The 141,296-nt window shown below is 43.8% G+C and overlaps 5 protein-coding genes and 2 long non-coding RNA genes across 11 annotated transcripts; 3 read left to right on the top strand and 4 right to left on the bottom strand.

The window, feature by feature from the left end:
• Nucleotides 1-14,471: 14,471 nt before the first annotated feature.
• Nucleotides 14,472-16,194, bottom strand: LOC131499200 (sterile alpha motif domain-containing protein 1-like). The gene is made up of 4 exons (XM_058707038.1): nt 15,703-16,194; nt 15,403-15,468; nt 15,120-15,184; nt 14,472-14,585 (listed from the first exon to the last, which is right to left on the bottom strand). Exons 1-4 carry the CDS (start codon nt 16,192-16,194, stop codon nt 14,555-14,557), a joined length of 654 nt encoding a protein of 217 aa, XP_058563021.1. The 3' UTR covers nt 14,472-14,554.
• A 13,253-nt stretch (nt 16,195-29,447) lies between these two features.
• Nucleotides 29,448-31,856, bottom strand: LOC131500350 (metallothionein-4). The gene is made up of 3 exons (XM_058709491.1): nt 31,733-31,856; nt 30,264-30,329; nt 29,448-29,709 (listed from the first exon to the last, which is right to left on the bottom strand). Exons 1-3 carry the CDS (start codon nt 31,761-31,763, stop codon nt 29,618-29,620), a joined length of 189 nt encoding a protein of 62 aa, XP_058565474.1. The 5' UTR covers nt 31,764-31,856; the 3' UTR covers nt 29,448-29,617.
• Nucleotides 31,857-38,709: 6,853 nt separating this feature from the next.
• LOC131500351 (uncharacterized) lies at nt 38,710-63,973 on the bottom strand. 2 transcript variants are annotated; one of them, XR_009256254.1, is made up of 4 exons: nt 63,863-63,973; nt 58,573-58,696; nt 39,757-39,878; nt 38,710-38,931 (listed from the first exon to the last, which is right to left on the bottom strand). It is a non-coding gene; the product is annotated as an uncharacterized LOC131500351 (long non-coding RNA). The 2 variants fall into 2 exon arrangements; XR_009256255.1 differs by lacking the exons at nt 38,710-38,931; nt 39,757-39,878 and adding an exon at nt 54,939-55,586.
• On the top strand, nt 62,419-97,485 carry BBS2 (Bardet-Biedl syndrome 2). 3 transcript variants are annotated; one of them, XM_058709489.1, is made up of 18 exons: nt 63,954-64,236; nt 68,979-69,206; nt 73,691-73,816; nt 74,081-74,143; nt 74,939-75,016; nt 78,374-78,478; nt 78,563-78,649; nt 81,645-81,780; nt 82,025-82,164; nt 83,289-83,430; nt 83,518-83,689; nt 84,326-84,455; nt 86,052-86,183; nt 86,669-86,806; nt 87,702-87,814; nt 94,825-94,973; nt 95,679-95,800; nt 96,405-97,485. In XM_058709489.1, the coding sequence occupies exons 1-17, from the start codon at nt 64,120-64,122 to the stop codon at nt 95,783-95,785; spliced, it is 2,163 nt and encodes a 720-aa protein (XP_058565472.1). In that variant the 5' UTR covers nt 63,954-64,119; the 3' UTR covers nt 95,786-95,800; nt 96,405-97,485. The 3 variants fall into 3 exon arrangements, with proteins under 3 accessions (XP_058565473.1, XP_058565472.1, XP_058565471.1); XM_058709490.1 differs by lacking the exons at nt 63,954-64,236; nt 96,405-97,485 and adding an exon at nt 62,419-62,501 and having other exon boundaries at nt 95,679-96,160; XM_058709488.1 differs by lacking the exon at nt 96,405-97,485 and having other exon boundaries at nt 95,679-96,160.
• A 1,184-nt stretch (nt 97,486-98,669) lies between these two features.
• Nucleotides 98,670-101,439, top strand: LOC131500352 (uncharacterized). Its single transcript, XR_009256256.1, has 2 exons — nt 98,670-100,091; nt 100,341-101,439. It is a non-coding gene; the product is annotated as an uncharacterized LOC131500352 (long non-coding RNA).
• A 2,390-nt stretch (nt 101,440-103,829) lies between these two features.
• Nucleotides 103,830-125,690, bottom strand: OGFOD1 (2-oxoglutarate and iron dependent oxygenase domain containing 1). Of its 2 annotated transcripts, none has more exons than XM_058709632.1 (13): nt 125,462-125,690; nt 123,685-123,830; nt 119,820-119,866; nt 116,832-116,932; nt 113,222-113,338; nt 112,552-112,643; nt 112,215-112,343; nt 111,821-111,934; nt 110,313-110,392; nt 109,732-110,045; nt 105,275-105,397; nt 104,718-104,776; nt 103,830-104,212 (listed from the first exon to the last, which is right to left on the bottom strand). In XM_058709632.1, the coding sequence occupies exons 1-13, from the start codon at nt 125,613-125,615 to the stop codon at nt 104,051-104,053; spliced, it is 1,638 nt and encodes a 545-aa protein (XP_058565615.1). In that variant the 5' UTR covers nt 125,616-125,690; the 3' UTR covers nt 103,830-104,050. The 2 variants fall into 2 exon arrangements, with proteins under 2 accessions (XP_058565615.1, XP_058565616.1); XM_058709633.1 differs by lacking the exon at nt 125,462-125,690 and adding an exon at nt 124,923-125,411.
• A 189-nt stretch (nt 125,691-125,879) lies between these two features.
• NUDT21 (nudix hydrolase 21) lies at nt 125,880-140,899 on the top strand. The gene is made up of 7 exons (XM_058709634.1): nt 125,880-126,143; nt 128,602-128,802; nt 129,706-129,769; nt 134,332-134,421; nt 138,464-138,539; nt 139,165-139,279; nt 140,562-140,899. The coding sequence occupies exons 1-7, from the start codon at nt 126,028-126,030 to the stop codon at nt 140,581-140,583; spliced, it is 684 nt and encodes a 227-aa protein (XP_058565617.1). The 5' UTR covers nt 125,880-126,027; the 3' UTR covers nt 140,584-140,899.
• Nucleotides 140,900-141,296: the final 397 nt, after the last annotated feature.

The raw sequence follows: 141,296 nt of genomic DNA, 5'->3' as shown, positions 1-141,296 counted from the left end.
TTTTATTTTTTAATGTTTATTTTTGAGAGACAGAGAGAGAGAGCAAGCAGGAGAGGGATTGGGGTGCGGGGGTGGGGAACAAAATCCAAAGCAGGCTCTGCGCTGACAGCAGCAAGCCTGACGTGGGGCTCGAACTCACGAACTGCGAGATCACGACCTGAGCAAAGTTGACCACTCGGCTGACTGAGCCACCCAGGCGCCCCAACCCCCTTAGTCTTATGTTAAAGAGGAGGAAATGGTGGCCCAGAGAGGTTAAGTAACTTGCCCAATGTCACAGAGCTAGTGCATAGCACAGCCTAGTGATTCAAATCAAAACATCCAGCAGCTGCTAAGGGTAGATCATTGAAAGGTAGACATCAACAAGGGAAAGTAAGGATCAAGAAACTACAAGCCTGGTGCTCAGGAAACTCATAGTCATGGGAGCGGCCCCGTGAGTGCATAGGGAAAAGTGACACCAGGGTCATGGCTAGGATGGAGGTTCATTCAGGGCCAGGGGGAACAGAGAAGAAGAAAGTCAGTCCAGTCTGGGAGGAGGTAGGTAAGGAAGGCCAGAAGGTCTTTGCCAGGCAGGGGAGGGGAAGGAGTTGTACTCCAGCCTGCAGAAGAAGCAGCCAGTTGGAAAGTTAGCATTGCCCTGGAGCATTTGGAAGGGAAAACCCCACAAGAAATTTCTTACCCAGTGTGCTTTGAGGAGAAGAATGGAGGTAGCGGCCAAATTCCTCTCTGAGGAGGCACACCCAGCTCCCTTGCTCAAGTGTGTCTGGCTTCTGGGTAACGGACCTTAGATCATCATCCTGGGAATGCCCAGAGTGTGTCATCAGAGGAGTCAGCAACCTCTGGTCGCTGGAAGGTTCCCGGCAACTTAGGGTATGCTGGTTGCTGCAGCCGGGAGTTCAGTGAGGAGGCGGGCAAGGACAGGCTGTTCTCATAGCATTTACTCTAAGGTCCTGTGGAAACATCACTTCCTCTGGGGAACCCGTCCTGAACCCCATGCTCAGTCAGGATGCCTGTGGAACGTACTGGTAAACATCCTGTCCTCTTCCTTCCTGGCACTCTCCATGTCTGTAATATGCAGGACCTTGTGTGACTGTTGGATTGATATCTGTGTCCCACCCCATTCCAGCCCGCCACTGAAAACAAGAACGGTCATTGCTCCCCAAAATGTGGCTCTGGCCCCAGGCACAGGGCCAAGTTTGCAGTAGGTGCTTAATCAATATTTGTCAGATGAATTAAAGGCGGTAATCCCTTGAATGTCCCCTCCCTCCCCAGCCCCCACCTTGCATTAGGACCGATTACAAAATGAAAGTAAAAAAACTTTTCCACCGCCCTGGGACCTGTGTGCTCACTCAGATGAAAACACCAAACAGGGCAGGAGAGTTTAGCCATCAGAGGGACTAAATTCTAACAGTCATTCCACTCACTTGCTGATTGACCTTCAGGCAGTTATGTGCCAGGGCCCCTCCGAGCCTCAGTTTACTCATCCTGTCAAATGATCCAATTGTGCTAGAATTTGAAGGGCACATGCAAACTTTCTCTGATTTCAGAGCCAAGGTCTCAGAAATCTGTGTCCGACAGCCCTGTGGACTAGAGCATTGAAGGCCTGCTCTTGGAGCAGTGGACAGACTTTGTTGTTGTCATTTACATATACATGCACATTATATGCAAAATTCCTGGTTTCTAATCAGGTGGTCACTGGCCCACTCAGGGGAAACAATCCAACACTATGAAGAGACAATAGGGCTTGTTTTTGCCCCCAGGGTCTTGAATCTAGCCTTGGGTCTGAGCCATCCCTTTTGGCAGTAAAATTTGCCTCCAGGCCTTAGCTGTCTGCCCTGAATCATTCTGATTCTGTGAGGGGAGGGATGACCAATCAGCAAAGGTGAGGGGGGCCTGGCCCTAGTCTTGCTCAGCGACATGCCCCGGGAAAGCCTCACTGTGCTTGGGACACACTAGAGAGGGAAGACCTTGCATTGTCTGCAGCCCTGGCATGCAGGGCTGAGGGAGGGAGATGAAGGGACAGGAAGCCAAGAAGCATTAGATGAGGAAAAATACCCCCCTACACACACCAGCTACTCTGATTTAGTCATCAGTGTGAGCCAGTGATGTGGCCCTGGCCTGCATTAATAGAAGTATGCCATCTAGAATGAACGAGGTGAATTTTTACTCTCCTAACTGCAGAGGGGGATGTTTATGGTTCTGCTGCACAGCCATCCATTCATCCTTCCCTTGTGGAGGTACTTTTAGTATTCCTTTGTAGAATCTCCCCTCTCTCCTTTTAGTCCCTATGATTTGGATGGTGTAGACTCCATCTCTGGGATCCCAAGCCATTCCACCTCCCTGGCCACAGTGATTGGCTTTGGATCACCCAGCCATGAACCAAAAAGAATCACCAAAACTTTTGCTGGGGAAATGCTGGGGAAATGGAAGTCACTCTTTCTGTCTACACTTGAACCTGAGAGGATGTGAAGCTGAATTTCTAAAGCTTTTTGTCTCCATGAGAAGGGCCTGAAAATAAAATCATGACAAAGGAAATGGAGACTGGAACATCACTGGAACACCTGAATCCAGCCATTCCTGAAGCCATTGTGAGTCAATCATTTCCTTTTTAGTTAAATCATTCTGGATAGAGTCCTGATTGGCACCGTTGGTCAGACCACCCTGTGAGTCGTGTTATTGTTGGGCTTCCACTGTCCAGAAGACAGTTGATCACAATGGTCCTAAGACTTCAAACCCTGTCATGTGAACAACAATTGAGAGGCGTGGACAGGTTCATTCTGGAAGAAAAGCATTACCTTCAAATATTTGGACAGTGGTTGCTCTGATCATCTATAGCTATGCCACAAATGGCCCCAAACTTAGCAGCTTAAACAACCACCATTTTATTGTCTCTCTTGGTTTTATGGGTCAGGAATTCCAACAGCGTTCGTTTGGGTGATTCTGTTCTTTCGTGTATTACTGACTGAGGTCACTTGGTGGCATTCAGTTGGTGAATGGGCTGGTCTGGAAGGCCTAAGACAGCTTCACTCACATAATCTGGCACCCTGGAACTATTGACCAGAGCTCCCACAGGTGGCCTCTTCAGCATGGCAGCCTCAGGGCAATTAGGCTCCTTCCGTTCAGTTCAGGGCTCCAAAGGTGCAAGGACCGAGGACCGAGACACAGTACAGGAGCTGTGAGTCTCTTAAACCCTGGGCCCTGAAACTAGCACAGATCGGTTTCGCCCCATTCTGTTGGTCAGGCAGTCATAGGTCCAGATTCACGGGCAAAGGAGGAAGGCCCCATGTCTTGATGGGAGGAGTCAGTGATTCACGGGCATCTCTAATCTGCTGAAGTCGTTGTGGGGGAAAATATGAAGCACATGCAGTGTGCCCCAGGCCAGGTGTTAAAGACATCCTGAGTTTATTTCATTTAGACCTCAGCGTAGCTCAACAAGGCAGATGCTGTTATTGTCTCAGATGAGGCCCTGGAGTTACACGGCCTGTTCAGGATCACACAGCTGTAAACAGCAGCACTGGGATTTGAACCTAGACTTTCTGACTCCACCCCCACGTGTTTATGCCACGCTGAAAAGAAGACATTAGACTTGTACTCTGTGGTCCTGAGGGCAGAACCTGGCCAAGGGTGGGGCTGCAGGGATAAAGGTTCTGCTCTAGATGGCAAAGACCTTCCTTGCAATGAGAGCTGACCATGACCAAAAGGGACCAACTTGGAAGATAGTTTCCTGTCACCACAGCAATAGAAATAGAGGCTGGTGGTTCCAGCGTTAGATAGGGGGATAGAAAGAGGTTAGGGCCCTTCCTCCCAGGAGATCCTGTAATTCCATGGTGCCTGTCCCAGGTGCCATCTCTGCGATCTTAGCTCTTCCTTCTCTTTCCACTGACCCTGCCTTCCTTTTGGCGGTGTATTAGTTTTCTATTACTGCATAACAAACTCAGCAGCTAAGACAACACATGTGTCACCTCGTAGTTTCTGTGGGTCAGGAATGCAGGCAAGGCTTAGCTAGGCCCTCAGGCTCAGGGTCTCTCACGGACAGCAAGCAGGGTGTCAGCCTGGGCCACAGTCATCTCAAGAGTAAACTGGGACAGGATCCGCTTCCAAGCTCCCTCATGGGGTTGTTGGCAGGATTTGGGCCCTTGGGGGCTATTGTGCCAAGGCCTTGATTCCTTACTGTTGGCCTTTCCTGGGTCCTGGCCATGTGGGCTTCTCCATAGAGCAACTCACAACAGGACAGTGAGCAAAGCAAAAGGGCAAGAGAGAGTGCCAACAGCAAAGTGTGATCAGACGGAAGTCACAGCCACTTTTACACCGAGTGGCATCCCATCGCTTTTGCAACGTTGTATTTGTGAGAAGTCACTAGGTCCAGGCCACACTCAAGGGGAGGGGTCATTATTACAATGACAGATACTTGTGATAAAGCAGCTAATACTTCCACGCTCTAGATCCTGTGCCTGGTGCTCGGTGCTTTACATGTGCGAACTCACTTGATTCTTCTGACAGCCCCAGAAGACAGGGACTGTTACCACCCACAGTTTCCAGAGGGAGAAACAGGCTCAGAGAGGTTAAGTAACATTGCTGAGAGCCAGTGGCTAGGAAAGGGCCGAACCAGGCCGTCTATCTCCAGAGCCTGTGCACTTAGGCCCCTCTACACACAGCCTCTCCCAGCAGCTAGTGCTGTGTGTGGTTTTTTTGTTTAATCTTTGATTCCCCACTAGGCTGTGGGCTGTCTGCTGTGCCCACTGTCCTAGCTCTGGCACTTGGCGCGGTGCCCAGCTCATGGTGGGTGCTTAATAATGCAAAGGAATGGGGAAAATTGAGTCCTGCCAGCAGCCAGGAAGGAGGCTCCTTTCAGGGTGAGGCCTGCCTTGAGGAGAGGCAGCTTTGAAAGCCTGCATTCAGGGAGGTGCTAAACACCTTCTGGTACCACTCCCTTCTGGCTAATCTGGCCTCAACTTCCCTTTTCTGTCCCCAAAGCACTTCTGCCCTAGGATCAGGGCATCCCACACCCTTCTCCAAACATACATGACACTCCACGCTCCAGGTTTTTGCTCCCTCTTACTGTCCCCAAAAGCCCATTTTTTAAAAATGTTTATTTATTTATTTTGAGAAAGAGAGAGAGAGAGCACAGAAGGGGAGGGGCAGAAAAAGAGAGAGAGAAAGAGAGAGAATATCAAGCAGGCTCTGTGCTGTCAGCACAGAGCCCAACATGGGGTTTGATTCTGCAGACTGTGAGATCATGACCTGAGTCAAAATCAAGAGTAACTAACTGAGCCACCCAGGCGCCTCCAGGCGCCCTCCAACTCGACGAGCCCATTTCAAATGCCTCCTCCTCTAAGGAGTGTTTCCCTGATCTGCAACCTAGTGGAGTCACTCCCTTCTTAAACCCACCAGAGCTTTTGTTCGTATCTCCTCACCCTCCCTGGGCTTCACCCTCCCAAACTCTAAAATGAGGAGAACCCGGGTGCCACAGTCTGTAAGTTTCTTCCAGCTCTAGAGCATTCAGGATTCTACTCCAGAGTCTTGCGATGGCTTTACCCTCCTGAGTTCTTGAAGGGCTGAGACCATTCCTTTTCATCCATCCTCGGTGTCCACCACAGAGCATGGTGATTTTCAGGCATTCATAGATATTTTTGTGATGAAATGGTTTGGGGGGCTGAGTTGAGATGGCAGCTCAGGGGAGATGTATATCTCCTACGTTGGCTCAAAATTCCATGGAAAGATGGAAAAGATCATTCATTAAAAGCTGAATGATGGAAAACTGTAAAGAATACCACCAGACGGTAGCATACTCCCTGATTTGTTTTTTAATGTTTATTTATTTATTTATTTATTTACTTATTTAGAGAAAACAAGTGGGGGAGGGGCAGAGAGAGAGAGAGTCCGAAGTACGTTCCACCCTCATCATGGAGCCCAGTGTGGGGCTCGATTTCACAACCGTGAGATCGTAACCGGAGCCAAAATCAAGAGTTGGATGCTTAACTGACCGAGCCCCCCAGGTGCCCCTCCCTGATTTCAAACTGTATTACAAAGCTATAGTAATCACAATAGTATGGTATTGGCAAAGAAACAGTCGTATGGATGAAGGGAACAAGATAGAAAGCCCAGAAATAAACTCACACATGTATGGCCAATTAATTTACAGCAAAGGAGCCAAGCAATGGGGAAAGGACAGTCTCTTCAATAAATGATGTTGGGAAAACTGGACAGCCACATGCAAAAGAATGAAACCAGACTGCTACCTTATACCATACACAAAAAATAACTTCAAATACATTAAAGATTTGAATGTAACAGCTTAAGCCATAAGACTCCTAGAAGAAAACATGAACGGAAAGCTCCTTGATGTCAGTCTTGGTGATGACTGTTTTTTTTGGATTTGACACCGAAAGCAAAAGCAACAAAAGCAAAAGTAAACAAATGGGATCCATTAAACTAAAAAGCTTTTGGACAGCAAAGGAAACCATCAACAAAATGGAAAGGCAACCTACTAAATAGGAAAAAATGTCTGCAAATCATATATCTGATAAGGAGTTAATATTCAAAATATGTAAAGAACTCATATAACCCAATAGCCAAGAACCAAACAGTCTGATTAAAAAATGGCTAGGGGATCTGAATAGATATTTTTTCAGAGAGGACATACCAGTACATGAAAAAATGCTCAACCTCCCTAATCATCAAGGAAAATGCACATCAAAACTGCAATGAAACATCACCTGACACCTGTCAGAATGGCTATTAACTAAAAGAAAAGAAATAGCGAGAGTTGGTAAGGATGTAAATTGGTACAGCTACAATGGAAAGCAGTATGGAGTTTCCTCAAAAAAAAAATTAAAAATAAAACTACCATGGGGTGCCGAGGTGGCTCAGTCGGTTAAGCGTTTGACTCTTGGTATCGGCTCAGGTCATGATCTCACACTTCATGGGTTTCAGCCCCGAGTTGGGCTCTGCACTGACAGCACAGAGCCTACCTGGGATTCTCTCTCATCCTCTCTCTCTGTCTCTCAAAATAAATACACTTAAAAACCTAATAAAAAAAATAAAACTACCATATAATCTAGTAATTCCGCTTCCGGGTTTTTATCAGAAGAAAATGAAAACACTAACTCGAAAAGATCTATACACCCCCATGTTCATTGCATTGTTTATAAGAGCCAAAAAGTGGAAACAACCCAAATGTCTGCTAATAGACTGAATGGATAAACAAAGTGTGGTATGTACATACAACAGAAAATTTATTCGGCCTTAACAAGGAGTGAAATTCTGACAAATCTTACAACGTGGATGGGCTTTCAAGGTATTATGCTAGATGAAATAAGTCACGAAAGGACAAATAAATACTGTTTGAATCCACTTATATGAGACACCTAGAGTGGTCAAATTCATAGAGAAAGTAGAATGGCAATTTCCAGGAGCTGGAAAGAGGGAAGAATGGAGAGTTATTGTTTAATGGGGACAGAATTTAGTTTGGGAAGGATGGAAAAGCTCTGGAGGTGGATGGTGGTGATAGAGGCACAACCATGTGAATAGATCTAATACCAGTAAGCTATACACTTAAAAATTGTTAAAATGTTCCGCTGTTAAAATGGTAGGTTTTACCACAATAAAACACCTTAAGATGGACAAAATATTTGAGTAGACATGTCAGCAAAGGAGATATACGAATGGCTTTTAGGCACATGAAAAGATGCTCAGCATCATTAGTATTTGGGAAATGCAAATTGAAACCACAATAAGGTACCATTTTACACTCACCAGAATGGCTCTATTAAAAAATACAGACATTTGGGGCACCTGGGTGGCTTAGTCGGTTGAGTGTCCCACTCTTGATTTCAGCTTAGGTCATGATCTCAAGGTTATTAGATAAAGTCCCCGTCAGGCTCTACACTGGACGTGGAGCCTACTTAAAATTCTGTCTCCCTCTCTCTCTCTCTGCCCCTCCCCAGCTTGCTCGCTCTCTCTCTCTCTCTCTCTCTCTCAAAAAAAAAAAAAAATACAGGCATTTAAGAGTGCTGGTGGAGATGTGGAAAATGTGCTACTCCCACACATTGCCAGTGGAAATGTAAAATGTAGCCACTTTGGAAAGCAATTTGGCAATTTCCTCAAAAAGTAAACACAGAGTTCCCATAAGACCCAGCAATTCCACTCCCAAATATCTAACCAAGAGAAATAAAAATGTATGTTCACACAGAGACTCGTGCACAAATGTTCACAGCTGTTTATGAACACAGCTATTATTTGAAATAGCCAAAAAGTGGAAACAACTCAAACATCCATCAACTGGTGAATGGATAAATACAATGGGGTAAATCCATACAATGAAACACCATTCAGGAGTGCCTGGGTAGCTCAGTCAGTTAAGTGTGACCTGACTTTGGCTCAGGTCATGATCTCACCATTTCATGAGTTCGAGCGCCACATCGTGCTCTGCACTGACAGTGCAGAGCCTGCTTCGGATCCTCTGTCTCCCTCTCTGTCCCTCTCCTACTCTCTCTCTCTCTCTCTCTCTCACTCTCTCTCAAAAATAAATAAATAAACTTTTTTTTTTTTAATAAAAGGAACACTATTCAGCAATAAAACAATAAATTACTAAGACATGCAACTACATGGAATGACTCCCAAAGACATTGTGCTATTCCATTTGTATGAAATGTCTGGAAAGGCAAACTCATACAGAGAGAAAGCAGGTTATTGGTTGCCTAGGGTTGGTGGTGGGAGCAGGGATTAACTGCAAATGGGCACGGTAGAACTTCTGGATGATTAAAATATTTTGAAACTATACTGTGATTGTGGCACAACTCTAAAAACTTGCTAATATAATTGAATTGTACACTTACAATGAGTGAATTTTACAGCATGTAAACTATATCTCGAAAAGTGGGTTAAAAAAAACAAGAGAAAAGAATTTTACCAGAAGGCCAAAAACTTTGAGAACTTTCAGAAAAATAAAAAAGCAGATCGAAAACAAAGGATTAGTGGCCAAAATATATAAAGAGCTTCTACAAATCAACAAGAACACTACAAGCAAATGAATAGACAAATGGACAAAGGACATGAATCAGTAGTTCATAGAAAATGACAACCACTGGCCAATAAAGCATTGGAAAGGTGCTCAACCTTACTTAGATTTAAAATCTAAGATGTCATTTTTCACCCGTCAAGTTGACAAAAAAAATTCAAGGTTAATACTCAGGGTTGATGAGGGAATGGGGCATTGAAAACTCTCAGACACTGTTGGTGGAGTGCAAATAGGAACAATCCCAGCAAGAACTTTTGACAAGATCTATTAAAAGGGCTCTTTCTTGTGCTCCAGCAATTTGACACATCAGCTTACAGCTCAGAGAAACTCACTGACACATATACAAGAAGGAGCCATGCTCTGCTTATTGGAAAAAGCCACCTAAATATCCATCCATTAGTCCATTAAGAAAATTTAAAAATAAACTATGATACAATCATATCCACGGTATACTCTATAGTAGTTATTAGCTGTCTATGTCTTAACGTGGATATATCTCCAAGGCAAAGTGTTGAGTTAAAAAAAAAAACCAAACTTGTGGTATTCACTAGCACACCTAAAAATTAGCCAAACAGAAGTGAATGCAGTCTCTTTGGAAAAGGTTAATATGAATAAAGCTAAATATTCCCTTGATTGGGAAAATCCCATGCTCCACAGAATATATACAGAATATATACAGAATATATATATATATATATATATATACACACACACACACACACACACACACATATATAGTGCTTATATATATATATATATAGTGCTTATATATATAATGCTTTATATATATATAGTACTATATATATTTAATTGTATAGATATTTTATATATATATATATATATATATATATATATATATATATAGTTTTTTACTTAATCATAAGTTGTGGTGGTTTTTCCAGAGCCTTCCAGAGCCTTAACATAATTCTTTTTTTTATGTTTATTTATTTATTTGAGACACAGAAAGAAAAAGAAAGCAGGGGGAGTGGCAGAGAGAGAGGAGACAGAGAATCCCAGCAGGCTTCATGCTGTCAGTGCAGAACCTGACATGGAACTTGATCTCATGAACTGAGTGAGCATGACCTGAACCGAAATCAAAAGTTTGACGCCCAACTGACTGAGTCAGCCAGGGGCCCCTTACATGATTCTTTTTATTAGGCGGTCATTATGACCATTTTTATGCTTCCCTACTAAAGGGTATTTAACTCGTTTTGAGGCTTCTGCTAATACAATGATGGTATGGTGAACGTCCTGGGTTGAAGATATACACATTTTATGTTTGAGTAGCTACTGTTAAAATGCCATCCAAAGTGGCTGTACCAATTTACATTCCCTCCAGCAGGGGATGGGGGTTCATAACCATTCCCCTACCCCCTCACTCTTAATACAAAATAGCAGTCTTTTACCCTTTTGCCAAACCGGTGGGCAAAATGTTACTTTATTTTTTTTTTTATTTTTTTATTTTTAAAAAATTTTTTTTTTCAACGTTTTTTATTTATTTTTGGGACAGAGAGAGACAGAGCATGAACGGGGGAGGGGCAGAGAGAGAGGGAGACACAGAATCGGAAACAGGCTCCAGGCTCCGAGCCTCAGCCCAGAGCCTGACGCGGGGCTCGAACTCACGGACCGCGAGATCGGGACCTGGCTGAAGTCGGACGCTTAACCGACTGCGCCACCCAGGCGCCCCCAAAATGTTACTTTAATTTGCATTTCCTTGATAGATATAAGATATAATATTATTTCATTTGTTCTTTGGCCTTTCAAGTTTATTTTCCTAAGAATTGCTAATTTATATCCTTGGAAATTTTAAAATCATGTTTCCATTTCTTATTGATTTGCATTAACTCTTTATATATTATAGATACTGGTCTCCTCCCCTCCCCATCACACACACACACACACACACACACACACACACACACTGTATTTGTCAGCTCAGAATGCCATGACAAAATAGACTGGGTGGATTTAACAACAGAAATTTATTGTCTTGCAGTTTTGGAGGCTGGAAGTCCCAGATCAGGATGCAGCTAGGGTTCATTTCCCATGAGAGCTCTCTCCCTGGTTTGTAGGCAGACACCATCTTGCAAGAGAGCTCTCTAGTGTCTCATCTGGGGACACTAATCCTAATCCCATCATATCAAGGCCCCGCGCTCTTGTGATCTCATTCGACCTTAATTACCTCCTCACAGGCCCTGTCCCCAAACAATCATATCAGGGATTCAGACTTCAGTGTATGAATTTGAACGGATACAATATAGTCTATAGCACACATATATAGCAACTACTTTCTATTGCCGTGTAGCTTTGGTTATTTTATTTTTAGTTGTGGTAAAAGGCACAGAACATAAAATTTACCATCTTAACCACTTTTATTTTATTTTTTAAAGTTTGCTTGTTTGTTTATTTTTAGTAACCTCTACACCTAACATGGGGCTTCAATTCATGAACCTGAGACCAAGAGTCACATGCTCTTCCAACTGAGCCAGCCAGGCACCCCTGTTAACCAGTTTTAAATGTACAGTTCAGTAACGTTAAGTACATTTAGATCATCGTGCAACCAATCTCCAGAACTCTTTTCATCTTGCAATACTGGAATCCGTACCCTCTAAACAACTTCCCATCCTCTTCTCCTCACCCCCTGGTAAACACCATTCTACTTTCTATCTCAATGAATTTGACAACTCTAGGTACCTCATATAACTGGAATCATACGGTTTTTTTTTTGTGTGTGTGACTGGCCTACGACTCCACGTTGTAGCATAAATCAGAATTTCTTTCCTTTTAATGGTTGAATAATATCCCACCGTAAGTAAACACTATGTTTTGTTTACCCATTCATCTGGCAGTGGATACCTACCTTGCTTTTACCTTTTGGCTATTGTGAATAATGCTGCTACGAACACGGGTCTACAAATATCTCTTTGAGGGCCTGTTTTTAATTCTTTTGGGTATATCCCCAAAGGTGGAATTGCTGGGTTATATGGTAATTCCATTTTTAATTTTTGGAAGAGCGGCAGTACTGTTTCCACAGTGGCTGCACCATTTTACATTTCTGCCTGTAGCATACAAGGTTCCAGTTTCTCCACACCCTTGCCAACACTTATTTCGGTTTTGTAGTCATCTGCTATGGTCTGAATGTTTGTGTTTCTTGGGGTCTTTGGGAGGTGATTAATGGAGCTCTCACGAATGGGACTAGTGCCCTTATAAAAGAGACCCCACAGAGCTCCCTAGTCCCTTCTGCCATGTGAGGATACAATGAGAAGTCTTTGACCCAGAAGAGGGCCTTCATTGGACCATGCTGGCACTCTGATCTCAGACTTCTAGGCTCCAGAACTGTGAGAAACAAATTTCGGTTGTTAATTGCTACTCAGTAATATTTTGTTCTAGTAGCTTCAACAGACAAAAACATCATCCTGAGTATGAGGTGATTCAGATTTGTTTTGATGCTTTTTGTAACACAAGGCAAGCCAGAAGCAAGAAAACAAGCATGGTTAGTTGCAAGGGACTGATTTTAGTCAGTCAGCCTGGGTTCAAATCCTGACTCTACCACCTTCTAGCTATGTGATCTGTTAAAAACAAGACAACAGGTCCAAAATGGGGTCACTTGTGCTAAACCCCATGTCACCAAACAGAGACTCAATTATAGTTTTGGTTCTCCTAGAAATGGCATCTTAAACCAGTTAATCAGGAACTGCCTGATCAGCACTAGTCAGGTAATATGCCTGATAGACTCCTCCCATCTCCTAAAGGAAAGTAACTTTGCAATAATCAACCTGGGTTTATTTTCTTCCTTTTTTCTCTCCTTTCTCTTCCTTCCTTCCTTCCTTCCTTCCTTCCTTCCTTCCTTCCTTCCTTCCTTCCTTCCTTCCTTCCTTTTCCGATTATAACTTCATTGTTCCTGCTCCCTTCTGCCTATAAAAGTCTTTCAATTTTGTGCAGCGCCTTGGAGTTCCTTTCTATCTGCCAGATTTGTATCAAATTTTTGCTTAAATAAACACATACACCTCAGTTAATTTTTTAACCGACCTCATGCGAATTACTCGCAGCCCTATTGCCTCCTCAGGAAAATGGGTATAATAATCACACCATTCTTCTAGAGTTTAAGGATCAAGTAAGATCATGTACTTAAAAGGGCTTAGCACAAGGTAATCTCAAATGTTCGATCTTTTAGGTCTTATTTAAAAGAATCATCTCTACCCCAGAGGAATAAACACTGTCCTATTTTCCCCTTCTAATTCTTTTATAGCTTTGTTTTTGCACTTAGGTATTTAAGTCAATTGAAAAAATTTTTTTCACATGATATGCAAAAGGGTAGCCAATTGTTCACTGACTAGTGTTGCCTTTGGCCACTGACCCATCATCTCTTACTCGAAGCTACACGGGGCCCGTTTTTGGACTCTCCTCTCTGTCCAACGGATCTATTCCTGAGCTGACACCACTTCCTAGACCTTTAGAACAAGTAATGCTAGCGGGTGAGGGCAAACCCTGTCCGTTGTTCCTTTTCAAAACTGGCTTTTCTTGCACACTGTATTTCTAAACTCAGCCTATTAGATCTTAAAAATAAATCCTGGTGGGCTTTTGAATGAACTATCCTGAAAAACTAACTTGGAGGAAAACTGATGTGTTTACCGGATTGTGTCCTCTCACTGGGAAACTTTTGTCTCCCAGAATTCTGTTTCTCCCTTCTTAGCCAACCCAGGTAAATCTGAGTGTTCTCTTTCACCAAGGACTGGATCATAACCACAATGGATAAAAGCTCTTATTACCCTACTTGCCTTTGGAGAAAAAAGGGGCTGGAGACAAATGGCCAGATGAAGTGATTTGAAAGGAGCTGAACAATCTGTTTTGGGGAGACAGGCTATTCAGGGTGGTGACCTTGGAAACGCAGCTGACGGTTTGCCAAGACAGGCCCCTGGGCCTCCTGGACTCTCTCCTCTGATGGCTCCGACAATGGGCAGCTTTGCAGGAGCAACTAGAAAATTCCAGAAATCACAGGGCTTTGGGACTGGGGCCTGGTTTTAACTATCTCCCCCACCAACCCCATTATACAGATGAACAAAGGGAGGTTGAGAGGGGGAAGTAAGAGACAAACATATGGGTCTAGTCTCCCCTCCGTCCCCAGAACTGAGCTTGACTTAGCAGGAGGCTTGAGTGCCACCTGAAGGTGGGGGAGAACGTATTCTGCCCCCAGAGCTCCATCCCAGCCCCAAGAGAACAGTGTCCATGTCTCAGGATTTCAATTTTCAATCGGGCAGTTCCCTCCCATTAGGCTCCCCCTTCCCCACACCTCCTTCCCCTTTAAGAAGAGACCAGTCCTTGGCTTATGCCATTCATAGGGTTTATTGTCACTTGCCAGCAGCTGGCAGAGGAAAGGGACACACAGCCAAGCCTCACCACAGAAGAGGTGGCCCTGGACCACCCAGCTCTCCCACTTGGTTCACACGGGGTGCGGGTCCTCACTGGCAGCAGCTACACTTCTCGGCCTCAGCCTCGGTGCCCTCTTCACCTTTGCACACACAGTCCTTGGTGCATTTCTCACACTCCGCCGGGCAGCAGGAGCAGCAGCCTGCAGATCAAATGGGGAATGCCCAGTGTGATGGCCTCTCCCTGCATCTGTCTCCACCAAAAGGGAAAGGGGAAGGGAGGGGTGCTAGGGGCCTAGGCGCTGCCCCCTTCCTAGTCTCACACTGCAGTTTGACTCAGCACCTATGGCATGTCAGTTGCATGCTGGGCTACCACTGGGGAGGAGTACCCAGTAGATAGCCCACAGCCCCTTGTGTGGGTGCAGGGGAGTCCCACGGATGGGGTGGGGGTTAGTGCTGGACCTTTAGGGGAAAACATCACAGGGTAAACAATGGCCTTGAAAAGGGACTTGAAGGATGAACTTGGAGGAACAGAGATGGTAGGGGCTCCAGGAGACGGTGGAAGGTTCTATGGCTAGTCTTACACACTCCCACCTCCTCCTCCCCAAGCATATTACACTGCTTCCAGGGAGACTTGGGGGAGGTCAAACTGAGGAGATCCTCAAAGGCCTGAGAGGGGCCAAGGGACCCAAACTCCAGAGCTAGCCCCCAGCTTCACCACTCCCTTCTCCAGGTACTTGAGGTTTTGAGGTGAGGGTTTGGACCAGGGTAGAAGGTCTCCATCATAGCTGTCCATCAGAATCTGGGAATATAGAAAAACATCTTGCCACAGGCATGCTGAAGCAGTCACTGGGGGCAGGGCCCGAGCAACCGTATGTTAAGGCCTCCCCAGGTGGTTCTGTCCCAGTAAGAGTCAAAAGCAATGTCACAGGGGATCTAGGGGTCTCTCCATCTTGCCTAGGGAGATGCTGACTTCAGGGAGCAGGGGGCAGGGGCGGGGGGAGGGGTCCCCATACTCACTCTTCTTGCAGGAGGTGCATTTGCATCCCTCACACTTGCAGGAGCCGTTGCAGGTACAGGAACCACCTAGAAGGGCGGACGCCGCAGGAAGGGTTAAGGTGCTAAAAGTGGGGTGCGGCCAGGCATAAAGGAGGAGGTGGGGTGCCAAATCTCAGTGCCCTGTGGGATATAGCCATGTCTACTCTTCAACGACGTTAAAAATGGCAAACATGGAGGGTCCCGTCCTTGAGCCCAGGCGTCGGGCATCCGTTTCCTTGCAAGTCAGGGGCGCGCTGAGCGAGGATGGGGGCGGGGGCTCACCAGTAGGGCAAGGGCAGGTCTCGGGGTCCATGTCCAGAGGAGCTGCCGCTGGAGGAGGTGAACTGGCTTCTCCCGGCAACTGGACGCACTAGTGGCAGCAGGTGGCGAGGCTTTTATAGCCCCAGGCGGGGGCGCGCATGCACAGCCGGCTCGCACACGGCGCCCCCTCTCTCCATCTGGGCACACAGGCTTAGGCGGAGGCGCGCATTGCGGCAGCCGTCCCCCCTCCCCCGCCCTGTGCCCGGCCGGGCGCTCCCCCCACCCCACCGCACCCAGCAACCGCGTGCGTGCACTACCGGGTGCGCGCGGCGCTCCTGAACTCCCGGCCGGGGCCGCTTCCCGCCGCGTGCACGGAGGGGCGGGGGGGGGGGGGGGAACACTTCCCGTTCGTCCGTGTGCGTGCCGCCGTGTGCACCGCTGGGGACGGGTCCGCCGCTGCAGCCGGCCAGGACAGAGAGTGCGCACTTCTCTCCTCAAACGGCGGCATGGCATGTTTCCCGCATGTTTCCCGGCCCTTCCCTGCCTCTCTTCTTATTCTAGGATTCTGGGGCGCCAGGTTAGTCAAAATGGGGTGCTGAGCACCCTGCTGCGCTGGGACCCCATTCCCTCATCTCTTATCAAATAGGAAAATAATCCTAACACCAGTGGAAGGGCCTTGCAAATTGGTTTTGGGAGGGGCTGGCTCTGGGAAGCCTAAAGGACAGCGCTGGGGTGACTGATGGGAGGGGTGGGGGGAAGTGGGGGTGGCACTAGGTGGCTGCATCCCAGCTTCACAGGGAAGCAGCTTTCCTTTTATCTCTTCCTTCTGTGGAGTCCCTTGTGCCGGTGGCAGGCTGAAAAAGTGGTCCCCAAAAGATATCCATGTCAAATCCCAGAACCTGTGACTGTTACCTTATTTGGAAAAAGGGTCTCTGTAGATGTCATTGAATTAAGGATCTTGAGATGTGATCATCCTGGATTGGGCCCTAAATCCAATGACAAGTGTTCTTATAAGACACACGGAGAATAGACAGATGAGGAGACAGTGTGACCAACCACAGGAGACAGAGATTGTAGTGATGTGGCCCGCAGCCACCACAAGCCAGACCCAGAACAGTTCACATCCTTCCTGTGAGCCGCACCGTCCTTGCTCAGCAAATGAAGACACTCAATCCCCAGGACACAGAGGAGCAAAGGAAAGCACTAGACAACTGGTCAAAGGCTATAGAAGGAGAAGAAACGATGCTCATGGTGGCATTTCAGACAGTCAGTCACATGGTGACCCCCATGGAGAGGCCTCACTCTACCTGCTTGTGGTGCAAACACCTTTCGCAAAGTTGCATCAGGTTTCATAGGGACAAGGCTTATCTAGAGACAGAGTTTAAAAAAGAGAGAATAATAGAAAGGAAGGAAGGAAAGAAAGAAAAAAAAGAAAAGAGAAGAAGGAAGGAAGGAGGAAGGAACAAAAGTTATCTCAGGATCACTGCAGTTAAGTGTTTGAAAGGTGGAGGCTGGAGGGGAGCACCTGTGGCCTGCGCAAGAGTGGAGGTTCCTCTGTAAGCCCTCCAAAGAGCTCTTATCACTTCTCCCACCCTAGCTTCCACTTCTTTAAAAAAACATTTTTTTTAATGTTTATTTATTTTTGAAAGACAGAGCATGAATGGGGGAGGAGCAGAAAGAGAGAGAGAGAGAGAGAGAGAGAGAGAATCCAAAGCAGACTCCAGGCTCCGAGCTGTCAGCACAGAGCCCAACGTGGGGCTCGAACCCACGAACCTTGAGATCATGACCTGAGCCGAAGCTGGATGCCCAACCTACTGAGCCCCTCTACTTCTTTTAAGGAGACACCCCCTTAGCACCTGCATCCCTCCCCCTTTAGAGGTGATCCCTTGGCTGCCCCCCAAGGAAGGCAAGTCTGGTGAGCCTTCAGACTGGTTTTGCTGAGTGGGGGAGACTGAGACTCAGAGACTGAGCACTGCTCCAAATGTCGCCCCGAGCAGAGTGAGCCTCTGTTCTAAATCAGAGCTGGACAAGCATTTTCAAATGTCGGTTGGAAACCCACACCCCTCCAAGATATGAGCTGCCCCAGAGGCCTCCACATGGCCTCATCTGAGGAGTTGAGCTAGCTGGTTTCCCTGGCTTTGCAGGTCTCGCATGTGTTGGTCTGTGAGTGGAAGCTTCAGTAATGGTGGAACAGGAGAAAACCAGAAGAGGAGAACCAAGAGTCCCAGGAGACGCTATCATGTGAAACCTCAAGGTATTATGTGAAGTCCAGGTTGGTTCTCAACATGGGCTTCATGCAATTTCAGGTCACTGAGCCTCACCAACCCTAGCATTACGGTTTATTTCCTGCTTGTTTGTTTTCATGTTGCCTAAGGGTACTCTGGCCCCTGCGGCTGGAATTGCCTATAGTCCTCAAGGCTTCAATATCTAGGACTTTCAGTGCAAGCGAATTATCCATGCCAACACATTCAGCCAGAGCTGCCCCCGCCCTTTCCCCTCAGGCCTCTCAGACTTCCTTGGGATTGAGGTTTCAGATGTGGGAGAGCAGTCTACCCCCCCCCCCCCACCTCCCTGGGATGGTGATTTTGTGTGTGAACTCAGCCGGGCTAAGGGATGCCCAGAGAGCTGTAAAACATTATTTCTGAGTGTGTCTGTGAGAATGTTTCCAGAAGAGATTAGCATTTGAATTGGTAGACTGAATAAAGAAGATCACCCTCACCAGAGTGGGTGGGCATCATTGGATCTGTTCCGGGCACCAATAGGACGAGAGGGCAAATTTGCTCTTTGCCTGAGCGGAGACATCCATCTTCTCCCGCCCTCAGACATTGGTGTTCCTGGGTCTCAGGCTTCCAGACTGAGGCCGAATTATACCACAACTTTCTTGGTTTTCCAGTTTTCAGAGGACAGATTGTTGGACTTCTCAGCTTCCATAATTGTGTGAGCCAATTCTTATAATAAATATGTGAACATAAGTGCTTATTATATACATAATATATATATCATATCAAGATCCACCAGGCGCCTGGGTGGCTCAGTTGGTTAAGCCTCTGACTCTTGGTTTCGGCTCAGGTCATGATCTCATGGCGGGCTCCACACTGTCATCTTGGGATTCTCTCTCTCCCTCTCTCTGTGGCCCTCCCCTGCTTGCCCGCTCTCTCAAAATAGACCAACTTAAAAAGATTTTTAAAAAAAGGCAGATCCATGTATATGTGGTTGTGTTCTGTATCTATACACGTGTATGTGTATATGCACGTATGTACTGACTCGTGTACCCAGCACATCCAAGGGTTGCCAGGATATGGAAGGGTCTGAAAACCACAACATCCTTCTGAAACACATTACCTAGCCCTGATTCTTCACATGGCTGGCCCTCATCCCTCAGTTCTCAGCTTCTCTGAGCTCCAAAGAACATTTTGGATACGTGTGTCCCTCCAGCGAGTCCCCCTCATGCCCACCTTTATTCCCCTCTGTCCTCTCATTAATTCTCATAGCCTAAAATGATTTGTCTGTGCTCCTTCCCGTGCTGCGCCTCCCCCCGGGGTATCCACAGGGCTCCCTCTTTTCTTTCTTTGCTTCTAAGTCTTTGCTCAAATCTTACTGTCTCCAGGAAGCCCACCGTGATCACCCTACTTAAAATTGCAACACATACCCCAAACCGCCAGGACTCCTGATCCCCCATACCTTGCTCTATCTTTTCTTTTTTCACAGCATTTCACACCGTCTGACAAAAATAATTGACTTGCTTGTGAAGTTTATGCACAGCCGACTGTGCATAAACCTCTACCTCTGCTAGAATGTACCATCTACCTCTGCTAGAATGTAAGCAACACAAGCCTATAAGGGATCATTGCTTTTGTTCACTGACAGGTCCGAAGTGCCTAGAACAGTGTCCTGTATATGGGAGACATTCAAGACACATTTACTGAATGAATAAATGAATGAATGGCTCTCAAGTCAAGCTGGCTGGGTTCACAGTCTGCCCCTGCCATCTACTAGCAATGTGGTAAGTTATTAACATGTTACTTAATATTTCTGTGCCTTGGGTTGCTCAAGGGGTCCCCATTTATGATTCCTAAATGGGGATAATAGTAATTCCTACCTCATAGGTTTGTCTGAGGCTTAAATTGGATGACACTTGGAAAACTTTCTGGGCAGGGCCCTAACCTTGCTGGCTCTTCCCATTTAAGAGTGAGTGTGAGCCTGGGGAGGTCGGGTGAGGATGCTGTAGGGAGCCTGGGATCCCTATGTCTCCTTCAGGACACCCAGCTCCATTGTCCGCCTCAGCTCTGTGCTCCCTGAGTTGCTGCTGCCTCCATCAGACACAGGATTCCAGGTGTCAGCCAGAACCAGCTAAATCCCAGCCATTCGTCCTGTTGGGCCCCCACACCCAACCCCAGGGCTTCCTGGGAGAAGGGAGTGCACGAAGACGGTTTTCTTTCCAATTAGATTGGGGCCAGGAGGCGAGAACAGGTAGGCTGAGGGGTGGAGATCAGGCAGGGTGATCCACTAATGGGCAGAAAATCCCCATTTGATCTCAGAAAAAGGCGAGGAGTCCAGCAATTCCCACCCCTGGCTGAAATGGATCCTGGCAAGCATTAGACTCTTGCATTGCCCTCAAAGGGTCTCCTAATTGACTATCCTGGGACTGAACAATTGACCAGGAGTTCGGGAGCCTGGGGAGACGGTGGTATACCGAGAGAGTTTGCAAATACGCTAATCTGCAAATAAAGTCGTTTCTTGGGGAGATCTGGCTTTATTAGTAGAAGGAATGTTAAGCGAGCAGTTTTATCCACAGGGGCAGCTGAAACAGAAGGGCCCCTGGTCACAGAGAGGGTAAGGAGTCAGGGGAGGGGTGGGGGAAGGAGCCTCAGCAGGCCATAGAACAACTTACCTAGAAATGTAATAACCCTCTGTCTCCATGGTTACCTTCTGTTTATGGCAAGTGATTCAGTCTCTCCTCCTTAGTAGTGACACAAGATGTCCTTTTAACATAAATTTAAGTGTAATAATAGACCCGGTGATAGGTGGTTATGCCCAAAATCGTCTAGGTGGCTCTCGAAGGACAGAAGTCAGGGAAATGTTGCCCTATACCAGGCTGGTCCCCTGAGTGCTCACGTCCAACTTGGCTGCTGGTTCTGTCTCCCCTGCCCTCCTGCGCCCTTCCTAGCCAGGCATTGGCTGCTTTTGTGTGGGTTCTAAAGGCCACGAGGAGATTCTGTTCTCTCTGATCACACGGGTGGGATGGGAAGTGTTGGGAGGCAGAGGCAGGGAAAGGCAGCCTCCAAGCTTCCAGGTTTCAGAAGGTGGCCAGGTTGACCCCAGCAACTGTGCCAATACCCTGATTCCTGGGGTTTACTCCTACCTCTAAGAGTTTTCCCCAAGGGGCTCCTCAGTAGAATAGGAACAGAGGTGGTCTGCCGTCCCCTCTCAGTGAGGGCCCTAGGGAAGGAGGCATTAAACCCTAAGGGAGTCGGGGCTCAAGCTGAGCTGAGCTGGGCATTGGTGGGTTGGAGTTCAAGGGCCACCGATTGTGGAAGTTCTTGTGCGTGTTGGGGGCAGAAGCTCTGTGGCTCGGAGCGGAAGATGGGTTATGACGAGGGAAGGGTCCGTTATAGCTGGGGCAGGAGAAAGCCCTCCCAAACTGCAGGAGACACTCTGGGGGTCTGCTGGGCAACCACAGCAGGGCGACAGGGGTCCTGCACTGCTCACAAAACCCACACCACCCTGACATTACTGCCAGAATCTTCTTCCTACATGCAGTGAGTGAAGACTGAAGTCCTCACTCTGAAGTCCAGAGTGACTGGCTTTGGTGTCAGACAGACCTGATTCTGAATCTCCTGTTTCCCTCAGCGATTCATTGGGGTTAATCATGCTCCTTACCGCTTGGGTTATAGTGAACATTCAGTGAGATTCTTCATGCAGATTGCTTAACATGTCATAGGTGCTCAACAAACAGTGCTCAATGAACACTTCTGTGTTCAGCAATCTTCTGGGAGCTGGGACTAGTAAATGATGGACTCCAGTTCCCCTTGGCCTACTTTTCCATGCAGAGTCTGGCCCTCACCTACACTGGCAACTAAATGTAATCCACGCTATTCCCAAAATATCCCCCTAAGCTTTCCTGCTTTCATGCTTCTGTGCATACTGTTACCCCTTCTTGAAATGTCCTGCCCACAATTTTTTCCTGCTTAAAATCCTACATATCCTTCGAGGCCCTGCTTTAATGCTGCCTCCTTCGGGAAGTCTTCAGTCCTGCCTGCAGCCAGACATAACCACCCTTCTTGGAACTTCTATGGGGTTTTGCCTAGATATTTTCTCCCCTGTAGGAGAGGAGAGTGGGTAGTCCTACAGTCTCCCTGACACTCTCAGAGGTCCCTAAAGGCAGAGGCTGACAGAGGAGTTTCATTCCTCTCCTCCCTTCTGTGCTTAGCAAGCTCCCTGCACACCTGAAATGTCTTTGAAGGCTGAGTGAATGAATCAGCGTGAGAACTGACCTTGGGGTCACCCCTTTTTATGAGACCCCTTGAAGGCCAGGTCATGAAGAGTCAGGTTAAATTCTATATGTACTAATGAAGTTGCCCTGTGGCCCCCACCATCCTGCTTTGCGAAATGAGTGTTGCGATGGTGAATTCTCTCCTTCCATGTCACAAACATTTATTGAGCACTGCCTTAATCCAGACATTGTGCTAGGAATGGCAGGTACAAAGGAGAGCAGGACAATGACAACACCCGTCTTTTCTGAGAACCCACTGTCTGGGGAAGGAAGCATTTAATAAGAAATTTACACTTAGTAAGCTAAGTGCTGTCAGGAGAGAGCATAGCAAGTTGGGGCCCCTGCCTTTCTGCATAAACCAATCTCCCCTCCTCTCTCTCTCCCTTCCTTATTAGACCCCCTCCACCACCACCTGCTGCCACGTCTGGGGACAGGCAGCATCGCCTTTTTCCAGAAACAGCCCCAGAGCAGCTTGATCCAGCGTTCAAGTTCTGTGCCACATCTCACCTTCCTTCAGTATTTCTCTCCTGTTGGGCAGTTTTGCCCCCAGGAGACATTTGGCAATGTCTGAAAACATTTTAGTTGTCACAACGTGTCGGTGGTGGTGGCGGTGGGGTGGGTTGTGATGCTACTGGGGTCTAATGGGGTAGAGGCCAGGGATGCTCCTAAGCCTCCTGCAACGCACGGACAGGCTCCCCAAACAATCTCACATGTCGCTAGTGCTGAGGTGGAGACACCCTGCTGTTTATCCTATAACAACTCCAGGGTGATTTGTAGGAACTCAGACATATAGGGAAGGGAGCCAGGGGAATCAGAACACCCGCTTTCCAACCCCGGCCTCATCACCAGCTGGCGTCTTTGGACCTCTGATTCGTCCTCTGTCAAATGTGGAGAGCCATGCCTAGCCCTGCCTCCTTGACTAATGTATCTGGGGACTGAAATACGAGAAAGTAAGTGAGAGCACTTGCCACGGGGAGGCTGAGGGTGAGGCTGGACGTGGAGAGGGAGGGAAGCCTCCATTTAGTGAATGCATATTGAACTGGAGTCACATGGCCCAAATTTTCCACCACTGTTTCAAGTACTCTGCCTTTTCCTTGCTTCTAAAAATAAATCGTACAATTCAGGCCATCTGTACCTCAGATTAAAAAAACATCTGGGTCTGGCTCCCCCCTCCCGCTTCTTCCTTCTTTGTTTAGTGTAGATATTTTGAAAAAATAAAAAAAAAATACATATACAGTCCTTTCAAATATAAAAATAGAAGCCTGCAATATACACTGATTTATAAATTACTTTTTTTCCTTGCTTCTCGGTAGATTACGAACATCTGTCCATGAAATTAGTTTCATTTCTACCATTTTATTTTAGTAGGTTTATTCCACAATTTCCTTAAGCGGTCCCCTCCTTTGACACACTTTTCTCATTTCCAGATCCTCACTATCATAACCCGTGATGTGATAAACATCTTGGTAGCTTTTGTGTGTGTAGATTCATGACTTTTTTCCTGAGTATACAACATTCCTTAAACTAGAATTGCTGGCTCAAAGGATACATTTTTCCCCCCTTTCAAACAGTATTTGTTTATTTAAAAAAAAATGCTACTTCAGTAAATTTAGAAAAATTCAGAGAAATAGAAAGAAGGAAAAGGAAAAATTATCTTTTATCTGTATTTGAACACAACCACTGCTAACATTGTAGCATATTTCATTTCCATATTTTGTATATTGTGTGGCTTCTTTTTTATTTTATTTATTTATTATTTATTTATTTTTTTTAATGTTGATTTATTTAGAGAGAGAGAGAGCACGAGCCAGTGAGGGGGTGGGGGAGTGGTGCAAAGAAAAAGGGAGGCAGAGAGAGAATCCCAAGCAGCCTCCATGCTGCCAGCCCAGAGTCGGATGTGGGGCTGGATTCCACCAACTGTGAGATCATGACCTAAGCCAAAATCAAGAATCGAATGCCTTGGGGCGCCTGGGTGGCTCAGTCGGTTGAGCATCCGACTTCGGCTCAGGTCATGATCTCATGGTTCGTGAGTTCAAGCCCCACGTTGGGCTGTGTGCTGACAGCTCAGAGCCTGGAGCCTGCTTCCAATTCTGTGGCCCCCTTTCTCTCTGCCCCACCCCTGCTTGTGCTCTGTCTCTGTCTGTCAAAAATGAATAAACATAAAAAAAAATTTAAAAAAAGAGAATTGAATGCCTAAACTGACTTAGCCACCCAGAAGCCCCTGTGTGGCTTCTTTTTAAAAGAAAAAAAATTACTGTGTAACTCATTTGGAGCCTAATATTTACTTAAGATTTTACCATAATTATTTCCTGTGTTTTTGCACTTTTATTGGCTGTATCATATCCTGTTGTTATGTGTGAGGGCCATTGCTTACTTGAATGATTTCGTAGACTTGAGGCCATTTCCAGTTTTTCACAATTGTGGATAGTACTACAATGAACCTTCTTGTGTGAGTGATGCTTTTTTATTTAAAAAAAAAATTTTTTTTTAACGTTTTTATTTATTTTTGAGACAGAGAGAGGCAGAGCATGAACAGGGAGGGGCAGAGAGAGGGGGAGACACAGAACCGGAAGCAGGCTCCAGGCTCTGAGCCATCAGCCCAGAGCCCGATGCGGGGCTCAAACTCGCAGACCGCAAGATCGTGACCTGAGCTGAAGTCGGCGCTTAACCGACTGAGCCACCCAGGGGCCCCGAGTGATGCTTTCTAAAAAAATTTTTATTTATTTTTGAGAGAGAGAAAGAGAGAGAGAGAGAGAGAGAGAGAGAGAGAGAGAGAGACCCTGTGCTCACAGCAGCAAGCCTGATCTAGGGCTCAAACTCTTGAACTGTGAGATCATGACCTGAATTGAAATTGGAGGCTTAACCAACTAAGCCACCCAGGCGCCCCTGAATGATGCTTTTTTATTTTCTCTTGAATTTGTGGCAAATTCTTTAGACAGTTAGACAGGTTTCCAGAAATGAAGTTACTGGGACAAATGAGGATTTCATGGTTCTTAGACGTACATTGTCCTGGGAATCTGGGTGGCTTACACATTGCCTTTTAATGGGCCCTTGGAAAGTTTTGCCTCATTTATCCTCTTTGCAGCCGTGTCTAGGGTTCTAAGCCCTTTCTGGGATCTCTTGGGCCTCAAACCCAGCCAGACTGAGGCGGGAATTAGGACTTTAACTCTTGCACAGTGCCCAGGGCTCAGGGCGCACTCCTCCGCACCTGCCTCTGGACCTCGAGCGCCCCCTGCAGTCCACGGGAGGAACTTCCTTCCCCATCCTGTGACCTGCATTTCATTGCTTCCCCACCAAGACTTCCTCTGGTTTCCATCGAAGTTGGAGAATGTCCTGAGCAGGTGCAGACTCTGTCACAGTCTCTCAGGGGTCTCCGTTGTCCCTTCGGTAGTACAAGCACACAATGTGTAATGTGCCAGTCTCCTGACACAGTACCTTCCTGCTCTCAGCAGCTCTTCCTTGACAAAACTCTTCTTTATCTTGATGTAAAATCTGTTCCCTTGGTGTTTCCTCACGTTGCTCAAGTTTTACTGCTCATGGCCACCTGTAACTAGTCTGCTCACTTTTCCCTTCAGCATATCTTCCCCCCCCCCCCCCCCTTATCTTACTCTGTGGTCTTCAAGCGTCTCTCTCAACTAGTCCTGGCTGAGTTTGGGAAGAGATCCTTAACTTCTTTGAGTCTCAGTTTTCTCACCTGTATAATGGAGATAAGAATCCCTATCCTGCAGGGTTGTTGTAAAGATAAAAAATTAATACCACTAAAAAGCCTAGCCTGGAATTTTGGCTCAAGATGGTAGACGGAGCACATGCATTTACCTGTCCTTCCTCCTGAGAATCTACTGAAAGAAACTCAAGAAAGACAAAGGAGGAAAAACTTAATAAAAGAAGTGAGAATTGGTGTGGGGGAGGATGGCTTGGACAGCACTTCAATGGATGAGAGGTTACAACATTTTTCTGGAATACTGGAATGGGTCGAATCACACTGATGGGTAAATGGGAAGAGAAGAAGCCACAGCTCAGATCAAAAAAGTAGAGACTTTGGGGGTTCTTATTTTGTTTTGGTTTGGTTGGGGGAGTCAGGATGAGAGAACAGAAGAGGAAGTGGTCACAGAAACCAGGATGGGGAGTGATAGAAGACGGAACTGTAGAAGAGCCTCGTGATTGTCATATTGGCCTCCTTCACAACATTGCCAGTTCCCCCCAGGCTGAGGCTCCGAGATGTCTCAGAAGAAATGGAGTAACCAGTCTTGGAGGGGCCAGGGCTCGCAGAAAAGGGTCAGAGGAGGGCCCTTTTGGTTTTGACACTGAGGGGTGGGCCACACCTGCCTACTAGGTCCCCACCTGGGCATGCTAAAACCAAGCCTGCCAGTCAGCAAGCCTCACTGACACCCGCAGAGCCTGCTTGTAGCTCAAAGAAGCAGAAATAGTTCCAGAAAGAGGAGACTTGATGACAAAAATTAAAAAAGCATTTAGTGCATCAGAGAGATTCAGGAAATGACTTCATTTGAACAAACAAACAAGATATTGTGATAAGTGTTCAGAGAAGAAGTTCTTATATATTAAAATGTGATTGACCAAATTCTCAAAAGATTAATAAAAGGATTGCAAACAGGCTGAGAAATTTCTCAAAAGCTTCCGATGAAAAATAAAGGGTAGGCCATGTTAGTTTTCATAGCAGCAACACCAAATGTGAGAAGACAGTGGAACAATGCTTTCTAAAGTGCTAAAAAAAAAATGATATCGAACTTCAGATTGGATATCCAGCCAGACTACCAGTCAGGCATGAGAGAAAAATAAAGGTGTTTCCTGACGTTTAGGGAGGAAACACCTCTTCTTAATTCATCCTTTTGGTAAAAAATTGCTTGAGGATATACTCCAGCAAAATAGAAAGGAGCCCAAGAGGATGATGGGGGATCCAAGAAACAATAGATCTAACCTAGGAGAACAATGAAAAGACATCCCAGAATGATAGTACTGCAGAATATCAGGAAAGAAGGCAATGTATATTAGATTGGTCAATGAATAGCAAGAGGGAAAAGGCAATTAGAAATGCAAGAAAAAACCCCCAAAAGCCTGATGGTCTCTGATGACCACCGTGACATAGGCTGGTGGAGTTGACGGCTGCTTCAAGCCTGTAATGGGCCCTGGTTTCGGGCCCTTGGCGGCATGAATGAACACCCCCCTCAGGGCTTGAGTCCCCCCACACCCCGCCCCACTCTGCTGAGGGTGCTGGTGTGGATGAGAGTGGACTGAGCCTCCCCTTCCCCGGTGCCAGCCTCCAGTGACTTCAGCCTTCAACACTGTCCATCTACAAAGTTGTTTGTCTACCTCCACTTGCTGTCAGTTGCCTGGCTTTGGAGTCTGTATATCTGGATTCAAATCTCCATTCTATAAACTAGTTGTATAGCCTTGGGCAAGTCACTTAACCTCGTGAGCCTGGTTTCTTCATCTGGGGAAAATGGAGTTGATAACGGTATTGACCTCACGAGGTCATGTTGTGACAATTAAATGGAAACAATGCAGGGGAGAGGTTGGGCCCAGTGCCCGGCAAGAAGTAAGTGCTCAGTATTTTAATCTGTTATTAGACCACTTTATTCTTTTAAGTAATAGATACCATGCACGTGCCTTGGATTCTTAACCAAGATCTCCTCAGGGATCCAGAGATGACTCAGGGGGCCTGTGAATTCTCTAAGCTCATATGTAAAATTGAGTGAGGGTTTTAGTGTGTGCATTTTTAGGGAGAGGGAGGCTCATTGTTACCAGTGTTTCCTATAGCTGTTTATGGCCCCTGCTCTGCACGGTCTCTGGCAGGTGCTAGGCTCAGGGACAGCTCTGCCATGAAAGAGACATATGTGGAGTTCCCTCTTTGTCTCCCATTGCGCTTCAGCCATTGATTCTTGTTTTGTCACAATGTTTTTTTTGTGGTTTAATCTTATTTTTCCTTCTACTTACTGTTCTCTCTTAAGTGGAAAAAAGGACTTGGCAGAGAATTTACTATATAAGGGGAAACACCATGTTTCCCCAGCTATGTAGTACACTGCCGTGTGTGTGTGTGTGTGTGTGTGTGTGTGTGTGTGTGATGCAGTGTGTCACATGTGCTTGTACAGGCAGGGAATATCCCTGGAATACAAGTAAGTGGTTACAGTCACTGTCTTGAGGAGGAGGGACTGGGAGGCAAAGGTGGAAGGAGACTTATACCCTTTGTATCTTTTGTATTTTGTACCTTGTGTATGTAGATTTATTTAAAAATAAGTAATTTTTTTTTTAAATCCAGGATTCCTCCATACAACTCACCCTCTTGCAGGGCTATTGAAGGGATTAAATGAGAATGTGTGTGTAAAATGCTCAGCACGGTGGCCGATGCATTGTAAGTGCTGCATAATGACATAATGGCAGCACTTAGAATCATTAAGCTTAGTTGGACTTGGGCCAGGGCAGCGAAAGCTCTGATGTCTGTGTCAGCAATCTGGGGGGGAATAGCAAAGACCTCAGATTCTCTTCACATTGACTTCCGTGAAATACAAGAACTTCAGGGAACAGCATCAGTTTCTCCTGGCCTATGTCTACCCTGTCACCCACTCCCAAAGTGAGCCCAAATAACCAAACCAGGGAGCTAACTCCCTCGGTACCTTGGCCTTGGGGGTTTTCTTTAGATCTGCACAGACATCCTACCCTAGGAGTTCATGGACGATTCAGTGCTAAAGTTCCTTAAATATCACTATTCACACAGTGAGGCATTCCGGGCCAATATTGTGCCGGAGAGCCTGCCTAAGATTGAGTTAGTTCCAAAGCGGAAGTTTTGTCGCACAAGTTTTGTTGGGTGGGGGATCCCAGGAAGCACTGGTAGGAAAATGGAGAAGTGAGGCGGGGAAGGAAGGAAGGCAATATGGCGTATGTTAAGGAGCAGGTCACCACCGTGGGCTACTGGAGCGCTCTGCTGCTGGGGACTTCTGGAGCATGGTCTAGAACCTGTCACAGATTTGTCCCACTGGAAGGATAAAGGTGCTGTGGGTATTCGTCCACCAACTCCTCTTTGTCATGAGCTAAGGGCTGTCCCCAGGGGCGATGATTTCCCAGTACTCCTGGCCTGCTCTGTGCAGGCATCTTGCAAGCTCGTGCAGCAGGAGAGAGCCCCCTGAGGCAGAGTTGCAGGTTTGGGTAATTAGCTGCCATCTGCAGAAGGGATGCGGGCCGGCGCCTACCATGTCTGCAACAGAGTCAGTCCTTCTCCGTCCTGCTGGGTTAGGGTAAAACAGTGCTCTGAGCCATCAGACAACCATGAGCGGAAACTTTATTGCTGCAAGCACTTTACATGAATGTCACCAACACCACATCTGAGCAAATATATAAAAAGCATAACCTATGGTACAAGAATTCTAACTTCTCGACTAATGCTCTGTACAGATGCTTCCCAGGCCTTGCCTCCAGCACAACGGATGCATTTCAGGGGCAGCAGCTGCACTTGTCTGAGCCCCCTTTGCAGATGCAGCCCCGGGCACACTTGGCACAGCCCGGGGGGCAGCAAGGACAGCAGCCTGAAAAGGTCACAGGACAGACAGGTGAGTTTGGGGGCCACGCCCCCGTCTTCCCACTTCCTCTCCCACCACTTAGAGAAAGCAGAGCATGCCACAGGCTTCTATCCACATTAGCAGAAGACCTTCCTACCTGGGGCAGGAAGCTGTGGGATGTTAGAGCCAGAGGGGTCCTCAGGAGTCATCAAGAATATGCCACATGCCCAGAGAGGGGAAGGGGTTTGCTCAAGGTCATTGGTCAGTGGCAGATCAAGTCTAAAACTCAGAGCTCATGACTCCAGGCCAGTGCTCCACCCTGTTCACCACTGGCCACAACAGGACCTCCCCGCAGCCCTCTTCCTACGCAACCCCATGGAGGCCCCCATCCCCAGGTGGGCTGCAAGCTTTAGGAGCTTTGCCCCAGGTCTCTGCTCAGCTTTCATTTCAGATCACTCCCGCATGGGTCAAAGGCCTCCAGAACCTGCTTAATACCACCATGGCTGGCTGGAGGGTTGAGAAAGGAGGGAACAGACTTTCCTAGATTCTGGCCAGCGGTGCCCCCGGTCAGCATAACTCACTTTTTCGACACGTTTTACAGTTGCAAGTTGTGCATTTGCAATTGTCTCCACAGATGCAAATTCCTCCTAGAAGAGAAGACAGAGCCACAAGCGTAAGGACTGAGATCGAACAAGGACACAAGGTGTGCTGCAGATCGTCCCGGTGGCGAGGTTAGTGGTCTGTCCTTGGGGAGGGGCTGGGCAAGAGGATAGAAGATGCTGTTGAGCATCACACAAGTGGCCAGGGCCCCTTAGTGGTTCCCAGTCACAGACCATGGATGGAAACTGGGGTGGCTGTGTCCAGCCCTTCAGCCGGGGCACTTGCTAAATTGCAGATTCATGGGTCCGACCCTTGAGATATTCTGATTCGTGAGTCTGGGTGGAGAAAAGGGAATCGTATTTTTTTTAATGTTTATTTAGTTTTGAGAGGGGGAGGGGCAGAGAGAGAGGGGGACAGAGGATCCGAGGTGGGCCCTGGGCTGTCAGCAGAGAACCTGGATGCGGGGCTTGAACTCACGAACCGTGAGATCGTGACCTGACCCAAAGTTGGGCACTTAGCTGATTGAGCCACACAGGGGCCCCGGGAATCATATTTTAAAAAGCAACCCAGTCTGATGTACAGTCAGGGTTGAGAACCACTAGACTAGGCCAAGTCCACCAAGCCCCAGGTCCCCCAGGGGCTGTCGGAGCCTTGTATACCCTCCTCACCTTTGCAAGGCATCAGGCAAGATGGCAACCCTGAATGGCCAGGAGAAAGAACCAGGGACATAAATAACCTCAAAAGAGAGCTGCAGCCATAGCTTGTTTTCATACAAAAACCATTTACACTTAAAAAAGAAATCATCCCCCCTATCATTTGAGTGTCAAAGTGCTGGAAGCTTCTGTCTCTTTGGCAAGTTTTGGGTATAGACATAGTCCTGTATAGGACCAGAGAGGCTTGTGACGATTCTTGGTAAAAGACCAGGATGTCTCCAAACTCTGACCTCTCTCCTCCTGTGCTACGTGCTTACGTGAAATTAAGGAGTTTCAGAGACTCGGGAGCCCACGTATGCTTCTAATAACTCCCCTGACGTCTGCAAATGCCTTATGATTTTAACACTTTCATCGCAACAGTGGGAGGTGGGCAGCTGGGGATGAGTGACCCTGGTTTTTGGATGAGGAAACTGAGTGTTGGAAATACTAAGTGTCAGGAGTGAATGGCAGCAGTGGACCAAAACCAGATTGCCGGATTCTGAGCCACAGCACTTCCTCAACTCTGGTGGCTGCCCCTGGGGGCCTGACACTAAGTGCCCCCTGATCCAGGGTCTCAATTCTAGCAAATCAGACTGGTAGGCCACAGAGTGGGAGCCGTCCCAGAGGTCGCCAGTCCGAGACAAACCCCACTGGCGGCTCCTAATTGGAGGGAGAGAAATATTCATCAGAGCCCTGTGGGTGCCCTGTCGGAAGCTGGTGCAAGGTCCCAGGACCCCAGAGTGGGCATGCTTACTCACCTGACATGCAGGTGCATTCGCCGGGGTCCATGGTCCAGGTGTTCCAGAAGCTCCAGTGCTATCACAGCTGGGGAAGAGAAGCTGAGCCAGCAGCCGCTGGAGGCTCCCTATTTATAGCTGTGTAGGTGTGCACTTGGGCGCACCCCACCTGTCCCTGGGGCCAGACGCCCTGCACACGGCCCGGCCAGACGCTGTGGGCTGGGGGTTGGAGGGAGCGGGCAGAAGGAGGGCAGAGGAGAGGGAGGGCAGTACAGTCACACAGGTGGCTTCTCAGAAGGGATGCAGGTGGCTCATCCACCCATCTGCGCATGTGCCAAGGTGTCAAGGAGCCGGGCGTACTTGTAGTGCTCAGATTGGCAGCTGTACCCATCTGCTCTCCAAGCCCTATGCAGCCTGCCATTTCTGCTCCCTTCTTCACAGGGCCTGGCTCGGGGCCTCATTCCGTCTCCCTTGGTCCTAAAAGCCCTTACCATGGGCAGAAGGGGGCTTCTAGCCAGGGCCTTGGGCTTTAGAAAGTCCCACTGGGGCCTTTTTTGGCATATCCTCCAGACTCCCTGGGTGAGAAGGCCAAAGGTCAGGGGCACGTGCCCAACCGAAGTACGCAACCTCTTCTAGACCATACACATAACACTCTGGATTCTGGAATCTTGTCTCATCCCAAGCCGGCTTGCTTCCGAGGGTTTGCTCAGACCTCTGCCCCAGGCTCCCAAGGGCAGCTGGGCAGCTGGTGTGTGTCACTCTAGGCCTGAAGGGTGGCTGGAGGTAGCTGTTTGCTGGGGGTGCAAACAGAGTTTGGATGTGTGGGCTGGGAGCCCACTGGTGGGCGTGAGGCCTCTCGGAGTGAGGGAAGAGGCTAGGGATGGGAAAAGAAGGGAGGTGGGCCTTGGGGCCATGGGCAGCTCTCTAGGTGCCTTCCAGTGCGAGGATTTGAGAATTAAACATTTGAAGCTGGTCCTTCAGGTGGCTATGAAGCTCTCTGTAAGGTAGGGGGATGGAATGTATTTTATTTGTCAATTTGATTTATAACTTTTAGATATTTTAGCCAGTGGTATGTGAACCTCCATTTGTGCTCTTGCTCTGCCCCCCTAAACATTAGGAAGGGCCTGGAACCAGCCTCCTGTGGGCTTGCTTGCTTCTCTTCATTCTCCACACTGCTTCGGAGATAGAACCCCCAAAATAGCACTGGCCCTGTTATTCTCTTGCTATTCTCTTGTTATTCTCAAAACCTTCAGCGGTTCCCACCATCTGCTGAAGGAAACCCGAACATCTTAGTCTTGCATTCCAAGGTCAACTTACCTTTCTCAGGTCATTGCCCACTCCTCCCTTCTACCTGCCTCACCAAAACCTAAGGACTCCAGGCTCCCCATACTTGTCCCGAACTTTTCCACATCCGGCCTTTGCTCCTGTCAGGTGTTCATCTCTCCCTGCTGCCTCGAGTCCAAATAAATCCTCCTCATTTACCGAAGCATGAGCTCAAACGCCATTTCTTGAGTAGTAGAAGCAAGGGGGGCTCTGTGGGAGAACGAGCCCCCCATCTTCACCATAACCGCATTCTCTGATATAGGCAGCAGATTGCTCTTCAGTCTTGTGTAAAGTGCTCCCTGATGATGCAGCTTCAGGCTGCCCCCCAAAAGCTGCCACCTTCACCCCCTCTCCACGTAGAAATTCTGGAGCTGCCACTGATGACACACGCTCCAGGAAGCTGCTTCTGATCTCCCCCTTTCTCAACTGGAAGAAGTCTTTACTTCTGTGACCCCTCAGTGATGCGTTTGTATGTTTCTCATGACGTTTACTACTTTGTACTCTGCTGTGTGAGCATGTCCATGGCTCTTGTGCCCCGTGCCCCAATCTCAGGGCTCTCAAAGGCAAGATTTGTGTCTGATGCCTCTCTCTTCCTCAGTGTTCTGCACAATGTTTAGGAGATGAATGAATACAGGAAGGAGATGAATGGTCAGAGGACTGAAGACATGAATGAGAGAGTGAGTGGACACATAAGTGGACAAATGAACCAGTGAGTGAATGACAAGTAGACGTATAAATGCATGAGGATCCTGCCTGTGGGTACTGAGGACCTCTGCTGAAAAATACGGTTACCAGTCAGAAAGGCAAAAAAAGATGGGACCTGGCCATAACCAGTGGAGGCAGATCCTCCTTTTTGTAAGTTGCCGGGGTCTCCGTTACTTATCCATAAGGACCAGCGAGGCCTCAGTCTGACCCGTGGAACCATGGGTTTGAGCTGAGAAGTTCTAGTGAGGAGAAAGGGATTCAGCCCCGTGGTCATCAGCAGGACACGGGGAGGGTAGGCAGGGGTGATATTGTAGTGATCCAGAAATGGCCTCTGCCTGGAAGGAGTTCACAGCCTTCTAGGGGATCCAGGCATGTTCATCCATTCACCTCCTTCTAAAGGCTGGCATTGTGCGGGGCACTGGGGAGCCAAGGGTGAGTAAAACCAGAGCTTACAGTTGTGAAGGTCAGGAGGACATCTCAGCCCGGGAAACCCCTGACTGGGCAGGGCTGCTGTCAGAGTTTGGAGGCTGGCTTCATCTTCCTTCCAAGTCCATCTCTTGGCAGGGTCAGCTCCCCCGCTTCACCTCTTATGTGTGTGCCCTGTAGCAGATACTAACGCCTTAGAAGGTCTAGCCCAACCCGTGAGGCCAGAGCGAGGAAGGGATTGTCCTTTACCCTCATCTAAGCCATCTCTCCTCCCTCTTTCCTGTCTGAGCCAGGAATGGCTTCTTCCTCGGATGATTGACACTGTGATTTGCTGAAGGCCCCGTCTGAATGATAATCTCAAAATTCTATCCCATAGCATGAAGATATTTCCCGGGTGCTGGGCTGTGCAGATTGAAACAACATGTGTGGCATGGGGCAGTCGAGTCCATGCTGAGCTGTGCCCCAGGCTGTCCCATTCCTGTTCCGCCGTCCTTCTTCCAAGTGCCTGGAGAAGCACATCCACAGGCCCCTTTTGCCCTTTTGCCTGTCTTCTGGGTCTCAGCTCCAGACCTTTGCATGGAGCACGAAGACAAGAATACACACACCACCCCCAAGAACATGCAATGGCTCTAGGCACAGCTTAAATCCACCCTTAGAAAATTAATATTTCAAAAATGTGTTAATTCATCTTCAAAGAAGTGATCCTTAGCTTTCCGGCGGGATTCAAGGAGCCCTGTGAAAATCTGATGAAAGTTCTGGATCCTCTACCCAGGAAAAAAAATGCACAAAACACATTTCCCTCCCACAAGTTCAGAGGTTTTGTGGGGCTCTTAAATCCCATTGGTTAATGAACTCCCCTACCCCACCCCCACTGCCCCCTCAAACGAGGGGTCTTGATGTAAGAACTTCTCTGCAGAAAAGCAGTCCTGACGATGGCAGCTCTTCTCTCGTCACATAGCAGTTGTAGGTCCTTCGAGCCTGAGTCCTAAATATCTCCCTCTCCAGCTATGGCCTCTCCTCCGTGCTTATGTCCAGTGGCTTTCTCAAAACAATGAAACAGGTTGTTCCAAAGGAGCAGCCAATACCCCTCTCTTACAAAATGACAGGGTTCTCTATCTTCTCCCTTCTCATGAAGGAAAAAGCTAAACACATGTTCCTGAGCCCAGTGTTTTTTGCCAGAAATAAGTTTCTGGGACTCATGGTTTAGGAATGGAGGTTCAGCCATTTGATGATGTCAGAGAAGAGTCCTGCGCCATGACTCCACACCCTGGCCCGTGTTTTGCTTTTGGGAATCACCATCCTTTCTCCTACAGGGACCCTCTAGACGTATGAGCCCCACCCCCTGGAGCAGCCTGGAGCCATCGGTTCTATTATGCTGGTTTATATACTGACCTCTCTCTCTAGACTGCATGCTTCTCAAAAATGAAGTCAGTCCATATTAATCTCAGCATCCCCGTGGCCAGGCACACTGAGCGCTGGCACACAGTGAGTACTCAATAAATATTTATGGGCTGACGATGAGTAAATGGCTCAATTAACAGAGTTACACTGAGGCTGTCTTCTCCGGCTCTTGTTGAGATTGAGAGGAACGAGTTGCTCACCAAGAGCAGTCAACAGCTTGAGATCTGGGGTCATGCTGCTTTGCTCCTAATCCAGGTTCTGCCCCTTCTTTGCTGCATGATGTGGGGCAAGTTGCTTGACTGCTCTGAGCCTCAATATTCTCATTAGCAAAGCCTGGCTAATGAAAATGATAACCCTACGGCACTGTCCTCATGATCGTTAAGTGAGAGAATGCATTTTAAACACTTATTATTGTAGTAGTGTCATTACCATTACCTGGGCCTATTACAACTTGGCAGATTGGTTTAGCCACCCACCTATTTGTATGTTTGAGGATCATAGACTATTTTTTTTTTTTTAATAGACTTCAGCCTGTCTTGGGGTCCTGAACTGGATGCATTCAAACTTCTCAAATACTGTGGCTAAAAGTCTCTGGGTTTTAGTTCCTTGCTTACAAAACTTTTTTTTTTTTTTAACCTCTATTTATTTTTGAGAGACAGAGAGAGACAGAGTAGGAGTGGAGGAGGGGCAGAGAGAGAGAGGGAGACACAGAATCCGAAGCAGGCTCCAGGCTCCAGGCTCCGAGCTGGAGCACAGAGCCCATCATGGGGCTCGAACTCACAGACTGCAAGATCATGACCTGAACCAAAGTCGGCCGCTTAACTGACTGAGCCACCCAGGTGCCCTTTTAGTTCCCTGCTTTTAAACTCAGCCTAATTCCTTTTGGGTCCCAGGGCCTGGGGACGGTGGAGCCCTTTCTTTCTGACTCCCCTCGATGTAGTTCTCATCTGTTTGGAGGCAGAGCTGAACTTCCATCTACAGAGCCCTCTTATGGAGTATTTCTGGCCTTATCTGGAAGACTAGGCATGAGAGGTTGGTGGATACCATCTGGGCTGGCAGGGACCCTATGAGGCACCAGCTTGAATCCTGGATGGCCAGCCCTGCAAGAACCCTCAGAAATTGTGGGTCAGCTTCTCGTTGTTTGGATGGGGAAACAGGGTCAACCCCCAGTCACTGAACTTAGGTTGATGGCAGGGGAGGACTTGAACTTGACTCCTCACTTAGTTACCAGTACCTGTGTTTTAGGTTTGAGGCATTCCTGACTGAACTCGTCAGCAGTTTGGAGCCTTGTCACCTTATAAACTATTTACTAATTAACTTTATTATTAAAAAGTTCAAACCTACTAAAAAGTACAAAGAAGAGTATTACAACCACCATCGTATCGACCACCCAGAATTAACAGATGTCAACACGATCATATTTGCTTCAGCTCTTTTATTTATAAGAAATAAAAAAGTTAACAGGCTTATGGCTTTAAACACCATCTATGTGCTTATGACTCCCAGTTTACATCTCCAGCCCCGGCCTCTCTTTTGAACTTCAGCCCCATATTTCCGGCTGCTACTCAGCATCTCCATATGGATGTCAAACAGCATCTCAGACTCCATCCCCAACCGCCTCTCCCCACCTCACCTCCAACCAGATTCCCCCATGGTCTCGGTCTCAGTCTCGCCTGCCTTGACCGCCACCGCCGGGTTTGGGCTACCATCACCTCCCGGGAAGATTCGGCTCCTTTCCTAACTGGGCCCCCTTGCACCTGCTCTTGCCCTAGACCCTTATACTATGTTTTCTTTATTACAAAAATCCTGCAAGGAACATCCCCCTTCATGTCATGTACATAAATATACAAAACTCACTCATCCCTAGAAGGAGGGTAGCTAGGTGGTAGGGGGGACAATCGCTCTCCCAAGATCTTCTACTAATCTGCACTCCCTTGAGCAATTTCTGAGAGTTCTTATTTCCCCACTTCCTCCTCCAATACTTCTTCTATTCAGACTTTGAAATGTTTGCCCTTCTGATAAGTGTGAAGAAGTGTAATGGTACCTCATTGAGGTATAATTTGCATGCCCCTGCCTCCCAGTGTCACTGTCCATTCACAACCACAGCCTAGTTGTCCTCGCACCAGTTGTGGGTTTCTTGATAGCCTTTCACACTCTAGCAAGAGAGAGCATAATGAATATTATGGGCAGCAGTCCTTCACACATGTTTCCCATTCTGACTCTTCCATCCGCTTTCTATGGAAGCTCCCTTATCTCTGTGAACCTCAACTATAAAATGGGGGTCCCTGGGTCTACTCATAGAGTTATGGTGAGGATTAAGAGAAAATGAAGAAGATCAAGCATTTAACATGCAAGTGCTCGAGCAATGGTAGATATTATTAAGATTTTATGTTTGTGGTGGCGTGCTATGTTTATAGACGGCTTGATGCGGAGTCAGATATACCTGGAGTTTGGCCTCGATGCTTTAGCAAGGCATGTCACCTCTCCGAACATCAGCTTGTCATTTTTAGAAGGGAGATGATAAGTGGAAGGAGCAGGACAGGAGATGCTAGGATAGAAAGCTCGCGGGAGCAGTAGGAAGCCATGAAGAACACGAAGGGTGAACATCATTGTTACAAATCTGTCCACAGCCCGGCCTGGAAAAGCATGGTGCAGAGGGGTGACAGAGCCCCAAACCCTGGCGAGTTGGGCTTTGGAGTGGGAGGCTGGTTGAGAGGAGCAGGGCCAGCACCCCCTTCCTCATGCACTATGACTCCTCCCCTGCTGGGCTAACGAGATGCTTCCCTCTCTGTGATCCGAGTTCTGAAGATCTTATCATCAGGAAGAGCTTCTGTAGATTTTAATAAAGTGTAAGGTTCTTCACGTTTCCTTTAAATATATGTCTCTAGACATTTGTTCCACCAGCTAAGCTAAGGTAACAATGCATATGTGTGTGTGTGTGTGTGTGTGAGAGAGAGAGAGAGAGAGAGAGAGAGAGAGACACTGAGAAAGCTATACATGCCAAGGAGTCTGGGGCTGTTCTGTCTCAGGATAGCTCCAAGAAAGCCTCTTCACTCCAACCAAAATGTATACACACAGAATTTTGTTTTCCAGGCCCCCCCTTCCATTCACGGAGCCCAGGTAAAGAACCCACAACCGGTGCGTAACCAGCCTCCCAGGAGGTGGGTCTCAGCTCTGTGGATTGTAAAAATCAGGCCAAGGCTAATTAGGAGCCATCTTGCTCGATGCCCAATCATCTGTGTGCTCGGCAGACTTCACAGACTCTCCAGGGCTTGTGGCTGCTAGTTAATTACACAGGACTCCAGCTCCAGGGCTGTAATTCAGTACCCACTGGGCAAGTGAAACCCTCCGCTTTGCACACGGCCCTAGAGGAAGGATGAGTAAGGTCAAAGCCAACAATTACCCACACTCATTGCCCCCAGGAGCAAAGTGGCTGGCCCAGGTTGGCTGGCAGCCCAGATTAGGGCTTTGGGGATGGGACGAGAGGCTCACATCTGTCCATTTGTCCTTCCTAAGTCCTTTTTCTTCCTACTTTCCTTTCCTTCCTTTCTCCCCCCTTCCCTCCTTCCCTCCTTCCCTCCTCCCTCCCTCCGTCTCTCCCTTCCTCCCTTTCTTCCTCCCACCCTCCCTTCCTCCCTTCCCTCCTCCCTTCCTTCCATCAATCCTTCAGCAAACATTCAGGCCCTGCTGTGTACTAGGCTTCAGGTTAACACTCTGGATGAGGTAAGTGAGCCAGACACACGGACTGGTCATCAGGAGCTTGCTTTCCAGCACGGGCAATACATATTTCAATAGCCGTCAGAAAAAGGGAAAGGCACGCAAGTGCAGGGTGGTGCTTGAATGACCCCGAGAGTGAGTAGCTCCTTAAATTTTGTGCCCTAGCTGCCTGGTCTTGGCCCTTCATTTCTCCCAGTCTAGGTAGACTCTGGGTTCCTCACGGAGTGTTGGGGTTTTCACGCCGCTCAGGCTCACACCCCCGGGGATTCAGGGAGGTGTATTGCAGGGGCTGCTGCAGAGGGGATGTCAGGCCTCACCCCTCCTCTCTTCTATTTAAATGGGGCAGCCACTCTTTTTAAAATCTGTTTTGTCTTGTGCATCCCACCCACCTCCTCTCACGTAATGATTTTATCTGGGGTGGGGGTGGTATGGCAGCTAGAACCCATAGGAAAACCATTGAACACCAGCTTCACCTTCAAGGTTAGTGGACTTGCCCAAGGGAACAGCGGCACTTGGAGATTTCTCAGTTGGATCTCTGGGCCAATGCTCTTCCTTGTTTTTTGCTCTCTCTCTTTTTTGAGTTATTATTTTTATTCTGAACGATCTCAAAAACAGAGAATAGAAAATTAAATGTAGAAACTTCCAGCATGACCAAATATTAACATTAAGTCCTATTATTCATTTCAATGACCTAAAGGAGCAAAGCAGAGTGGAAACCCTTCATGTAAACGTCCCTTATCTCCTGCCTACCCCACCACCAAACCCAGGAACTGATTTCTCAAAGTGTCGACCATGCCCACGCATGTTTTTCTACTTTTACTACATATATATGTATCTATAAAAAATTATATGGTCTTGTTTTACAAGTTTGTAAACCTCATATAAAATGGCATCATTCTCCATGTAGCCTTTTACAACTTTTTTTTTTTTTTGCTTTTTTGGCTTAGCATTTTGAAATTTATGATTTTAACTGCCATATAGCATTCTATTTATTATAAGACGATCTCACAGTTCTATCCTTTTTCTTATTGGCGAGCATTTAGATGTTTCCCCTTTATCGTTATTGCGAACGCTGCTGTAATGGATTGCCACATATACATGGTTCCTTGTGTGACATGTCCCAGAGTTTCTCTGGGAACAGACTTGCTGAGCGGAAGGTCACAGGCTGACTCTACTTTACTAGATAGTCCCACATTGCTTACCAAAAGTTCATACTCCCGTGTGATCAGTGTCCTCAAGGGACCATTTGCCCACGTCCTTGTTAACACTTGATATTGTCAGACTTAAGTTTCATCAGTCTGGCAGATACAAAATGGCATTTTCTTGGTTACTGGTTTACATTCCCCTCATTAGTACTGAGGCTGAGTGTACCATTGTTAAGATTTTTGGCTGCTAAATTATGGAAAGAGCCTAAATGTCCATCAACTGATGAGTGGATAAAGAAATTGTGGTTTATATACACAATGGAATACTACGTGGCAATGAGAAAAAATGAAATATGGCCTTTTGTAGCAACGTGGATGGAACTGGAGAGTGTGATGCTAAGTGAAATAAGCCATACAGAGAAAGACAGATACCATATGATTTCACTCTTATGTGGATCCTGAGAAACGTAACAGAAACCCATGGGGGAGGGGAAGGGAAAAAAAAAAAAAAAAAAGAGGTTAGAGTGGGAGAGAGCCAAAGCATAAGAGACTGTTAAAAACTGAGAACAAACTGAGGGTTGATGGGGGGTGGGAGGGAGGGCAGGGTGGGTGATGGGTATTGAGGAGGGCACCTTTTGGGATGAGCACTGGGTGTTGTATGGAAACCAATTTGACAGTAAATTTCATATATTAAAAAATAAAAAATAAAAAAATAAAAAAAAAAATAAAAAAAAAAAAAAGATTTTTGGCTGCTTGGGTCTACTCTGTGGTCCAGTGTTCTTGCTAACGCGCTGCGTTCTACGATTGCTCAGTGGGCATCGCACTAACCAATCCAACTTTGGGACCAGTTTGTATCACTTTCATAGTCACACGGCCTGTCTCTGTCTTTCCACATTACTGATTTAAAAAAAAAATTTTTTTTTTACATTTATTTATTTTTGAGAGACAGAGCAACAGAGCACAAGTGGGGAGGGGCAGAGAGAGAGGGAGATGCAGAATCCGAAGCAGGCTCCAGGCTCTGAGCTGTCAGCACAGAGCCCGACACGGGGCTCAAACTCACGGACTGTGAGATCATGACCTGAGCCGAAGTTGGACGCTCAACCAACTAAGCCACCCAGGCGCCCCGCACCTTACTGGTTTTTAATAATTTCCCTGTTCAGAGGACTCAAAGTGATCTTGGGGGATGAGGAAGATGAACACCCTGGTACGTCCCCAGGAAGGCCACTCAGGGTCAGTGGGGAGTGGAGGGACAGCCTGGAGCTGTGTCCGAAGTCTTCATGTTCTCTGCCAGCAGTTGCTCAGGCCACGGGGGATTGGTCAAGTTGGCAAAACTCATCCTAGGCTTCTGTGCTTTATACCCTTTGTTGAAAAACTCTTCCTTCCAGTTGAAATTTATTTATAGTAAGGAGTTCTGGATTTGCCCTCTAACACCTCTCAGGAATACCTGAAGAAGGACAGAAGCAGAACTCCTGGAATGAATGTAATTCTAGAATGCCAGGGCTATAAGGGCAATAATGTGGTCTAAACCCTCTCTCAATCCCAAACCCATTTACAGATAGGGAGCCTGAGGCTCCGAGAGGGGAAGGGCCTTGCCTATCATCCCACCCATGGTGCGGATCAGCTGGGTGAGGTGATGCATCGAGGAATAAAACCTCCTGGCCTTTGTAACTCCCATGTGACTATCAAGTGTGGCCATTCGCAGAACCACACGCTCAGATGAAGCAACTGCTTAGGGCCCCACACGGTGCCACATGCCTCACTTAGGGGTACAAAGAAGGTTTTATGGTGTAATTGGGGAGCTGAGATTCCCAGAGAGATCATTGGCGGGCATCACAGAACCATGTGCTTGGTCACAAGCACCCTTGAAATAAACAAGGGTGTCTGTCCCCCCCTCCCTCTCTTCTCTTGCTCTCCATTCCTTCCCTTTTGTGTCCTTCCTCCTCCACCTCTTCCTCTTCCTCCTCCTTCTCCTCCTCCTCCTCCTCCTCCTCCTCCTCTCTCCTCCTCTTGTCTCATTCCCCTCTGTGCACACATCTTACTTTTTCTCTCGTATCTTCTCTCTCCAGGGCAACCAAGTCTTCTTAATTCACTCACTGGTGTCACTCACTCACTAATTCACTTCTCTGCCAGGGCCTCAGTTCCCCCCGAAACACTGAGGAGGTGTCCATAGCTAGATAACTGCTCAGGCCCCTCCCAGTTCTGTTCTGGGTGCTGGTAAAGAGAGAGCTGTTGGGAAGGTGCTTGACTCTATGATTTCTAGAGGGGCAGTCCCCTCAGCTGAAGTCCCAGAAAGGCAGTTTGTATTTAAAAGCTTTGGGATTAGGACGCCTGAGTGGCCCAGTCAGTAAAGCATCCGACTTCGGCCCAGGTCATGATCTCATGGTTTGTGGGTTCGAGTCCTGCGTTGGGCTCTGTGCTGACAGCTCAGAGCCTGGAGCCTGCTTCAGTTTCTGTGTCTTCCTCTCTCTCTGCTCCTCCCCTGGTCACACTCTGTCTCTCAAAAATAAATAAATGTTAAAAGTTTTTAAAAAATAAAAGCGTTGGGATCAAAGTCACTTTTTTGAGAAAATTGTTCATTGTCTGCAGGCACTTTTTGGCCAGGCTTTTCCTCCAAAGATGTGGGAGGGAATATAGCAGCTCAGGACCTGTAGCCCCTGCGACGAGCTCTGCCAACAGTGGGCTTGCCAGACCTCCAACGCCAAAATCTCAGCGGGGGTGGTGTCCGTGGACTTCTGTTTGAACAGGTCCCTCAGCTAGATGGACCAATCCTCTGACCCTACAGCCCCTTCCCACCTGCCAGGGTTCCACTAATAACTTGGAACTATGGTGCCCTAGTTATTTAACTTGTGGATTACTTCAGGATAAATGCATGGTCCTCCGAAAATAATCAGATCATCCCCAATTAATGTTACAGAGAAAAAAAACAAAGACAAGAGTTGAAGGGTTGTATGGAAGGAGGATCATTAGTCTCCACAGTCATTTCCTGCGTGGTAGAGGGCTGATGACAGAACTTGTTACCCCCTCAGTCAGTGCCTGTGGGGTTACTGACCTACTGTCTTCACACAGCTCAGGTCTGGGAAGCCGAGCATGAGAACCAGGAGGGGTGGTCACGACAACTCAGCCGGGTATGAAAGCCTGGGTGTGCTAGAATTCCTGGACCAGACACAGGTCTGTGTGAGTCTCAGATGAACATTGATTTATGCTTTGATTCCATCCATCTCACTCTCTCTTTCTCTCTGGCTGGGGCAGGCCATTTGACCTCTGTTTCCCTGCCAGTAAAATGGGGATAATAACATACCCTTCTAAGGCTGCCTCTTACAAATAATTGCCCAGTTTTTGCAGGGCACTTTGAAGAAAATTGCTGTGAAGATGTTCTGCTGGCCTTGGAATTTTCCTTGGTGCAAATAGCAAACAGACAAGGATGGCCAATGTTCTGATTCTGGCACTCTCAGCCGAACCATTTTCCCCAATTCAGTTGGGAAGAGAAGAAGATGGGGGGAGGGGCTGTGATCACAGCCTGGGCCTGCCTGGAATATTAAAGACACAACCCTGCCTTTGATGCTTGCCTGCAACGCTTGTTAATTTTAAAAGGAAGCGAGCAGAGGCGGGAAGTTTCTGCCTGGCAGAAGAAAACAGGCCGAGGCCAAAGAGGATTAGTGTCAACTCAATTTGGATCTAGTGTGGCTTTGAAGTCCTTGGCCTGGTGCTGGACAGAGTTGAAGGACAACTCCTAGATGTCAGCTGGGTGGGAGGCAGAGGGCTGGGGAAAGTGGAGACCTGTGGCCCCTCAGTTCCCAGCTCAGCCAGGAGCAGACAGCCTTCTTCTCAATTTGGGAAATACGTTGGAGTCAACAATCTCTTAGGCTGGTGAATTTTTGGGGAAGCTCCAAATAGGGGTCTCAAACTTAAGTGCCTGCAGGGGCTAGGCAGTTAACTCCTAAGAGCAAAGTAAGCTGATTGTATGCCATAGGGAGTGGTGGGGACTGTGGCAAACACAATAAGTTTCAGTCAAATATTGGGATTTGCAAATTAGGGTCAAATTTTGTTAGCTCTCTTATAGGAGATTTTATAGGAGAAATTTATTGCATTTTATAGAAGTTGAAAATTTGAATTGTGTGTGAACTATTCCAATTTTTTTATTTTTGTAAATATTTATTTTGAGAGAGAGAGGGAGCGAGTGAGAGGTGGGGGAGGGGCCGAGAGAGAGGGAGACAGAGAATCCCAAGCAAAGTCTGTACAATTAGTGCAGAGCCCGACTTGGGGCTCGAACTCACAAGCTGTGAGATCATGACCTGAGTCGAAATCAAGAGTTGTGCAGTTAACTGACTGAGCCATCCACGCACCCAGAACTATTCCAATTTTTAAACATTGGCCAAAGTTGTTTATTATTTTAAAACACCCCCATAGGCCAGAGAAGCCCACGGGGCCCTGTTTTGTGACCTCTGTCTTGGAATTCTAAAACTTTCGGGGTGAAAAATCACTTAAAATTCACGGAGGCCTTCGGTTACTATTTTTTAGAGACTTCAGACCAGTCCTTGGTTGAGGGCATCAGAATCATCCAGTAAGAGCTCTTCAAAAACACAAATTTTGGGGGATTCTGGTTCCGTAAGCTCGGAGTGGGAGCTGGGGAGGGTCTCATATTTTTTGTAAAATTTTTTTAATGTTTATTTAATTTTGAGAGAGAAAGAGAGTGAGTGGGAGCGGGGCAGAGAGAGAGGGAGACACAGAATCCAAATCAGCTCCAAGCTCTGCACCGTCAGCACAGACCCCAACGTGGGGCTCAAACGCACACACCGTGAGATCATGACCTGAGCCGAAGTCGGACGCTTAACCGACTGAGCCACCCAGGCACCCCATATTTTTTTTAACTCCTCAGATGATTCTGATGTGCAGAATCAGAAATGGCTGGGGCAATGGTGACCTCATCAGTTCCTCTGAATAATTTTTAATCTTTTTTGAGTCATAAACCCTTTTGAGAAACTAAAGAAACTTATCAACACTTTCCATAAGAAAAACAAAAGATACAGAAAACATGTTGCCTACAATATCAGGGGGTCTGAGAACTCTCCCACCCACAGCCACCAAGGTAAGAACATTAGCAGTACTTGATGCTGGCTGGAATCCCATCTACAAGAGTCATGAAAATGGCTTCCAGGGTCTCACCTGTACTCTTCCAGTGACAGGAAGCTCATTACCTTAGGCAGTAGTCTATTCCCTTTTGGGGAGCATTGTTAGTAAAGTTTTATGGGTTTTTTTTTCTTTAGGGTTTTTTTGTTTGTTTGTTTTTGTGATGAGCAAAAATCTCCTGCCTTTTTCCGCTTCTCCAGCCCCCAGCCACCCTCAAGTGCCACGTTTGTCCTCTGGCCAATCTCTCTTGTTTTCCTGGGATATGGAGGGGAGAGATGCTGCAGGAGGCCGGGAGAAGCTGGGGGATGGCCAACGATGAGGAGCTGTTCCCTCTTGGGATCTGAGATGCTGGGAACGGATTCTTGACCAGAAGCTGGTGATACCTGCTCACGCCACCTCATCCCTTTACCCCCCCACCTCTGGAGAACCCCTCCATTCATCCGATGTGAGATGCCAAACCTATTCAGCCTCACCATTCTCACCCTGTAAATTTCCCTGTGGCTGACCCCCTTTCAGTGGCTGACTCCCAGCCTGGAAGGTTAACCTTTTTAACACGAGTTAGGTACACCTTGGAGATACCAGATACACCAAATGAATGACCGTTTGAATCTGTTTTGCCCAGCACTCTTGCTCTGGCCAGGATCTGCTGGGCACCTGGGGGAGAGGCATGCAATATGGCATCTTATAATATTGGATATCTGCAAAATTCGTGCTGTCATTTATTCATTCGACATCACCAAACACTGACCACATGGTTGTAAATGGGCCTCCAACCCAGCCTCTGACCTGTCCCCTAGCAATCGGATGCTTCCTTAAACCTGTTTTTATTCTTGACTCATCCTGTGTCTTGGGTAGAAGACATCATAAGGTCCTTTGCATAAAGTAGGATGAGGGAGGTGGCTTGTCTTTGCCTTAAACTCTTGAACTTCAAGGGAGGCTCTCCTTTTCGTGATTGTTGAGATTGGTGTCCATCATCCCCCCTCTCTGCATCCACTTTGGGACTTGCTGATTTAATTGAAGCCAAGCCTCCTTTTCTGCATCTGGAAGAAGCCTCACTTTGTACTGTCATTTTGGCGTCTTCTTTGGTTGCTTTAGTCATCCGTCCTTGCCTGACACATGTATCCAGGTATAAATACTTTTAAAACCCCCCTGAAGTGTTCTCGCTCACTTTTTATCCCAGGGCTTCTGGAAAAGGGAGCACATGTGCCTGCCCCTGGCAGGATGACTGGCTACTTATCATTGGATGGACATCCACTGGGCCTGCCAGGGTCCCATTCATGCATTCATTCACACGTTCGCGCCGGAAACATTTACCAAGTTCCCAAGGTTTGTCTGGCTCTGGGCTGCATGCTGCAGAGGCAGCAGTCAATAACACTGAGTTTTTGTTGCCCTCCAGGAGTTTGTATTTTAATAGGGGAGACAGAAGACAAGCAAGTAAGCACACTCATGAATAAATACAAGTTGTGATGCGGCCTGGGAGATAGCTATAGATACATTAAGGGGAACCCAATTCAGATAGAGGAAGCCACCCTTCAACTGAGAGTTGTGGGGGAAGAGTGTTCCAGGCAGACAGAACAGCATATGTAAGGGTCCTGTGGCTGGAAAGAGTTTGGCTTTTACAAGAAACCCAGAGAAGGCCAGTGCAGCCAGAGGTAGTAACTAAGGTGGAAGAGGCAGTACAAGAGCTTTGATTCAATTGCCAAGAGGGCTCGGCGGGTTTCATGAATGAGTGAAGGAAGCCAGGTCGGAGACAAGAGGGGGCACTGGGGTCTGTGGCAAATTGGCGAACATGTGCCCTGTGCAAAGGAGGTAGCTGCTGCCCAGCTCCAGCTAGCCTTAGACCTAGTGGAGATGGAATCTGTGGGTCCAGCGTTTCCAGACCTTTTGATGTTTCAAGAGAATCCTCAAATTTCAATTTTGCTATAAAAATCTTCTGTTAAAAAAAAACAAAACCCTAAGACAATCACAACACATGTTTGAGGGCCGCATGTGGCCTGCCTGGGCTGCCTCATTATAACTCCTGAGCTGGGTAAATGCACAGTAGAGAATTAAAGAATTGTAGAGCAGTGAGGGTCCCCTCACCCATATAGGTAAACTGAGGCCCAAAGTACCCTCAGCTTCCAGCTCTTCCTCTATTGGGTAGTTTCCTGAGAACGGGAACAACCTTTCAGGCTGATTTCCTCTTGGGGCCCCGGGCAAGGACTTAACTTTGGGGCTCAGTTTCCTAACTTGCAAACAGGAACATCGAGGCCCAGTGTGGCGGCTGCCTGGGGCCATAGTGTGTGGGGTAATTAGGGTTTGAAAACCACTTTGAAGCTTCTAAGAGGAAGTACCCAGCAAAGTTCAGAAGGGGATTTCAAAGGGCTTGTTCCTTCAAGTGCCATAGACGTGTGTGTCCCAACCTCTCCTCATCTCCAGGGGGCTTTACCCAGGCGGGAAGCGAGTAGGTGGCTGCCCTTTGCTGTGGGACTCCAGAAAGCCCGTCGGTACATCCACGTCTCCCTTCCAACCTATCTTTTCCTTCCCCAATATGTTCCCCTCTTCTTCCTTGCCAAAATATTCCACAAGCCCCTTCCAGGTGCCAGTCACAGTGAGTCACAGTGCCAGCTCTAGGAATGCATCCTGGTGGCTCTAGCAGCCAGCAAGGAAAACGGGTGTCCGAAACTACAGACAGAACCTGCAGAGAGAGGGTCGTAGGAGCAAATAACCCATTCAGGGGTTCGGGCCCCTGCACATCCTAAATAAGTGAATGTTTCAGCTGAAACCTGAATGTTGAGCAGGAGTCAGCCAGAGTGGAGAGGAGAGGGTGGGAGAAAGTCTAGGTCGAAAGGGCTTCCACCATCAGGGGCTGGGGGAGGGATAAGGGAACCCTGAGCATTCACACACTGAGAGATGCTCACTGGCACGGTCTTGGAGCTGTCGGGGAGCAAGAACTCCTGTCCCCTCAAGAGTCCTTGTAGCTGGACTAAGAATCAAATCGACTTGGGACAGATGAATAGGAGGAAATTAAATTTAATGACGTACAGATGGGGAATCCATACACACATGGGAATTCCCAAAACGGTCAGGCAAAATGAGGTACGTTTGTCATCCTGAACTGAAGAGATGTGGGTAGGGGCCTGGGACTTCAGGGCAAAGGAGTGCGCTTCAAAGGGCGATAAGAAGAAAAGCAGATGTTCAGTAATTAGATGTTGCCCCTGCCATACAGATAGGTGGCTCAGATAAAATTTATCTCTGGTAGTAACCCTTGTTCTGGAAAACACCCCCAGTTTAGATTTTTCTGGGTAGTTGAAGGAGGGGCAAAAGTTTCTGTTGAGCCCATAGGGTCTTGATTGCCTTCAGCTCGAAATAATCTTCATGCCAACGTGGCCCATCTCGGGATGGCCTGCCCTCGTGCCCCTGCCCCCGCCGACACCCCACAGTCCAAGGTTGAGTGGTAGATTGGAGACAAGGAGGTGGACAGAGGCCTGCTCACATGGGGCCTTAGCAGCGAGGGCGAGGATTTACTTTTTTATTTCTTTTACTTTTTAATTGTTTACCTTGAAGGTAATAGCATAATAAGAAGTTTCTGAATTTCAACTCAAGAGGAAGTATTAGGATTTTTTTTTTTTTTTTTTTTTAGAACTCAGTGGTTATTTCCTTGGGTTGATCTCCTCTAAGAAAAAGCCTGGCAAACGAATCCCTTCTCATTGTTCTTCTGTGATCTCCAAATCCCCTTTCTGCACATTTTTTGTGTCCCAAGACACCAGCACCTTCCTTGAACAATAGGTACTATTGTAAATCCATAATTGTAGGGAGAACACTAGCCCCGAGAGGTCATCTGCTAAGGTCATCCAGCCAGAAAGGGGTAGAGTGGGTAATCTGAACATCAGTCCATTTGCTTCCAAAGCTGGGGCTCTGTCTACAAGAAGGGCGTGATCAAGATAATGACTGACAACCTGGCCATGTTCCCCCTCAGCCAGGTCCTGAGGTAGAAAAAGCCCCTATCTGTGGATATCTTGCAAGTGATGGAGGGAAAAAAAAAAAAAATCCCACCTCTAACATCAATCTCTGCATGGAGGAGGTTCAAGGGAAAGCTTAGAGGGGCAGAAGCTGTGTTCTGCCTGTGTTTGAATACTAATGAGGCAGGGACGCCAGTGGCTAATTAACGAGGGCCTGACCTCCAGGGTTCCTAGGATGCCAGCTTTTGTTCAAGTCTTTTTTCCTTCAGAGAACACTGAGCTGGTTCCTGGACCGGATGCACCACAAAAGAGCCTTTCAGGACTTCCTTTGAATGAAGTGTTCTGTTCCCACCACAGCTTTTCAAAGACTGGGGGAGAAAACAGAAACTCAGAGGGACTAAGAAGTTCTGTTCTTTGAGGATGGGCAGGGGGCACGCTGCAAACTCTGAGATCAGGCCTTCATGGGCCAGGCACCAGGGGCTGGCTGGTCAGAGAGCCCGGGGCTGCCCAACCCTGAGCTGAGTCACGTTCCCAGCTCCCATGGTAAATTATCGCCCTTGGTTTACAGCTAGTAAACACAAAAGGAGACTGGAGTCCCTGGGATGGCTGTGGTCTAGATGCACCAGGAGATACAGATCCTCTTCTTTTCAGTCCCCAGAGGGGTCCAAAGAGGGCTCAGCCTGGGATTAATGCCATGGGTATCTCTGTGGGAGGGTTAGGTCTGTGGTAGAAAATTTAAATCATTCATATACTTGCAGGGAGGGATGACAGAATAATACAAATGGCATTTAGAGAAAATGATAAGATACCATCTATGCTTGTTATAATAGAAATGCAAATTGGAACTACAACCAGATATCATTTAAAAAAAAAAATCTATCTGATTGGCAGAGATCCAAAAATGTGAAGCGTGCGGTGTGCGGAGGCAGTGGAGAACCAGATGTGCGCATCCTGCGGGCCAACCACGACAGCATCCAAAATGCAGGGACGCCTGGGTGGCTCAGTCGGTTGGGCGGCCGACTTCGGCTCAGGTCATGATCTCGCAGTCTGTAAGTTCGAGCCCCGCATCAGGCTCTGTGCTGACAGCTCGGAGCCCCGAGCCTGTTTCAGATTCTGTGTCTCCCTCTCTCTCTGCCCCTCACCCATTCATGCTCTGTTTCTCTCTGTCTCAAACATAAATAAAAACGTTAAAAAAAAAAATTTCAAAATGTGAAAGCATATGTGCTTCCAGGAAGCACCTCCACTTGTAGGAGATTATCCTCTCTATGTATTTATTTACACATTGTGCACAAAGAAGTGGGTGCAATTCATTGTAATTTTGCTTATAAAAGATTGGAAAAGGACTAAACTGTCCATGACAATGGGGATTGGTTCAAAGAATCATGACACAGCAGTGCAATGAAATTCTAGGCAGCCCTTAAAAATATGTCTTCATATAGAGGGATCATGAAGATACATAGTGTTATCTGAGGAAAGGCAAGGTACAGAATGGTGTGCACATCAAGACACGAGATGCCACCATTTGTGGGGAGAAAGCAAGGAGAGGCTACCTAGACAGTCCACGTTCGCGTACGGACAGAATACAGCTGCAAGGAGACGCAAGAAACATGTAATGGTGGTGGTTACCTCTGCGAGGGGTGCTGGGGAGCTGAGGAGGCAGACTTATGCTGGAATAAGCATTTATAGCATTTGAATTGCTTTTACCAAAGGGGAGTCTGGCTGGCTCTGTTGGTAGAACATACATGGCCTCTTGATCCCAGGGTTGTAAGTTTGAGCCCCACGTTAGGTGTAGAGATTACTTAAACAACAACAACGAAAAGAACTAGGCTGAATTACTTTTACCATATCACTTTTTCAAAAGGAAAGGAAGGAAGGAGGGAAGGAGGGAAGGAGGGAGGGAGGGACGGAAGGAAGGAAGAAAGGGAGCAGGGGGACAGAGGGAAGGGCAGAGGGACGGAGGGAGAGAAGAGGGAGAGGGAGGGAGGAAGGAAAGAAGAAAACGAGGGAAGTATAGATGGGCAAAAAGAAACAATACTCAATGGCAATCCCGCCACACTAATAAGCACTGATAAGATTTCGGCTTATATCTTTCTATTGTTTTTGAATTAATTTCACAGTTAAGGAAAACTTACAAGATTAGTATAAAGAACTCTCATATATCTTTTACCCAGATGTGCATTTTGCCACATTTATCATTCTCTCTCTTTCTATGTACATATATATATATATATACATATTAATGTATATACATATATATACATGTTAATGTATATGTATATATAATACATATATACGTATTAATATATATGTGTATTAACCATTTGAGAGTAAGTTGAGCCTTTACTGCTAAATATTTCATTATGTATTTCTGGAAAACAAAGATATTAATTTATACAGCCATATTATAATCAACAAAATCTGGAAATTTAATGTTGACACAGTACCATTATCTAGTCTGCACATCTTAACTTAAATTTTGCCAATTGTCTCACCAACATCGTTGACTGCAATTTTTTCTTCTGCTCCAGGATCCGATCCAGGACCACACAGTTACATTTAGTCGCCATGGGTTTCTATTCTCCTTCCGTCTAAAATAGGTCCTCTGCCTCTTTTTCTTTCATGACCTTAACATTTTGGAGGGGTACAGGCCGGGCCACTCAAGGTTTGCCTGACACGTCCTTAGGAGTAGATTCAGGTTTGGCAGTTTGGGCAGCAACACCACGGAAGTGATCCCAGGTCCTCAGTGCATCCCGTTAGGAGGTCTGTGATGTCAGTGTGTTCCCTTATTGGTGTCACATGTAGGGTTTTAGAACATAGAAATTAAATTACATCCAACAAGCTACTCTGTAACCTTTCTCCTTCCCCAGCGATATGCTCTGATCATCTTTATTTAAAAATTTCAGCTTTATTTCTTTTTGAAGAGATAATACAGTTGGATGGTTCAAAATTCAAAGGAAGCACAAGGGTGTGCGGTGAAAAGTCTGTCTCCCTCCCCTGAGCCAGCCCTGCAGTTCTCTCTGAGGCAACAACTGTTCCCTGGTTTTTGTGTCTCCTTCTGCTGATACTTTATATAAGCATCTGGCGAGAGAGGCCAGTGTGTGGTGACCATCGATTGAGCAGCATGCGGGATGCCCCCATTCACATCATTGTTTTAGGAGGGTGGCCAGAGGCCTGCAGCTTCCCAGGACCTCTTAAGAGACTCCTTTTGATCCTTCTAGAAACAGTGAGGTTTCTCCTGGAGCCCAGCCTGGCTGATGAGTTCAACCTCCTCCCTCTTGGCTCCTCTGCCCCAGGAATTTCTGCCTTGCTGAGACATTGTCCCCCCATAATCCTCACCCCAAACCGCCCTGTCCTGCCTCACTGACTGCCATCTGTGGGAACGGGCCCTTTACATGCACTGTGTCATCTTCAAAGTGCTTTTGGCTTGTTAATTGGCCACAATTCACATTAGGCTGACTAAAGATCCCACACGTTCCCAACACAGGAGGGCTGATGTCACCGGCCTTGGGAACACCTTGTTGGCACCTCACCGCAGAGAGGCTGCTGGCTCTGAGTTATAGCTGATCCTGGGAGAGGATTCCTGGCTTCACCACTTTAATGCATCTCTGGGACCCTCAGTTTTTTGGGTCTGTGAAATGGGGTCGGTGATAGGGTCATCAGGAGGACTCAACATAGGAAGTGGACTGTGTGGGATGGCTGGTCCATTACTGTTGGTTCTCTTTACTCTCAGATGTCCCGTCCTCTACAAGATATTTCTCGTCATCTTTCCTCCACCATCCAGAGCATTCGATTTGTTCCTCTTTTAACACTGATCAGTTCTTGGCCTTGTATTAGGGTAATTCTGCCCCTGCTGCAGCCGTGAACTCATTGAGCATGGGGCTTATGTCTAAGGCATCATTATACCTCTCTCAGTAGGAAGCCCGGGGCTGGCATGAAATTCTGTAAATGTTTGCATGCCCGAGAGGCAGCATCAGGACTGTACAAGAGCAAGGGCCCTAGAGCCCCACTCTGGGTGCAGCCCCAGTTCCATCACTAATTAGCTATGGGATCTTAGGCGAGTTACTTACCTCTTCATGCCCGGCAGTACTGACCTGTAAAACGGGACTAATTAATAATAGCACCTACATCATAAGGTTGTTCTGAGGATTAAGTAAGTTAATGTGCAAAGAACAGTAGCCGCCACATGGTAAGAGCTTTATAGCTGTCGGCTATTATTATACCAGCATCTAGCAAGGGACCTTTCTCCTGGTGTGGCCTCCATAAACGTTTGTGAAGCCAAACTGACGAGATCGTATCCCCACCCTGTCCTCACGAATACACACACTTGGCGGGTTTCTGAAATTCTACCATTCTTTTTAATTTTTTAAATGTTTATTTATTTTTGAGAGACAGAGAGACAGAGCATGGGCGGGGGAGGGGCAGAGAGAGAGGGAGACACCAAATCCGAAGCAGGCTCCAGGCTCTGAGCTGTCAGCACAGAGCCTGACGCGGGGCTCGAACTCACAGACCGTGAGATCACGACCTGAGCCGAAGCTGGATGCTTAACCGACTGAGCCATCCAGGCGCCCCTTATGTTTTAATTTTTAAAAAATTTAAAAAATATTTATTTTTGAGAGAGAGGGCGAGACGGCGTGGGGGGGGGAGGGGCAGAGAGAGAGGGAGACACAGAAGAACAAGGATGTTCCCCAAAGCATATTGTTAAGTGCAAAAAGCAAAATATAAAGCCATGTGTCTAGTATGCCACCCTTTATGGAGTGAACAGAAGCTAGGGAGAAGGGTTCAGGAGGAGAGCACCTACCTGTGTAACTCCAGTCTTCAGAAGGAGAGTCAGAAACTGGTCTTAGGAGGGTCTCCAAGGAGGGGGTTGCATGGCAAGGACTGGGGCGGGAGGGGGACTTCCTTTTCGTTGCGTCCTCTTTAAAAATACACTCTTTTGTACTGTGACAAAATACACATAACTTAAATGTTACCTTTTTAACCATTTTAAAATATCCAATTCGGTGGCATTAGGCACATTCACGGGGTCAACTGTCACCACCATCTGTGTCCAGGACTTTTTCCTCATCCTGTTAAACAATAAGTCCCCACTCCGCCTCCTCCGCCCCCTCCCCCTGGAACCTCTGTCTCGATATATTTGCCTATTCGTGTATCCCATGTGAATGGAATCATACAATAGTTGTCCTTTTGTGTCTGCCTCATTTCACTTGGCTTAATACCTTCGAGTCTCCTCCATGTGGAAGCATGGATGCGGTACTTTTTATGGCTGAATACTATTCCACGATAGGAATTTTGCCGATTTATCCATTCGTCTACTGGTAGCTACTGGGACTGTTTGGCTGTTGTGAATAATGCTGTCTGAACACTGGCGTACAGGTAGCTGTTTGAGTGCCTGTTTTCAGCTCCTTTGGGTATAATCCCCAGAAGTGGAATTTCTGGAGCATATTGTGGTTCTCCTTTTAATTTTTTGAGGAATCATCATACGGCTTTCCACAGCGGCTGCACCCCGTTTTGCAGTCCCACCGACAGCGCACGAAGGTTCCGATTTCTCCACATCCTCGTGTTTGTGCTTTTGTATCTTTTAATTGGATACGATATCAAAGTATTACCTATTCAATAACAAAATCTTTCAAGAAGCCATTGTTCTAAAGAGGTTGGGGTGCACGAGTGGAAGCACAAGACAGCAATGATGTCACAGGCAGCAGCCTTGTATTCAGCAGGCACGTGCGCACTGAGAATCCACATCATCCAATTGGACTGTCGATTCTGCATTATAATGGCTGCATTGTCACACTCCCTCCTGGGGAAGGAGGAGGTCAGATGAAAGTGTTGGATCAGGCTCTCCTGACTTCCCTTCCTGCTGTATCTGCAGAGGGGATACCCAGATAGGTGTAAGAGGTGTGGACAGTGAGCCCCTCCAGGCACTTTCTCCCACCTCCCTTGCCTGTGGGCTTCCACTGGCTTAGGCCACGCAGGGGGCTGGAGGGTAGGAGGAGAGAGTGGTGAGGCTCTTCATTGCTCAGCTTCCTCCTGGCTCTGCCACCTCTGTGAATGCAGCTCCAGCCAGGTGCTCCTGGGACACAGCTCTCTTCTCTGGGGAAGGTTAGGGGTGGTGTGTTAGTTTCCCAGCGTTGCCATAGCAATGCACCATAGACTGGTGGCTTAAATAGCAGATTTATTCTCTTACAGTTCTGGAGGCTAGAAGTCTGACACCAAGGTCTCTCTCTGTAGGACTGGTTCCTTCTGAGGGCCATGAGAGGGGTTCCCCTGGCTTCTGGGAGTGTGCTGGCCATCTTCGGTACTCCTTGGCTTATAGAAGCATCACCCTGATCTCTGCCTTCATCTCTTTACATGGCTTTCTCTGTGTGTGTGTGTCTGTATCCAAATTTCCCCCTTTTATAAGGACACCAGTCATACGGATTATGATACTATAACCACCTCTTTTAACTTGATTATCTCTGCAAAGACCCTCTCCAAATAAGGTCACATTATGAGGTCCTGAGGGTTAGGTCTCCAACATACCTTTTTTTTTTTTTTTTTTTTTTTTGGTGGTGGTCAGGGGACACAATTCAGCCCATGACAGGTAGTCGTGGCTGCCTCCTTATCCCGTGTTGGTTTCCTAAGTCCTGCCCACACCTCTATTAATAGTCTCTTGGTTAAGTTTCTCACAGTCCTGGCTGAGCATGACTCTGTGTCCCGTCAAGGCTTTGTACCTTGGCCAGTTTGCTTTTGTCTATTTTTCAAGACAATAGCCCTGATCTTTGTTTCCTGGTGTCCCTGCTGGACAATTCCACAAGTGAGGGAAAGGACTTCTGTGTGTGTGTGTGGTGGGGGGGTGGGGAGCGGGTAGGGCTCAAAATATATTATGTCTGCAGTCTCCTCAAGCAAGGAGTCATGGTAAAGTGTGCCCTGGTGGGTATGGGAACTAGGAATTCCATGCCCATCCCCAACACACACACCCCAAGGAACCCTTGAAGGGTCCACCTGGGAGTGTTTGACATAAAGAAGCCACGGAAGGAAGATGATACATCTTCAAATACCCCCAAGGTCATGTAGTCAATCTGTCTGTTTCTACAGAGAGACTGATACGTAGGTCGGTCTAATATAATGAGTAAGAGACTATTTATGTAAGTTTATATAAAAGATATATATGTATAACATATAAAAATATTTATGCACATAATGTCAGTGAGAGATTTCTGAGAATCGTGTTTAAAAGTAATGGCCTCCATGTGAGCTGTGAGCATCTCAGTCATGGGAAGTATTCAAATAGGGGCTGGATGGTCAGAAGCTGGGGCTGGTGATCTCTCTGCCCTTTCCGACTGGGAAATGCCATGACTGTAGAATTGGGACTTGGAATTTCTTTAGCCGGCTCTGGCACCTGAAGATAAGGTGCTCAGATTTGCAAGGCTACACTGTGCTGTCAGCTCTAGGGATTCGTACCAACATAGAAAAACTCCAGCTTCTAGAGCAGGTGCCCCAGCCGTTGGCTTCCCACCAAAATAGGTAATTACAGAAGCTGAGTCAAGCTTCAGCCAGCGTCTGATGCTGCCCACACCCAGGTATGGCTCCAGGGGGCTATAAAGAGCACACTCCTTGGAAACTGGAACAGACTCCAGCTATCAGCTTTGATCTGTGCCCAGGCGGGGTGGGCTGGGCCAGGAGCTGTTCCTCTGCTCCTTGGGTGCTGGGCTTACCGACTGCATTTGAATCCTGCTAGACCAAATCTCTTCTTTATTTCCCTAAAGAGTCTCTAAATGCAACTTATTGAATCGGTCTTTAGATAACTAAGGATGTGAGGCAGAGCATTGCTTTATTGTGTTATGAAGTCCTCATATGTCCTGGTCCTCATGTGTGGAAATGGGAATCATTTCCTCATGGCTTCCCTTCTCTTCGAGAGTCTCAGGCCCACCCAGAATCGTATTCAGAATCATGCATGCCCAACATCTCAGTCATGGTCTTTGTGAGTGTCATGGTGTAAAAACGAGAAAAAGAAGGAGGCACCGCTTCTCAGTGCTTCTTGGTGCAAAACCAAACAATCTATTTTGAATTTTTTCAGTGGGAAGAAGTTATGTAGGCCAATGCTATAGGGATGGGGATGACAAAGCAGGGTAATGAGAGAGAGAGAGAGAGAGAGAGAGAGAGCGCCCCAGGAGCTCCGGGTAGGCCTCTCTGAGGAGGGGTCCATTGAGCTGAGATTTTATTGACACCTGGGAGCCAGGCTTGACAAGATCTGGGGGCAGAGCACTCCAGGTGGAGGGGGCTGTAAGTGCAAATGTCCTGAGGTGAGGCCACACTTGGTGTGGTGGGGTGGTTCACAGACACCAGAGCTCTGTAGGCCAAGTTAGGATTTGGGGTTTTATGTGTCATGGGAAGCCATCGAAGGCTTTAATGTATGGCAGTGACTTAAAAATGGATTTGATTTTTTTTAAATTTAAAATTAAAGTTTAGATTTTAAAAATTAAAAAAACCCTACTTCCTCGAGGTATAATTTACATGCAATAAAATTATTTTAAATGTACAGTTTGATGAGTTTTGACAGATGTGTATGTCTATGTAACCACCACCACAATCAAAATATATAACATTCCTATCACTCTAAAAAATTCCCTTGTGCCCTTTAGAGTCAATCCTCCTTTCCAGGACCATCCCAATCTCCAGCACTATGCCAGACTTCCTGCAGACTCTTCATCCAGTCTCCCTAATGTTACCATCTTATATAACCACGGTACAACTGTCAAAAACACAAAATTAACATGGGTACAATGTTACTAACCAAACTATAAATTCTAGTCAGACTTCTCCAGTTTTCTCACTAACGTCCTTTTTCTCCTCCAAGATCCAAGCCAGGATTGCATTTCCTAACCGTGTGCCCTGAACCTGGTCCACTCTGTGACAGTTTCTTAGTTTGTCCTTGCTTTTCACAATCTTGGCAGTTTTGAGGAGTACTGGTCAGGTATTTTGTAGACTGTCTCTCATTTTGGGCTTATCTGTTGTTTTCTCCTGATTAGACAGGGCTTACGGGTTTGAGGGGAAAATACCACAGAGGTGAAGCCCCGTGCAGGATAACGTGACTTACCATATTACTCATCGTGGTCATTCAGTTGAGATGGCATCTGCCGGGTTTTCTACCAGTTCGATGACATGCATGGGCGGTGGGGGGCGGGGTAGAAGCAAACTGGAGTTGAAATTAGTTTCTGCATCTGAAAAATGGGGATAATATTACCTATCTCACAGCACTGCTGGAGGATTAAGTGAGATCGTAATATGAGTGAGTAATTTAGCAGTCTGCTACGTAGTGAGTGCTCAACAGATGTTAGCTTCTATCATTAGTAGTAGTGATGGTACCTTTTCTCCTGTCTACTGACCAGAAGGAGCAATTTCTGTTGTTGTTTTTTTTTTTTTTTTTTTTTTTTGGGACAGAGACAGGGGGGCAGAGAGAGAGGGAGACACAGAATCGGAAACAGGCTCCAGGCTCCGAGCCATCAGCCCAGAGCCTGACGCAGGGCTCGAACTCACGGACCGCGAGATCGTGACCTGGCTGAAGTCGGACGCTTAACCGACTGCGCCACCCAGGCGCCCCTGTTGTTGTTGTTTTTAATATGTGACATGCTGCTAAGTAAATGGCTTGCAATCTGATTCTTCATTTCCTCACTTCTCACATGTGTGACATGGGCTAACCGGAGACCCAGATGGACAGCCTCACCCCCATGGCCCGCAGCAGACCCACTGCAGTCAGGTGATGGGAGTCAGGTGATGAAGGGTTGAAGGAGGGGACATCTGGGAGGGCTGCTCGTAAAGCGTTCTCACAGAGCCTGGCCCTGTGCTGCCCTGCTCTCCTCCTGCCCCTCTGTGCTCTGAGAAGAGATCCTAACGGCCACTGCCCTTAAGTTTAGGGAAATTTCAGACTGGGGTCCTTTATAGGCGGGTTCTGGGGCAGTAAGGGTGGGGAGGGGCTGTGGATCTGGATCTCTGAAATTCACAGACATCCTCCACTCGCACACTATATTATCCTTTTTTTTTTTTTTTTTTAAGAGAGAGAGAGAGAGAGAGTGAGCAGGGAAGGTAAAGAGAGAGAGAGAGAGGGAGACACAGAATCTGAAGCAGGCCCAGGCTCTGAGCTGTCAGCACAGAGCCCGACGCGGGGCTCGAACTCATGAACTGCTAAGATCATGACTGGAGCTGAAGTCGGATGCTTAACCGACTGAGCCACCCAGGCGCCCCTAGCACACTATTTTAAACTGTGTGTGTTTATTACAAAAGTACAAACTTGCTGTGAAAACAGCAGACATCACAGTGCACAAAAGAAAAGTCCAAAGTCCTCCTCCAGGGGTGCCTGGGTGGCTCAGCTGGTTAAGTGTCTGGCTCTTGATTTCCACTCAGGTCATGATCTCACAGTAGTGAGATCGAGTCCCGAGTCGGGGTTTGTGCTGGGCATGGAGCCTGCTTAAGATTCTCTCTCTCTCTCTCTCTCTCTCTCTCTCTCTCTCTCTGCAAACCCCTCTCAAAAAAAAAAAAAAAAAAAGTCCACCTCCAGCTGGCCCCCTGCCCCAGTCCACTGTCCAGAAGTCAATCCTGTGACTGACAATGGGAGGCCTTCTGTCCCAAGGGTCCCTCTCAGCTGGCCTCTCTCCAGGCCTGTAATCCAGAGTCCTAAGGCTCACAAACCTCTGTTCTTTACACCTGCACACCCTCTAGTGGGAATGCTTCACATAGTGAGGTGAGGACGTGGGTGGGGGGCAGGCAGGTGGCAGGTGTGGCCCAAGGCCCCTGGGAAGTGGGCATCCCAAGATGGATCTCACCTAGTTTCCACCATACCCTTCTGTCTAGCTAGGTGGGTTTTTCCCACCCCAGGGATAAGAAGGAACCAGGAACAATGCTACTTGCTAAAAAAAAAAGAAAGAAAGAAAGAAAAAAAAGACACCAAATTTATTACAGTAGCGATCCTAACAAGCCAAAGGCAGCTTTCCCACCGAGAGGTAATAAGCCCGTAATGCGATAAGAACCATTTATGGGAGCCTTTATTAAGTGCCAGTCATTGTTTTACTTCTATTAATTTGTATAATTATCACAACACTCCCCAGAAGTAGGACTATGGATATTTCTCTTTTCTAGAAGAGGATGCTGGAGTTCAGGGAGTTCACTGCGGGAACAGTACGTGCAGTGGTTAGTAGTTCAAGCCCTGGAGCCAGACCACCTGCATTTGCTATCCTTGTTCTGCCACTTACCAGCTGTGTGACCTTGGGCTTGGGTTATTAACCCCCTGTGACTCAGTTTCCATTCTTATAAAATGGGGATGACGACAGAATCTGCCTCCGAAGCTGGCTGTGGGCATTAAGCGAATAAGTGTGTGTGTCAAATGCTTGGCACAGAGAAGGCACTCAATAAGTGTGTACGTTAGGATTCATTGATGGACCCGAGTCTCAGTGCGTGACTGGTGGAGGAGGAATTTGAACCCAGTTCTTCATACTTTGAGACTTGTGGGCTCATGCACTATGTAGGGCTGCCAACCTAGAGCCCACCAGCAGAGCCCCAGGTCTCACTGATGTGAAGATAACAGGAGTCTTCCCTGAAAAGCCAGTGATTCCTGGGGTGGGGAATCATTGGAGGTAGGGAACACTCTGGGACTGCTGGTAGGGGGAGAGGCCTCTCTGGGCCAGCCTCTCCTAGCTGTTGTTCCTTCCTCCTTGGAAAAGAGCCTCCAAGTCCTCTGCTCTGTCCAGTGGCAAAGAAGCAAAAAGGATGGGGATTATCTACCCTTCTGGGGATCCTTGCTGAGTCTAGTTAGGATTGTGATCCAAAGACTCAAATATTCCCAATATGGCAAATACTCCCAATAAATACTCCCTAATTAGGATTGTGATCCAAAGACTCAAATGCTCCCAGATACTCCCCATATGGCAAATGATGTGATTTCCCAGGCCCCTCCTAAATGTGGTAGCAGATATGACTGTCTGGAGTTGTGATGTCCAGCCTGTCCCCAAAGATGGGAGGGAGTTATGAAACGAGGGAAAGGACAGCCCAGGCAGAGGGTAAATGCGAGAAAAGGTAGGGAAGCTAGAGACAGCAGCAGAGACGGGATCGAGTTCGAGGCAAGAGGTGGCAAAAGAGGAGGCTTGCAGAGGCCAAAGGTGGTCAGAATTTGATTTCCATAAGCTGTCAAAGAGCTTGAGCTCTCTTTGGTAGAAAATGGGGAGCCACTGAAGAGTCATGAAGGGAGGAGGAGACAAAGGAAAAGTTTTGTCATCTGTAAAATAGGGTAAAATAGTACCTGCCTCTTAAGGTTATTATAGGATTGAGTGGGATGATCCACATGAAGTCTTAGAAATGATGGCATGTAGAAGATGCTCAATAAATGTCAGTGATGCTGCTGCTGCTGCTGATTGCAACGTCCTGTTAGGAAGAGAAACCATAAAGGTCCAGGCCACCAAGGCAGTACGTAAAGTGAGTGAGGCTTCGCTGGGTAGGTGGAGACCAAGGCCAGCCTCACAGGGCAATCCAGTTAGACATGGACTTGTCCACCTGCTAAGCTCCTCGGTATGGCTCACAGCCCTAGGTGATGTGACCTCTTTCTCACTCACTAGGTTCCAGCCACGTTGTCTTCTTCCTGATCTTCGAACATGCCCAACCTGGGCCTTTCCCCCTATTGTTGCCTCTGTGTGGGAAGCCCTTCCCCCACACTTTCTAATGGCTGCTGCTTTCTTGTCATAAAGATCCTAGTTCAGGTTTCTCCTGAGAGGCTTTCCCTGAGGCCTATCCAGCACCTCAGCCTTATGACCAGACAAAATGATCTTACTTGCTCTCATGGGTAATGTTTGTTGCTCCCTACGTCCTCTAGGTTGTAAACTCCACAGGGGCACAATTACATCTTTCTTGTTCACTGCTGTTTTCATAGGTCCTCCGACACTGCCGGGCATATGGAGACCCTCGATAAATGTCTGTCTGAAACCGATGGCCTGAAGTGATCTCTAGTAGAGATTCATGCCTTTCAAGCTGTTTGTGGGAAAGGTGGCCTATCAAGATGAGATCAGCTATTAGCAGAGTGGAGTGGATTCAGTCTGATGACAACTTCATGGAAGTAGGGTCTGGGGGTGGAGGGGAAGGATACTTCACAAAACAAAGTAAATTCTGATGGATGAGGGCAGGGGGACAAGCCCAGGGCAATTCCCACTACGGGGAACTCCTAGGAACTGTGATGTTTCCCTAAGTGACAGGGGAAGTGGTAGGGCAGAAAGGGGCTGGGAGAACTCAGAGGCAAGGCCTATCAGAGGAGGTGCAGAGGTCCATTGTCTGAGGTCTGACATTCCATCAAGGATCTCAAATTTAGTCCTTTGACATGATCTCCAAAAGAGGTTGTACCTAGTCACAGACACACCGGTAGGCTTTAAGAAAGATGTTCATTTGTACAGCTGTAATTACAAAACCCAAGTAACAAGAACATTTTAGAACTCATCTTTTAAGACCTACTTACAGCATCTGACACTGTTATTTTCCTTCTCCCTCTCTTCACTTGGCTTACGGAACACTATACTCCTGGTCCTCCTTCCTCAATGGCTGCTCCTTCTCAGTCTCCTCCTTTGGTTTTTATTAATCTCATCTCTCACTTTTAAATGTCTATCTCCAGAAGGCAGCCAGAGGGAGCTCTCAGGGCCTTTGTACCTGCTGAAACACTCTTCCAGGCTGAATGCCTCACTTCAAGTCCTTGCCTAAATGTCAATTGTCAGTGAGGTCTCTTCCCTGCCACCCTATTTAGTACCCCACTTCCTCCAACCCTCTATCCCTCTTTCCTCCTTTAACTTTATAGTTCTTATTACCAAATGACCTAACACATGTATTTCTTGTTTAGTGGTGGTCTCTGGTGACAAATATGTTAGTGCCAGGAGAGCACCAGTGGAGTAGTAAACGCTATGTTTACTGCTGTACCTCTTTTGTCTAGAACAGTGCCCGACACACTGTGTGCTTGAATGAACGATGAGAAGTTTTGTGACGTTTCAATTATGCACGTTTTCATTTAAAAATATATAGGGAATTTTACAAGCGGGGCCCTAGACTATTTAAACATGAGAGTCTAAAGCGTGATTAAAATTATCCGGAAAGGATCGTATAGTTAGTGCCGGTAACCACTGTGGTTTGCCTCGACTAACAGTTAAGTCAAAAGGCAGAGCAGGCATCCAAGACATCTTTTCTTGAATTAATGACCCTTTGGGAGTGCGGTACTAGTGTGTGGAACCTGCAGGGGTGCAGCTTGGTTGTGGTGCTAGGAGAAGCCCCGGGGGTGCAACGGCTCAGACCCATTCGTACAGTGGGATGGAACTGGGTCAAGTTAACAGCAACAAAACACGCAACTCCACCAAAGAAAGCGAACCAACCTCAGGATCAGGCTCTCGGACCACGCAGGCGCAGAAGGACCCGGGCGGAGCCTGCGCAGCCGCAGAAGAGGCTCGGCGGGCCTGAGCGGCCACAGAAAAGAGCGGGCGGTTTGGGGGCCTCCTGGATCCCGCACTGTTTCGCGCCAGGTTTGAAGCAGCTGAAGACGGGCTGCTCTGGTCCCCGAGCCCCGCACCGCGGCGGGTGAGGCCGGCTCCGCTACGCATGCCTCGGGCGGCGAGCCCTCTTCTGAGCCATCATGCTGCTGCCTGTGTTCACCCTGAAACTGCGCCACAAAATCAGCCCCCGCATGGTGGCCATAGGGCGCTACGACGGGATTCACCCGTGCCTGGCAGCCGCCACCCAAGCGGGCAAGGTAACCGCTCCTACCACACCGAGCCCGGGTCCCTAGAGTCCCCAGGATCTCCGCAGGCCGCTCCGATGCGACCCGCCCCTCACCCTGCGACCCCGCCCCCAGCCACGGTTGCCCGGCGACCGGGCGGTAGCGTCGGTAGCCATCCTTCCCGCGCAGAATAAGGAAGAATAATGGGGTCTCGCATGAAGGGCTTTTTTAAACACTTAACTTTACCTGTCTTCAGGCATTTAGACTTGGACAGTGTTGGAGTTCCTGTGTAGATAGGGAGCTTGGGGAAGAAAAGTCCCCAGAAGGGAAGGGGCTTGGTCAGGGTTAGGAGTGGTAGCCCACCCCAGAGTTGAGTCCAGGGCCTCTGCCTGTCACTCTGGAGCTCCTTCCACTATTTTATATTGCCTCTCGAGCCAAACAACTTTACAGAAAAAAAGGAAAAAAAAATACAAAGACCCCTAAGTTAAACAATTAAAATTTCACCTGATCTTTATCCATGTACATTTATGTCTTTTCCTATAATTTATTCGCTAAGTACCCGTTAGGCGCTTACTATGTGCCAGATGCTGTGCAAGGTGTGGGAGTCACAGAGGTGAAAAAGACATGGTCATTTAACATTCAGGAAACTTAACACCTCCCTTGTGCTAGATGTTGGGGATTCAGAGATAAAGCTGGAATCCCTGCTTTCACAAAGCTTATAATCCTGCAGGGCTGCAGACAAGGCAAATCAAGGCACTGATGGAGGCATGACCAAATACATGGAATACAGTGACACCAAGCGCAATAACTTTTAATAGGGACAAGGCTTCATTACATTAATTATCTCCTCATCCTTGCTACAATGCCAAGAGTAGCAGCATAGCACAGGTCTGGTGATCTTGGCTCTAGTACCTACTAATTTCATGACCTTGGGCAAAGTTCGTAATAATAGTATCTGCCACATAGGGTTGTTATAAGGACTAAATAAGTTAATACATGTAAAGCGCTTGGCATATGAGAAATGTAGGCATATAAGCCACTAATTGTTAATTGCTATTTTCTTTTTGTTACTCCCACTTTACTGATTAGAGTAGCGGTTCAGAGAAGTTCAAAGTAATGCTTGAGGTCATGCAACTAGAAAGTGGTGGCAATGAAGTTAAAGTACCTGTTCTTGACCCAGTGTGGAGTTTTAAAAAGTGTTTATTTATTTTTGACAGAGAGAGACAGAGACAGAGAGAGAATCCTAAGCAGGCCGCGTGCTGTCAGCACAGAGGCTGACATGAGATCTCACATGAGATCATAACCTGAGCGAAATCAAATGTCAGAAGCTTAACGGACTGAGCCACCCAGGTCCCCCAACCCAGTGTGGATTTAAAATGTGGATTTAATAAGCTAATATTTATATAATGGTTTAAAGTTTTCTTTCTTTTTTTTTTTTTTTAAACTTTACGCATTTTGAGAGAGAGCAAGAACCTGTGTGCATGCACAAGTGGGGAGAGGGGCAGAGAGGAAGAGAGAATCCCAAGCAGATTCTGTGCCATCAGCGCGGAGCCCAATGTAGGGCTTGATCCCACCCACCTCAAGATCATGACCTGAGCCAAAATCAAGCGTCGGAGGCTTAACCAACTGAGCCACCCAGGCTCCCAGTTTATAGTTTTTAAGACACCTCTACCTATGTTGTATGTTATGTAATATGCCTTGGGATACATAAGTAGAAAGTCATTACAATTCATTTTCTTTTTTTTTTTTTTTTTAATTTTTTTTTTTTAACGTTTATTTATTTTTGAGACAGAGACAAAGCATGAACGGGGGAAGGTCAGAGAGAGAGGGAGACACAGAATCTGAAACAGGCTCCAGGCTCTGAGCCATCAGCACAGAGCCTGACGCGGGGCTTGAACTCACGAACCGCGAGATGATGACCTGAGCCGAAGTCGGACGCTTAACCGACTGAGCCACCCAGGCGCCCCAAGGGAGATTGCTATTTTAGACAAAGTGATCCCTAGGCCTCTAATAAGATCATTGTAGATCAGAGATTTGAAGAAAAGGAGGAAACAAGCCCCACATATTTGTGGAGTAAGTGCCTTCCAGGCAGAGGGATCAGCAAGTGCAAAGGCCTTGAGGTGGAAGTAGCTTGGTGTGTTCCAGGGAAGTGAGGGCTCTAACGGAATGAGGGAAGCAGTGAGGTAGCCAGGGGCGGGATCATATAGGGCCTGTAGGCCGTGTAAACATCTTTGTTTTGGGTGATGGGGTTTGATTAATGTTTTAAAGGATAACTGGCTGGTACTGCAACAGAGATGCAGGGAGCTAAGCCTAGCGGTGGAAGCAGGAAGATCAGGCAGAGGTTTTTGTGGAAACCCTTTCATTAGAATGTGATCTAGAGTGAAAGGCAGGGACACTGGAGTCTAGGTCTGTTTCCGGAGTTGGAAAAAAAGAGACAGAGGATGAGAAAGTCCTGTGGCCTGTGTAATTGGATCTTTTCTTTAGAACTTTAAACAAATCTGGACTTATGACCTGATATTTTATATTAAGATTTAAAAACGGTAGTATTTTATGATCCAAGTAATACCGGAATATATTCTTTTTTAAAAATAATTAAACATTCCAGGTAAGGCTGAAGCCCTCCTTGACCGTTGGAGCTCACGTCTCCAGAAACAGGATTTTGACATTATAAGTAGGATTCTGTTGAGAATGTGAATCTGACTTACTGGAATCTGGCCTCTGAGCCTGAGCAAGGATTTTATTTGTTTTGTTTCGAGCAAGGATATTTTAAAAAGGGGTTTCTTGCGAGATAAACATTAGTGTTTTCCTCTGGGGACAATTTTTCTCTCGCCCATGGGGCTGAGGGGACCAGTTGGATTTCTACTTTCATTAGTATCCCCTCAGTTAGAATAAATGTTGTGTGAACTTCAGCCAGTCACAGAGAGTGATCCATTTGTTGTGTGACTGAGCTTGGCTTTTTCCATGCCCGAGGGACAAGTAGGTCTCCCGGAACCCGAGAACGGCAAGAGGGAAGCTAGGGAGAAGTCGGCTCCTGGGAATCTCAAACTCTTTCTGTTCCAATAGCAATGCACAGCAAGTCCAAAAGTGATTTCTCCTCCTGTTCTCCAGCCTGTCTAATTACTGCGAGACTCTGAAAGAATTCTTTTGTTCCGAACTGTTATAAAAGGAAGTAAGACATCATGGCCAGAGTGTAGGGTCTGGAACCAGATGCCAGGCTTCAGGTCTTCGCCCTGTCACTTAACAGTCGCCAGACCTTGGGAAAGGGCGTTAACCTTTTTGACCTCATCTGTAAACCCGAGTTTGCTGTGAGGATCAAATGCAGTAACACTTATAAAGCACATTATAAAGTATTACACAAATGAAGACATGAACATGATATTCCATAGCTATATACCTTTTCTGTGTATTTCCAGTCAATTCCTTTGAAAATTATTTGTTGTTGAACAGGCTGTCTTGTTTAGGTAATAACTTAAAATTAGTCCTATTTGGATTTCTACCAAAGGGATGAAATACTGATTTAAAATCAGTGGATTTTAAAACTGGAAGAGGCTTAAGGGGTCCCTAGTGCAGTATTTCCCACCGTTTTTTTCTTTGTAGAGACTGTGAAGATTTCCCTAATGAAATTTTTTTTTAATTTTTTTTTAACGTTTATTTATTTTTGAGACAGAGAGAGACAGAGCATGAACGGGGGAGGGGCAGAGAGAGAGGGAGACACAGAATCTGAAATGGGCTCCAGGCTCTGAGCTGTCAGCACAGAGCCCGACGCGGGGCTCGAACCCACGGACCCTGAGATCATGACCTGAGCCGAAGTCGGACGCTTAACCGACTGAGCCACCCAGGCGCCCCTCTCTAATGAAATTTTAATACCACAGATATACTACATGTCTGTTTTTGTTCTGTGCCCTTTTGGGGGCCACAGTCATGTTAGTATCCAATATACCTCTGCCCCACATCCAGTTACCCCTTCTGGGATAACACACACGTGTGTGTGTGTGTGTGTGTGTGTGTGTGTGTGTGTGTGTGTGTATGGTAGTTGAAACTGCTCAGTTTGGACTAATTATTTAATTCCGTCTTACTAGTATGGTCCGTGAAACCTTGAAGAAGCTTGATCGTGTGACTCAGTTTACATTTGTAAAACAGATCTACTAACTTCCAGACTTTGAAACTACCAGTTTTAACCCTTAAAACAACCAGTTTTTTTTTAAGTTTTATTTTTTAAGTCATCTTTACACCCAACATGGAGCTCCAGCTTACAACCCTGAGATCAAGAGTCACACATTCTTCCAGATGACCCAGCCAGGCACCCCTAAAACAGCCAGTTTTAAAGGTTAGGAAGTGAGTTTATGAGGTGCTAGGATGAAAGATGCTAAAGGAAGTGTTTATTATTGTATGCTGTGTGATCTTCTTAGTGTGTAGCAACCACATTGTAGCTGGTCACGCTTCTGGAAGGTTGATCAGGAAGAGGCTAGTTCTTAAGAGTACTTGACATCCTGCTGGTGGGTAGCCTGTAAGCTGCCCCTGGAAGCAACAACTGCATCTTGTCCATTACCTTGTTCTTTGCAAGGCTAAGAACCACTGAATTTCCATAATTTATAGTGGTTGAAAGCTAGCAATACACGTAACTGTGTATGAGTGTTTTGTTTTGTTTTGTAGGTGGTTAAAGTGACCTCTTGTTAGTGTTGATATCTGTTAATACCATGGGTCTCTTAATAAATGTATGTTAATTTTACAGTTTTGGTATTTTACGGGGATGTAATTAACTGTTTTTAATTTAGGTTTTTATTCACAATCCTCATACCCGGAGTCAGCATGTCAGTGCATCCAGGGTCTTCCAGAGCCCCCTGGAGTCTGATGTTTCACTTCTCAACATCAACCAGGCAGTCAGCTGCCTGACTGCAGGAGTACTGAACCCAGAACTTGGCTATGATGCTCTTTTGGTGGGGACACAGACTAATCTTCTGGCTTATGATGTCTACAATAATTCAGATTTGTTCTACAGAGAGGCAAGTATACCCCTTTATAACCATGATATTCCTGTTACTCATTAATGTCCATTGGCTTTTTATGATTGAAAGAGATCAGACATTTATTTTGGTTTGCTTATCGTATGGCTCTTGTGACGTAAACAACACGGAGATTTTTCTGTTTACATCTGCATTATCTGTTTGACACTTACTTGTTTTATCATGGTTGGTAACCACTTGGTGACACTCCAGCTTGTCTCCCATGAGGTGTATCTGTGATACCACCATGTGTCAAGATCTATTGAGAACTCAGCCAAGAGCCAGGAAGTCAGTAAACAGACCTCCTGGTGGCTTTGCATTAAAATTTAGTATAGTAGTTTATAGGACAAGCGCTTACTGTGGCCTGCCATCTATAGGCTCCTGCAGCTTTATTTATTTATTTATTTATTTATTAAAAAAATTTTTTTAATGTTTATTTATTTTTGAGAGAGACAGAGTGTGAGCAGGGGAGTGGCACAGAGAGAGGGAGACACAGAATCCAAAGCAGGCTCCAGGCTCTGAGCTGTCAGCAACAGAACCTGACATGGGGCTTGAACTCACAGACCGCGAGATCATGACCTGAGCCGAAGTCGGATACGTAACCGACTGAGCAACCCAGGTGCCCCTAGGCTACTGCAGCTTTAATACTCAAGTTATTCATATTTATTATAGAAAAGATATGGAAACAAAAAAAATACTCATAATTTCTCCATCTAGAGGTAACACATAACTCTTAAACTGATTTTTACTAAGTGAAATTATTTATTTATTTATGCATTTTTTATTTTAGAGAGAAAGCACATGCGAGGCAGGGAGAGAGGCAGAGGGGGAGAGAGAGAAAACCCAAGCAGGCTCCATGCTCAGCACAAAGCCTAACACTGGCCTTGATCCCGTGACCCTGGGATCGTGGCCTGAGCCCAAATCGAGTCAGATGCTCAACCAACTGAGTCTCCCAGGCACCCCACTAGGTGAAATTTTTTATGAAATGTGATCATTTTTTTACCCTCTAACTTATATTATTATAATAAGATATTTTAAAATATACTTCACATACCATACAATTCACCTATTTAATGTACAATCCAATAGTTTTAGTTTATTGAGGGACTTACTCAGCTATCACCACTATCAAGTTTAGAACATCTTCATTATCCCTAAAAGAAACCCCATACCCATTAGTAGTCAATCTTCATTGTCCCCCAACCTGTCTTTGGCAACCACTAATCTACTTCCTATCTCTGTAGATTTGCCTGTTCTCGACTTTTCATATAAACAGAATCATATAATATATGGTCTTTTGTGACGAGTTTCCTTTCCTTAGGATGATATTTTCAAAGTTGATCCATGTTGTAGCATGTATCAGTATTTCATTCTTTTTATGGCTGAAGAATATTCCATTTTATGGACATGCCATATTTTCTTTATCCACTCATCATTAATGGACATTTGTGTTGTCTCTACTCCCTGGCTATTGCACACAGCCTTTTTATTCAGTGCTATATTGTGAGCATCTTTATATGAAGTCACTGTATATCCCTGCATCATTCTTACTAGGCTCTATGTTTTTTTTTTTCATTTTATTAATATATTATAATTTGCTTAATCTGTTCTATATTGTTTCATATTTATGTTATTTTCATAGTTTCTGTATTACAGTTGATACTTTGATAAGCATATGTCTTTGCCAATTTCTCTGATTATTTTCTAAGGATAAGTTCCTAGAAATGCAATTACCCTTTTTTTTTTTTTTTTTGTATTTTAAAATTGAGATAAAATTGTACATACAGTGAAATACACAAACTTTACACGTACTATTCAGTGAGTTTTGATCCCTGTAACCAACATGCCCAATAAAAATACAGAACATTTCCATCACTTCAGGAAATGTTGTTGTGCCCCATTCCAGTCATTTCTTCTATCTTACAGACTTTCACCGTTCTGATTTCTGTCAGCTTAGCTTAGCTTTCCCTGTTATTGAACTTCACACAAATGGGATCATACAGAATGACTCTTGGGTATCTGGCTTCTTGCATTTGGCAGGTCTGTGAGAGGCATCCATGTTTTTGCAGAGAGCAGTAGTTCTTTTTGTTGCTGGGTGGTATTCCATTGTGTGAATATTACACAGTTTGTGTATCCATTCTTCTGATCATAGACATGTAGGGTGGACATACTGAGTCATTTCTACTTTTGGTCAGTTATTAATAAAATTGTTAGAAATATTTCGGTACTTGTCTTTTTGTGGGTATATGTTTTAATTTATCTTGGGTGATACCTAGGAATGGTTGTACCAGTTCACACTTCCCATCAGCGATGTATGTGAGTTCCAGTTGTTCCATACTCTGTCAACATCTGGTTATGCCAGTCTTTTTAATTGTAGCCATTTTAAGGTACGAAGTGGTGTCGTATTTGGCTTCATTTTGCATTTCCCTCATGACCAGTGATATGTAACACCTTTTCTTGTGTTTATTTTCTAGTCGTGTGTCTTCTTTTGTGAAATATCTAGGTCTTTTGCCTTTTTTATTGGTAGTTTGTATACACTATTTATAGATTTTCTTTATACAAATATACGTATACAAATATACAAAATGCCTTTTTTATTGGTAGTTTGTATACACTATTGATTTATAGATTTTCTATATACAAATTCTTATATATATATATATATATATATATATATAAATATATATAACAATGTTTACAATATATATAACAAATAACAATACATGTAACAAACATATTCTCCCAGTATGTGGCTCATTCCAATAAGTACGTGTCTTTTGATGAGCAAAAGTTTTTGATTTTGTTGAAGTGTAGCTGTTCAGTTTTTTTTCTTTAATAGTTGGTGCTTTTTCTGTCCTGAGAAGTCTTTGCCTATTTCAGGATCACAAAGATATTCTTCCTATGTTTTTGTATAAGACTGAAATTGAGTGTAGGATGTGTATGTGTGTATATATACTTCTAGGGAGAGAGAGAGAGAGAGAGATTGGTGGCTTTATTTTAAGAAATTGGCTCATGCAGTTGTGGAGGCTGGCAAGTCCAAAATATGCAGGTTAGGCAAATTCTCTGGAGATCCAGGGAAGAGTTGATGTTGAAACTTAAGTCTGAATACAGTCTGGTGGCAGAGTTCTTTCTCCAGGGGTTCAGTCTTTTTTCTATTAAGGGCTTCAACTGATTGGGTGAGGCCCACCCACCCACATTATAGAGGGTAACCTGCTTTACTCCAAGTCTGATTTAAGTGTTAATCTCATTTTTAAAAATACCTTCACAGAAATGCCTATAATGATGTTTTTGATTAAATATCTGGGTACCATGGCCTAGCCAAGTTGACACATAAAATTAATGGTGTCAAGAATTGAGCTTTGGAATTACTGAGTTAAAAATCTTTTTTAAATGATGAATATTGCTAAATTGTTTTATATAAAGACTACTGTTTTCCACCTTCCCCTCAGAATATGAGAGTGTCTGTCTTATCACACCCCAACCAACAATGGATAATCTTGTTATTTTTCATCTTTCTAATCTTAAAAATGAAAAATGATATATTGTGAGAATGAGGATTTTCATGTTTGGTGGTGATTAGTATTTCTTGTGAATTGCCTTTTTGTTTGTTTATTTTTTGTTTTTTTCGTTTTCTTTTTGGTTTGTTTGGTTTGTTTTTTGGCTTGGGGTGTTTACCCTTTTCTTATTTATTTGCTTTTTATTAGCTCATTTAAAAAACAATTAGTCCTTTGGCTCATATATTGTAGGTATTTTTTCCCAGTTTATTGTTTACCTTTTAACTTTGTCTTTTGAGTTATTGGCCATTTAGCAGTTTTGATTTCTAATAAGTTTTCTTTCTTTTATAGCCAATTTTCAAATAGTTTTCCTACATAAAGATTATATAAATAAGGACTGTTTTCCTAATAATAAACAGTTAGTATTTCCAAAGATTTCCTTGAATTTTCTAAAAATAAGTTAAATTATGCTTATATACTTTATTCAAGAAGTCTGGGACATTTATTAATTCTGGATGGTTTATTACTCTTTGTACAGAATTCTTAGTAACTTTACAAGTAAAAGGACTAGTAGCAAGAGAACTGGGTAATAAGCAATAAAAAGATTTCCATGCAAAGTGGTTAAAATAGATTACAAAAGTTTGGGTGTTTTAAAGGCGTAAGTTTGATTCTGTCAAGAATTGGGCCCCTAGAACTAGTAGTTCTAGAGAGCCTTGGATTTTGTAGCAGTTTATTGCAGCAGATTAGTGTGAGAGGCCAGTGGCCTGAGTTGATCCTGAATCTGTGCTCATATCCTGGTAGAAGCACAAATAAGCCACAGTGACTGTCCTCAATGGACAGACCTGGGCTGCCTCTCACGAGACCACGTGGCTTCTCACAGATGACGACAGAGGGATTTGAGTGTCCAAATAAAAATGAGGATCTATTTTATGTCCACTGTGCCTGTGCATCAGTGCATCTGAGATTTTGTGTCTTTTTTTTCCTTCTTAGGTTGCAGATGGGGCCAATGCAATTGTGCTGGGAACACTGGGGGACATTTCCTCTCCTCTTGCGATTATTGGTGGAAATTGTGCTCTGCAGGGTTTTGATCACGAAGGAAATGATCTCTTTTGGACGGTATACAGAACAAAACATTCTCTTAATCCTCCCAAACATTTTCACTTAATGTTCTTTATGCTTTGTTTGTTTGTTTTACCCTTGGCTGTAATGAATAAGAAAAACAAAATGGAAACATATTTTCTAATTCTGTACATAAAAAAAGAACATTTGTAATTTGAATAACACCCATTGGTGGTTTGTATAATCCTCTTTCATGTAGCTAATGCATTTGGATTAAGCGAAAAAAGATGGCATATTAATGAGTTTTGGTTTTATTTTCAGGTTACTGGAGATAATGTTCATTCCTTGGCCTTATGTGACTTTGACGGTGATGGTAAGAAAGAGGTGTGTGGAGGAGGAGATACTTATCTTGTGTGCTCAGCTGAATAATTTCCCCTTGACAGTGACATTAGTGGTTAAGAGAAGTTAACACTTCTCTGGTTGATTTTGGTGCTCTGTTGCCTAAATGACAATACAACTGGCCTCATTTGTCTTTCTCTTTTGAACAATGAATCAGTTGTATTTGTCTGATGTAAAGATCAAGGCCGTAATGTTGCAAAGACACAGGACGGGGGGCGGGGGGGGGGCAGAGCATTTGATGGGACCACAGCCATATTCACAATTACAGCTGCCTTCGGATGCTTTGAAACCATAATTGTAAGTAGTTTTCAACTGTGACTTTTTCAGGAATCTGAAAGTTTTAGAGATTGGCTCTTAGCCTTTGAAAGTATTCTAATGGTTACTCTAGAAGTTAGCTTCTTGAGTAGCCAGCCAAGTGCTGTCCCGGGCACCGGCTTACCTGTCTCTTGTCCGTGGATACTGGTCTCTGGCATTTGGAACCGGGCTTCCATCTGTGGGCAGAGAATGGGGAGCATTTTCAGGTGCTTGGTGGAAGAACATATTCTGGAAGGATGTGCAGCCCACATGGAAGGATAGTCTGTAGTGGCCACCTTTTCTTCACTAACCAAAGGTGTTGACTTTCGCAGTAGAAGGAACCTTCCTGACTACCAGATTATAGGGAGCAGATCTTGGGTAGCAGGAGCAGTGTTTTAAGTACTGTGCACATTTTTTGTTTCATTTATGGAGATTTTGCTGTGTTTGCTTGTTGAACTAAATACGCACGATTCTTTTTCTTTTCAGCTCCTTGTCGGATCAGAGGATTTTGATATCCGAGTTTTTAAAGAAGATGAGATTATAGCAGAAATGACAGAAACAGAGGTAAGAAGTGCCACCTCAGAATCATGGTAACTGTGGGCAAGATAGATCAGCACAGTGAAATGTCACATATGACAAGGGTGCTGGGATATCTTCTCACAACCCAGACAGTTTTGAAGTAAAAATTGTGGAGATTGAACAGAACTGCATGTTACAGAGAAAGACGCACTTAAAAATCCTGTATCAAGGTATATTTTCAGAGTTGGGGGGAGGCAGGGGTGGCCGCTGGGGAAGAGAAAAGATACATTTTGAACAGACTGATTAAAGAGAGAAAAATTGTTGAGTACTTAAAGGCCTTTCTTTTAATGAGTTAATACATATTAATAATAAGAACACTAATAATGGTGACCATTTATTGCGCACCTAATATATGCCAGATACTGTTCTAAGTGCTTTACGTAAACTAACCCATTTAATCCTACAACAGCCCTAGTAGGAAGATATTATTATTTCTGTTTTCCTGATGAGGAAACTGGTGTTAAGTTCCTTTGTTCAATTACTCAAACACAGACATGGCTGCGAAGTGGTGTGGTCAGGATTTGAAGATTGTCCGCCTCCTCCTCATCGTGTGTATTAAATGGGCTTGAATGAAGTACACAAACGAGGGTTTTAAAACGTTCCCTCTCCATTCAGATTAAGTACTTCTTAGGCACATTTTTTTAAGGTAAACTTAAAATCAGATGTTGGAGAACTGGAAACTCGTGGGTTTCTCAGTGATTAGGATTGCTCGTGGAATAGAACCTGGGATGTTTCTGAAAACTTTAAACTTCATTTGTCCAGAGATCGCCCTCATCCGTTGTAGTTTTGGCATTCTTAGGATATTTATATGCTGCTGGTTCCCCAGGATTGGGCAAGATGGAAACAGAAAAACGAATTAGGATATTCTAAAAAAGGAAGGAGAAGAGGATAAACGAGCGGTGGCTTCTGAACGTTCTAGAGAGGCAGAAAAAAAACAACAGAAGGGAGTCTTAGTAGTCAGATTTTGCTGGGATCCTGCAAAATTTATTCAGGTTGTGTTTGGGTCTAGATCAGAAAGCTTGAGGCACTGGCCTCAGGGCCCATCTTGACCACTTGTCTTTGCTTCTTGCCACTTACAAAAGCTGTCTAGGAAAGTCGGGCTTCTGTTCCACTACAAAAAAAGACCAAAAAGCAAAACTTGCATATTGATATACAAAGTGTTATCCTTGGTTTAGCTAATATACCTTTATCTTATAGTGAGGATCATAGATTTTTACTTAGTTCTACTATACTTTTTATATATTCACAGTTATTGGGGCACCTGGGTGACTCAGTCAGTTAAGCGTCCGACTTCAGCGCAGGTCATGATCTCACACTCCGTGAGTTCGAGCCCCGTGTCGGGCTCTGTGCTGACAGCTCAGTGCCTGGAGCCTGCTTCGAATTCTGTGTCTCCCTCTCTCTCTGACCCTTCCCCGTTCATGTTCTGTCTCTCTCTGTCTCAAAAATAAATAAAAACATTAAAAAAAACTTAAAAAAAAGTAACATATATTCACAGTTATTGTAATTATAAACTGCTAGTTATAGGTAGAGAAAATTAATGACCCTATTGAAAGTTAGGAGGTTCTGTTTAAGTGTATGTGCTTAATGTGTGATTTTTTTGAAGAGAGAATCCTTAGCTTTCATTAGGTTCTTAACGGGGTTTGCCACCTCCTACCGTCCCCCACCCCCCCAAAAAAAAGCCAACTTGAGAGTCACCTGTCAGTAGATGCTGTGTCTTGCATTATCGTTTTTCTTTCATTCAAATTTGTAGTAAATCTTTTCCTGTTGGGTGGGAATCATTCAGATTTTGTTGGATTTCTGTTTATTGTCAATGCTACGTGTGAGGAAGGTGCATTCTTTGGAAACACCTTTTTCCTAAATCCTAGAAAAGGACAGGAGAACATGAAATAGAGCTAAGGTTATGAAAATGTGAACTTTATAAAATTGTTCATTTCAGGGCCATTTTCCTGCCCTTTCGGTTGGATTTTGCTCTTAGCTCAAACGCTGTTTAGCGGATCAGCAAAATTATAATTCATTTGGCAGTTGGTTGGTACTGAGTATTGCCAAAAGAATGCCTTGAGCGAAATAATTCTGGAGTCCTACACAGCACTTTGTATTCAGAGTTAAGTGAAGTGGGTGGTTTTGTAGAAAAGCTGTAGGTGTGGAGGAAATTATATAACTATTCTCTGCTTTATACAATTTATTTCTTAATATCTCTTGTATTAGTGTCAGAATTAGAAAGTGGATCTGCAGGAGCAGAGATATCATTAAGTTTTGGTTTTAACTTTAAATAAAGGATAATTTTATTCAGTCTCTAAAATTTTATCCTTTTAAGCATATTAAATCCCCAAACAGTCCTGTAAATATTTCTGTATGATGTACACATTCTGTACAGCACAACAGTCACAAATCCAGGTGCTTGGGTTTGTACTTTTCAAAAGATAATGTTTTCTTCTAAAAAACATCTTTCATCTGTAGCAAATAGGAAATTATGTCATAGAAAAGCATGTACATGAAAGATATTCAACTGTGGGTTTTACAAGTCTTTTTATTTTATTTTATTTTATTTTATTTTATTTTATTTTATTTTATTTTATTTTATTTTATTTTATTTTATTTTTAAGTTAATTTATTTATTGTTGAGAGGGAGAGAGAGAGAGCACAAGCCGGGAGGAACAGAGAGACAATCCCATACAGGCTCTGCACCGTCAGTGCAGAGCCCGGATGTGGGGCTCAATCTCATGAACTGTGAGATCGTGACCCGAGCCAAACACCAGAGTCGGACGCTTAACGGACTGAGCCACCCAGGCGCCCCAACAAGTCTGTTTATTTTTTATTTTTATTTTTTTATTATTTACATGATCTCTCTGCCCACTGTGGGGCACAAACTCATGACCCTGAGATAAGCAAGAGTGACATGCTCCCATGGAGCTAGCCAGGTGCGCTGGCAAGTCTTTAAAATTTAAACTGTAGGATATGGTAAGTTAAGGAAACTGGAACAATCATTAAAACGTTTTGAGTTAGTGTGTATAACAATGTCTGTTGTGTATTTTCTATATCCTGTATACTCTATTTCATCCTCAATTGCTCAATTTTATTGGTGTTTTTTTAAACAATTTGCCAAAACTTGCCACATAAGTTTGATTTAAAATAAGAGACTTTATGAGTTTATTTAATTCTCATAACCCAACTCTGAAATAGATGACATGGATCATAGAGAAGAGAAATACATTCCCCTCTAACAGATTTAAATCTAATTTTAACATACTCAGTGGCAAGGCATGCGATTTTATAAAGCCATACTCCACATGGAATTGAACTTTAATGAAAAGATGTTGTGTTTTTGTGTGTTATCTCTTGCAGATAATCACCTCTCTTTGCTCCATGTATGGTAGTCGATTTGGTTATGCCCTTTCCAATGGCACAGTTGGAGTTTACGACAAAACAGCCCGATACTGGAGAATTAAAGTTAGTATAATTCAGCCTCCAATATTTCAGGGCTTTTAGACATATTGAGAGACTTCTGCACTAATTATTGAAATTCCTTTTCAGTCCAAAAATCATGCCATGAGCATTCATGCTTTCGACCTTAATTCTGATGGAGTGTGTGAACTGATAACTGGCTGGTCCAATGGGAAGGTAAGTCTAAGCACAGAGTTCAGGTATAATTCAGAGGACTGGTTGTCTGAGATCTATTTGCTGCAGGACTCAGAGTCAGTAACATGAAAATATGGACTTGCCCCCCTTTGCTGTACTTTTCAGATTTAACTTCATAATGTTTGTACATTTTTTCTTCCTGGTGTAGTGTCAATACTGCAGAGTGAGTGAGTGGACTTTTAGTCTTTAAAGCCCTATTTGGGAGAAAATTTTCAGGAAGATATTTCTAAATCTCTTCCCTGAAGGAATGAGAAGCAATTTAATCAGGTTGATCTAGGTGTAGGCTACTAAAAAAAAAAAAAAAAAAAAAAAAAAGGAGTTGTAGGGCTCTTCTGTAATAAAACTTTAAGACTGATGGAAAACTTTGACTTAGTGGGAAGAATCATGATATCATATTGTCTTTCCAGCTATGAAATTCAAAATAAAATCTTTTTGCTTTCTTTCCTTTTTTAAGTTCAAATCAGTATTTTCTACAGACTTCTGGCAAGTCAGGATTGTCTTGTTAGAAGCTGCCTAAGTAGCTGCCAGATCTCCATGGGTACCATTTGCCCTAGCTTTCTTGTCTGATAGTGCTGGATTGCCTGAAGGAGATCAGCTAATTCCTGCCTTCTCTTCTCTGATTTGTCTTTGCTTTTGGCCAGTACCTTATAACCTTCCTTTGGTGTTGCATGAAGCATAGTTCTATGAGACCCTTATGTTGGTTCCTGCTTCTTTAATTGGTTTTCCTTTGGTATGGTCATATAAAAATTATAAGGGAAGACTGTGGTGTTCCTTAGTAAGAAATGTGACATCTTGGGGTGCCTGAGTGGCTCAGTCGGTCGAGCATCCGACTTTGGCTCAGGTCATGATATCATGGTTCGTGAGTTCGAGCCCCACGTTGGGCTCTATGCTGACAGCTCGGAGCCCGGAGCCTGCTTCGGATTCTGTGTCTCCCTCTCTCTCTGCCCCTCCCCCACTCGTGCTTGCTCGCTGTCTCTCTCTCTCTTTCAAATAAACATTAAAATAAAAAGAAATGCGAACATCTTATTTGTATTGGATCATGTTCTGCGGGAATATAAATTATTATGATTAATTCAAGAATTAGTAACTACTAGACTTGAGAAGTTTTCAAAAGTTGCCTTTTAAAAAAAAGTTTCCTTCAAATATGATTCTGGACCTAGATGTTTTTAGAGTTAAATGTTTTCAAAATTTTAAGGGATTTTTATGATATAATCTCTTCCAGACCATAAAAAAAGATAAGAAAATGAACACAGTTCATTATATAAACAGAAAAACTAATATCTACACTGCCAAAAGGAACATATACAGACCCAGCATGTGAATTCAGGCGCAGAAATACTAGATGACTGCAGCCAGTCAATTAACTTTAACCTTTTGTAGGCCATTTGTGGGCTTGGAGGGCCATTCTCTCCCCCAGGGCAAAACCTCCCTGTTGGATAAAGCAAAAGAGCAGAACATCCAGAGAAATATTAATTTGTAGCCTTGCTTCTTAGTTAGTCAATGAACCCTCTTATTTGTAAAACATTGTGGAAATGCAGAAGCAAATTCAGTTCAATCTGAGAGGGTTATTTATTTATTTTTTAAAGTAATCTCTACACCCAGCATGGGGCTTGGACTCATGACTCAGAGATCTAGAGTTGCATGCTCCACTGACTAAGCTGGCCAGGGGATTCTAGGGTTAGGTTAATGTGCTAAGGGCTTTGGTAAATTGCTTCACAGGTTTTAGCATTGATAGTTTTCAGGCTTACATGTTGGTGTTATTAAGAGCATGGATATTTTATGTGACATTCCATAGGCAAGGGATAGGAGCTAGTAGTAAGCTATGACCTAAATGACTTTATTTTGTTGTTGTTGTTGCAAAGTTTTGCCCAGAAGAATGTTTGAGAAAAGACAAAAATGGTGAATGGCATTGGCTATTTGAAATGATCGCTCTACGAGATTTTCTATAGCCACCCTTCTATTTTGTGTTCTTGCTTGAAATAAAAGTCAACATTTTAAGCAGTTCTCCTTCATTGTTGTTTTTCAGGTGCATTGCTTTCTGATCATTTATTTATTTGCCTTTCTTGGGAAGAGGAGACTCAGGATAGGAGGGCTCTCTAGGGCATCCCAATAGTTTTTATGTGGAAGAGTGGCTTTTTTTTTTTAAATGTTTATTTATATTGGAGTGTGAGTGGGGGAGGGGCAGAGATAGAGACAGGGAGACACAGAATCTGAAGCAGGTTCCAGGCTCTGAGCTGTCAGCATAGAGCCCGACTCGGGGCTAGAGCTTATGAGCCGTGAGATCATGACCTGAGCCGAAGTTGGATGCTTAACCAACTGAGCCACCAAGGTGCCCTGGAAGAGTGACTCTTAAAATCGGTTATTATAAAAGGTTATATGAGGGAAGGTTAAGCTAGCTTGGTGTTTTTCAAACTTTAGATGTAGATATATTTTATACACATACACGATAAAGACAAAGCTTTTACATAGAACTAATGTTTCCTGTATATGTCTATGTGCAGACCCCGTTCTAAGTGCTTTACGTGTGTTAACTTCTTTAGGCCTCATTCCAGCCCTGTGGGGTGTAGGTACAGTTATTTCCCTCAGGTTCTGCTTGTTCTTCACCTCCAGACGAGGAGACCAAGCACAGAATGGTTAAGGGGCATTCCCAAGTTCCCACAGATAGTAAGTGGATATGTACTGCCAACCCATTCCTCCAAATGAAATATTATATAAAGGCCAATATGTGAAACAGCTTTCATTTAAAAAGAAGAAAGTACAGCTGGTTGTGTCCCCTTATTGTCCCCTTGGCCCCAGTGGTCATAAGGTGCCTCCTGAGAGGCCACAGGGCTCCATGGAGCACTCTTGAAAAACTGCTAGACTAGCTGACCTTTAAAGCTGACTTTAACTTTAAAATTGTGTGTGTGTGTGTGTGTGTGTGTGTGTGTGTTTTAAGCTACAGCATAAGCTATTTTTCAAGTTCTTGCTTTATTTTTAGGTTGATGCTAGAAGTGACCGAACTGGGGAGGTCATCTTTAAAGACAACTTTTCTTCTGCAGTTGCTGGTGTGCTGGAGGGAGATTACCGGATGGATGGTCACACACAGCTAATCTGCTGCTCCGTGGATGGGGAAAGTAAATTGGGATGGGAAAAAGCCTCAGAAAGCCAGGTTTTCAATTTGATTGGGTCAGAATGCCAGGAAATTCGTGTATACAGTGTTTGTATTGATACCCTCTCCTCCTAATAAATTCACCAAGTTGAGGAGATGAGAACTTAGGTTTTTGGTTTTTAAGATCAGACAACTGATGATTTGAAAGTAGACCTGGCTATGCTGGGGTATTCCTCCATCTGGTGAGGGTTTTTTTTTCTTTTGTTCAGTCCGGGGCTACCTGCCAGGCACAGCCGAGATGAGAGGCAACCTCATGGACACTAGCATAGAGCAGGACCTGGTCCGAGAGCTGAGTCAGAAAAAACAGAATCTGTTGCTGGAACTCCGTAACTATGAGGAAAATGCCAAGGTAGGCCCCCGTGCTGAAGGGGACATGTTGTGTGAAAAGTTGGGGATGGCAAATGTGGAAGAAGACGGAGTATAGCATGTGCCCAGTGGGACTGCCTCCTGCCCACTGGCGGAAGCACGGACGGCCTCAGCCTTTGTGCTTGGGGTCACAGTTGAGAGGGTACGTATCCTTGAATCTGGAAGTCCCACTGCCGTGCACCTAAACTATAGAAATACTTGCACAAGCCCTCAAAGACCTTTACTGCAGCACTGTCTGTGGCAGTGAACGGTTGGAAGCAACAGAAATGTTGACCAGTCGTGGGGCGTGTGCTCGGGGCTGTTCAGCAGCCTGGAAGAATCAGGTGTATGTACTCGGACTGATATGGAAGGATATCTGTGGCATTACTGACTGAAAGAGTGCAAGAACAGTATGTACAGAGTATCTCTCATCTTTTTTCAAAAATAAATAACAAAAAGGTGACAACTGCCAAACCTCTGTGAGTGTGCTTCCATGTGTGTGTTTGTGTGCGTGCGTGCGTGCATGTGTGTGTACCAAGTTGGCTGGCAGATAAGCTAGGAAGCCAGACTTTAATTTGTCCTGTCACGTGTGACTGTATTTGAATTTATTACACTAAGTGAATTTGTTTTGCTACTTTAAAAGAACAACACCAAAAAAACTTGTGAAAGGCACGGTGGGGACCAGCGGGCCCTACCCACAGGAAAGGATGGGGTATTTTTCCTTTGGAAGAGGCCGGGTAGAGTAAGGGAGTGCCAAGGAGGTGAGTCCTCTGAATTCTAAAGAATGGGATTAATATCAGATGATTGGGAGTTGGTCTTTTTTTTAAAGTTTTTATTTATTTGTTTTGAGAGAGCATGCAAGTGGGGGAGGAGCACAGAGAGAGAGAGAGAGAGAGAGAGAGGGAATCTCAAGTAGGCTCTGCACTATCAGCTTAGAGCCCCATAGGGGCCTCCATCCCACGAAGTGTGAGATCATGACCTAAGCCCAGATCAAGAGTTGGGCACTTAACCAATTGAGCCACCCTGGCACCCCAGGGAGTTGGTTTTTGAAGCCAAATAACCATATGATTTAAAATTGACATTAGTTCACTGTTTCGGTGACTGAGTCAGAAGTCGGATGTTTCGTAGGCTGAATTGAGTCCACTGAACGAGGCTGATGGGCCTCGGGGCGTCATCCCAGCCAACACCAAGCTGCACACCGCCCTCTCAGTCAGTCTGGGGCACGAGACCCAGCCTGCTCACGTGGAACTGTGCATTTCCACCTCTAACGGTAAGGAATTACTTGGAGCTGGCACCTGTGGACGCCTGTGCCTCCTGGGAGTGGTTCTGGAACTGCCGTTTTCTCTCTTCCCGGCAGACACCATCATCCGCGCAGTATTGATTTTTGCCGAGGGAATCTTCCTGGGTGAAAGCCACGTGGTACACCCCAGCATTCACAGCCTTTCCAGCTCCATCCGCATCCCAGTCACACCTCCCAAAGATGTCCCTGTGGATCTGCACTTGAAAACCTTCGTGGGTTACAGAAGCAGGTGACCCTTTGTTTCCAGCCAGCACTTAGAGGGAGGCAAGATGGGTGGATTTCCTACCATGCCGTGGATTTTGGGGGCGCCATTTTGATGACTCTACCCACCTAACCAAGATTTCCCATGACCTTTTCTTCCCTAATTTGAAATCTTTCAAAGATAAAAAATGAAGGCTATGTAACTTTAAGATGGTTGTTTCCTGGTTTTAGTCTGGTGATCTTATAATGACAAAAGTTACAAAAATATGTTTAACTGATGAATTTTCAACTTCTGGTTTTGGCCACTAAGACTACAGAGTTAGGATGCACTTTCATAGTAGGGTTATGTATAACCTCAGCTAGTGAAGGAATATCGCTACATTTGTGGAAGATAAAAGCCATTTCACATTTCTTTTAGGGTGTTTTAAACCCTTGGTGTGTGTATGTATATATGTATAGACTCATGTTGTCTCTGATCCCAAACCCCATCACCGTAGTACTTGATCGTCAAGTTTTTTGGGTTTTTTTTTCCCTTCGGTGAAACCCATGAATAACAACTCAGTGACCCAGTTAGTGATTTTATAGTTGTTATCTGGGCCTTGCATTTTGAAGTAATATTCCATGCAGCACATTTCTCATCTTGTGTTGCTTTGGTTGACCACAGCACCCAGTTTCACGTATTTGAATTGACAAGACAGCTCCCCCGCTTCTCCATGTATGCGCTGACTGCCCCCCACTCTGCCACCGAGCCACTCAGCTACGTCAACTTTATCCTTGCAGAACGGGCACAGAGGGTGAGTCTGACTTTTTTCTTTCAATATTGTTGCCCCTTCAGCATCGTTTGGATGTTTCTTAGAAGGGGAAATTGCATGGGGCGCCTGGGTGGCACAGTCGGTTGGGCGTCCGACTTCAGCCAGGTCACGATCTCGCAGTCCGTGAGTTCGAGCCCCGCGTCAGGCTCTGGGCTGATGGCTCAGAGCCTGGAGCCTGTTTCCGATTCTGTGTCTCCCTCTCTCTCTGCCCCTCCCCCGTTCATGCTCTGTCTCTCTCTGTCCCAAAAATAAATAAATGTTGAAAAAAAAAAAAATTAAAAAAAAAAAAAAAAAAGAAGGGGAAATTGCATGAATGAGTTATTTGGTAGCAGTAATTACGACATGAAAGAGGCAGGTGAGTTTGGTGTTGGCTTATAACCTGTGACCAAAACACTGTGAAAATCTCTTCTCTCACTTTGAAAAAATACACCACCTTATTTACGTGAGCAGTCTTTAGTTGCAGATAAATTCTTACCAGCTTTTAATTGGTGTCTTTTTGCTGTCATGGCCTTGGTGTACTTGTCCTGACCCAGTGTTTCAGGAGGAACCTGGTTCTAATTGGAAAGAGGGTGGGAGTTTGAGCTGAGAACATTCTGGATTCAGATGCTACCTTAACCAGTTAAATTTTAGTGATTTTCTTAGTGCTGTCAGCCCTCACCAGTCTGAGCCTCAGTTCCCTTATCTCTAAGTGAGGCTAGTCCCACCTCACAGGGGGCCCTGCAGATCACATATTTGGTGTGACAGTACCTTGTAAAGTGTAAAGGACTAATGCCAGTGGCCTTTAACCTCGGCTGGACTCTGGAAATCTGAGGGAGGCTTTTTAGTCATGTAGATTCTTAGGTTCTTATGTGGTCAAGGTTCCCATGACCTTTACTTCCCTAATTTGAAATCTTTCAAAAATAATAAATGAAGGCTATATAAGTTTAAGATGGTTATTTCCTGGTTTTAGTCTGATGATCTTACTATGACAAAAAGTTACATAAATGTGTTTACGGATGAAATGTCAACTTCTGGTTTTGGCCACTAAGACTACAGAGCTAGGATGCACTTTTATATTAGGGTTATGCATAACCTCAGCTGGTGAAGGAATACCGCTGCATTTTACATGCTGCTGCTCACCATTATTGTTACGAATATTAAAACTTATTTTTTACTTATGTGGCTGTATCTCTGTGTCTGTGCTGTGTGTGTGCGTGCATACTTCATTTACCTTTTTTTTTTAAAGGGTAGAATGGAATAGTTTTAAGCAGACTACATCATCAAGAGTATAGCCACAGAAGAGCTACAGTGTAAACAGGCTTAGCACCATACCCAGTTGTTTCTACAATCCATATAAGATTATGTCTACACTGAAAATGCTGTAAAGTCATGCATGCTGTGGGGCCAAACATAATTATGAATGTTACTTAAGATCATGTATGAGGTGGGAAAAAGGAGTGTGATTATTGTTTTCTTGGTGGGAGGGGGTGTGAAGTATAATTGTTTTTTAAACAAGCAGTAAATCTAGAAAGAAAGGTAATTCTTAAGAATGACTGTACTTTAAAAATGGAAGTTCATTTCATCCTATTCATTTTTAAGGTTGTTATATGGCTCAACCAGAACTTTCTGTTACCAGAAGACACTAACATTCAAAATGCTCCATTTCAAGTGTGTTTCACGTCCTTACGGAATGGTGGCCAGCTGTATATAAAAATCAAGCTTAGTGGAGAGGTAACGTTTACTGTCACAGGCATAGATTTCCTATGTAATGTTTACCATTCAGTGCAAAGTGAGGTGGGTGGCGATATCAAGGTTGTAAAACTGCATGTTTCAACGTAGTCTGTTAGTGTTAAAAGTGTCAGTCGTTTTAGACACTGGGGTATAATCTAGAAGGTGGTTTTCTGTCTTCCTCCACCCTTCCCTTCAGCACTTCCTTGTCTAATTTGGGAAGGATTGGGGATACGGAGGTGAACAAAAAACATTTTCAACGTTTGAATGATTTTGTTGTTTAGTTTAGAAGGCCAGAGGATTGATCTTTTAGCCTGCTGCTAAAATTTATAATTTCCTTCAGGGCTAACACCTATCTGATTCATCACCCCATATAAATTTAGGTTCAATAAATGTGTTGAATGTGGGGAAATTCAGGTAGTGTTTTAGCTAAGTTTCTCTTTAATATCTGAAGATGCTAAGCTTGTCTCTTATTTTCCCCTGGATAGATCACCGTAAATACTGATGATATCGACTTGGCTGGTGACATCATCCAGTCGATGGCATCATTTTTTGCTATTGAAGACCTTCAGGTAGAAGCAGATTTCCCGGTTTACTTTGAGGAGTTACGAAAGGTGCTAATTAAGGTGAGGGCACCCGGCGGCTGCATTTGTGAGAACGTGGTAGTCTCATGACATTTGAAATGTGTCTCGGAAGATGAGAGATACCACAAATGTGTGTATGTTACAGGATAGCCATGTTCTTTTTTTTTTTTTAAAACGTTTATTTATTTTTGAGACAGAGAGACAGAGCACGAACGGGGGAGGGTCAGAGAGAGAGAGAGGGAGACACAGAATCCGAAACAGGCTCCAGGCTCTGAGCCGTCAGCACAGAGCCCGACGCGGGGCTCGAACTCACGGACCGCGAGATCGTGACCTGAGCTGAAGTCAGACGCTCAACCGACTGAGCCACCCAGGCGCCCCTGGATAGCCATGTTCTAAAGAATTTTTGAAAATTGTTACAGTTGAATTAGTTTGAGAGGGCCCACTAGCTAAAGGGTTTCTTTTATAAAGGTGAGGGGTTTAGCTTCTGACCACCCTGCTTTCTTTGTTTGGTTTACAGTTAAACAAACGTCATATTAACCTTTTCCTTTGCTAGCCACTCATCTTATCTCTTGTATTCACCTTGCTCTTTGGCTTAGTGCTTTCCAACAACCCAAATCCAAAAGAAAAAAAAGAAAAAAGGATAGTGACTGGTCCTCAGTTATAACCGCATTCTCACCCCAGATCTCTCAAATGTTAATATGCATGTTGCTAGGGCTCCCGGTGGAGAGGTCCAGATGGAGTGTCATCTTGAGTGCGGGAGGTGGTATAGACTGATAATTCATTGGTGAGGTGAAACCGTGGGGGAGAGTCGAGATGGTGTAGGTGAACAGGGTAGAGAGAAGGGCCTCTGTGTGTGGCAGATAGTGTCTTCTCAATCTGACTAATTTTCAAGGAGTCTGTGAGGTCTTTTTCATTCCTGAGTGTTCGTGGTCTCCAGGTGGATGAATATCACTCAGTGCATCAGAAGCTCAGTGCGGAGATGGCTGATAATTCTAACCTGATCCGAAGTTTGCTGGTCCGAGCTGAGGATGCGCGTCTGATGAGGGACATGTGAGTATTTACCTGACAGGTACGAGTTTAAAAATGTCAGCAATACGGAATAACAGCTCTCAAATGCTGCTGGTAGGAGTGCACACTGGTACAGTGACTTTGAAAAATAACTTGGCATCATCAGTGAAGTTGAATATGTGTATTCCCTGTGACCCGGGAATTCTACTCCCGGTTTATAACCTAGAAACACTTCTGCGCATATACACCAGGATGTTTGTACGAGAATGTTCCTGAGGCATTGCTCATAAGAATCCCAAAGTGGAAACAGTCCACAAAGTAGCATCAACAATGTGATGGCTAAATTATAATATAGTTGTACCATGAAATATGGCATCTGTCTCCATGACATATGACAACATGGACAAATCTTACAGGCATAAGGGAAATTGAAAGAAGTAAGATTCAAAAGAACGTGTACAAAATGCTTCCTTTTATGTACTTTGGAAACAGACAGCACTAAAAAGTGTATCATGTGGGAAGCATACATAGGTGAAGAAGATGTAAGGAAACGTAGCGAAGGCATTACCACATAAGACAGTATTTTCTGTCAGGGGAGGAGGGACTGTGTTCAGAAAGAGCCCATCGGGAAGCTTCCGGGTTGCGGCAATGTTCTGTTTCCGGACCTGGTTAACAAACATTTGTTGTGTGAACTATTCCGAATGTGTTTTACATTTTACAATAAAACAGTTAAAAAAAAAAACAACACAAAGACATGCAGGTCTAGCTTCTTGCAGAATTTTTCTCGGCACTAAAAGTACTGAGGTAGATAAAGACACCAGGGATGGATGAAGTTTGTGTACATTAGAGGCAAGGGTTCACCCGGGGTGCCGCTTAGGCTTTTTCCTGAAAGGCCTGAATCATCGGCATACGTTAAAATGGTGTTGCTCAGAAGTAAGTGATTTTTAAAAGAATTTACATTGTTGAAATTTTCAGACACATACAAAAGTAGATGAGGTAATACAGTGATTTCCCATACCCCTGCCACCTGGCTTCGGTCCTGGTCACCCCCTGGCCCATCCTGCTTTATGGCTGCGCTCACCTTCTTCCTCTCCCATGCACTGGACTATCTTGAAGCCAATTCCAAACATCATATCCTTTCGGCCATAAATATTTCAGACAGTGAGCCTTTGAAAAACACTAACCACAATACCATTGTCACATTTAGAAAAATGTAAAATAATTTCTTTTTTCTTGTTTTATTTTGTTTTAGTGTTTTATTTATTTCTGAGAGAGAGCCAGATGCGGGGCTCGAACTCACAGACCATGAGATCATGACCTGAGCCGAAGTTGGATGCTTAACTGACTGAGACACCCAAGCACCCTGTAAAATAATTTCTTAATATCACAAAATAACCTAGTCAGTGTTTAATTTCCCCAGTTGTCGCACGTGAGCGTGCGTGCGCGTGTATGTTTTAAATTGGTTTGTTCAAACAAAGACCAAAGATTAAGTCTCTTTTAGGGGCACCTGGGTGGCTCAGTCGGTTAAGTATCTGACTTCGGCTCAGGTCGTGATCTTGGGGTTTGTGGGTTCGAGCCCTGCATCGGGCTCTGTGCTGACAGTTCAGAGCCTGGAGCCTGCTTCAGATTCTGTGTTTCTGTCTCTCTCTGCCCCTCCCCCGCTCACGCTCTGTCTCTCTCTGCCTCTCCAAAACAAATAAACATTAAAAAAATTTTAAAAAAATTAAGTCTCTTTTAATCCACATGTTGCTTATTCTTTTTTATTCTTTTTCCCAGCCCTCTCCCTCTTCTGTGGTGTCCCATTTTGGATTTTGCTGATTGCATCCTTGTGATAATGTTTAGTAGTATTCTTGTCCCCTGGATTTCTGTCAAAATGGTAGTTAGATGCAGGGGGTTGGCTAGACTCAGGTTCAACTTTTTGGCAAGAATAGCTCATAAGTGGTGTTGTGTACTTCTACGTGGGAGCATATAATGCCTGGTTGTCTCTTTCTATTCTGTTACCAGTCGTTGATGATCATTACGTAGATCCATTATTTCTTTAGGAGTTTGCAAAACAGTGATATTCTAATTCTGTTATTTTTTTCTTCATTTTTAGCAAAATACTTCTATGAGGCATAACATTCCCTTATGAATTAATGATTATTTTGCTCCCTGAGGTACAGTTTGTAAGGATTATTTATCAGCTTTAAGCTAATGAGTTGGTTCTCTAGCATCTCTGTGCTAACCAATGAGATTTTTAAATCCTTATAAACTCATATATTTTAACATATTTAATGTGCTCAGTCCATTTTAGTTACTCTGTATAATGGCCAAATTGTCCTGTCTTAGGCCGCTGGAAACCTGTTCAGGTTGGCTACAGCTACCTTTGGACATAGCCAATTTTTCTGTTAGGTCCTTGTTTTCTTGTACAAAATATTTTAGGCTTATCTGGTACATCTTTCTGAATCTGGAAGTAGCCATTTCTTTAAGGAGTCTTGGTTACTTTTAGTGGGAATTGGTATTTAGAGATTATAGTCTGTGCATGAGAGGTGCCCATTGGGCACCGCCCTCTGGGCGGTTACTGTTTCTGGACTTTTCAATGGGTAGAACCAGGAAATGTATATATTTTTATTGTGAGACTATCATGAGTTCATTCTGTTTCCATTTCAGATTTATGAATGAGGGCTCTTAGTTTTTATTTTAAAGTATATCTCTTCTTTCTCACATTGAAAAATCTTGGTTCTAACCAGTATCAACATGACTGTTTGCTAGTATAATACCAGTGTGACTGATGAATAGTATCAACATCAACAATATGAGTGCTGAAAACAGTAAAAACTTTTTTTTCTAGTTTTTTTTTGTGTCTTTAGAGTATATTCCAGTAGGGATTTTTAGTCAAGTTATTGTATCTGAAATACTTCCCCCCTTTTTGGTTATGCCACAAATTTATCTACAGTTAGGTTCATTTGGTTCATTTTGCTTTTGGTCTTGGGAGAATTGGCATTTTTTTTCTTTTGGGTTTAATTTTATTACACATTTATTAAAACTTTTATATAGAGTCAGTTCTATAAAACAATATGCAGAAGAGTCTAACTTTTCTCAGTTGGCTCAGGGTCTGACTTTGGCTCAGGTCATGATCTTGCGGTTCACGAGTTTGAGCCCCGCATCAGACTCTGTGCTGACAGCTCAGAGCCTGGAGCCTGCTTTGGATTTGGTGTCTCCCTCTCTCTGCCCCTCCCCTGCTTGCGCTCTGTTTCTCTCTCTCTCAAAAATAAAAACATTTAAAAAATTTAAAAAAGTGTCCAACTTCTCATTCCTGTCACCTTCATCCTATTCCCTCCCTTTCACTATAAATAACCAGTCAAAATTTGAATACACACACACACACACACACACACACACACACACACACGCTCATCTTCTCACTCTATAGATAGATCATAGCATTTTACTCTTTCCCGCCTGGTGTTTTACAATTAAAAATATGGTGCTCACTGCATAGTCACACACAGAAATACTATTCATTGTATTTACGGCTGCGCAACACTCATGCTCTGGGTGTTTGTTCAGCCAGTTCCCTCCATTTGGATTGCTCTTTTGCTCTTATGGATAATGTTGCAGCGCATAGCTTTGTTATCTTTTCATATTTTTGCCGAGATACCTTTGGGAACAAGTCCTGAAATGGAATTGCCAGGATAAATGATAAACGCGTACAGAATTTTGCAAGATATTGCCAAATTCTCTTCCATTAGGTGTTCTGTCATTTTGCATTCTCAGAAGTAATGTATGAGAGTGCCTGTTTCTCTTCAGCCTTGCCAATGGAGTATGTTGGCACACTCTTGGGTTTTTACCAGTTCAGTGGGTGAGAAGTGGTCTCATTGTGGTTTTAATTTTCATTTGTTTTATTGCGAGCAGTGTTGAGCATCTTTTCATTGTTTTAAGGGCCATTGGCTTTTCTTTTTGTGTGTGAACTGTTTATCTTGTCTGTTTATGTATTAGGTTTATTAATCCTTTATCTGTGATAGGAAATGCATATTTTCCCCCAGGTTTTCATTTGTATTTGTCCTTTGCTTATTAGATTTTTAACAATTTATTTTTAGGGAGCCTGGGTGGCTCAGTGGGTTAAGTGTCCAGCTTCAGCTCAGGTCATGATCTCACGGTTTGTGAGTTCAAGCCCCACGTTGGGCTTTGTGCGGACAGCTCAGAGCCTGGAGCCTGTTTCGGATTCTGTGTCTCCCTCTCTCTGCCTCTCCCCACTCAAGCTGTCTCTCTCTCCCAAAACTAAACATTAAAAAAAAAAAAACAACTCAGAAAAAAAATATGTAAGTGCCCTGGTTAAAATAAAGGATATTATTTAAAAAATAAAATTTATTTTTGGTTTTGCCACGTAGAAGTTTTAAGAAAATTTTATGTAGTCAAAGTGGCTAGTCTTTTCCTTAAACTTCTACACCGAATTCAGAGTAATTAACCTATTTTTTAAATACCTGTGTTTTCCTCTTTTACATTTAAATCCCTGTTTCGGTTGGAGTTTATCCTGGTTTTCAGCATAACAGTGATAAGTTCAGTTTTCTCTTTTTTGCACTGTTTCAATACTCCTACTTTAAAAGTCCATTTCCCACTGATTTGAGATACCTTTATCATGCTTCATGTTTCCACATGCACTTGGGTCTATTTCTGGATTTCCTATCCAGTTTTCTTGGTCTGTCTTGCTCTTCATTTGGGAGTGCCGTTCTTTTCCTTACTTTGTATGGAAAGTGCTTCGTATGTTACCTGGTATGGCTAGGTTGCTCTTCCTTTTCATGGTTTTCCTGGCTGCTTGTGCTTGTCTTTTCCAGTGAACTTTATCACCAGGTTTTTTAGCTCCAGAAAAAAAAGATAAGTGTTTTTACTGGGATCATGTTAAGTTTATTAACTTGATCTGACATTGTTACAAGGATGTTCAGTCTTACTAAGAGCACGGTCTGTCTTTATGTGTTCAAGTCATGTTGTAGGTCTTTTGTATAGGTATCAGACTTTCTTGTTAAGTTTGTGCCTATTTTATTTTTGCAGTTGTAAATAGGATCTTTCTTCCACATTATATCTTGTTTTTTTTTTAGTGTTTATTTTTGAGAGAGAGAGAAGAGAGAGCAAGCAAGGGGGGGGGGTGGAGGGAGGGAGACTGGGAGACAAGGATCTGAAGCAGGCTCTGTGCTGAGAGCGCAGAGCCTGATGCAGGGCTCAAACTCATGAACCTGAGATCATGACCTGAGCCCAAGTTGGACACTTAACTGATGAGCCACCCAGGTGCCCCTATATTTTTGTTTTTGTTTTTTTTTTTTTTTGAGTATATGAACACTGCTGATTTTTGTATATTGATTTGGTAATCTACTACTTTACTAAATTATGTTACAGTTTTTCCAGATGTAAAATTGCATCCTTTGTAAATCGAGACTGGTTTGCCTCTTTGTAATTTGTTTTCTTCCCATTATTTTCTTTGAGGTATATTAGGTTTCTGCTTTTTCTGGCCAGCTACCTCTAGGGCCCCTGTTTAACTCTGTCTCTGGCTTTTTTTTTTCTTTTTCAGTCAGAGAGCTATTGTTGGCCTTAGGCATTTGACTGCTAAAATGGAGGAAAGTGACCACCAACCTCTAAATTCCATTTTTCCTGAATTATTTATATTTCATTTAGAGGCTCTCAGATGTACCTGTTTTATTTTTTAAAGCCAATTTAGTTGATACATAATTTACTATATCCACGCAGAAAAATCACCCTTTTAAGGTTTACAGTTCAGTAAATTTTGAGAAACATGTATAACCGTGTTGCTACTACCACAGTCAAGCTGTAGAATATTTCCATCGCCCTTTTGTCTCTCTGCATCAGTATCTCTCTAACCTCTAGTCCCTGGCCATCACTGATCCGATTTTTCTCCCTGTGGTTTTATCTTTTCCAAAATGTCACATAAATGGAATCATATAGTATAGGCCTTTTGAGCCTGGCTTCTTCCACTTACCTTAATGCCTTTGAGATGGATCCATGTTGTTGCCTGTGTCAGTAATTTGTTCTTTTTTTATTGCTGGGCATAGTACTGTTCCACTGAATGGATATACCATATTTTGTTTATCCACTCACCACTTAATAGACATTTGAGTTGTTCCATACTTCAGTGATTGTGAATAAAGCTACTACAAACATTTGCATACAGTTTTTTTTATAGACATGTTTTCATTTATTTTGGGTAAATACTTGATAATGGTATTTCTGGGTCATTTGGTAAGTGTATATTTAACTTCCTAAGAAACTTCGCAGTCATTTCACAAAGTAGCTGTACATTTTGCATTCCCATCAGCAGTGCGGGAGAGTTCTAGTCATTCCACATCCTTATCAGCATTTGGCTTTATCAGTTTATTTTATTTTAATCATTTTCATTGTGTAGTAATATCTCATTGTGGTTTTAATATTATGCCTTTGTTTTTAGTTTTTAGTTTATTTTATTTAATGTTTATTTTTGAGAGAGGGAGACACACAGCACAAGTGGGGGAGGGGAGAGAGAGAGGGAGACAGAATCTGAAGCAGCTCTAGGCTCTGAGCTGCCAGCACAGAGCCCGATGCGGGGCTTGAGCTCACGAACCGGCTCATGACCTGAGCCGAAGTCGGACACTTAACTGAGCCACCCAGGCGCCCCTTTATGCCTTTGTTTTTAAAACCTTGATGAAATTTGAAGTTGAATTTACCAGTCGTCTAAAAATATTAAGAATAAGGTCACTTTTGCCCAATGAATATTAATCAGAAACTGTGAAGCCACCTTACTGCCTTGCCTACTTTTCTTTACTCCCCCACCCAGCGGGCGTTTATTAATTGTTGGTTCCTAAATTCAAACAAACCGTGGACCACTAAACAAGAAAGGCCATTTGTGTTCCATTTATTTGGAGGAAATAGAATATGTTGATGGAAACTTTCTCAGTGTTGTCAAAGCAAACATTTCAAAGCTAAAAAAATTGGTGTCTTTATGTACGTAAGAAGTTTACAGGTTTTCTCATGTAAGCCTGCCATATTGGGGTATGATGAGGTTCATACACTGATGTTGATTTACACAGGAAAACCATGAAGAATCGCTACATGGAACTGTACGACCTTAATAAAGACTTGCTAAACGGATACAAAATTCGCTGTAACAATCACACAGAGCTACTGGGGAACCTCAAAGCAGTAAATCAGGCCATTCAAAGAGCAGGTCGTTTGCGGGGTAAGTCTCTTTTTGTAGCACCCTAAGTAGTCTGTGATTTTGGGGTGAGAACCATTAGAGGTAGTGGTGGCTTCAAGAATTCATATTGGGGCCGAGAGTGGCACACCTGTAACACTCAGCTCAGTGGAAGCCACTTGACCTTGGCTGGCCTGTTAGGCTTTAGTCAGTCTGCAGACTTCAGAGGCAGGAAAACTTTCAGCGCCTTTTCTTAGGTCTTGCTGTGTCTTCCAAGAAAAACCTAGCGACATATACCCCAAAGGAAAACCTCAAATATACCTATTTTTTTAAAAAGGGAGGCTGAAAATTAATGAGCTAAGTATCCAACTTAAAGTTTAGAGAAAGAGTAATAGAATAACCAAAAGCAGCCGAAATATAGCCAGAGATTTAGACCTGAAATCTGCTGTTTGGGTCAGTGCTTTGACCTTCTTTTAGAAATAACCTTTGCTAGGTAGATAGAAGCTTTGATTCTTTTCTATAGAACTGACTTCATTTGTAGGTTGTTGATGGTCTGTAGGTGTGGTTTGTGATAAATTCCCTCACAAAGATACCTTTTTTAGGGAGTGGTAAGATAAATCAGTTAAATTTGCACACCATATATCTCTTTTCTTCCCTGGTTTTATGCTGTTTTAAAGCTGGCCTCTGATTTATAATGTCACTTTGAATGATCTTTTGGATTGTACTGATTGGATGTTTTATCCCACACAGTCGGAAAACCAAAGAACCAGGTGATCACTGCTTGTCGGGATGCAATTCGAAGCAACAACATCAACATGCTGTTCAGAATCATGCGCGTGGGGACAGCTTCTTCTTAGGAAAGGAAACAATAGGTAATGAAGTTCCTGAAAAGTGTTTTTCCCTAAAATTCTAGGCTAGTTTGCTTTGGATTATATCCCGGTGACCCCAGGTGCTAAGAATGGTAACAGCCGTGGTGAGTGGTACAAATGTAAGACAACGCTCTGCATCTGAAAAGCGGATCCACTTGCTATTTTTAAAATCAGCGGCAGTAACCCAATACTAGGTTTGTGTAGAGTGGGTGAACACTTTGAACACTTTGAAATGTTAGCGCTTCAAAGTCCAGTTTTTCTGTACGTATGTATGTAAAGTTGGCATATAGATACATCTTTTTCCTTGAAATTGTAATTGAATTTGTAATTAACTTTCTTTTTCATTAAAACTTAAGAGTTACACTTTGTGTTGACCATAAAATCACCACTGTATTAGAATTACATAAACCATTTGTACTGTGTGGAGGAAAACACAAGCATGGATATTCCATTTGTGTGCCTTATCACTGAAAGGGGGGTGGGTGTAAACAACAGATTTGCGTTAAGGGAGTCAGTTGAGGCTGATCTGTTGTTGGAGTAACGTTAGCTACTGAAACTAATAGACCTCAAAATTTATCATGACCCATTTATTTCTCCTTTATGTTAGGATTTCTCCATAGTTACTCAGGGACCCAGCTTCCTGTGATCATTTAGCCCTGTCATCCTCTAGAGCAGCCTTTCCCTGAGTTCTCTAGAGAAAGAAGTTTCAGGAAATCAGTTCGGGTGACAATTTTCACATTCATCACATACAGTGAAAACCTGATGGCACAGGAACCCTGTTGGAGAAGGGCTGTCCTAAGGCCTTACAGGTATTTATATCCCAGTCAGTAGAAAAGGGAAAGCTTTTATCAAAGCTGTGATCTGGAAATAGCACATTATCATTTCCACTCATGCTCCCTTAGCTAACATGGCCACATCTCACTGCAGAGAGGCAAGGAAGAGAAAGCTGGTGTTTGTGCCAACAGCTAGCAACTCCTTCCCTCAGAGTGAAACTTTTGCCTTAAGGTAGATTCTGGGACTGGTTTAATGTTTAAAACATTCGTCATAATGTGGCTGTTGTTGAAAGCGCTGCTGTAAACATTGGGGTACAAGTACCCCTATGAATCAGCACTCCTGTATCCTTTGGATAAATTCCTGGTAGTGCTATTACTGGGTTGTAGGGTAGTTCTGCTTTTAGTTTTTTGAGGAATGGAAAGAGCCTGAATGTCCATCAACTGATGAATGGATAAAGAAGACATGGTTTATATATACAATGGAATACTACTTGGCAATGAGAAAGAATGAAATCTTGCCATTTGCAACAATGTGCATGGAACTGGAGGATATTATGCTGAGTGAAATAAGTCAGAGAAAGACAGATATCATGTTTTCACTCATGTGAAATTTGAGAAACTTAAGACCATGGGGAAAGGGAAGGGGAAAAATAGTTTAGAGAGGGAGGGAGACAAACCATAAGAGACTCTTAAATACAGAGAACAAACTGAGGGTTGATGGGGCGGGGGGGTGGGGAGAGGGGAAAATGGGTGATGGGCATTGAGGAGGGCGCTCGTTGGGATGAGCACTGAGTGTTGTATGTAAGCGATGAATCATGGGAATCTACTCCCAAAGCCAAGAGCACACTGTATACACTGTATGTTAGCTAACCTGATAATAAATTATATTTTAAAAAAATTAAAAAATAAAACATTCATCGTTTTCACATCTTAACAGCATTCCTAAGTAGCAGGGAAGTGAAGCCATCCTCTTGTGGTAAATTAATTTTGAATGACCTCTTCTATTTCTGAAGTGGGAGCTTTGTGGAATCCTAATTTTTATGAGACTGTGCCCTATAATACCTTTATTTTGCATTTTCAATTTATAAGCTCAAAAGACCCATATATGCTGTGTTCTTTTTTCATAATCCCTGGAGTAGAAAAACAACTTATAGGTGCTTCAAAGGTGAGGAAACTGAGCTGTGGGGATTAATTATTTGCCAGAGTCACAGAGCTACTGGCAAAATTCGAGTCCTACTCTTTTCTTTTTCTATCATGACCATAATCTAACCTGTAGCTTTTGGGATTAAAATCTCTAGTTGGTGTTGGTTTTAATTGCATGACACTACTCATTTTTAGGGATCCTAATAATCTCATCAAAGGTCATTCTGTTGTTCTTCAGCCAAAAAACTTCCTTCTTAGACCCAAAAATACTCACGGCAAGTCTTGAAGGGGCTAACCTGCAGTAAGGTAGCTTTACATCGCCCTGACTTACAGGTTAAAATAGGTTATTTTCACAATAATTTGATCCTCTTGATAGTAGTTACCTCAGCTCAGGCACAATGTTTTCTAGAGTCTCACGGCTTGGCGAGTCATGGTGTGGGTTTGAAACCAAGGAGCCGTGGCCCCTCCTGCTATTCCAGACTGTTCCCAGTCATGTAAAGACTGGATCAGGTGAAAATGTTCATAAAACATTCTACCATCTGTTTCCTCTCAGAAGTCACCGTGTTCAACTTAAGGATGAGAAAAATGGTTATCAATTATTTCTCTTTTGTTGTCACATTTTTCTATCCTGATAGAATCTGAGCGCCTTCTAAAATGTCATGGCTTAAGCTCTATTTTATTGCTGAATTTTATTGAAGCTTTAAGTGAACACTGAGCTTTCATTTAAAAGCTGACCTCGGGGGGCACCTGGGTGGCTCAGTCAGTTGAGTGTCCGACTTTGGCTCAGGTCATGATCTCATGGCTCATGAGTTCGAGCCCCACGTCGGGCTCTGTGCTGACAGCTCAGAGCCTGGAGCCTGCTTCATTTTTTGCGTCTCCCTCTTTCTCTCTGCTCCTCCCCCGCCCACACTCTTGTCTCTCAAAAATAATAAATAAAAATGTTAAAAAAAAAAAAAAAAACAAAAAAAAAAAGCTGATCTTGGGGTGAGGGTTCGGATCCCGTGTTGGGCTCTGTGCTGACGGTGTGGAGCCTGTCTCCATGTCTCTCTGCCCCTCCCCTGCTTGCTCTCTCTCTCTCAAAAATAAACATTAAAAAAAAAAAAAGCTGATCTTGAGGATTCTGGGATCTGGGAGAAAGCTTTTTAGTCATTTTTTAAGCATCCTTTTAAATAAAGTCACCCTGCCCACATCCAGATTAAGGTACTCTATATTTTTTATTTTTATTGTTTTTAAAGTTTATTTACTGAGAGAGGGAGAGAGAGAATCCCAAGCAGGCTCTGCACTGTCAGCACAGAGCCTGATGTGGGGCCTGATCCCCACGAACTGTGAGATCATGACCTGAGCCGAAATCAAGAGTTAGACGCTAAACTGGCAGAGCCACCCAGGCACCTTGGTACTCAATATTTTAGAGAGTATGGTTTTTATCATTTCCCACCATGTCTGCCTATCCACGTACATCAAGGCTCAGCTCAAATGCTCTCTCCTCAGGAGACCCTTCCCCTCCCATGTCTATTCTTTAACCCTTATTACATTCTGTGTTTAGGTAAATGTTAATCCTCCACTGAGAACAGGGGCTGCGTCTCAATCACCTTTCTCCTCCCAGTGGTGCCGAGCCAGTGCCCCGAGCACAAAGAGGCACCCGCTGCTCTCCGTGGAATCGCCTGCCTTTAGTCAGCCCATCCGTGGCTTCAAAAATCAAAGAACTAGGGACTTTACAATTATGCAACCCTAGAAGTGCTTTACAAGGATGATTTCTAACATTATTTATGTTTCAAATTTTATAATTAGCAGTTGCAGATCTGCCAGTGCAGAGTCCTGTGATCACAGAACTAAATTATCTCCACTTTTCACTTTGAAACTAAAGTACAGTAAGACACCCATTGCAGCTTGGTGTTTTGCATTTTGCCTCTTTCCCATCTGGCCCCTGCCCACACTAGATGCTGTAGCTCCTGACTCATCTTTTTATTTGTATGGTACAGAAATCTGCTTTTCCTAAAACGATGCCACATGGACAGTTCCCAAGTAGTTTTCAGAGCTGTCTATGTGGACTGATTTTGCATCAATCAGAGAAGGAAATCGTGTGTTTCTGCGGGAATATTCTGTTCATTAGGGCTGGAGAGCCTGCCTCTGGTGTCACAAAGGGTGACCCTTTTAACAGGGTTTGTATTTTCTCACTCAGTTTCAGTAATATACGAGTAAGTACATAATGGTATTGAAGAGACCCTGGCAGTCAGAACTCCTAGCTGAAGAAATGCTGGTCTAGGAAAGGTAGCCCAGGCATTGGTTTTTTTTTCCCCCACTGCGGAAAAGAAACCACCACATTCAGTAGAGTTTGGAAGGTGGTTGGTGAGCAGTAGGAAAGCCAAGTTCAAAACCAGGTTAGGGGCGCCTGGGTGGCGCAGTCGGTTGAGCGTCCGACTTCAGCCAGGTCACGATCTCGCGGTCCGTGGGTTCGTGCCCCGCGTCAGGCTCTGGGCTGATGGCTCAGAGCCTGGAGCCTGTTTCTGATTCTGTGTCTCCCTCTCTCTCTGCCCCTCCCCCGTTCATGCTCTGTCTCTCTCTGTCCCAAAAATAAATAAAAAAAAAACCGTTGAAAAAAAAAAATTAAAAAAAAAAAAAAAAACCAGGTTAAAAAACAGCCCCTTTCTCTTCTAGGCTTCATTTTCCACATCTTTAAAACTGTACTGAAGTTAGATTATTACAGGGTTCTTCCTTGAACGTTTTATTTTTCCTTCTAACAGAAATGCTAATATGCTGTCCACATAACTACGAAAATGTTCTTAATGTCCGTCATTATTGACACGTAAAGGGGATTTGTTCTGGGGGGTTGACCTTATGCAGCTCTAGGAAGTGGCAGAGCAGTCTCTGTGAGGCACATTGTCTGTCTCGTGTGGGAACTGGAAGCCCAGAGGACGGGCAGGGAGACCTCGAACAGAGATGCTGAACATCCAGGGGCAGCTGGGACAGTTGCAGCCCAGATGCGGATTCACACCAGGAGGTGGGCTTCTGGCTAAGCAACGTGGTGAGCTACTAAATGGCTACCGCCTCATCCGGGCCCCCCAGATCTTGCACAAGAATTTGTGGCTCACCCTGACTGGGAACGGAATTCTGGGAAATGTGGTTCAGGTTAGCCAAGTCGGTACCTTACAAAGCGCCACAGTGGCTGTGCCAGGATGGCGCGACTCCAGATGAGCTTGCCTTTTTATTTTTACATGTTTTAATTCTTCACAACGAACGTGTATTATTCATATAATCTGAAAAAACATAAAGCTGTTCTCTTTGAGGCGGGGGAATAATCTTCCTTCGCTAAAAGGAACAATAAGAATCGGAGGTTCACTGTTGAGAGAGAAGGTGCCATCTATTACACAGGTGAACGTCAACAGCTCTTACCTGAAAGAAGGATTTACAAGATGCCCGTGTTTCAGTTCCTCTTTTGCCACAACTGTTGACACTGGCTTTAAGCCCTAAAAATCCAGGTGAAGAATGAAGTACTAAGGAAGACCAGCTTCTCAATCACTGAGTGTCTTCAGTGCAGAAAAGTGCCCTGCGAACACACCATCTTTCCCGTAGATGATGTAACTGATGGAAACGTCGGAGCCTGGCCCTCCAGGAGTCTCTCCCTTCGGACGGCGAGATCCTTTTGCGTAGAGCACAGAAGCTTCTGCTGTGGTGCAGACCTTAAACACACTGAGGTTAAGGAGAAACTAATAAACACATTTTAACGCTTGCGTTGTACGAATGCTAAGAGTTAGACTGAGCGCTCCAGATTTGGAAAAGTGGGGTGGCCTCCTAGATGTCACCTACGGCCATGAGTATCTCTTTTCCAAGCGCCCTGGCGCTTTCCCCTGGGCCTTCCACTTGCAGTTATGCTACCGACAGATTGTTCACTAGAACCTCATCCCCCTCTCTCCCGCTCATGAAAACACATCAGAAAGCAAGTGAGCGAAAATAATATTGTAGGGATGACCTTTATTCAGTCTGTAGGAACTGAAAAGAAAAGGCAAACTTTGACATGTAAGCCATTATTTACAAAGTTGTTGTAATCCCACGTGTCACTGTGCTGTGAATTCTTTAAAAGAATTTTTTTTATGTTTGTTTATTCTTGAGAGAGAAATAGAGCACAAGTAAAGGAGGGGCAGAGAGAGAGAGGGAGGCACAGAATCCGAAGCAGGCTCCAGGCTCCGAGCCGTCAGCACAGAGCCCGACATGGGACTCGAACTCACCAACTGTGAGATCATGATCTGACCTGAAGTCGGATGCTTAACCAACTGAGCCACCCGGGCGCCCCTGTGGTGAAAGAATTCTGGTCTCCAAAACAGCAGACATGTAGGGGTGCCTGGGTGGCTCAGTCGGTTAAGTGTCTGAATCTTGGTTTTGGCTCAGGTCACAATCTCATGGATCTGACAGTGCGGAGCCTGCTTGGGATTCTGTCTCTTCCTCTCTGCCCCTCCCCTGCTGGCTCTCTCCCTGTCTCTCTCTCAAAATAAATAAACTGAAAAAACACCAAATAAACAGTACGCATGTAAACTGGCCCGGTACTGTGTGTGTGTGGGAAGACGTTAGAGCTAGTTCTAGGTACTTCTTTTTCATCTCACCCGAGAAAAATTAGTGTTTTATGACAATACTGAATATTCGTACATGTGTAAAATTTCTAGATAGCTATCCCTATCTATCTAGATACTATCTATCTGGGGTACAAAATCAAAAAAATCTTGAAACCATCAACCTAAAGGAAGTGAACCTCATTCTCTTCATTTAAATGCCAACTTTAGAGGGAGTACTTGAAGTATTAGGAGATGAAAGAAGATAAAAGCCCAATGCTTTTCCTACTGATTAATAAAATCCCAAATAAAAGCTACGGTAACAGTTGGTAATCAATGTAAAAAAACAGAGAGGAAACGAGAAGACAGTATTGGAACGAGAACAGCATCTTGCAGCTAACGATGCAGCGACCACTACCCCCCCTCGTCCACACCCCCATGTATAGGTGGTAGTTGTCACATAAGCCTCACACCAGTTCAGGGAAGAGAATGTAACAAAATGGACAGCCTCTTGGCATTTTGATGTGGCCTTTAGCATCTGTTCTCTTAAAAGAAAAACAGGCAACTCATTTTATAGCTGACCCGAGAGTATTTAGGGACAGGAAAGACACATGCGAGGCTAGAATCATCTAGTTATACAGGAGCCACAACTCCGGGATGGAAAAGCAGTGGGTCCCCAGGAATGATGACATATGGCACAAGCAGCCACTCAGAAGTCTCAGGGGCCACGTGGTTTGGGGCCCGGTGTTTACCAAGGCAGGAATACCATCATCATTTAAGTCCACACTGTCCTAAGGGAGTCACAGTGAAACAAAGCCATAGGCACCGGGAGGAAGTATAATGAGCCCACCCAGAACAGGACAGGAGTTTCTGTAACTTTCTAAACCGGTATGCTTAGGAAGGACAGAATCAGCAGTCATTTATGAGTATTAAAAAACAAACACTCACTGGAAACATGGATGAACCTCGAAGACTTTATGCTAGGTGAAATGAGCCAGTTGCAGAAGGACAAATATTGTATTGTTCCACTTGTATGAACGGAGACAGAGACTGAAAGTGGCATGGTGGCCGTCAGGGGCTAGGAAGGGGGATGGGGAGTTACTCTTTAGTGGGGACAGTTTCAGTCTGGGAAGATGGCAAAGTTCTGGAGATGGGTGGTGGTGACAATTGCACAACCATGTGAATATCCTTAACGTCACTCAAGTATACACTTAAAAATGGTTAGAATGGTACACTTTATGTTGTGTGTATTTTACCACACACAAAAGCTTTTTAAAAATCACTAAGGAAGTCCAGGGGCGCCTGGGTGGCGCAGTCGGTTAAGCGTCCGACTTCAGCCAGGTCACGATCTCGCGGTCCGTGAGTTCGAGCCCCGCGTCAGGCTCTGGGCTGATGGCTCGGAGCCTGGAGCCTGTTTCCCATTCTGTGTCTCCCTCTCTCTCTGCCCCTCCCCCGTTCATGCTCTGTCTCTCTCTGTCCCAAAAATAAATAAAAAAAAAACGCTGAAAAAAAAAAAAAAAATCACTAAGGAAGTCCATATGGAAAATGAAAAACTGAATGTGAAAAAAAAAGACAAAAAAGCTTTTTTTTTTTTTTTTTTTTTTTTTTTTATCAAGAGAGAAATACCTGGCTCCAAGCTTAAGGCCTAGATTGCAGACAATAATGATGAGTCCTACCACGCAGTTTTGAAGACACGGTCACACAGGCCACCTTGTAGCTCTCCGCGTGATGCCTAGCTCTTCCGCACTCCCCAGTACTGAGGAAGGGTCTCTTTTCTTCAGCTTGGCTCAGCCCTGTCATTCGTAATAGACAAACGAGAAGTCCCAGAAACCTGTTCTATTTGGGAAGGCTTTCTTTTGTTCTAGGCTTCGGTGGTTAATATGCTTGACAAATTTCAGAGTCTCTCTATCTCTGTAGACCAGTGCCAAAGAGTTGTTTTCCGGATTCACTGTTAGCAGCTGAAATAAGTGAATACAGTGTCACATCAGAGCACAGAACTTGTTCTCAACTCTTTTCCTCAACGATTCACCACGGAACAGATGGTTTTCACATCATGTACTCAGACTGGTGACAGGGGATCTTTTAAAAGATCCTTTATGAGGAGGCGCTGTTGCTCTAGCTGTCAAGGCATTTCCCAACGGACCCCATTCCCATACATACCCAGAAAGGTTCTACCTCCTGCGTTTATTCCTTACTGTATCCAAAGATTTCATGGGAATGCACCATCAACTCTTAACTTCTATGGAATTTCTCAATAGGGTAGAATAAATGCCTAGTGATTACCCTTTGGCATTTTTATTCCTTGCTGAGTACTTACTACTAGAAATCAGAACCAGTGCCAGGCAGACCATCATGCATTTATCAGCTAAGGACACTGGCAGAAGGTCATAAAAATTGGGTGTGTGAAGAATGAAAGCCTCCTTAAGAAGTAAGAAGGATAGTTTGCTATCAGAAGCAACTTACCTCTTCATCTTCACCTTTGGCAATGTAGGAAGTAAAGCCGCCATATTCTGGCTCCCAGCCTTACAAAGGGAAGACAAACAGCATTCAGAAAGCTTTTCCTACAAGACTTCCATCATCTACTTACATCGCCCATACCAGGCTGCTCTACGACTGGGGGATCTGGGACCTCAGTGGTAACCAACTCTATGGCTTATAAGACGGAATTTACTGTTCAACCAACATCAAATAAGGAGTGAAAACTAAGAATTAAATGTAAAATACACCTGGAAGGAAAATTACATAAAAGATGTAGATCTGAGTGGGCGGGAGGGTTCTTGGAGGGAAACTGTTTTGGTCCACATCCCCCATACCTTAGTCACAGATAGAAATCCTTTGAGTTGGGGAGACTGAAGTTCATGACCCCCAAGATCCCTTCCAACAGGGTGCCTCTGTGATCTGTGATCCTGGCCAAGGTACATCACTTCTGAATTGGGTCAGGTGGAGAGCATCACCGGGAGAGACTGCCCCTCTTATGGAAACAGCTCACTGGTTTCCATAAGTTACTTCCTGACTCTTACCTTCACAGCCACAGTAGAGAAGTAAATCCAGGGCAAATTCAGTCTTGCTGTTGTCATGGATCAAAGTGTAGTGACCAGTCTTCCAACGCCTCAACTCCCCCTGGCATGTGGGAACACTTGAGTCTAAGAAAAAACCATAGAAGGCCAGAAAAAATTTAAAATAACTTGATACAACTGCTAGATTGCGAGGGAATAGTAAGCAGGAATGATCCAGCACTAAAGCGAAATCATTCCCATAATGATTTCTGACCTACTGACCTATTGTTCTGATCTATTACTCCACCAAACTAGCCTTAACAGTGACTGTCAAAAATGTACCATGTCTGACTGTTGGCAGGGGGGATGTTGATGCTCTCTTTCTTTACAGTTAGTTTCAGATAGAATATTTAGCTGCCAAAATAAAAAAAAATTATAACATGAATAAATACTATAATTTTAAACAGACTGCAGGGGTGCCTGGGTGGCTCAGTTAAGCGTCCAACTTCGGCTCAGTTTGTGATCTCACGGTTTGTGGATTTGGGCCCCACATTGGGCCCTGTGCTGATAGCTCGGAGCCTACAGCCTGCTTTGGATTCTGTCTCCCTCTCTCTCTCTGCCCCTTCCCTGCTTACGCTCTGTCTTGCTCTGTCAAACATACACATTAAAAAATAAAAAATAAAAAAAATAGATTGCCCTACCTCCTGTTTCTCCTGTATTAACATCCTGTCTCAGTGTGATTTGCTTGTTACAATTGACAAGCTGATACTACACATTATTATTAACTAAAATCCATAGTTTACATTAGGGTTCACTCCTGGTGCTCTACATTCTATTGGTCTTGATAAATGAGTAATGTCGAGTCTCCATCATGACAGTATTGGACAGAATTGGTTTTAATGCCATAAAACCCCCTGCGCTCTACCTAATTCATCCCTTCGTTCCTCCTAGTGCCTTCCAACCACTGATCTGACTCTCTCCTTAGTTCTGCCTTTTCCAGGATGTCATAGAGTTGGAATCATACAATAAGTAGCCTTTTCAGACTGGCTTCTTTCACTCAGTAATAGCACTTAACGTTCCTCTGTATCTTTTCATGGCTTGATAGCTCATTTCTTTTTAACTTCATCCTGTTGTGGTTAGAGAAGACACTTTGTATGATATCTTAAAAATTTAAATAAAATAAAGATAGGGGCGCCTGGGTGGCTCAGTCGGTTGGGCATCCGACTTCAGCTCAGGTCATGATCTCGCAGTTTGTGGGTTCGAGCCCCGCGTCAGGCTCTGTGCTGACAGCTTGGAGCCTGCAGCCTGCAGCCTGCTTCAGATTCTGTGTCTCCTTCTCTCTGTCCCTTCCCTGCTCGCTCGCTCTCTTTCACACAAATAAAAAATAAACATTAAAATTAAAAAAAAAATTAATAAATAAAATAAAGATAAAGTCTATTTGATATTAGTATAGCCATTCCTGCTCTCTTTTGGTTACTACTTGCATGGAACATCTTTTTCCATCCTTTGATTTTCACTCTTTTTCTGCTTCTGGGATCTCAAGCAGGTCCCTTGTAGATAGCAGACAGTATTTTTTTTTAAAGAAATTCTTTTTTTTTTTTTTTAAGCATTTTTAAAAGTTTATTTATTTTTGAGAGACAGCAGGGAAGGGGCAGAGAGGGGGACAGAGGACCCAAAGCGGGCTCCACTGACAGCAGTGAGCCCCATGTGGGTATCAAACTCATGAACCTCAAGATCATGACCTGAGCTGAAGTTGGATGCTTAACAGACTTAGCCCCCGAGGCGCCCTGACAGCAGATAGTTGAATCATGTGTTCCTGTCTGTTTTGTCAATCTCCTTTTGATAGTCATTTATATTTAAAGTAATTACTAATAGAGCGGTGCCTAGGTGGCATAGTTGGTTAAGCATCGGACTCTTGATCTCAGCTCAGGTCATAATCTCGCAGTTTGTAGTTTCGAGCACTCCATCAGGCTCTGCTCTGATGGTGCGGACACCGCCTGGGATTCTGTCTCTCCTTCTCTGTGCCCCTCCCTCGCTTGTGCTTTCTCTCTCAATATGAATAAATAAAACAAATTTTTAAAAATAATAATTACTAATAAAGAGGGAATTAATTCTGTCATTTTGCTATTTTTAAAATATTTTTATTTTAGAGAGAGAGACAGCATGTGGCAGAGGGGCAGAGGTAGAGAGAATCTTAAGCAGGCTCATGCTCAGTGTGGAGCCCAATGTGGGGCTTTATCCCATAACCCTGGGATCATGACCTGAGCTGAAATCAAGAGACGCTCAACCCACTGAGCGACCCAGGTGCCCCTGTTTTCTAAATGCCTTATAGCTTTTTGTCCCCCATTTCCTGCATTCCTGTCTTTTGTACTTAATTGGTTTTTTGGCGTTGAAACATTTAAATTACGTTCTTGTTTCCTTTTATGTATATTCTATGGCTATTTTCTTTGGTTATCACATGGGTTACGTTTAACATCCTAAAGTTATAAAGCCTCTAATTTGAACTTATGCCAGTTTAATAAAATATAAAAACTCTGCTCCTTTATAGCTTGGTCCCCACCCTTTTAAGATGATAAACTTTGCAAACAGTTACTTTTCATGTTTACCTTTTGTATTCCCTACTCTGCTTTGGTCCAGGGCCTTCCATAACAGTAGACGCTTGGTAATAGAATAAAGCATCTTTTGGCCGCCTATATAGATTTTTTTTTTTTCCTAAGCTGCAGGTTCCCATAAAAATGAAACCAAAAGGAATAGAGGTAAACAAATACCTTTTTAAACAGCCCCTGAGGCTCCACTGATCTTTACCTGATTCTTTTTAGGGTCCAAGTATAGATGCCAGTTTCAATTTTCAAGGAAAGCCAACCTCTATCTTAAAGAAAGGCCATCTTGGGGCACCTGAGTGGCTCAGTCACTTAAGTATCTGACTTCAGCTCTGGTCATGATCTCACAGTTCATGGGTTGGAGCCCCATGTCAGGCTCTGACAGTTCAGAGCCTGGAGCCTGCTTTGGATTCTGTGTACCCTTTTCTCTGCCCTTCCCCTGCTTGCTCTCTCTCTCTTTCTCGCTCTCAAAAATAAAGTAAAAAACATTAAAAAAAATTATTAAAGAAAGTGCTGTGTATTGACCAGTACAGGAAAAGCTACCTGGGTCTGGTGTTCTAAGTATCTGTGGTGACAAAAGCAACTGGTTAGTCTGTTTGGGAGGCCACAGAACCTGCATTACAATGCTTGTGGTTTCCCTGTCACACTGCCGGGGGGGGGGGGGGGGGGGGGGGGGTTTCCATGGCGATCCCTAGTCTTTGCTGCATGGGGTCCTTCTCGAGAAATCAGAGCGGAAGCAGGGAGAGTAAAACTGAGGAGAGGAGTTGGGAAACAGATTTTCTCGACTGGTTTAGTAGGTACTGAAACATGTATGTTGAATTGGTAACTACTCAGTCACCAAATCCACAGAAGCCTTCCCTCTTAAATTTCCTATGTTTTTCTCTTTTTATCTTGTTTGTAGATGATGAAAGACTTCCTCTACTTTTTAAAAAAATTTTAAAATTTTTTATTTTTTTAAAGTAATCTCCATAGCCAATGTGGGGCTCCAACTCAGGACCCTGAGATCAAGAGTGGCATGCTCTTGGGGTGCCTGGGTGGCTCAGTCGGTTAGCCGTCTGACTTTGGTTCAGGTCATGATCTCGCGGTTCGTGGGTTCGAGCCCCGCATCGGGCTCTGTGCTGATGGCTCAGAACCTGGAGCCTGCTTCGGATTCTGTGTCTCCCTCTCTCTCTGCCCCTTTCCTGCTCCCACTCTGTCTGTCTCTCTCTCTCTTTCTCAAAAATAAACACTAAAAACAAAACAAAAAAAAGAATCGCATGCTCTTTCAACTGAGCCAGTCAGGCGCCCCTAGACTTCCTCTAGTTTTAATAATAATTTCCTCTGTCCATGTGCCCAAATGCAAACAAGTTTTTCTTAGCCTGCTATTGGTCCTTAGCAGACATAAGCTGCTCACCTTCCTCTCCTTGGTGATGTTGTGTTTTAAAGCAGTTTGGGACACAGCCAGTCCTATTTCTGTCCACTGTTCGTAAATCTTTAGCCTAGTAAAACATATGAGCTGCTCCTCCTATCTAGAATGTTCTTCCCATAGATCCTTGTTATTCCAATCTGAGCTCAAATAGCAGCTTCTGAGACAGGCTCTTCCAACTGCCCATTCACCTCAGAGGCCACTCGGTCGTTCCTCACACGTGACCCTACGAAAGTTTTCCGCGTGGCGCTTATCGTTATTTGATGTGTCCTTGTGGTTCGTGTACATGTTTAATCTTTGTCCTCTCCTACTAGAATATTAGCTCTAGGAGAGCAGAGACCTTGTTTGTTCTGTCCTCCAGTTCCTGAAACAGGCCTAGCATAGAGCAGATGCGCAAGCAGTATTTGTTGGGTGAATAAATGATTGACTAGTGAGTGCTTAATGGTACACAAGGACACATCATATCGACAGCTTACCTCTCTTGGCTTCGTTTTCCTCTGACTCTGGGTCTGTCTGTTCACTGCTCTGTTGGCTGCTGTGGCTGACGGCCGTCTGAGGACTCTGGGGCCCAGGGGAGCTATGGCTAGTCCCTTCTTCAGTGTGATCAGCCGCAGAGGTGCCTTCGCCCTCCTTTTTGTCCTCCACCTCATCTTCCTCTGAAGGGGCCAAGAAGTGGAGTTTCAGGCCTGTGAAGTTGGAGAGCAGCAAGAACAGAGCCTCGGAGCGAAATAATTCCATGCAGTCCTTCAGGATGTTGGGAAGCTTGCTCTCCTCCGCTTTCTCATAAAACCTGGAAAGCAGCGATGCCAAGTTGTTCATCGAAGCCACAGACGTAAATATCACGCATGGAATAAAAGCTGATCATTAGCTTTGTACCCCGCTGCCTAAACCTTGGCATAGCTCACTGAATCACAAGTTGTTCTAACAGTGAGGTTCTCTCGGGGCCTGCTACCAGATGGCCGTGGGGATGAAACACCACCGGGGCCAATGTCCTATTATCGGAGGTGAGCCTGGCTGACCAACAGGCAGGTGCTGAATGCAAATGTCTTGGTTCTACCTTTTGTTAGGGGGACCTCGGCTGCTCCATTTCACATCTCCTTTCTCCAAAGCCTCACAGACCTCTGCAAATTTCTCAGGCTGGAAAAGGAGCACAGAAAAAAAAACAGTCAGGGACTCTCCCTGTAGTCCCACACCTGGTCTTGCAGCTGGAGCAGCTCTGCAGAATCATTCTGGCTGATTCCTAAAAGGGCCAGCCGACACTCACCCCCCCACCCCAGGCCTGATACAGTGAAGCCAGAACAAAGACTGGATAAATCATCAGCATGCCTTAGCCAAGAGATTCAAGTGTTAATCTGGACTATCTCCTTTAGCAGTTGTAGGTCTTATGTCAAATTGCTCAACATCTCAGTTGCCTGCATTTATAAAATGAAGATCACAATACAGACTTCAATCCAGAACCTATGAGGGGAAAAAAATTAAGCTGCAAAACAGCCAATGTCATTACAACGAAAATCTCTTGCAGGCCTCACTTTTATTTAATCAGCCTTATAAATATAGTAAGCCACGAACAGAGCAAGAAGCTGAATAATCTGTTGAAATATGCTCAAGAGGCTTTCTCTATAGTTGTTTAATGTAGCTTCCCAAGGAATGTTCTCAACACTGCAGTCCTATCGGCTGTAAAACAGGAACGAGGATCACAAAGCCTGATTTAGGTAAGCTCAGTAAAATAGGGTCAAACAAGTTTATTTACTATGCTTCTCAAATTCCTTAATATGCTAATGTCAGCTTTAAAATTCTGAGAGAGAGAGAGAGAGAGAGAGAGGCAGAATGTTGCGTCTCAACCTTTATCTTTCTCATGGAGGAACAGCTCTTGGGACTGCGCGTGGGGGGGAGCAGGATCACTGTGAAGCACCATACCAGCATCCATGATCTCATGTGGCCCTCACAGTAACTCTTCAAGACGAGCAAGGCAGGTCCTATTGCAGTTTAATTGATGATGAGATGGAAGCTCAGAGAGATTTAGTGATTTGCTCGGGTTAGTAAAACCATAGAGCCAGGACATGAACATAGAGTCCTTCTGACTTCTGATGTAGTTCCCTTGCCACTGAAATGGGCTACCTCATCCTTGTCAAATGCTCGTTAATAGGCGTTGACCAATTAATAATCTCTCTACTAAAAGCAATGAGCTTATAGTGAACCATATTCACCAAATGAATAGGAAGGAAAATACATACAACTCCCTCTCAGCCTAGAGGCTAGTTGTGTGTGTGTGTGTGTGTGTGTGTGTGCGTGCACCATTAAGATTTTAGAAAACTGGGGAACACCCAAGGGACTCTTAACCCACTAAGCATACAACTGCTACCTATGTCGGCTGCTAGTACTGCTTCCATATTTTATTTGAAGAAGAGGGTGATAAAAATATTCTAATCAGGAATAAAACAAAAAAACTCCTTTAATGATGCCTATGCACCCACCCAAGAAGAGAGACAAAAGCAGAAGTTGTTAGAACAGTGAGATTTTGTTAGGATGTCCCCAAGATCTACTGGACAGGATATGCTGGCTTACCTTAAGGAACTCCTTTAGGAGGATTTCGGACCTTTCTTCAAACTCTTCTTGAATTTGAACTTGGTAATCCATGTCCAGATAAGTAGGGTTGATCCAATCATATAAAATTTCATGCTTAAAAGAAGGAGCAGATGCCAAATATGAGTTCACAGTTCTTATTGCTTTTGCACTTATGTCATTTCATAACAGTAAAATATATGCAAATCCTCACTCTATAATTTCCTCCTTGTTACACATAAAAGTGCCAGAAAACTCTGCCTGAGAAAAGATACTATCAAAAGTTTATCCAAGAAGAGCGGAAGAGCAAACGTAAAGTCTAGTTTCATTACCAGGAAAACAAACGACATGCTACAGCTTCTAGAGAAGAGGCCCGACAACCGGCATTTATCCTTACATCTTGTGGGATGTGTGGGCTCCGAGGTACAAGTGGTTCAAAGTAGTTGGGGGGTCTGGTCAGTGAAGGACCATGAAACCAGCCGCTTATAGACAAACGTGACTTTTCTTCAGACAGGACTTCAGACACCTGAAAAGAAAGGCCAGCAGCACATGAATGAACACACCAGATAAGGGGGAAGGTCACCAGCCAGGGTGCACTGACTTCCAGATCCATCACAACAGATGCGGGCACCATCTGGCCACAGGGGTCCATCGGGAAGCTGTCACGTTTTGTTAATGGGGAACTAAAAAGTATGATCCTTACATTCTATATATTTGTGGTTTACAACCGTTACCTGGTGAAAGGATACTGGAGACACTTCAAAGAAAACCAGTGTGTTCCACGAAGGGATAAGAGACTTGACAATCTGCTTCGGCTGAAAGTGTTCTGCACCAGGAGAGAAAACAACCACAAATGTGGTTTCGTTATCGTTAACCAATTCCAGGCCGCCTTGTTTCACTCCGACAATTCTCAGATTTCTAGGGGGAACTAGACGTACCCTGCAGATCCAAAACCACCACCCCCTTCCATCTGTCTCCCTCATACTTGCTGGTTCTGCTGGGTGATATCTGTTCTCACTACGCCATCCCTCTATTATTGATAAGAGCTGGAATAAATTCGGAAAGTTTTCCAGAGTCAACATCTGGTGTTGGTCCTTAGAAAACAGCCCTGGCTTCCTGTCAGATGGATTCACCCTGGCAGACCGACGGTGCCAGGCGAATGTACACGCACTCTACCTTTCCGCGGTCAGTATTCAGAAGTAGGGTCTGCCGAGTCCTGTTAATGGACTCTATCTCTGGAGTAATGACGACTTGAAGCACAACTTAGAGGCAGCTGTCAGGGCCGACATCTCTTCCCCTGCGGTTGTCACCCCACTGAATGGCTTCCGCCTCCTTAGATGAGTACACATGTTGTATGTAAGAACTCAGAAGTGGCTAGTGCCGAGGAGCATGCACTTGTCTTACCATCAACGTTATACAGGTCCAGGGTGCCCCCCAAACTCCTGTCCCAGGGAGGAACCAGGTAAAGAATGAAGGCGATCCGGCGCCCTTCCAGCTCGTCGTCGTGGCAGAGGAGGGCATCTGCAATAGTGCAACGCACACTTTAACGTCCCGCACCACAAGGAGCAGCTCCAGGAGCAGCTGGAGCTGACTGGATCCAGCATTTAATATCAGTCCATTTGATACTCATCTGTAATGTGAACTCCCCCAGCTGTAAAATGACACTTATTCTCCTGGTTTATAATTGGAGACATAAAACAGGCAACACGGGGGACTCCAAAAGCACTGAAGGGCACATATAGGGACAGACCCCAGAGAGAATCACTAACAGTATTTTTGCATATATTCTTCCAGTATTTTTCCTACATACATTTGCTTTTAAAAAAACAGTATCCTACAGTGGTTATCTTGTGGCCTTTTGATTACATGGTAAGTGTCCACATCAGTATACACACCTGTCATGCTTTTTAATGGCCACGTAGTATACCATATGGATTATGAATTATCTTCCTTCCCCTTTAATCTTCCACTTGTTAATTAAGTTGTCTCCATTTGCCTTAATGAACATCACTGTACATAGACCTTTTGGTACTGATTCCCATTTATTTCTTGAGCTAAAACTTCTAAGGGCCATTTGGTGGAACTGAGCAAGGCAGGCATCTGTGCAGGGCAGGGGAGGGAAGGCATGCTATGGTGAACTGAGACTGTTCACACATGGAGGGATCATGATCGATTGATAAAGAAATCTATTGAAGACAATGGAAGCCATGGTTCTTACTGCTGAGGTAGGAAATTACAAACACGGAAATGGCAAAATCTGGGATAAACCTAAAGTATTGAATTGCAACTGCAGGAATCAACATGAATTGAGCTTCCTATATGTGTAGATGTTTATATAGATATTTAGATATCTACATATTTCTAGATGTTGAAACACACAAAAGTGTAAATGCACGTGTGTGCACATGTGTGTGTGTATATGTGCATATGTGTTTGCTGCCTCTTTTCCACTGAAAGGCCTGGGAGTGGTGACACCCTAACAGCAAAAACACCTACAATCCAGATCTTGATTTAAACAAAAATTTTTTTTTAATGTTTATTTATTTTTGAGAGAGACAGAGACAGAATGCGAGTGGGTTAGGGGCAGAGAGAGAGGGAGACACAGAATCTGAAGCAGGCTCCAGGCTCTGAGCTGTCAGCACAGAGCCCAATGCGGGGCTTGAACTCACAAGCTGTGAGATCACGACCTGAGCCAAAGTTGGACGCTCAGCTGACTGAGCCACCCAAGCACCCCTTGATTTTTTTCTTTTTTAATGTTCATTTATTTTTGAGAGAGAGAGAGGGAGACAGAGGATCTGAAGTGGGCTCTGCACTGACAGTAGTAGATGTGGAGCTCCAACTCGCGAACCGTGAGATCATGACCTGAGCTGAAGTCAGATGCTTAACCGACTGAGCCACCCAGATCTTGATTTTTAAGCATCATTCTTCACTAAAAGGAACTAGGGTTCTTTGGAAGAATGGCCAACTCTGGATCTAGAGCAGGGGAAATGTAAGATAAGCCTGGAAAATCTTGTTTTGCTAGAAAGTAAGATATATTAAGAATGATGGGGACACATCAAAAGGACCTGAAGTCAGTTTAAAGGGGCTCCCCTTGATCAAATCAGGGACAATATGAGCATCAGTATAATGACAGCAACTGCTTATAGCCCGTTACATAAGCAGTAATCCATACATCCACACCGACATAAATACATGAATAAATAAATGGGAAAAGGGGAATGTTTCCTTTACAGTAGAATAACTAATAAATGTAAAAGAAATGATTTTTTATTGAAAAATATCCCCGTTTGGCAACTAGCAAGAAATATCAGAGGATGCTGGGGCACCTGGGTGGCTCAGTCGGTTAAGTGTCCAACTTTGGCTCAGGTCATGATCTTGTGGTTTGTGGGTTTGAGCCCCGTGTTGGGATCCATGCTGACAGCTCAGAGCCTGGAGCCTGCTTCGGATTCCATGTCTCCCTCTCTCTGCCCCTTCCCCACTTGTGCTCTGTCTCTCTCAAAAATAAACAAACATTAAAAAAATTTTTTTAATTAAAAAAAAAAAAAAAAGAAAAACCTGACATTAGCCACCACCTTAATTAAGTAATCAGAGTTAGTATCACTAGACTATGACACACAGAAACCACATACCACTTGAGAAGATGCAGTAAAAAAAAAAAAACAACAAACAAAACCCCACATAATTAATTTTGTAATATTCCTACCAAAAACACACGGCTTGAATCTAATCATGAGGAAGCATCAGACAAACTCAAACTGAGGGAAGTTTTACAAAATGACTCCTCTGTAAACCTTCAGAAGCATTAAGACAATGAAAGTCAAGGAAAGACTGAGGGAGTCCAAACAGGCATGACAACTACATGCACGGTGCAATCCTGGACGGGATCCTTTGAACATGTATTTTATTTATTTTTTGTTTATTTATTTTTGAGAGGGAGCGAGCATGGGAGGTGCAGAGAGAGACAGGGGGACAGAGGATCTGTAGCAGGCTCCGGGTGACAGCAGAGAGCCTGATGCGGGGCTTGAACTCACGAACTGTGAGATCATGACCTGAGCCGAAGTCGGCCACTTCAAGCGACTGAGCCACCCAGGTGCCCCTAGATCCTTTTGCAATCAAGGACCAAATAATAGAACTTGAATGGAGCCTGAGGATTAGATGGGAATCATGTATTAATCTCAACTTCCTGATTTTGATGGTTTATCATTATCATACAGGAGAATGTCCTTATTGTAGGAATCAGTTGGGGGTCATGGGGCAGAACGGCAACCAAGTCCAACAGGAAATACGTTATTTGTACTACGCTTGCCACTCTTCTAGAAGTTTGAAGTTATTTCAATTGAAAAGAAAAAGTTTTTTTTTTTTTTTTAAAAAAGGGCATATGATAGGACTCTTCCTGTGTACCACTCAGTTACCCTCAAAAAGTTGCTACCAATTTATACTTCCCCCAATTATACTTTATATTGTGTGAGAGTAAACCCAAATCAAAACTGGACTCAGGAACACAAAACAAAATACTTTTTCTTGTAGACAAAAAAACCAAACATGTTTTCAAAAAGACATTTACATGCTCCCAAAGGGAACTGGTGACAATGGATCCCTCTGAAGAGATGGGGGACAAAAAGAAAGGGAAGGGGACTGTCAAGGTTTACGCTGTATCCTTCTATATTGAGGTTTTTTCCCTTAAGAATGTGGTTCTACGAGTAGAGTTTACAACATCACCTCTGAGTTTCCTGACACTGTACACAAAGCGGGTGTGCATGTGCAATGTCAGCATTTTCCGGAAAATATGGTCAACAGTTTTCATATTTCCACCAAAGGCAACCCCTGCCTTATTATACCTTCCAGGAAGGTGGGCATTTCGGTACATGAGCCGGTCAAGTGTTCCTTACTGAGCAGATTCTAACGCTGCGTGGGGACATGCAGCCCAGGATTCTGGCACACTGGTGCTATCTTCTTGCCACTGTTAGTTAAAGCCTTTAAGACTTCCAGATGTCAAGGGCTTTATCTTGCTTACCAGAGAATTCATATTTAGCACAGGACATGTCAATAGTTGATTCCAGGTCAATCTTGGAAATGTCAGCAAGCCAAGTCCGGAAATCTTCAAACAGAACTTTCCTAGAAATGTAAACAAAGATCACTTGTTAGGCTGCAGTGAGGCCTCCATTTGGATCTAGGCCACAACTTCTTTTTCCTGGAGGCTGCAGTTTATTCTTTACTTTAAACTTGCACAGTTTAGGACTTGGAACTGAAATAAAGAGAAATAAATGCTAATCTATCTACTGTAGTCTTTTTTTCTGTGTTTTCTTCCTTTTAAATTTATGGCATGCCCTATCATGGCAGTGATTTGGCCTCTGTCATAATTAATTGCACTGATGTTCCATTCCGAGGTTACTGATTTTTAGATATGTTCTTCAGCACTAAAAGCAGCTCCACTGTTTAATGACCACTTGGGTGACGCTGTTGTAGATTAAAAACTTTAAGTTGCAATAACGGTCTATATTATGCTAACTATGTGGCACTCAGGAAAATCTTTCATAAAAGTTCTTTTTTTTAATTTATTTTTTAATGTTTACTTTTGAGAGACAGAGAGAGAAAGAGAGAATGGGAGAGGGGCAGAGATACAGAGACACAGAATCTGAAGCAGGCTCTAGGCTCTGAGTTGTCAGCAGAGCCTGACGCAGGGCTCAAACTCCCGAGCTGTGAGATCATGACCTGAGCCAAAGTCAGGTGCTTAACCAACCAAGCCACCCAGGTGTCCCTTTCGTAGAGGTTCTGATGCTAGCAGGATACCACTAAAAGATGCCGACCATTTCCATTTACCACCTAATGTGGTTCTTTGTACAGAAATCTCTTTAATACAATTTATAACTCATTCAGCTGATCAACTTTGAAATTCTGTTAATCTCGATGAATTTATATCATTTTGAAAGGATTTACATTAGTTCACATTTTGCACACACAGACAATATTTTGGGGATCCTCTAAGTCCAGATGTACACAATTGAAATTCCCACCAAATGCAATTGTGCTATTCATAAATATCAAGTCTTCAGGCTGATCTGAGATTTTAATACTGAGTACCTCTTCTGCACTATACATTACCAAACCAAAAAATTTCTGTAAACTACTGTGCTACGTTAGTTCACCCAGAAGTGCCACATAACTTTAAAAACAGTTGCGAATTACATGGAATGAGCCAGCAGAGCAAAGTGCTGAACCAGGCTTGAGATGTGGGTGGCAAACATTTCTGCAAAGTCTTGATGCTTTAAACAACTATTACCAAAGCCTTAAATCCTTCTTTTACTGGTAACATTGGCTTCCTCAAGTTTATTCCATAAAAAGCCCTTCCTCTAGTCACTCTGTGAGGGTGTCACGAGGACAGGGTTATTTTCTGTCATTATTCTCACTTGTTAATTGTATTTAAGAGAGAAATTGCAGAATCCAACCGGGAAAGATAAAGGTCACCTTTCTATAAAGACCAAGGACTGCCGTCTCTCACACACTATCCAGCTGTTACCCTGTGTGTATAGAATGGAACCTCGGTCCCATAGGAAATGCTTACCAGAGGCGTGCTGTGAACTAATGAGATAATAATGCCTTAAAGCACAATAATGCCTTAAAGCACGATCACCTCACGATCACAATGAAAGGTCTAAATAAATATGAAATGTTATGAGTTACAATTAATACATAAGCAATAGTTCAGGATTTGGAAGAAATAACAATCTGTGCAGACTGCCATCATATATAGAAATTCTGTATAGATGAAAAAGTTATTACAAAGTAACACGTGCTAAGGGGCGCTTGTTAAGTGTCCTTGACTCTTGATTTTGGCTCAGGTCATAATCTCATGGTTCGAGCTCCATGTTGGGCTCTTCCCCCACCTCACTGCTGACAGCATGGAGCCTACCTGGGATCCTCTTTCCCTCTCTCTTTGCCCCTCCCCAACTCGTGTGCACATGCACTCTCTCTCAAATAAACTTAAAAAACAAAACAACCCCTCCCCCCCAAAATAACATGTGTTTATTGTAGCAAAACTTGGGGAAAAAAACACTCCAGAAGTAAAAAAAAAAAAACTGTTAAAAAAAAATCTGAAATCCTACTAGCCAGATTTAAACATCCCATTCTTCTGCCGTTCTGTTGGTATACACATAGCCAAATATATATCTTTCTTAAAATCATTCACACTTTGTGTATTGTTTTAACATCTTTTCTTTTGACAAGTGTATTTCATTGACTCTAATATGCCTTTGTCTGTAAGAAGTAGTATTATTTTACATTTCACTTAAAAAAATGTTGCCAATTAAACTAGGACACCACTGTAATTAGTGAGACACTGGATCTCAGCAGTGCTAAAATGGGAAAAAAGAAAATGTATCTTAGAATTGGTGAAATAGGGTTTAACTTTATCATACTCGCATGTTAAAATTCACATATGTCATAGCCAACAGCTGTAGAGTTTTCCACTTTACATTTGTGCCATTAACTATGTAAATCTCAGTGCATGGCCATTTAATTTGTATGTAGTTTTTCATTATTTTAAACAACATTACAACACATAATCTTCTATGGAATTTTTGAGCTCATCCTTAATTATTTTCTTGGGAGAAGTTCTCACAAGTGGACTTACACTACAAAATAATAAGCATAATTTTTAGGGTTTTGATACATCTTTCAAAACCATCATCTAAGAAAGTCGGCAGCAGTGCATAAAGGGGTCTAAACGACTGTCAACACTGGGGTTTTGAATATTTGCCAACTTAATAGGTGAAAAATGCTTCCTGCAGTTGTCTCCTTGATTACTAACAAGGTTGAACATTTTATCATTGAGAAACTGGGCCCTGGAATCAGACTGATTTGAGCTTGTATCTGAGCTCCCTCAGTTTTCACCTAGGAAGCCTTGAAGAACTTACTTCATCTCTCAGTCTGTTTCCTCCTCTACAAAAGCGTTATAATATTATATAATACTTCCCGCACCTGACAAATAGCACCAGTTGTTTACCTTAAAGCACAGATGTGAGGCTCTCTTCTCTTCTTCAAATCATCAGACTTGATCATAAAAAAGAGGAAAAAAAAAAGATTTCCTTCATAGATGAGACACACAGAGGAAAGCAGTTCAGTGAGTGCCCTGGTGGCATAGCATTGTGGGTAACAGCCCAGCCCTGAAGCCAGACTGCCTGGGTTTGATGTATGGTCTCTCCACGTGGCGGCTCTGCGACTCGGGCGACTTCCTTAAACCCCCTGTGACTTATTCAACAAATACTTAAACACTTGTGACAGTGGAGCTTATGTTATTTTCGAGGGAGACAGACAATAAACATACAAAGACAGTGGTCAGTATGAAAGAAGGGGACAAATGTGTGGGGAAAACCAGCAGGGTATGAGGGAGTAGGCATGCTCAAATGGGGAAGGGCTTCCAAGTACAAACACGGTGGCCAGGCTAGACCTCGCTGAGGGATGCATAGCCTTGAAGGAGGTTGGGAAACAGTCCAAGGGAATACCTAGGCACAGAGGATTCAAGGTCCTGAGTATGAAGCATTTCCTAGTCAAGAAATCCAAGGAGACTATGTGGCTGGAGCAGAGAGAGTACAGGGGAGAGTGGTAGGAGATGAGGCCAAGGAGGTAAGGGGTCACCTTAGAGCTGTTCTAAGCACTTTGGCTTTCTGACAAAGAAATGAGGAACCATGGGAATTTTTGAGCAAGGGAGTATTGGGATTAAATTGCTTAAATTGCTAAAAATTGGGATAAAATTCATGTAACATAAAATTTACCATCTTAACCATCCGGAAGTATGTAATACGGTAGATTTTAGGTTATTCACCATGTTGTGCAACCACCACTGTTGGTTCCAGAACATTTATTATCACCTCAAAAAGAAACCCCGTACCCATCAGGTGGTCACTGCACATACCCTTCTTCCCCAAGTTCCTGGCCACTGCTAGTCTACATTCTGCCTCTCTACGTGGATTTGCCTATTCCGGACATTCCATATGGACGGAATCCTACAGTCTGTGGCCTTGCGTGGCTGGCTTCTCTCAGCACATTTCCAAGTCTCCTCCTCTCCCCCATGTTACAGCAGCATTACTACGTCATACCTTTTTCTGGCTGAATAATATTCCATTGTGTGGACAGACCACACTCATTTGTCCATTTGTCAGGTGATGGACATTTGGGTTGATTCCACTTTTTGGATATTCCGAATAATGCTGCTATGATCATTTGTGTACTAGTTTTATGTGAATGTGTCTTCAATTCTTTTGGGTCCACTGTTGTTTTAAAATAACACAACGGCTATGACTGTGGGGCTGGGCAAGGGTAAAAGCAGGGAGACTGGTTAATAGACTGATAGAATAATCCTGATGAGAGACAAAGATGGCTTGGGCCAGGTGCTGGCTGTTGGCACTGGAATGGAAAGAAGTGGGTTTTTCTGGATAGGTTTTGAAGATAGAGCCTGCAGAATTTCCTGACACACTGGGTATGAGGGGAGAAGAGGACCTTAAGGTTTTTTAAGCCTGGTCCCTTGGAAAGATCGAGTTGCCATTAACTGGGATGGGTAAAATCGCAGGTGGAGCAGATTTAGGGGGAGGAGATCAGGAGTTTAGTTTTGGACTTAGGTGTGAGACACTGAACAGATACCCAAGAGTAGAGGCAAAGCGAGGGTCTCCCTGGAAATGGCCCAAGGGCAAAGCCCTAAAGTACTCCATCATTGAGAAGTCAGGTACAAAAGGAAAGCCTACCAAAAGAAACCAAGGACTTGCCAGGGAGGTAGCAGGAAGCCCCAAGGCATCCGGACAGTAAAGTGAAAATGTCTCCAGGAGAAAGGAGTAACATAGTAGCTCCAGTGCTGCTGGGAGGTGGAGTAAAATGAGGCCTCAAAACTGATGACTGACTGGATTTACTAACGTAGAAGAAGTCGAGAGTGAGCTTGACAAGTGCAGCTGCAGTGGAGTTGTAGGTGAAAGGCTGAAGAAAAGTGGGCTTAACAGAGAATGGGAGAAGACATATTTAAGAAAAGTACAGACAACTTCTAAGGAACTCTACTGTCAAGAGGAGCTGAGAGGGGCGCCTGTGTGGCTCACTCGTCCAACTCCTGATTTAGGCTCAGGTCATGATCCCAGGGTCAAGGGATCGAGCCCCATGCTGGCCTCTGCACTGAGCATGGAGCCTGTTTGAGATTCTCTCTAAAAAATTAAAAAAAAAAAAAAAAAGAGGAGCAGAGGAATAGGGTGGTGGCTGAAGGGCAAAGTCAGGTCAAGAGCACTTTTTTCTTAACATCTTTCTTTTATATGTCAAAGGGAACGATCCGGAAGAGAAGGAAAAACTGATGTAGTCCCCTCATCTGTAAAAGAGGAATAGTAATGTACCTCCTTCATAGGACTGAGGATTTAATGAATTAATAAAGTACTTAGCATGGCATAAAGCATGCACTCAATAATGTTTGTTCTGAAATATACAGAATATCAGGCAACTCTTAATGACATACTGTTCGGAAGGCTGGAAGGTATCATAGACTCAATTAAGGCAATTCATAGCACAAGCAAAGGGGATACAAAGTCTGAAGGGACAGAAGACTGAATGCAGGTTTTATATTTACTGTCTTAGGATGAAGAAGTTCAGTCCCAAAGTGAGCATAAGTAAATATTATTCACAGCCCAGTAGAGTTCCATCAAACACCCATGTGATCTAAAGTTATCTTTTATTCCCCTCCTCATTACCCAGGGCCCTTTTTATTATTTTCCTACTCACTGACTTTACAGTTAGAAGTATTTTCATCCACCAAACTGCATTAAGTAAAAACCAGCTTTATTTCTCAATTTTAGTAATCAGAGATGCATATGGCCCTAAATCTAACAGAGATTTATTGTTATTGAAGTTGATATAATTACGAAGGCAGATCATTGTGGTTTTAATTAACCTATGTAACTTTACTAAGGATAAAAGCTTAATATTAACTGGATTTCCTGAATTATTAAGAGTTACATTGTGTATTTTATCATGTGGTTAATTCAATCATATGTGTAAGGCCCAAAGATAGACATACTGGGGGACACAATCAGCTCTAGTGCAAAAGAATAAAAGAGACAGAAATCCTGTTATTTACTCTCTTATCCCAGATAAAGAGGAATCAAAGGGTAAATGCAAAGAAAACAAAATAGGTCTTCATCTTTTTCATTTTATCCTGTGATTCTTGAGGGTTGATGTCCATGAAGTTTTATGAAGGATTTCTAAGAGTGATGTACACCATGTACTAAAAAGATATTCCCCCCAAAACTGGGGAAACCAATGATCTAGATTTCCATACGTAGACTAGGCCCTGTCTTCTAAGAGTAGAAAATCCAGCCATGAGTTTGACATGGTCTTTCCTGCCAAATTAAACCGTCCACCAAAAAAGGAATAGAACTAACTCTCCTTGGACATTCTGCAGTGAGCAACATGCTGCAATACATCATGCCACCTAAAATAAAGACATGAACTCAAAAATTTAAATGGTTATTATTTTCCAACATACAGTTCTCTTTAGCATATCAATCCCCAAAATGTACCTGATCCCCTTTGTTTATAACGTACTTAACTTACTGGCTTACTGTATTTCTTGACTATCTGTTGCTATCGTTATCACTTCTACTGTATTTTAGATTTTGAAGTCTTACAGGGCAGAGACTGTCAGAGAGTCCCACGCAATAATTATAGCACCTAATACATTGTTAACACTCAGTAAGCTTATGTGAAATCAACGAATGTTTCTTACAATGTCAAGGCAAGGACCCTCCAAGGCAAACCCAATCTAAAACTCCAAGTCCAAAGGTAATGAATGGCTTTGTGGTCAATTAATTTCTGAAGTGGAAGAGTGAAAGGGACATAAATACCTGCTGGAACTTATATAAATCGTTATACTTTTCATGGAAGTCCAAGTTCAAAAGTTCCTTCTGAAGCCCTTCCAAAAAGTTTTGGCTTTGGATGAAGTCTGGGATCACGCAGTGAAGAAAGGGTTCCATGTCCATGACAATGGCCTCTGTTGGAAGGAAAACATTACTTGTGGCTTTTTCTCCTTTTATATTTTTGACCCCTAAGTGGTATAGCAGAAAGAATACAAAAGGGAATGGTTGTGAATTCTCAGAAATCAAGTGAGTAAAGTCTAAGATTTGGAGGAAGAATTATAAGCTCTCTCTTTTTTCTTTACGCATTCAATGCTACTTTTAAAAAATATTGTTCTTAAAATACTAAGTCTTAAAAGGAGTACAGGTGATATCACTAAATTAAGGTTCGTACTCCTTTTTGAGTTTTAAAAAAATGTTTACTTATTTTTGAGAGAGAGTGAGCAGTGGAGAGGCAGAAAGAGAGCGGGACAGAGAATCCAAAGAGGGCTGTGTGCTTACAGCAGCAACCCCAAAGCGGGGCTCAAACTCATAAACTGCGAGATCATGACCTGAGCCGACATCTGACACTTAACCCACTGAGCCACCCAGGCTACCTGCTTTTTTGTTTTCGTTTCTGTTTTAGTTCAAAGATTAGCTATTGAACTGAATATATTTGATTCTTTACTGATTTCCCACACACTTAAAATGAGAGTAGCAAATTAAAAAAAAAATGAGAATAGCAGCTCAGCTCCACAGTTGGTGGGATCCCACCCCATGTCCAGCTCTGCGCTGGACAGTGCTGAGCCTGCTTGGGACTCACTCTCTCTCTCTCTCTGCCCCTCTCCTACTTGTGCTTGCTCTCTCAAAATATATACATTTTTAAAAAGTGACAATAACAATAGTGGCTGGTGATTTTTCGTTGACCCTACTTTTTCTTTCCCCAAGTTACTGTTGGAGGAAGTTACAACATTCTTTTTTTTTTTTTTTTAATCAGTTCAAGCATAACTTTCCGATGCCTTGATTTCTAGCTCAACATTTTTACCCACTGCTTGTAATAATAGTCACCACCACCACGACCGACCACGTGCCAAACACAGTGGTGCTGTAGACGCACGACTTCACTTCATCTCTTCAGCAAGCTATGGTAGACACTATCCCTATTTCCATCCTACAGCCTAGGATATTGACAAGTCCCTGCGTGTATAGAGCTATCCCTTTCTATGTGCATCCAGACACCCAGGACTCACCTCTTTAAAGTACTTAACAACTGAAAGCAAACTCATGGCAATCTCTAGAAGGGAAAGCATGATGCATTAAGCAGAATTCTTATCCCCTAAGGTGGTATCTGAGGCTGAGGCTGGAATCGTTCAAGGTGGGTTCCTCCCCTTGCTCAACACTTGTTTGCTTTCATAAGTCACGCAGTCGACCTATAGGCGTGTGAAAACGATTAAGCGCAGGTGCCAACTATCTGGCAGCTCACAACAAATGCTCTGGCTACGCTATTTTGGGATAAGCGATCATTGCCCTCGGAGGAACTACGAACTTGCATGCCCTCTTGCTTCCCAAAACTCTCGGGCCTACGTTTCTTCCTCTTCTCAGATTTCTAAATCCGAACCGAACTTGGGATGATAGAGGATAGCAGGAGAGTCAGAGGTGGCCAAAGTCATACTGTCTCCAAGAGACTCTTCCCTTGTGGCCCCGCTGCCCAGGGCTCGGCTCGAGTGGCAGGACTTTCAGAGGCCCCCAGACCCCGCGCGGCAGCTCCCCCTTCACAGCACTCGGTTACCGTGACGGAACGGCGTCCTGCGGCTCCAGGCCTCAGACACCTGCTTTTTCAAGGTTTCTTCCGTGACAGCATCCGAAAACTCCGCTATCACCTCCTTCTTTCCCTTTTTCCCCGCACGGCCGGGGCCCGGCTCAGCTGGCCGTTTCCCATTCATCTTCTCTTAAGCTACAGACCCACACCACACTGATTAAGCAGCTATACTTTCCTGGGCGGACTGCAATTCCCAGAATGCCCCGTATCCCGTGTTTCCCAGCGCCGCCCAATAGGAAGTGCGAAAGTAAGAGGAGGAGGAGCCCATTCCTGACTTACCAATGGAAACTCCAGATATTGCAGTCATCTCATCAGCGATTGGCCCAGTGGTGCTGGGCTAGGCCAGCCACCGCCTCTCCACTTCCTGCCGCCAGACGCTCCGGATGCACTTCCGGCGTGCCTTTACCTCCTCTTGCGCTCTCATGTTAATGGCGGGTGGCGTCTGCTGAGGAGAACGCGAGTAACCGCTCCCGGCACAGGGAAAGCCTCCCTGCCTGCCCCATTTCCTCTCGCCGCCAGTATTCGAGCTAGTCAGCATGTCCGTGGTGCCGCCCAATCGCTCACAAACCGGCTGGCCCCGAGGGGTCAACCAGTTCGGCAACAAGTACATCCAGCAGACGAAGCCCCTCACCCTGGAGCGAACCATCAATCTGTAAGTGCGGCCTGGCCTTAGCGCGCTGCCTTCGCGGGCACTCCCTTCCTCTTTAGCGCTCCTAAAGACTCCAGATCTTCTGGCGCGTCCCTGGCCCTCGGCGGGCTCCACGCCTCCCCACCATCTCCAGTCCCGCTCGCGGACGCGCGCTTTTGAAGATCCCTCGGGGCCCTTTCCTGGTCCTCGGGCGCCACGGGGTTAGAGTCCTACTTGGGAGGAGGGTTTTCCTTTTCTGGAGAGAAGGCTTGCTCCCCTGCCCCTCCATTCAGTCATTCTAGGAAAATCCCAGTTTGTTTTGAACTCACCCCCTCCCCAACGTCTCCAGAGGTAACCTACTGGAAAATGTGTGTTTATTTTTCCTGTCCAAGGTTTCTGTTTTCACATCACGTTTGTGGTATTGTTTTTGTGTTTTTTATCTGGTATGAATGGTGTAATGTATCGTTTTTGCAGTTTTCACTTTTCTGTAGCGGTAAGCTTTCGAGATCTCGGTATGAAGCTTAGGTTTAGGTTTTTTCTCTTAACTGCTTAATTGCATTTGGGCTCTTGAATGCAGCACATTTTATTCCCGTGTTCAGAACTAGCTGGCTTACCCTATGCATTCACCTGCGGCATTGACTGCCGCAGCGACCGGAGTCAACCACCGCGTAGGCCCCAGCTTAGGGTGGATTCTGTTAGGGTTGGGCTTTCATTCAGACCGTGGAGGGGACCAGCCTGCAGCCCCAGAGAATCCACTGTGGCCTGCGTTTTTATTTTCAACACTTTTCTGTTTAAGGCCTTCAAGCCCTTGCGTGTTGATGTCACTCACAAAAGTCATCTTGCAGTGGCGGGTAATTGGCGTTTGGGCTCTGTCTTGATCAAGAGACTGTCAGAATATCCTTTTTCTTTTCTTTCTTTTTCTTTCTTTCTTTCTTTCTTTCTTTCTTTCTTTCTTTCTTTCTTTTTTTTTTTTTTTGCTTTAAATAATATCTTAGAGTTTGTGACCCACCGTGGTGCTGACCCTAATGGAGGAAAGGAGCCAGTTTATACTGGTCAGTATTTATAAGGTACAAGAATTTACTGATACTGGTGTTTCCATGAGAAACTTTAAGTGTTTCTCTATTTTACATTCAAATAAATGAACTTATTCCCTTCAACAGTGATTTGAAATGGAAAAGATGGTGGTTGTTATTGTTTTTATTTGGCAAAACAGGTGCTGGCTTGGAAAGTTAGATAATAAAAATGTTAGGTTTATTAAATCTGTAGGTAGATAGTGGTGTATGTACAAGCTAATATCTCTAGCTATTACATTAGCATAATAGCAGTTTAATTTCATATCTCTTCTTCAAAACATCTTCATAAGATTTCCATGAAGTGGAAAAGGTAATTTTTTTTTTTCTTTTCATGTGAAAGCACAGCTTCTGGATTACTTTGGTAATTAGAGCTAGGGCTCACGGTTTTCTCTTGAGTTAACTTTATTCCTGGACCAATTTGCATCGAATAACTACGTAGAATTAACTTGGTGAAATGTTTTTATTTTTGCCCCATTAAAGTTATGGGTTGATGGGGATGCCTGGGTGGCTCATATAGTTTAAGTGTCCAACTTTGTGGCCAAAGTCGTGGTCTCAGGGCTCTTGAGTTCAAGCCCTGTGTCAGACTCTGTGCTGACAGCTCAGAACCTGGAGCCTGCTTCAGTTTTCTGTGTCTTCCTCTTTCTTTGATCCTTCTCTGCTTGTGCTCTCTCTCTCTCTTAAACATAAACATTAAAAAATTTTTAAAAAGTTGTGGGTTGATGAATTTACAGAACGTTTCCTCTCCTGTATAAATACAGTATTCAGAAAAAAAATCACTGATGTGAACTCATTTCACCAGGGTGCATTATAATCTAACTTGAAAACAAGTCCTCTTCCCCACAATATACTTTATTTTAGGAAATATTGCATAAATACCTACTTTGTATCAGGCACTGGGCATAATGCTTGGTGTACAATGGAGAAGTCCCTGCTTTGCTAACTGAAGAGATGATGGAAAGTAGTGGCTCATCTTGTAGAAAAATAGGTATTAGTCTTTAACACCTATAGTTAATAGAATTTCTGATTAGATTGGTAGAGGAGTCCTAGGGAGCATTAGCTAGGTTGTCAATATTAGTATGGCAGCCATGATAAAAAACCAGGGGAGTATCAGACATCCAGGTGGCCACTTCTCTAAGCATTTGAGGGCCTTAAGGATGGTGTTGTCTATAGTTGAAAGTTCAAGTGTGGGTAGCAGCTTGATCTAATGGAAGCTCTGACTTTATAGTCCAGAGAGCTGGATTCTAATCTTTGCTGTCACATTAACTAGCCTTGTAACTTTGGACAAATCCTGTGTCTCTGAGTACAACATATACACTTTTATACCATAGTTTCTTTATCCGTGGTTGGAATCTGTCATGGTAAATTATTGTCTTCAGTTCTCACATGAGATGTTTGTCTTTGGATCACAGGTACCCTCTTACCAATTATACTTTTGGTACAAAAGAGCCCCTCTATGAGAAGGACAGCTCTGTTGCAGCCAGATTTCAGCGCATGAGGGAGGAATTTGATAAAATTGGAATGAGAAGGACCGTAGAAGGGGTTCTGATTGTCCATGAACACCGGCTACCACATGTGTTACTGCTGCAGCTGGGCACAACTTTCTTCAAATTGTAAGTGTCACTGGAAATTAACAGCAAGACAACTTTTAGGATTGCTGTTTTATGCAGCTTTGGAATACAGTTTTAGACCTTAGTCATTTATTTCCGCAAACACTACTGTTAATGGAGTCTTCAGAAAGAGGAATTCATAAGTCATTTTCCTCCAGGGTAGTGCTCATTTATTGCCTAATTAGAAATCTGCATGTGTCTGTATATTGCTAATAATTGAGCCTGATAGAAGCCCTGTACAGCAAATAAGTCCAAATTCAATTTCTAGGTATCATTGTAGCATTACCAAGAACAATTGATATTATTTCTTTCTTAGGATGAATAGTGTTTATTTTTCTTAAAATGACTTACATATTTATAGATAACTATTTAGTTTTATCATTTAAACTTATAAACCTCTCAGTATTATACATTTAGTCCACAACTATTTGACCAGATTATACCAAAAAGGTCAAATCCTTAGATAGGAATTCTTGAAAAATGTCCCATTTTTCAGACCTAAAGAATGTGGTCCACTGCCTCTCTGGGCGAATGTCCCATTTTTCAGACCTAAAGAATGTGGTCCACTGCCTCTCTGGGCGTTTCTAGAATCCATTTTCACCAGATAGCTTCCAGAGAGAAGAGATTGGGATGGACTCATGGCCAGCAGTTATATTTGTTATGTTACACGTTTTGTTTGTTTAAAACTAGGGTTTGTGTACTGTTAGTCTGGTGACTTAATACAATGAATTCAACTTTCTAGCACATTCTTTCCCCTCCCTTTACATTTGTTTGCTTTGATTGCCTTAGCCAACATTGAAATATGTGTTATTCAGTTACATGATAGAAATTAAGCATTATTTTTTTTCTTCCTGTTACCCTAAAATTGTATTAAGTTGAAAGCTGAAATTCTTAACTTTTATACAGACCTGGTGGTGAACTTAACCCTGGAGAAGATGAAGTTGAAGGACTAAAACGCTTAATGACAGAGGTATTTTTCCATTTAACCACTTTTGCAGTTTGATTCTTGCCCTGAATACCACCAACTTAATGGATAATTAGGCTTTTTATCTCTTGTGGAAAGGATAAATTTATTTTGAATAGTTTTCAATAAATAAAACATAAACAACAGTGTTACTACAATGTTTAATTTCTGCAAGTTGATCTTGTGCTTTATCTTAACTTTTTTTGTTGTTGTAATGTTGTCGTAACAATAATGGTTAATAAAAGCCAACATTTATTGAGTACTTATTGTGCTAGGCACTGTTCTGAGTGCTTTACATGCAATAACTCCTTCAACCATCACAATAGCCCTTGGAGGAAGTACTATTATTAATCCCATTTTACCCATTGGGATACTAGGCCCAGAGGTTCAAGTAACTTGCTTGATGTTTATAGCTAGTGTGTCATGTGGCTGGAGATTTGAATGTAGTATTATTATTCCAGTGTAGACCGCTATAGGGTTTTGACAAGAGAATGATTACTGTTAAATACCTATTTTCGTTTTTGCACTTTTATCTTTTAACCTTTACTCAAATTGTGCCACCTTTTAAAAGCACTCTAATGTCTGCCTCTAAAGACTAGGGGCCAAATGTATATAGATGCTCGAGATTTTGAGATTGCAGGTTGTTTTCACTTTTTAGCATGCAATCCTTCCCTCTTTAATTGCAAAACTAATATACGTTTTATGCCAAAACCTTGGCAGATACAGAAAAGCAGAAGGAGAAACAAAGCTAAAATCACCTGTAATTCTACCACTTTGACCTACTGGTTTATCTTTCCAGTAGTTTTTCTAGTGCATTGTAACTTTTAAATATTATGCTGTGCTTCCATTCATATGTGGTTGATTGGACCTAGTTGCTTAGCTCCTTCTCAAAACTCCACCAAAAAGGAAGTAAAGAGTTTTTCTTTTTTTATTTAAGATATAAAGTCAGTAGGATTGAAGGAGTGTAAGATGAGACAAAAGCGAAAAATTTTAGGAGCTAGAAAGCAGATGGGCAAGTCACATCTGTCTTAGCAGAAACTCTCAACAGGAAGGTAGTCCAGGACCTAGCACTACAGAGCAAAAGGTTGAAGGATTGGAAGTGCCAGGTGCCCATGAAAGTGGGGGCATGCATGGACTGAAAACTGGGTTGATTGACAGTTTGTATAGGACATATTTCTATATCTAGGTCATCTTCCCCACTCTGTACAGTTAGACAAAGACTAGCTGGTGATTGATTGTCAGTAGCTATTCACTCAGAGAACACTAAGCATTGAAAAAGTAGAGGAGATGAGAATAAGTGAGAGTTTACATCCTCAGTAGTGAGACTTCTAGACTTCTACTAGACTCATAAAATGGTGACAACTAGGCTTACATACATACTCTGGGCTGAAGGTTGGAGGTTTTGTTTCTGGAGAAAGTGGCCAGTCCAAAACAAACAAACAAACAACCCTCCAGATGATAGTATTTGAGAATCTTCCCAAAGAACAGTGTGATCCTATCACAGAGGGGTGATAGTTAAGCATCTTATTGCTTTACCCCTAATTGTGAGCCAGGCTTTTGGAGAAAGTGTCTTAAGAAGAAAGAGAGTAAAAGAAGCAAATGAAAGTCAACAGAAAACTCAGCAACAAAATTATGACTCGTATTTTTGGTGTGATGAAAGGAGATAGCTCATGTGTGGAACACTGTGCCATAAAAAAGACTATTCAGCCAACAAGAAAGAACCCATGATATTAAAATGTTAGCAGAAACAAAAAATTCAGTAGAGGGTTAAAAGATTGAATTGGCAAAATCTAGAAAGTAGAATGAAAAGGTAAAACAAAGGTAAGAAAAGACAAAATTAGTGGGTCATTCTAGAAGGACCAGAATAGATTATAGATAAATAGAACAAAGGAGGAATAGCAAAACAATAACTCAAGAAAATTTCCCAAATTCAAATAACATGAGTTTTCAGATTAAAAAAGACCTATTGGCCTTCCCTCTATAATGAATGTTAAAAGATCCATGCAAAGGCATATCATCATGAAATTTTATTTTTTTTATTTTAGAGAGAGAGAGCATGTGGGCAGAATAGAGGGATGGTGGGGGAGGGAAGAGAGAGATAATCTTAAGCAGGTTCCATGCTCAGTGCAGAGCCCAACACAGGTCTCGATCCCATGACCCCAGGATCATGACCTGAGCCAAAATCGAGTCAGATGCTCAACCAACCGAGCCACCCAGGCGCTCCTGAAATTTTAAGTACGTAAGGATAAAGAGAAGATCCTAAAAACTTCCCAAGTTGGGGAGGGGAGGAGAGACAGGAATTAAATCCAAAGCATCAAAATTAGAAATGGTATTGTCTTCCTAGAAATAACACCGAAGGTAAAAGGTCTGGGAACATGCCTTTGTAATTCTGAGAGAACATGATTTCTGTCATAGAATTTTCTGTCTAATCAAACCATAAATCAAATGTGCAGGTAAAAAATTTATTTCTAGACCTACAGTTTCCAGAAATATATCTCTTGTACCTTTTCCCAGGAAGCTCCCGGGAGCTTCCTGGGAGGGTGTTCACCACCAAAATGAAAGAAAAAAAACTAAGAAGATACAGTATTCAGAATATAGAGAGAGGATCTAACAACACAGGAAAGAGGAAAAGGGAAGTCCTAGGCCTCCAACTGTGAGGCAGGGCTGATAACATATACAGAGTGGTGTAGGGTATAGAAAGTCTGTCAGTGGGGCGCCAGGGTGGATCAGTTGGTTGAGTGATGTCGGATTTTCGATTTTGGCTCAGGTCATGACCCTGGGGTCATGGGATTGAGCCCTGCATTGGGCTCCAAGCTAGATGTGGAGCCTGCTTGGGATTCTCTCTCTCTTCTTCTCCCTCCCTCTGCTCCTCTCCCCCAGTTGTGTGTGTGTGCTCTCTCTCTCTCTCCAAAACAAAACAAAAGTGTCTTAGGAAAAAATGAAAGTGATAGAAAATTTGATGTTTTGAGAAAAAATTTAAATTCTTGGGAGAATGTGGAGATGAAGTAGTGATAGTGAATGATACGGATATATGAGATAGTTATTAACTCTGAAAGAAAAGGTTAGTTGCGTAGTAACAAAATGTAATTACGGTTTACTAAACACTCTGGTGTGTCTGATTCACCTAGTTACAGTAATTTAAGTACTGAATATAAACTTAATCAAATGGTGGAGGAGAAAGTATGAATGGAGGATGTAATTTTTGAGATCCAAATTCTCACCCACAGTAGAGGGTGTTAATAGTTTTTTTTCTTTAGGTTTATAAAAACATAATAAGGTAATCAAAAAATGCCAAAAAGAATGCATTGAAAGTGTAACTGTAGTGGAGAATCCTGATAAACACTACCTCAGTCGGGTGATCAAGAGTAACATCAGTGAAAAGTCCTGCCGATAGAACGTGCCCTGATGTGATGTGATGAGAATGGTACTTTAGCTCTGTGGTCTTCCTCTCCAAACTTCCCAAAATCTATAATCCCAGTCTAATTGAGCATTTTGCAAAATATCTGATCAGTGTTCCTTAAAACTGTGAAGATCATCAAAAACAAGGAAACTTTGAGAAACTGTTACAGTCTATGGGAAAAATTGTGCATAATTTAAATGTAGTAGCTTAGAGGAGATTCTGGGACTAGAAAAGGACATTAGTTAAAAACTAAGGATATCGCAATAAAGTATGGGCTTCCAGTTGATTATAAAGTATCAGTATTGGTTCCTTAGTTGTAACAAACGTCCTGTCCTATTATGAGATGTTAATAATAGGGAAAACCGGGTATGGGATATATAGGAAGTCTGTAGCATCTTTGCATTTTTTTTTTTTTCAGTAAATCTGGAGCAGTTTTTTGTTCGTTTGTTTCAAGTTTTTAAATTGTGATTAACATGTAGTATAATATTAGTTTCAGGAATAGAAGTTAGTGATCCATCAATTGCTCATTACAACAATAATAACCCATCACCCATTTGTCCCATCATCCTGCCTACCTTCTCTCCAGCAACCCTCTGAAACTTAAACAGTTTATTTAAAAACAAGGGGAATGCTTGTAAAAATAGAGGCAAGTATTGGAAAACAGCTAAGAGTTGAAAGTTGTAGCCAGTGGAAATTGGGAAAGTGGGACAGGGAACTTCTCATGGTAAACCTTGTAGAACCATGTTCGACCAATAAAAATGTATGGAGTGTGATTTTGATTAGAATAACTTAAGTCTAATGTAATGCTGCACAGATTTATAAAAATGAGAATTGTGAATTTGGAACACTTTTTTCTATAATTTAGGTAGGTGGGTGATTTACATAAGCCTCAGCTTGATTCTGGAAACACTGTTGTATGTATGGCATTAGCTGATGTAAGTAATTCATCACCTTTGGTTTTCCATGTGTGGTCAGGATGTAACAACAGATTCGTTGGTCCTGTATAGTTATGTTGATGCTAGATTGCCATTTTGGAACTAATAGTGTATGTCTTGGGCCAAGTGACACAGGTAATATTAGATAAAAAGTCATAAAGAGGAAATCTATATTTTCACAAAAGAAGGATATAAATGGATTGTTTATTGGGTGTCTTATTTCTTTTTAACAGATACTGGGTCGTCAAGATGGAGTCCTGCAAGACTGGGTCATTGATGACTGCATTGGTAACTGGTGGAGACCAAATTTTGAACCTCCTCAGGTCAGTGCTCATTTATATTTGCTGGGCATTTGGGTAAGTAGAAAACGAATTTAATTCTAGCCATTTGAAAAGAGTGTAGTAGAATTTGACTTGAAATTTTCTTTTCTCTCTCCTTAATTTAGATAAAAAAATGAAAAAGCCAAGCATTTGTTCTTTTAAAGGAAAATTTCAAACATACAAAAGTAGAAGGAATAGTGATAATACATTAATCCCGTTACCTGTCATCCACAGGTTAACAGTTAGCAACTCATGGTCAGACTTCACCTGCAACCCCCATTTCCCCTGCCCTCACCTTGGATTATTTTGGAGCAAATCCTAGGTATCATTTGGAATGTAAATATTTCAGTATGTATTTCTAAAACACAAGGGTCTTTTTAAAAACACGACCACAATACACATTCTCACATTAATAAATTATTCTATGAGCTCATTAAATATGTATATCCCTTGACTAGTTTCAAGTTTTATTTTTATTTTGTTTTCTAATTTGTTTAAATTAGGATAGTCTCTTAAATCTCTTTTGGCTGGTTGGTTTCCTACTTCTTTTTTTCCTTGTAATTTATTTGTTAATGAAAGCAAGCTATTTAAAGTCTTTTGTGTTTCCATTGCTGATTGCATCTGCCTGTTGTCGTTGAACATGTAGCTCTTTGGCTTCTGTGCTATAAACTGGTAGTTAGATCAAGAGGCTGGATTTGGCTGATGAGGGAGTGCAAGGCTTACTTACCATAGGCAGTATATTGTTTATTGCTGCGTAATAAATGATCCCCAAACTTAGCAGCTTAAAACAGCAAACATTCGTTATCTTCATTTCTCAGGTTCAGGCATCTGGGAGCTGCTTAGCTGTGTAGTTCTGGCTCATGGTCTCATGAAGTTATGGTCAGGTTGTCAGTGGGATTGCATCCCCTCCAGGCTGGACTCAGGCTGAAGGATCTAATCCCAGGTTCACACATGTGTTTGTCAGCGGGCCTCTCCTCCTGGACTGTTGGACTGAAGGCTTCAGTTCCTTGTTGGGTGTTGACCCTAGGCCTCTCTGTTACTGTGAGAGCGTCTCCACAGTGTAACTCCCAGTAAGGCAGCGGGCTTCCACTAGAGCTTGAGATCCGATATAGAGATAGTGACAGAGAGAGTGCTCAAGGAGGAAGTTGTGGTCTATTATAACCTAATCTTGACCGTGTCATACCATCACTTACTTCTGTATGCTATTGGTTGCACAAGCCAACATGGTACGTTGTAGGAGGGCACTGCACAAAGGTGTGGATACCGGGAGACCGTGGGGGTCATCTTGGAGGATGGCTGCCACCGATGGTATCATGCACTTCCATCAGAAGTTTTTTAATGTCTGGTTGTCTCTTTCTGTAATGTTAGTGGCTCATTGATAATTGTTTTTTGGGTTTCATTACGGTTGTGGTAGTTTTATTAAGGAAAACTTCTCTCATCAACTCTTTGGTTACCATGAGGTATAGTTTGTATAGGAAAGAACAGATGCGTCTTTTCATAAGAATGAATGAATTTATTAGTGTCCTCCAAAGATGTTATTCAAGAGAAAGAATAAGACAAAGACTTGGGTACAGACATTTTGTTTGGGAAGTGATCCCAGAAAGCAATAGACTGACGGGAGAGGGCAACCAGAAACAGCAATAGTCGAAAAAAGAAGGGCACATAATTGATTTTATTATAACTGGGCAACTGGATCCTGCTGAGGACTGTGAGGAACCATGTGGAATGTACCAAATTGTTCCATTAGAAGGATGGAAGACTGGAGATTCATACCCCATTGGATAGGGGTTAAATTAACTCCCTTGCACTTTCATGTTGAGTCTGAGCATTGGTTGATTTTTGAGGGCTTTGGAAATGCTTTGAGGCTGAAAAGCAGAGACTGAGACAGTGGCAGCAAGCTGGGAGCTTTCTAGCACTTCCCAACACAGCTGCCCTGAAATCTGAAGTGGGATGGGATCTGAGGTGGGTGATGAGGGGCACAAAAAGTGTGTTTCATTGACCTTTTAAAGTGTCATATGACCTCATGGATTTAAATACATGTGTTGTGTTTTAATCCATTGTAATGATTGATGATGGTACTGATGTCCAAGTTTTCTCACCTTTAACTGATGAGAGCCTCCGATCCTGAATCCTGTAGACAAGGCTCTATGACTTGGATACCTTCTTTGCATTATGTGGTGTTCCAGGTTAAGAATCATACAAAATATCAACCAAGTAAAGATTAGGTTATTATGTCTGTCCTCTTCCTTCTGACTCTCTAGTATAGCTGAAGGATAGGAAGATAAGGCGCTGTGGAAGCTGGTGCTAGTACTCACTCCCTGAGTATTGTCCTGGCCTTAAGAAAGTATCCGCTATCTGGAAATAGTGAAGTTCTAGTCCAAAGATACATGAAACAATTATTGTAAACTTTTTATGGTTTCTTGAACATTCTTTGATCGAACTGGAAGCTCAGTAATAAAAGTTTTCCAGGCTACTTTCTAAATGCCCTTATTTCCCCTACCGAAGTGCTAGGACAGTTACTTTAATTCACTGAACCCTAGGGTTGGCTCTGCTAGCATGAGGTGTAACGCAGGTGTTGTGTGTAGGTGTTACGTGTTTATTTAATACACTTGGGGTAGTGGTTAGGTGTCGGTGGGAAAAGAGCATGACACCGTCTCCCTGTCTTTTTGTATAAAGTGCCCTTGGCTTAAAATAAACACCAAGAGGAAGACTGGAGAAGAAAGGCTTAAAAGAAAAGGAACATGTAGCCATAAGTAGAAGAAAATTGGGGTAATTAATGCCAGTCACTTTGGTTTGGTCATGGTGCGGGAGCTTCTGTTTCATGTGAACCACAGGTCTCCCATAGCCTGTGCTATTCAAACTACTACTTACCTTTTTGTTTGTTACTGCCAGTGCCTGGTTTTCATGATCATGTAGGGAGCCTCCAAAGCCTGGGATGGTTGTCTTCGTTCATCATACTTTAGGGATGGCTGTGCTGTGTAATTATTCTGACTGGAATACTGAGATAATCCAGTGAGGGGTAGCATAGTGGGAAGTAACAGGCTTTTATAGTGTGATGACGGTTGAATAGATGAGGTTGAATCCTGATGTCACTACTTACTTGTGTAATCTTGGGAAAGACCTTTAGCTTCTCAGTGTAAGTTCTTACATTAAATGTGGGGGATATTACCTTCTTTTGGCTGCCTCTGTTTTATCCTACTCTCCCCTTATATCTGTTTTCAGCATTTTTCAATTGCCCTGCCCTCAAATACAACTCCCAAAGCCAAAGTAGATTTTTCTGAATGTATTATGGGGAGGTGCAGGAGAGATCTGTATCCCAGACTTTTAAAATTTGCTCTGTCAAAATTCTTTCTGAGATTGTAGCCTCCCCTCTCTAATTTTCTTTAGAATCTCTTAAGTTCTCCAAAATATTTTCTGCATTTTCACAAGCAACTTGATTCTCTCCAGCTGATAGGACTCCCCTTCCACTGCTCGTCTGGTGTTCCTGAAGCGTGCATCCGGTGTGTGTGTGGCATCATTGGGGGAGGAGCATCTTGTCAAATGCCTCACGGGCCATATTTAAACTTTTAATATAGCAAATGTGTCCACATCAGAATTCTAGAAAATTGAACTTAGTGATTTTTTTTTTTAAAACTTTTATTAGAACAGTACTTAATGTCAGACTTCATTGGGTTGTAAATTTCTCAAGCTGTAAATCCTACGACTGCATATATAATTGACTTGAATGGTTTTCTACTTACTACGTTGTGTTTATTAAGCATTTGTCTATTAGAACATCTGTTAGGTACTAGGTTTTGGTAAAGGCCAGACTAGAAGGGGTTCTAGTTCTCCCAACAGTATACATTGTATTGGGAAATAAACATATAAAGAAATAATTGAAACCACAGGATACATGTTAAGTAAAATTGTGTTGGGATTATGAGAACTTAGTCTCTAAAGGTTGATATTTGATCGTAAGATATGAAATGGAAGAAGTTGATAAATAAAGGTATGGAGTTGATTAAGGGATGTCTTGGCAAATACAAATTCTCTTTTGCTATTTTAGTATCCGTATATTCCTGCACATATTACAAAACCTAAGGAACATAAGAAGTTGTTTTTGGTTCAACTTCAAGAGAAAGGTAAGTTAGTTTGTTTTCGAAAGCACCCACCTAAAAACTTTTGTAGAGTAATTTCAAGAATACTTCTATTGGTGTTTTCTCCACGTTCCTTAAAATTTTGGATTTATTCTGAAAATAAAAGCACATACTATGTTTGTACAGAATTCACTAGTTTTTCTTATAGGTGTGCCAGTCATGCTATAGGGGGGAAAGTAAATTTAACTAGAGCATAAAGTGCCATTTGGTGGCATTTTGAAATAACTCTATTGATACTCACATTGTAACAAACTGAAAATTTTAGATGATCGATGAACTGATTTTTTTTAATACCATATTTAGATCTGTTGTACATTTTAACAAATAATTATTCCATGTCTTAAAAATGGAATTAATAAATTATAAACCCGAGGCTCTGCTCTTCTCCTTGTTCCCAGGGCCAGCACTTCTAAGGTGCTCTTACTTGTTAGCAACATGAACTATGAACTTTGCCCAGAAGATACAACCAAAAAATGTGTTAATGATAATTACCTTTTTCCTCAAAAGTCTCTCAAATGTAAAACCAGTGAGTGATGAATTTATGAATGAAGTAGAAGCAGTGATTGTATAAGAATTTATAGAAAATGAATACTGTTTTATTTTATTTTAGCCTTGTTTGCAGTCCCTAAAAATTACAAGCTTGTAGCTGCACCATTGTTTGAATTATATGACAATGCACCAGGATATGGACCCATCATTTCCAGTCTCCCTCAGCTTCTGAGCAGGTATAGAAAGTTGAACATTCTGTGGCTGATTAGTCTGAATTGCCAGATTTAAAATATTCTGAGCTGGTTGAGAAGGGGTAATTATGAATTTTGGTTTTTAAGGAAACTAACACGTAGATGGATTCATAGTTCATGTACAAGCCATAGAGTAAATATGACTGACTAAAAAGTGTCCCCAGACTCCTCAAGTTGCAGCATGACATTCTTGTAAATACCAGAAGTGTACCAGCGGTGCTCTTCCCCAAATCTGATTTATTTTTTTTTTACTGTTAAGATTGAAGTCTTCATTCAAAGAAGAGATGGTAAAATGGCAGTCAGCAGTGTATAATAAAAACCAGGGAAGTCATCTGTATAAAAATGTGGAGAATTGAATCTCTTGGTGTAATATGTTCTCTTTCGTCTTCAAAGCCTGCTATAGTTAGGCCTATTGGGTATGTGGGATTAAGTCTTGAATTTTGACATACATGGAGGTTTTTTGTGTTTCTTTCGGCAGGTAGAGTGATAAGTGCATTAAAAAAAAAAGTTGGCTTGTACTGTTTGAGGAGCCTTCTATGGATAGGGATCGCAGAACAATGTGGTGCCTAAGAATATAGATTCTGAGGGCAGTGTTTGGATTTGAATTCTACCTTTAATAACTTCTGGCAGTGTGACCTTGGACAAACTACTGTTTGCTTGTTTCTTCACCTGTAAATCAGGGTGGTAGTCCCCACTTCATAGAATTGTGAGGAGTGAGTCAAATGATGCATCTGAAGTGCTTAACAATAGTGCCAGGCGCCTGGCAAATGCTGACATAAATATTCGTTCAAAAACATTTCCAGTAGTGATTTTGGCTTTCTGTGAAACCTTGTTGATTAGGAAATTGGTCTTTCTATTTTGTTACATGAATCAAACTTTATCTATTGCTCCTCTTGGTCTGATGATGGGTTAAAAGTTGAAGTATGACATAGGAAAAAGAGCCCTGACATCACTTACCAGGTATCAGGAACTGTGCTGAATGGCAGAGTACCATGAGGTATAAAAATTTTCCTTCCCGCAAGGAACTTGTTAGTGGATAATCAATCACATGTACACTCTTAAATTTTGTTTTTAGTTGTAAGTATTTAACAACACTTATTTAATGTGTAAGATCAGACAAGTGAGAGAAAAGTATGTCTCAGTATAGAAAATGCCAATAATGTCAAAGGAGGGCAGAAATGTTCACATTTCTTTATCATCATCTAAGGTAAAAAACTTTGTAAATTATGCTGTTTTTAATAAAGATATTGTTCTTTCTAAAATTCAGGTTCAATTTTATATACAACTGAATTCCTGCACAGTGGAGAAGTAAAAGAAGCCGTCTCTGTGAGCACAGCTATAACACATTGTAGAATAAACATGGTAGACAAGGTTTTTTTTGGTTTTGTTTTGTTTTGTTTTTTATCTCGTCCCCAATCCCTAAGTTGCTACCTACTTTCTGTTTGAATAGTAAAGTTAATATGAAGAACTAGATAGTGGTGTAAACAAATGTGATAAAGTTTAATTTACTTTTGGTTCTACTCCTACTTTTTGTACAACATTAAAGAGTATGGACTTCTTTCTATTTGTATTTTTGTTTTTCACATTAAACTTGGAAAATTCTTACAGGTGAGGACTGGTTTTTTTCCCCCCTCGTAGGCTGATGAATGTTTAAAGACAATGGCAGATTTAGGTCAGTCGAGTTTATGGGACCCTTGTTCTGAGGTCATAGTTGGGGTATACTCCAAGGCTGTGTTCTAGATTTTTGTGACGAGGAACCTATGTTATTTTTGGGAACTAGATTTGCTTGATGGATCCCAAGGTGTAACTCCTGAAACAAAGCACTCTGAATTGTGCTACAGCAGAGCTGCCAGTATATTACTGACTTGTACATTTTATACTGATACGTTCAGACCTTTGTTCGCAAGCAACAGACCTTAAACATATGAGGAGTCGTTAAAATTGGCTACCTTAGGGAAACTTGTGGGAATTGGTATAAAAAGAGACCCATTGAGAGCTGGTT

Source organism: Neofelis nebulosa, chromosome 17 (assembly GCF_028018385.1).
Source record: "Neofelis nebulosa isolate mNeoNeb1 chromosome 17, mNeoNeb1.pri, whole genome shotgun sequence".
In the NCBI taxonomy this organism is placed as follows: Eukaryota; Metazoa; Chordata; class Mammalia; order Carnivora; family Felidae; genus Neofelis; species Neofelis nebulosa.
Note: the sequence above shows the minus strand (reverse complement) of the source record. Positions and strands in the feature narration are given on the sequence as shown.

Coding starts and splice junctions, on each gene's coding strand:
- LOC131499200 (XM_058707038.1), bottom strand. CDS start 16,194: ATGCCATGCCGCCGTTTGAGGAGAGAAGTGCGCACTCTCTGTCCTGGC. Junction 15,469..15,702: donor GACCTGCCCTTGCCCTACTG/GTGAGCCCCCGC, acceptor CCGCCCTTCTAG/GTGGTTCCTGTACCTGCAAC. Junction 14,586..15,119: donor CCCTCACCTCAAAACCTCAA/GTACCTGGAGAA, acceptor TTTGATCTGCAG/GCTGCTGCTCCTGCTGCCCG.
- LOC131500350 (XM_058709491.1), bottom strand. CDS start 31,763: ATGGACCCCGGCGAATGCACCTGCATGTCAG. Junction 30,330..31,732: donor CGAATGCACCTGCATGTCAG/GTGAGTAAGCAT, acceptor CTTCTCTTCTAG/GAGGAATTTGCATCTGTGGA. Junction 29,710..30,263: donor CTGTAAAACGTGTCGAAAAA/GTGAGTTATGCT, acceptor TGACCTTTTCAG/GCTGCTGTCCTTGCTGCCCC.
- BBS2 (XM_058709489.1), top strand. CDS start 64,120: ATGCTGCTGCCTGTGTTCACCCTGAAACTGCGCCACAAAATCAGCCCC. Junction 78,650..81,644: donor CTGGCTGGTCCAATGGGAAG/GTAAGTCTAAGC, acceptor CTTTATTTTTAG/GTTGATGCTAGAAGTGACCG. Junction 81,781..82,024: donor CTGCTCCGTGGATGGGGAAA/GTAAATTGGGAT, acceptor TCTTTTGTTCAG/TCCGGGGCTACCTGCCAGGC.
- OGFOD1 (XM_058709632.1), bottom strand. CDS start 125,615: ATGAATGGGAAACGGCCAGCTGAGCCGGGCCCCGGCCGTGCGGGGAAA. Junction 112,344..112,551: donor CTCCAGTATCCTTTCACCAG/GTAACGGTTGTA, acceptor CTTTCTTTTCAG/GTGTCTGAAGTCCTGTCTGA. Junction 104,777..105,274: donor TCTCTACTGTGGCTGTGAAG/GTAAGAGTCAGG, acceptor TCCCTTTGTAAG/GCTGGGAGCCAGAATATGGC.
- NUDT21 (XM_058709634.1), top strand. CDS start 126,028: ATGTCCGTGGTGCCGCCCAATCGCTCACAAACCGGCTGGCCCCGAGGG. Junction 129,770..134,331: donor TAAAACGCTTAATGACAGAG/GTATTTTTCCAT, acceptor TCTTTTTAACAG/ATACTGGGTCGTCAAGATGG. Junction 139,280..140,561: donor CTCCCTCAGCTTCTGAGCAG/GTATAGAAAGTT, acceptor TCTAAAATTCAG/GTTCAATTTTATATACAACT.